The sequence below is a fragment of the Haliotis cracherodii genome, unplaced genomic scaffold (assembly GCF_022045235.1).
Source record: "Haliotis cracherodii isolate W230 unplaced genomic scaffold, xgHalCrac1.p SCAF_1, whole genome shotgun sequence".
Taxonomy (NCBI): domain Eukaryota; kingdom Metazoa; phylum Mollusca; class Gastropoda; order Lepetellida; family Haliotidae; genus Haliotis; species Haliotis cracherodii.
In genome coordinates, this window is record NW_027266264.1 from 83106783 (window position 1) to 83233688 (window position 126906).

At 39.5% G+C, this 126906-nt stretch overlaps 1 protein-coding gene across 1 annotated transcript; it reads left to right on the forward strand.

Annotated features, from left to right (window-relative positions):
- The first annotated feature begins 30829 nt into the window (after positions 1–30829).
- LOC139447933 (chitin synthase chs-2-like) lies at positions 30830–121656 on the forward strand. The gene is made up of 32 exons (XM_071229462.1): positions 30830–30873; positions 32582–32699; positions 44885–44950; positions 48051–48278; positions 49507–49621; positions 51489–51636; positions 55475–55595; positions 55958–56075; positions 59172–59243; positions 66082–66220; positions 67180–67405; positions 68149–68313; positions 68853–68995; positions 73285–73356; positions 74287–74341; positions 81190–81245; positions 82373–82522; positions 84547–84658; positions 94715–94966; positions 97343–97602; positions 102196–102243; positions 104410–104611; positions 105834–105971; positions 106622–107844; positions 108261–108506; positions 110233–110312; positions 111837–111939; positions 116271–116424; positions 116832–116996; positions 117537–117672; positions 117908–118108; positions 118494–121656. Exons 1-32 carry the CDS (start codon positions 30845–30847, stop codon positions 120533–120535), a joined length of 7383 nt encoding a protein of 2460 aa, XP_071085563.1. The 5' UTR covers positions 30830–30844; the 3' UTR covers positions 120536–121656.
- Positions 121657–126906: the final 5250 nt, after the last annotated feature.

Sequence of the window (126906 nt, forward strand, 5' to 3'; positions counted from 1 at the left end):
TTTAGACAACTTTTAGCGTTAACTTCTTGATCTGGTATGTGGAATGGTCGATGCCTGTTTGTATTTACACACAGAAATCATGGTCATTTATTGATGATGTCCACACGAGCGAGGCCAGATACACATGTCGTATGACCACTCGACTGGACAACGGTCGCGAATCAATAGGAAGAAATTCCTTCGCTAAAGCGTCACGAGGACGGAGATCCTGATGAAAGGTAAAACCTACGATCGCGGGATCTGCCTGACAAATCTGTAACGTTTACCTGTATATTTATTGTGGTGAGTGAGTGAATTGATTTTACGCCGCTTTTATCAATATTCAAGCAATATCACGGCGGGGGACACCAGAAATGGACTTCACACACTGTACCCATGTCGGGATTCGAACCCGGATCTTCGGCGTGACGTGCGAACGCTTTAACCACTAGGCTACCCTACCGCCCCATATTTATTGTGGGGAATACAGGCTGTTGTTTCACAGCAATAGTCAATTCTGGATATAGTAAACATCTGTGAAGGGTATATGTATGTGTTGGGAGCACGGGTGGCCCAGTCGTCTAAGGCGCCGCAATTCGCTGTGCAGAGTTGCGTCCCGTGGCTACGCCAGAAACCTATGATTGTGGTTCGAATCCCGGTTCGCCCCGATTTTGTTTCCAGGTTTGTCAGCACCATACCCGTGCTCGTGGGTTTCACCGAAGTGGTAAACGTCTGAGACCTGCACCACTTCGGGTTTTCCTCCCACATTAAGCTGACACGACGTGAAATAACTGGACTACTGTTAAAAGCGGCGTTAAACCCAACTCACTCACTCACTCACTCACTCACCATATCTATGTATTACAAAACACTTATGATACAAGCTGTGGGGCACAGTGGAACAGTCGGTTGTGGGTTCGAAACCCAGACTCCGTGATCCGTATTGGTGTTCTCAAATTGATGAGGTTCTCCTCCAATATTAAACAGACACCCACGCACTCTCCCACGCACTCTCCCACGCATTCACTTAACCACTCAACTACTCACTCACTCAGTTGAGGGATAGTAGATTCAAACTGGTACCATGTTTCAAAAATAAAATAATATAAGACCAACTCCATGCCTTAAATGGAGCAAAGACTTTACAGATGGTAGAAATACATTTATGTATGTTTCATATTGTTTTATATTTCACAATAATTAATATGTATTACAATTAACAAATTATATGAAAGAACTGAATCCATCCCTATGACAGTGGAAGAAAGTTTGCATGAACACTCACTCACTCACTCTATTATAGTGTATGTATATCATTATGTTAACACTACATTAATGCCTAGTGTCGACATGTCCATAACGGAGAACAGTTACATTAAGTCGACTAAATATCCACCCCTCTCTCTTGTGGTACGTAACGCGTGATTGCCTCGACTTCCGTCATATCTCGGATCCATTCGTGACCAACTCGTGTTATTCCGGGACAAGCCGAATAGCGACTCGTGCCCCTCTCATAGCCATTTTTTCGACCGGAATCCGTCTTAGCGCAATCGGGCAAATGTCAACTCTTTGCGTAATGGTTCACATATATTTCCTCATGTATTAGATATGTTTCAGATGCCATTTAAAGCACATCTGGACATGCGGAATTATACAGTATGATTGAACACATTTAACTGTGCCGTGGGTATATTTTTAGATGCAAGACATTTGTAAAATCAAAAGTTATTTCTGAGGGATTCTTTGATGAATAACTTGAAATCAAACGCGCATTCTGATTGGTTTGTCGTATTTTCGCACATAACATTCATCGATAGGGCGACGAGTCTTCTTGCAGGTTACGGAAAGGGGCGAGTGGTGACGAATGATCTCTGATCATTTTCTGACCAGTATCACCAAGTGAACTCGCGCTGTACTCTTTAACCTTAACACAATGACCACTCCAGAAGATTTGTCCACATAGCGTGCTAATTCCGCCGGACATTGACACTACTTCCTCAAATGACCGCGCAGTGCAACTCATCCACTGGTCAATCACAACTCGCACTGGTCACTCTACCCGATAGCAGTAACAACAAGCAAATGAAGGATTTACAGCTACACTGAGCATATTAACACGGTGTGATGTAGAATAGTGTACGTCGCGGAGTTAGCGTGTTGTTGAGTTAGCTCGTGAGTTGGTTAGCTTGTTAGTGAGTTAGCAGTAACCTGTGTTATAGACTTCGGTAACACATGCTGGTCACAAGAGGCGATCAAATGGATTGGGTGGTCGGGTTCGGTGACTTTGTTGATTGAGTGTTGTCGTACCGTGCTCACAATATCAATCACTTGGCTGTAAGGTTTAAAATGCATTATTTACATGCCGCCGTCGTATAAGCTGGAATATTGCAACATATATACAGCTTGATGTGGGAGAAAAGCCGGAAGTGATTCGGGCATTGGTGAAACCTACGAGCAAGGGCATGGTGTTAACAAGACAAGAAACATATTGCTCAACCACTTACTCAACCACTCACTCAACCACTCACTCAACCACTCATTCACTCAACCAATCAACCACTCGCACTAGTAGACATATATACATTTGCATGCTTTTGCCTTTTGAAACGACAGTAGCAAAAACGTGCAATTCTCAGTGACACTGTCCATCGATATTTCAAGGACACCGCCATGCTTGTACCCCCTTGCCCCACAGAGAACACTGTATAAACTAAACAAGGTTTACAACTTTTCAAATAAACGCCTCTCAATATCTAAAAACAACAAAACGGCTTCATTTTTACTTCCTGTAGATATTTAAGTCTAGCCCACACACCCCTGCCCTCCAGAATAATCCTGCTCAAACACCACACGGCTCTTACACAAGAAGTCTCAGTCAATCCTTGAAACCAGGTTTATCTACCTTTGAAAACATCGCTATTTAAAAAAATCGTTTGTTGTTGGAAACACAGTGGTATGTATAGAGAGATTTAGTCCCCATTGTTCTGGTAGTTATTCGCTGACAATAGGATATATTCCAGGTAGAACAGTCCGAATAGTAGTAAAAATATTCATAATAACATCCGTAACTTAGATTTTCCGTCAATAAATACACTGTTACTTGGTGTTACCTCCCTGACGCTCGGCATTAAGGGGCTAAAACAAGGACTGGTCGGCTCGGAGCCTGATTTGGATAATTCATGCTAAACTGCGGCATGGTAGCTCACTGGGCTAGCACTATGACATTAGTCCGGATTTGTACAAGCAGCAACACACACACACGTTCATGCACGTCACTATGTAAGTGCAATAATCTTGGACGCGACGTTTAACTCCATATCACCTCGCCTCACCTTTCAAACTGTGCACATTGTCATTGTGTACAGGTATGTTTGCATTCAGGATACCCATACACGCATGTCAAGGTCTTGTGTGTGTATATATTCGTCTCAATGTTACTACTAAACTGGATACAGACACATACGCGTCATAGAGTGATGATTAATGGATTTTAATAAGTATTAAACCTTTGACAAGAAAACATAATCTTTATATTTTTTCATATGTCTGTTCTAAATGTATAAAGTGTCTCATTTTGTATTCCATGTTTATTTACGTCATTAATTGCGACATAGTTGTGGCGTATTGACGTCATGCTATAGGGGCGGTCGGGTAGCTTAGTGGTTAAAGCGTTCGCTCGTCACGCCGAAGACCCGGGTTCGACATGAACGTAGGGATATACAACTTTAACCATTCCATCTACAAATTAACGCTGATAGATGCAGAGAAAGAAGATGTTGCGTAATTTATCGCTTTCAGTATATATGTATATAGAGTCAGACCCTTTTCGGCAGGAAGACACTATTTAACCAATAGTCAATAGAAAAAATAAACCCTCCAGGTAAATGCTTGAAAAAGAATATGGTTCAAGCTTTGGAAAGAAAATTGTCTGTCACAAAAAATACAGAGTTGCAAGATGTTGAAAAAATTTAATAAGGTTCATAGTTTTCATTTTTTTTTAAAAGTTTTTGCTGCTGAGGCTGGAGAAATATCCTGTCCTCATTATAAAACCCATCTACAATGAAGTAACGCACACAGTAACAACTGTGTTAGGTTCACCCCATCATCAGTCACAAAAAGAGCATCGTCTCAAACTACCTCGTGTCGTGCAATGCCGACTCAACTTCAGCTAAACACGGCGTTATTCAGGGCTACGTTATGGAGCTTCCGTGGGCAATTGGGCTGTGCCAGGAGGCTCATTTACACAAGTAAATCATCACTTCAATGAATAGTGAACGTAATTACAGATCTGGTGGTCCTCTGAGATTGCTGTGAGCAACAATCTTGGCAGCCGTTGACAGGAAATAGTGACGGAAGTGTGTCAAGTTCACCCATGCCGACGTTCGGAGTGGCGAGATAGCCATTTTGAACATATAATTCTGTCACAGGGGTCGAGTCATTTTAAATCAACATGTACACAAGTACAGCTTTAAAATAACTTATAAAAAAAGTTATTTGAGAAAAAAGTAAGTCCAGCGTTTTTTGTCACAATTACAATAACGCTGAAGACCCGGGTTCGACATGGGTACAATTTGTGAAGCCTATTTCTGGTGTCCCCCGCCTTGATATTGCTGGAATATTGCTAAAAGCGGCGTAAAACCAAACTCACCCACTCACTACAATCGGAAAAGGTCTCTGGTATGCTCTGCATTTACGATTTACGATCAGAAAGGGGCGGTCGGGTAGCCTAGTGGTTAAAGCGTTCGCTCGTCACGCTGAAGACCCGGGTTCGAATCCCGACATGGGTACAATTTGTGAAGCTTATTTCTGGTGTCCCCCGCCTTGATATTGCTGGAATATTGCTGGAATATTGCTAAAAAACGGCGTAAAACCAAACTCACTCACTCACTACAATCGGAAAAGGTGTCTGGTATGTTCTGCACTTACGATTTACAATCCGAAATGGTCTTTGGTATACTCTGCATTTACGACTTACACTCAGAAATGGAAATTTACATAGCTTTTCCCTGGACATGTTTGTCTCCGACACAAGGCAGCTATCTCACACAGAAACAAACGAAGGCCCATTCACTGGTTCCCAAGGTACTGAGTGTGTCGATGCTAAACTAACTCCCCATGTCTTGATTCTTGTGCAACCGTTGTGTAATCTCGTCTAAGCAGGAAGCAATCACGACTCTCCCCTCGTCATTAAAGGTGAAGGCCACAGAGCGATAACAAGTACTTAATAACATTGTCTGACTTAATGCCTGCGATGGAAAGTCAGGGGTGGATTATGGGCCAAATAGGATCTCGCATCATCTCACGAGATAAGATGAAGGGATGCTACTTGGCACTATCTTCCCCAAAGCCACTTGATGCTAATGCATCAGGCCCCGTTCCTCAAGGCGATCTCAACACTAAGACGATCGTAAGTCACATCCTTTAACATTAACTTACGACAGTCGTATCGCTATGATCGTTCAGTGGAACGGGACCCTGGATCCTATCTGCTACGAACCACCAGGGACATTCAATGGGCTCAACACTAAGGTTGTTATGCAGCATGCACTATGACCCTTTTGCAAAACTTCGTCAAGCCTGATAAACAATCTATCACGTTTTAGACCTATAACAAATAATTAAATAAAGCGACAAAACTCTTTCCATGTCCAATACAAATCTCATAAAGCATGGTCGATTGTACAATTCCGATTATATCATGATCATGTGTTTATGAATCACCGTTACATAGTGATGATACCAGGTGTTCGCGACCATGTATATTGTCAAAGATATGCAAATGTTATAACCTGCACCTACGAATATTTGTTTAAGACGATTGCAGCGTCAAGTTCAAGTGCTTTGGTTGCCCTATATAAGCATCTGTCACAGATGCCAAAGGGAAGAGTTCTTTTGCCCATAAAAACAATGACTAGCTGATCATCCGGAGTTTGTAAACCGTAGACAATGACAACAGCATAAGAAAGTAATTTACTTTGGCAGCCAGCAATACACCTTGTGTCCAGGTCCTTTGCCTGAGAGGTGATCATTACCTGGCTGGCGATAATCTACAGTAAACCAGTTAACACCTCCGCTGTTGGAACTAAGGCCTTGTTCACACTGAACACGCTGACCTTTCCGGTCAAGTGGCCAAAGTGGGTTTGGAGTGGACAATTCTTCCAACACCGGAATATATGTCGCGTAGCCGCTAAACCGCCTTTGAACATTTAAGATTATCCAAACTCTACATGACGTTCGTGATGACCTTGAAATATGAATGTAAGACCATGAACCAGACTTACTTTTGCTTCTTCGGGTCTATGATGCCTTAAAGTAATATATGGTAACATTATGTCCAGAACTTAACATGTCACCTCTAGAAGAACACTGCAATGACAAAAATAACTTTAAGACGTTTTTGTAATATTTACTTATTGCCAGAACAATTATTGGCACTGACATTGACCCGGCTGTTCATCTCAAGTCGTCAAAGACTGTAAAAACAAGGGCTGTGTGGTACCTAATATCCCTAACGAAACATTTTTCTATTTCTACGAAAATTGTTTGACCTTTACTTTCAGACTTATGAAACTGACGTTGAACTTCACGGTCAAGTTTAAACGTTGGAATGTGCACAAACATAGGAATTGAAAGGACTTACTCAGAATGCCTACAGTATTCTTGAGTTTAAATCAGGTGTGCTGGGGATCAACTCCTTGTATTGGTAGGAGTTATACAAACTGGTGAAGCCTGATTGGTTACCATATAAGGTGGCATGTTTGCATTTTCATAACAGAAAACGTTAAGAACATTTGGAGAAATCATAAATATAATAAATCTCGTTAATCAAAAAATCTGTGTTTCCGTATCATAGGGTTCCTCATTGACAGATGTCCGTACTGCAGTGATAAAAGTGAAATCGATTACATAACTTGAGGGGGGCACGGGTGGCCCAGTCGTCTAAGGCGCCGCGATTCGCTGTGCAGAGTTGCGTCCCTTGGGCACGCCAGAAATCTATGATTGTGGTTCGAATCCCGGTTCGCCACGATTATGTTTCTAGGTTTGTCAGCACCATACCCGTGCTCGTGGGTTTCACCGAAGTGGTAAACGTCGGAGACCTGCATCACTTCAGGCTTTCCTCCCACATTAATCGACACGCCGTGATATAACTGGAATACTGTTAAAAGCGGCGTTAAACCCAACTCACTCACTCACATAACTTAAATTGCATAATATGAAGGAACAGGGCTTTGCATGGTAAAAAAGATGATGTGTTTTACCGTTCACAATAATAAGTAACAACACAGATCGTTTTTTGTGGGATCGTCAGTAGCTATTACATGTTATCACACGCGTATAGGTGTGATGACAGACCTTAACGGAAGTATGTTTGCATTACCAGGGGTCGTGTCTATATTGATACTGACTTCAAAAGCCTCCGTGAATTTCATTAGGGTTTCGGGAGTATGTTTGGTTATCCGTAAAATTGCGTTTTATGAACAACTCTTGTGTTTGATGAAACACCGCTGTGTCAACCACTAGGTGGCCTGTATAAAGTGAGGGTGCCACTCTGCGAGCAAGGGTTGTGGGTCAACCTACACTCTTCTTACCCTGTGTAGATGTAACATTGAATAGCGACAGTAAAGGGCGTCATTTGTCATCTTAACGCTATTCAGTCATGCAAAGGATAAAGGTTTATAGAAACTGTCAGAACCCAAAATGAAAATCCACACAGACTTACTCTTTGGGGGCTGGGCGTATTATGGTTGAGACAGGTAAAGGGAAAAAGTGATTTCTCAACTCCAGTTATAATTACTTAATACAAAACTAATTTTCTCCCTGTTCGTTTTTGAATGTCAAGGTAGAAGACAGGTCACACATTGGGAAGATGACAGGTTATACATTAGGGAGATGAGAAGATCGTAAGAGGACTTTGCACCCAAAGAGGACTTTGCACCATAATTGGAGGGACGGATGTATAAAATATAAATCAAAAAGGAAAAATCTGCCGAAAGAAATTCCAATTGGCGCAAACGGCATAAGAGCGGTGAAAATTATACGAATGGATTACTGAAAATCAGTGATGACACTAGGTGTTCGCGAAATGATAATAAAGCGACAAAACCCTCTCCATATCCAATAGAAATATCTGCATAAAGTTGAGTCGATTGTACGATTCCGACTATATCATGAGCATGTGTTTATGAATCACTATCAAATAGTGTTGTTACCAGGTGTTGGCGAAAAGGTGTGCGTAGGCGGCATCCGTCACAAACACATGCAAAGGCAAGTCAATTGTTCACCTGAAAATAACACAGGTGATGCTACACAGTAGAGGTACTGTTGTATATAACTCATACTTCACAGTTGGAGGACGGCTATATAGAACTCATGCTTCAAATCGAAAAAAAATGCTTTGAAATTTGCAAACAAGAAAATTGATGCTTTACACTTCAGGACAAAACGTATTTTCCAAAATACAACTACAGGGTCCACGAAATGTACCACGAAATTCCTGTCTAAAAATAAATGCTTATTACAATCAAGGAAGGGCTTTCTTTTATTAATACCATATGGATTCTCAAAACTGCTTCTCACTGCAATCTCAGAACCAAGTTCAATTCTGTCGAAACATCAGATTTTTCATTTTAGTACACCACTATACCACATCAGAAACTAACGCGTTGTCCATAGATACAGTTACATATCTATCAAACTAAAAGCAAATGTCATCTAAAGTTCACTGAGAAAATAATCTGTGAAATGTTGAATTTCCTCATTGATAACATCTATGTAAAAGTTTGGGGAAGACACTTAGGCAAGCAGTAGGCATCCCTATAGGCACCAACTGTGCTCCCATTCCTGCTCCCCTGTTCCTCATGCATAGGAATCGGAATTCCTGCTGGGATTGGCAAAGTAAAAGCAAGGACCAAGACGTTCAACTTAAGCTTCAGGTACACCGATGCACTGATATCGTTCAGTTCCCTTTAACTGATTTACCCATCCGAACTAGAAATATAGGAAACAAGCGAGACAGCCTCATCTGTTCCAAATTTAGATCTGTGCATACCGATTCAGAGTGACAAAACACTCTCCAGAAGACTGTATGACAAAAGGGATGACTTCAATTTTCCAACAGTAAACGTTCCCTCTATGTCGAGCAATATTCTACCAGTTCCAGCCTCTGGTGTCTACACGTCATGGTTGTTAAGGTCCAATCCAGCATGTTATTTCTACCAAGAGTTCAAAGCGCGTCATACGACTCTTGGAACATGTCACAATAAATCAAGAAACCCACAACAAATGCTTCCACACTGCCTGATTTACCGTGTCAGGTTCCATTGAAATGTGGTGGGTTCTTATCATTACGTTGTAACCTTAATGGGGATTGTGTTTGTAGTGTGTGTGGCTATTTCTCTTTAAAGTGTGTACAAATTCCATGGATTGGGAGCCTTCTGTTGGTTCTGTCTGGAAATGCCATCACCACAGTCCACATAGACGTTATCAATGAGTAATTTAATCATTTCACATATTTAAACTTACTTTAGAGGCATGAGCTTTCATTTTTGACAAATTGTCACTAACCTTAAGAAAGTGATGTAACTATATCTTGGGTCACCACGTTTAGTATCAAATGCCCAATGGATCAAGAAATGAAGTTTGTCGTGTTGAAAACTGGTGTACAAAGTTGAAAAATAAAATGTTGTGCCAGAATGGTTTTTTTTCTGAGATTTCAAACTTTCAAGCACACCCTTTGAGGTTTTCTTTTTAATCCACATTGTATTAATTCCACTTGTCTGAAATACTTTCTGTGAATATAAAGAATGTCCTGATTGTAGTAAGGGGTATCTTTGAGACAGATATTGGTGTACATTTGCTGAACCTTGCAATGTATCCTGAACGAATATTTATGGGGCTTTGGAATCAAATACAGGTTTAAGAGTCAAGTCAAGCGTTGATAATTAAGATGCACAAATTTGGCATAGTTCTTCCTCAGTTAGCATGCTGGCCTTATACGTGGCATTATTTAATTATATGAAACCAATACTGAATAGTTGAGGGACGGTTGTATAAAACCAATATTCCACAGCTTAGAGACCCTTGTATAAATTCGACATTATTTATCTGTTTTAGCACTTACACTACGCGAGAAAATATATAAATAAAAGGATAAAGCTGTGTGTTTAAAAACTTAAAACCGCTATACCCCATAAACAGGTTTTGCCTGACGCGGTGATTTGCATGGCCATACTTATTGACATTTTCAATAAACAACTAAACACTACTTCTTGAAAGAAATGTTCTCTGAAATCTTTCCTCTGCCTAGCTACACTAGTCTGTCCGGAAGCCTAGATTCCTCCATGTTTGTATTGGCGTTATAGAAGGCAGTACGTGCGTCGTGGGCAGCTGGGAGTTGTATATGTCTGCCTGCGATACACCACTGGGTTTATCCTTGGCTGAATCTAGTAGCAGGAATTCTTTCGAGTACCGAGCGTAAGGCGAAGTGTCTTTATTGTTTGATACAATGTCAAGTTGTGTCTACTGAGGATTGTCTGCGTCTCATAGCAGTTTCATTTAAACAGCAATATGACGTGGAGACCCTTCTCGATTTCAAGAATGTAATATCAAGAAATGAAAGTTAATTCGGATAATTCCACGTCTTCAGTTCAGTTGTATGATCAAACGTTGTGTTGTATTTACACATCTTTAAATCAACAATCCTTAAGTCGATAGTGAAGACCCTTCACTGAAGACAATAAAGTTGATTTATTGTTGCAAGTTGACAGAAAACAATCGTACGTTGGAGCCAGCATACATGCAGCATATTTATCTGTGCAGGTGAAGACTATATCTATTTATCCACTATATATCTATACGACGATTTGTTTGGTATCTATCCTAAATGGGGGGGGGGGGGGGGGGGGGGGGCGCACGGATGGCCCGGTCGTCTAAGGCGCCGCAATTCGCTGTCCAGAGTTGCGTCCCTTGGGCACGCCAGAAACCTATGGTTATGGGTTCGAATCCCGGTTCGCCCCAATTGTGTTTCTAGGTTTGTCAGCACCATACCCGTGCTCGTGGGTTTCTCCGAAGTGGTAAATGTCAGAGATCTGCATCACTTGTTTAGCGGCAGCGAGAACTTAGATCTGATTTCAATGAGATTGACATTAAGCTGACACGCCGTGATATGACTGGAATATTGAAAGTGGCGTTAAACCCAACTCACTCACTCACTCTATCCTAACTGCCTATTCATCTATGTCTGGCCTGTGATAGCTCCATACATCTACTGATCTTGTTGGTTAATTAGTTAACTATCATCATTTCATCAACTAACCGCCTGACTATCCAGTTATTCATCTATCGATCCATTTAGCTAACCATGTATCTATTCATTTACAGATGCGTCTGTCTGTCAGATTATTTTTCTATCGGTTTCTATTCAGTTAATAGTCTATCTTTACATCTATATGTCACACTATCCATCTATCCATCTGTTCAGTCAACCATCTACCTATCCAACTGTAGGTGCATCTATCTGTCAGATTATCCATCTATCCACCCATCGATCAATCAGTTAACCCTCTATTTATTCGTCTACAGATGCATCTATCGGTCAGAGTATCAATCTATCGGTCTGTGTCAGTTACCCATTTATCTATTCACCTACAGATGCATCTATCTGTCAGATTATCCATCTATCCATCTACCGATCTGTGTCAGATAACCATCTATCTATTTAACGATAGGTACATCTATCTGTCAGATTATCCATCTATCGATCTCTGTCAGTTAACCATCTATCTATTCATCTACATATGCATCTATCCGTCTGACCAGACAGCTATACATCTCTCTAACAATATAACCGTCTGACTATCCAGTTACGTATCTGTGGAGCTGTCCAAACATCTTACTATCTGGTTATTCATCAATAATTCCGTCTCACGATCCGTCCACGCGTCTGACAGGAATATATTATCTCATTGTTGTTACTTTATTTGCGTGTTTCCGGTAGAAAAAAAATAAGTATACATTTTAAACTATTTCCGAACATAGAAGTTATTACGGAGACAAAACTGTAATGAAAGAATTTCCGACTCATTTATTTCTATCAGTTAACTTCTTTTTGTTTCGTGGAACGAAATATGATCGTTCTTAAAGTTGATAATATTTATGAAATATTTGAACATAGGGCCAATTTGTTCAAACGTTCGAACAATTTCGAGAAAGTCTGGACGATAAGAACATCTTATGACGGTTCTTCCTGTCCATGGGTTGTATCAGTTTCCTTGTTGCTATGACAACACCTCCTCATTGCAGCATCCCACAAGTTGCATCTCAGGGGCTGTGTGAGGAACAAGCTTCAGACACTCATGTGATTAGGACCATCACAGGGAATCCATACCTTACATCCATCAGCACAACCAAAACGCCTTTCTCTCCAGCAGAGTAATTGCAACACGGCCCTCGACTCGTGATGCCAAATATTTGACCACAAATGACCGTCAAAGAAAACGTGACGTGTCCCTCGACGAGTGTCCAAGGCTGGGATCAAGTGATGCGCGTCAATTGTCCGTGTATTTGTAGACGGTCCACCGAATACACACCGTTCGCTACTGTAGTTCGCCCAATCAATGACGGCAAATAAGGCGTCAATATAGGAGACAGTTACAGACCAGCATGTCCTCATCATTGCTTCATCTTCCTCTGTTGGCTTCACGTGGGTGGGACCCATCACTTAAACTATCTCCTTTGTTGTGAGGAGGTCAAGTTGACTAAACTGTTGTTAAAATGTTAACTACAACGTCATCCTCCTGACAGCAAAGCACGTAATAGTGTTGACAAGGAAACATATCATAACAACTGAACATTGCTTCTCTCATCTCCATTCAGTGTGTTAATAATCATGTAATAGAACATGTCAAATCATATTCAGTTAAAAAATATACATAAGAGGTAATGACCAAATCGTTGCCCAACGAATCTCGTTAAGTAAAGGGGCAAAACCCTAAAGAGGTATAATCGAGTACCAACTCGAATGTATGACATTGTAAATCACCCTATACCAATTTTCTCCTTTATGCAACACAGAAATTGCACTTTTAAAATCGTACAAGTAAGATTCTGTTAATTCTGACACAACTCCACCCACTTTTAAGCATAAAAACACCTGCAGCAAAAGCATACATTTGCGTGTTAACACCCTCGACTGATTCACTAAAATCATGTCGTAATTGCTATAACCGTCTCGTCGACCACGTATTTCATACTTGGTTCTGACGTCGCCACACGCACAGTATACACCCCGATATTGACAGTGTTACAGCTCTGTATCTGCGCTCAATGTGATCAGGAAAATGTCTTTCCCTGCCCTGGACAAATATACCAACGATATTTGAAGTAATAAATGTCCCTTTACATTAACTCACAACCATTGCCAAATTCTTAATTCGCACGGTTATACATATTATTAATCAGGTGTGAAATATGAATACAATAATTGTATCTTTTTCTCAGTATACAATGATACAAGCCTATTTCAATATTTACTCGCCACATTTACAATCGGCATACAGTGTGTATATTGTGTTTCCATGGCTACACGCCATCAAGTCATTAAACTTGATTCATCTAAGAAATGCCATCCACACGTTTAACCTCAAAGCCATAATCAAGAAGTAGACAATGGTGTTCTGACGAAAGGGAGCAGCGACTGTCCTGACTTTGAAGTTGACTAGTTTAGGGAGGGGGCCATGTTGATCGTATGCTGGTCGTCAGTTTGTTTTGCGACCCAGCCGCTCGCTGCCTTGGGACGTCTCGGCCAATTGTGAATGGTTTAACAAATCCCAGAAACTACAAGTGAGATATAGAGTGAGAGAGAAGCATTACATGACTGGTGTTTGGATGTATTGGTTACACGACATGGGAAGTACTGCTCTGGTCTGAGAGGATTATTTACTTCCACAATGACAAGGTAAGACGCTAGTTCCACTTATTACGTAAGACATGTTAAATGACACTTAGTTGTTCAAAATATTGTCAAGGGTAAAACAGTATTGCCTGTTAATGTTTTAAGTCGTTGAAATGCATTTAGAAGTGAAACACAGAAGGGAAAGAACTTATGGATGTCAACTTCTTTATTATGAGAAACAGAAGTTTCGGGGTACTCCTTCATCGGGTGAATAAATGCTATGGGGCAGAGAACATATATATTCACCTGTAAGAACAATAAAAGTAATAAGGATAACAAAGGTGGAAACTTAACAATGGGAGCCGATAGGAGTTTAGCAATTGACAAAAGGAAGCCAACTCTTAACACTGATTGGTATAGGCGATAGACAATGGGCAAACGGGAGGCCGGGCGGGGGTAATTAGCACTGATAGCTAACAGAATGAAAATGGCAACGGACAAAGTTAATGTTTTGTTTATGGTATAATAATAATGATAAAAAATATATTTAGGTAAACTGTACGTTCTTGAAGAGCTTTAAAAAAAATATTTTTTTTCCAAATCGTAGATGAAGAAAGTTTAGACCAACTTACTAAAACCATATTGCAGTTATTAGTCTCAGTGATACACTTTACAATAAGTTATCAGGATATTGCAAAAAAAAAACACGTTCCACAAGACATGTCCATTATCAAAACAAAACACTGGCATATTCTAAAGACATGATGGGGACATCCTTCCCTGCAATGTTCACTTCCTCCTCATGGTAAATGTCGTATCCCCATACAGCTGGAACCACAACGTACCGCAAAGTAAGCACCTAAACGTATTGTCGTATACTACCAGAACTACCACAGTTACACAAGAGTCAGAACAAAGTATATCTGTAGTCATCATCTGCGTGTATACAATATAGACTTGAGCTCACTGGGTTCTTACCGTCGACTCAACGCTTTCACAATAATCACGTTCAGATTTTACGGTACGGTTTTATTCTATGTGTCAAAGTATATATCCAAACAGAAAGTATTTTTTAATTTTTTTAATTTGCAGCATACATTGTTTTTCGCTATTTTCAATATTATAATGATATAAACTGCCGGGCAAAAGAAAGTATTCATTTGAAAATTGAATTTGACCCTTAAACTTCAAACCATATCACAATGTTACTAGGCGGAAGACAGTTTCCGAAACACTACAAACTTCAAGCCCAAAACACAACTTCGAGAACCGTATAAAATATACCAAAAAAATTATGTTTTGTTTTTTTAAATTTTGGACACCATCAAACATCGGTGTATACTTTCTCTTGCCCGGCAGTTTTTAACCGATTTATTTCAAAAACAGTTCAAGGAAGGATGTGAAAGTCCCCTGTCGTGAACTTCGATTTCCGGAAGAGTTGTCTCGGGGGGCAACTAAATACTACAGAGTGTTACAAAATGCTGAATACTTGCTTAAACTGTTAACTTTCTTGACTTTAATGCTCCGTCAATACGGCGTGACTAAGGGCACGTGAACTCCATGACCGCACCCCCAAACGGGAAGTTGACCATTGTGTATCCACCACAAGCATGGACGTAAATATTGTGTATTTATTTTGTTTTAAACGATTTGGTATTAGTACGTATTACTGGATCACATTTGTCAAACCTAGCAGTCTTTCCCACTGACGGTGTAATGTTATAATTTCCCCAATCATCACCTGAAACTTAAAGCTGATATTTATTCCATCAATGGGACGTATATTCAAACGGTGACATATGAAGTTAAACTGTTATAATCCGTAGCCACAGGGGCCTACAGGATGAATTAACCGTTTTTCGAGAGAAGCGGAGTGTTATTGAAAAGCCTTCTATCGTGGCCATAGAGATACATTGTGTTAAAAGATATATGGAATTTATGGAATAACAGGGTTCACGTCAATCAAAATCCATATTTGCAATGATTGACAGTGTCTTTGAAGAAAATGCATTCATCATCAATAAAGTGTGAGCTGGTATGGATTTGTCTCAGATATTTATTAGATTTTATAAGGGTAAAATAATATCATATTGTTTAAATTATGAAGTCGGTGGTTCAACGATATCAGAGTGAAGTCGCTACTTTCTTAACAATAACTGTATTGTGTTATGCATATTTGACTGCGGGTCCCATCCCTGTGTGAATTTGTTGTAATGTCATTGTGTGTGTAAGTGTGTGTACGTACGTGACCCGTGAAGTTCCAGGGTAGAATAGGTCAGGCTCGCTGACTTGGTTGATGCATATCATCATATCCAAATCGATCGATGTTCATGATGTCAATCATTGGATTGTCTGGCCCTGACTCGATTATTTACAGACTGCCGTCATATCAAGTACGTGTATGGTGTCCAGTATGTCAAGAATGCTTCTCAACATTAACTCATATAAAGATATAAACCATTCCTTTAAAAAAACAGACAGGGAATTGACACAAGCTCCTGAAACTGGAATACTAATGACACCTCTGAAAGTGATGGCACTAGGTGTTCGCGAATTCTACCCCTCCCTACGTGTTACCATCATGGAGACTGAAGACATTACTTAGCAATCAGGTTAAGTCAGTTTCCCTTATTACTATATTTCTTATATCAATACAACACCTGTACACTTTCAAAACAAATACACTATTGGGGTAGTCTACTGGTTAGAGCGTTCGGTCGTTACACCTAAATTCGGGGTTCGATTTAATTGGTTCTCTGTGATATTGCTGCACTGTTGCTGAATTCAACATAAAACCATACTCACACACTTACTCAAATCAAAATGTGAAATGTGAGTCTGTCATATGTTGTTTTGGTAAAAGCCTTGTATAAAAACATCTTGACACAATAACAAAAACAACTTAGATCGTTCTGCAATGATAACCTGATAAAGTCAATGATAAGGTCTCCCAGTGAATGAAGCACTCTGCACCCCTAGGCCCGACCTCACCCAAACCGACCTGGTTGTGTGGAGCCGCGCGAGACAGACTGCAATCCGCGCCAACTCCCGGAGCACGTAGCACACAACTTTGTTACTAAACTCGAGGAACTTTCTCTTACTTGTTTCGCACTCAGACACGTACAACAACAGCGCTAGCTCTAACCCTTTAATGACTTTGTGTTTGTAAGCACTTCGTAATTGTTCCTTCATCCACTCCTTTGAAAGTGCACACACAACAAGTCCTGCCGTTTTATTATTCTAGCTGCATTTCCGGATGGCTATGTGTGAGACTTGACTACAGTATCCAATCGTCCTCGTTTGATGTTGGCTGTAGGTAATTGGCTCCAAACCTCCTCTTTCTCATGTTCAGATCAGTAGGATTTGGACTGGAATAACCTTCTCTTGTCACGGCGTCCATGACTTCATATTAGTGGTAATTCCCCGAGAGCTCGAAAAGGTCTTGTCAGTCTTAACAGATAAAGAACTATTTGGAACAGAAAGCAAAGATCTCCAGGAACAGGATCACTGGAGTCTTGATTAAAAAGACCCGCTGTGTTGGCAATCAGTCAGGCTGTCTTTTTTACTTTTACGCCTTTAAACATTTTACCTTTCACCATCTATTCCATTATGAAAACACCTCACAGAAGATCAGTATCCCTCGTTACTCGTGCTTACCATTAGTTCCTATGTATTTTCAAGTGAACATTTGACTTGCCTTTGCTTGTGTCTTTGACGGGTACCGCGGGTTGGGCAGGATGTCTGGTATCATATAACGTGTTTTATAAACACATGCTAATGATACATTTGGAATCGTACAATGGACTCTGCTTCTAGCAGAGATTTCTTATAATTATGGAAAGGGATTTTTATATTTAGTTACAGCTTTACTTTCTACTCAAATTCACTACACTGTACACTATAATACAATCAGCATTTACCGATCTTCTTTCCACAATATCCTCTTATTTGCTATATTTTGTGTAAGACAACTTCTGATTAAGTGGACACGTCGCTATATAAGTGCAAAAATCTTGGACGCGACGTTAAACCTCATTACACCTCACCTCGCCTCTGATTAAGCGGATATGGTTTTGCACTGTTTTAGGAATATTCAGAAAGCAAGTTACAAGTACACGGCGTGGAATGTAATTACACTGTAATGCCTCACAAGTACTGGGACAATGGGAAGCATCAGATTACACTGTAATAGTTGCAATGCGCCACCTGTACTGGGACAATGGTAGAATTACATGTCACTGTTATAGTTGCACTGCACCACCAGTATTGGGACAACGGGTAGCGTTACATTATACTGTTATAGTTGCACTGCACCACCAGTATTGGGACATAGGTAGAATTACGTTACATTGTGATAGTTACAATGCACCACCAGTATTGGGACAACGGGTAGAATTACATTATACTGTAATAGTTACAATGCACCACCAGTATTGGGACAACGGGTAGCGTTACATTACACTGTAATAGTTACAATGCACCGCCAGTATTGGGACAACGGGTTGCATAACATTACACCTGAGTGTATGAAATGGTTTAACAAATACTGATCATATAATAGATGTACGTCACTTTGTAATTAATTCTATATATTATTGGGCATGTATTATATGATTAGGAAACTATTGATTCGGAAAAGACTATTCTAATAAAACACTTGATCTCAAATTTAGGGAGAGATACATTGTGAATTGCAGATGCAAATCAGAGATGGAGCGAACAGATAGCATGTCTATCTTAATATCAGTATTGACACCGGGTGTCCTATTATGATGTTCTTCTCTCTATATAGAACACGTATCATAATCACCAGGGTTTAATCAGCCAACGATAAGGTATTCCAGTGACAAATATTAATACACGTGTTTGATATTCCACGTATTTGACAATAAAGAAGAAATAAATACGAATAATTGTTTGCATTCTTACGAAGAAAACACCCGTTGAATCACCAGGAACGAAAAGCGGGTCGTGTAACGTTAATAATCCACTACAGGTTAATTGCTAGTTTTTGGTGAACCCTTTAACCTCATTGGTTTTGGTGTTGAGGAAACGTGTTGTGACAGCCCCCTTTAGGCGCTATATAGGGCTGCAGGGGCAGGGGGCACAGTCCAGACAAGGGTACAAACATCTGAAGGAGGCCGAGCATGGAAATACCTGGATACCACACAGGTGCTAAAGCAGGTTTTGTGCATGTCACAACAGGATAGAAAACAGGTGTAACTCACCACTTCCATGGCCGGGAAAGGGGAACAAATTGCGTGTTTTAACGTGTTTAAGAGTTTTCGGAAAAGTGACGAATTCCACAAACTGGTTTTCCTGAGGTCAGGCGGTGTTCTACATTTTGTAAAAATCTCAACCCACAGTTCATCAACAAAATCACATGAGAACCCACAGTCGTCCTATTTATTTCAGTGTCAAATACACCCGCTGTGCATGTCAGTGCATGTTCACATATGACACCGTCTCGCGAAAAATGAACTTCTTATATACATTGTACACTCTTGGTCATTTCTAGTAAAATAATTAGGAATTATCAGGAAATACTCAAGCCTTCCACATTCCAAAATGTATATGATTACTCTTTTGACACCCTAAATCTTTTACTGTCTTGAAATGTACTTGGTATTCCACCCTAAATCTAGAACTAGCTGGGTCATACGTATTTCACCCTAAATCTAGAACTAGCTGGATCATACGTATTTCACCCTAAATCTAGAACTAGCTGGATCATACGTATTTCACCCTAAATCTAGAACTAGCTGGATCATACGTATTTCACCCTAAATCTAGAACTAGCTGGATCATACGTATTTCACCCTAAATCTAGGACTAGCTGGATCATATGTAAGCCACCCTAAATCTAGGACCAGTTGGATCATGCGTATGCGAACCTAAATCTAGGACCAGCTGGATCATACGTATGTCACCCTAAATCTGGGACCAGCTGGATCATACGTAAGCCACCCTAAATCTAGAACTAGGTGGATCATACGTATGCCACCCTAGATCTAGAACTAGGTGGATCATACGTATGCTACCCTAAATCTAGGACCAGCTGGATCATACGTATTTCACCCTAAATCTAGGACTAGCTGGATCATACGTATTTCACCCTAAATCTAGGACCAGCTGGATCATATGTAAGCCACCCTAAATCTAGGACAAGCTGGATCATACGTAAGCCACCCTAAATCTAGGACCAGCTGGATCATACGTATTTCACCCTAAATCTAGGTCCAGCTGGATCATACGTAAGCCACCCTAAATCTAGGACAAGCTGGATCATACGTAAGCCACTCTAAATCTGGGACAAGCTGGGATCACACTTTTGACACCCTGATTCTAAGGCCAACTGGATCCTCGCCCCATTCATGATCGGGAGAACTTTCTAATCCAACTAGAAACTAATGCGTCGAAATTCACTACGCAGACTTAAGTTCCTTGATAGATGTGCCAGACATCTATCATCGTGGGTTCGAATGCTGATTCAACCTGATTATGTTGCTAACCTTACTCGTTGATTTCCCACATTACTCTCACTCACTCACTCACCCACCCACTCTCACTCACTCACTCACTCACTCACTCACTCACTGGTATGCTTCAATGCGCAGGTGGATTTATGAAAGCTTTCGTTGAAGGTTACATTCATTCGCAGTTTAATCTTTGGATAAATAACTGTTATGTCTTCTAACTGAGACATCTGTTGGTCCATTATCCAGAGCCTATAAGGAGAACCACTTTGGTTCAGGTGCGCTTCTGTTAACTAAACGAGAGATTCACAGTTCTTTTATACCTCAGTGAGAAACTCGTTTGAGATAACTGGTACCAAACATATGTGTGATATCGAATTCCAGGTCGGTGATTGGTTACTCCATGGTGATGACCTAAGGTCAGATTATGACGGACTACTTTCCCGATTATAATTCATTGATAAGTTACTCGTGCTTCAGTCGAATTCCCTTACGTCAAATAGGAACTTTATGGTTTTAGAGGTTAAGAAATGTTCATATCCAGTTTGCATAACCATGATCGCCTTGATAATCCACAGATATGGCGGACACGATTTGCGGAGGGTGACACTAGGAATGAGTAGTAAGCAGTACGCCGGGTGATGACACATATCACGGAGTTATGTATTGATGAGTCACTGAGATCATGCGAATAGACAAAATATGGATCGATTCCATACTAAAGTGATGCGATTTATGGATGCGTAAGAAACGGATAACTGCACCAGTGGCTGACATATACCATTCATCTTACTATTCGTTGTTTCAAAATGTAATTAACTCGCTTTCGCTCTTTAAATACGTTTTGAAACAACTCATTAGATAAATAGTATCAGACAGACACTCGTGTAGTAATATTTATAAGTGTGATGTACTAAATAATGAAACAACAAAAGTAAACAGCATTCACTAGTTTGTCAAATAAGCATATATCTCCGAGGTGTCATAATTTCTATCAATTTTCACAATCAATCAAAAACTGGAATGTTTCAGGAATAGCTTTTGACAATCTTCAATATAGCTTTATCCCAAAATTAAACTTTTCATGGACAGTGTGATTTTCGCACACGAACGCAGCAGTGTTTCTTGTGCGTTGTTGTAAGCCAGGGGCCACGAAGAGGAAGAGCGGATCAGTGGAGATTTCGCCTGGGTTTCGCAAATTGTGGATTATCATGCGGACGTCGACATTCGGCTCCATGCGTCCACCCCATAAGCTGGAGGTACGGGGCCGCTCACAGGGGACGCCAGCTCATACAACAGCCTCGCCTGCTGGACAAACAAATCGCAGGAAAATCCACAAGGGTAGAAAAAGTGATACTTGTTGCAAACTAGCGAAACGTACAGAAGCTCGGTCGCATTGAGTAGCGACAGGAGAGTCAGCTAGCACGATGTTGCTAGACGGGGGAATGGAGATTTACCACGTACTGGGGAAATCACTGTCACATTTGCTGTAATGAACAGGGGGTGATTTTAATCAACCAGTGTTTGATAGGATGGTCCGTCGTGTGAGACTACCGAATGCCACACACCTGAAGCTTTCCCATTCCAAGTTAAAATGTCATTATCACTATTTTGAGTCTCGTGCGATAATGATTCCGCTTGGTAAACTTTACAGAAAGATTACCGTGTATGTAATCAGTGTCAGAAAGTGTGGGCTCATCGTCGGGAGCTCAGTCTACAAGGACACACAACGTCTTGGACACACATATATGCAGGATGGTGTCTCAGTTGGGGTTAGGGTGAGGGTTAGGGTTGGGCGTGGGGGTGAGGGGGTCGTGTATATGGTGTAGATGGGATAGCAGAACAGAGCGTTTGACAGTTGTAAGGAATCATAATGCTTTTAGATGAAACACGAGAGCCTTACATACTGAGAGCTTGAATTCGAACTTACATTACGCTTATACTTCTCACTAAAATTATTCAGTTTATTGGTTATTCCGGGTTAGAATAGGTCTTCAGCAACCCATGCTTGCTGTAAAAGGCGACTATGCTTGTCGTAAAAGGCGACTAACGGGATCGGGTGGTCAGGCTCGCTGACTTGGTCATCGTATCCCAATTGCGTGGATCGATGCTCATGATGTCAATCACAGGATTGTCTGGACCAGACTCGATTATTTACAGACCGCCGTCATATAGCTGGAATATTGCCGAGTGCGGCGTTAAACTACAAACAAACAAACAAACAAATATTGATCACACAGAGCACAAAGAGTTGGGGAATGAGTCTTGTTATGTCTCTGTAAGCAATATTCCACTAACCAAACAGCGTATTTACTCATGACCCCTACGTAACAGCGCCATCACTGAAGACATACATATAGCAATATAATATATTCTGCCAAATCAAGTATGGATGATATATATAGTTAATATCCACTTATGATGTACATGATTAACTGTGATGTGATATACGCTATGTATTGTGGTGCCCTTCCAAACGAGCGTAATTATTTCTTTCCTCTTCTGGTAAACCATTGTTATTCGCTAGGGCATTCATAGTCTCGAACACTCTTCTTCCAGGTGTAACAGCCATATCACCCAGCAGCTGATTAACTATCTCGGTTCTTTCTCATCGACCTTAAAACAAATATAACAACTTGAAAAAAGATGGCATTTTGATAAGCGTGATGACCATTATCGTATAATTACGCGGAGGAAGATATTGGAGTTATACAGTCAATTTGATTTCAAAAACTTTTATGGAAGACATGTTGACGTAGACGTGTTTTTTCAGGTGAAAATTTACTTCCCTTTGCATGTGTTTGTGACGGGTGCCACCGGTGGCGCAGGGTACGCTCACCTTTAGCGAACACTTGGTGTCATCACTATTTGATACTGATACTTGAACACATGCTAATGATATAGTCGGAATTGTACAATCGACTCTGCTGTAAGCAGATATTTCTGTTGGATATGGAAAGGGTTTTGTCGCTTTATTTACATAAATACAAATGGGCATATCCACCTCTTGCGAGGAAAAATATTTTTTCTGTACATGTACTTACATGTCTTTGTGGTTCTGAAATTCAACAGCCCAAACATATAACTGATCCAACTTACACTACAAAAATATAGAACTGGTATTGTCAATGTGCATATGACACCAGGTGGTAATGGCTGGTGTGAGAGTATGTCCCGTTCTGCTGTTCACCCTGGGTTGTGTAAACGTGTCCCTTTGCAGTTGGTCTCAAAGAAATTAACACTTTCTTCATCGATATGGGGGCGGTCGGGTAGCCAAGTAGTTAAAGCGTTTGCTCGTCACGCCGAAGACCCGGTTTCGATTCCCGACATGGGTATAATGTGTGAAGCCCATTTCTTGTGTCCCCCGCCGTGATATTGCTGTAATATTGCTAAAAGCGGCGTAAAACCATACTCACTCACTCACTCATCGATACGACACTTTATAAAATCCCACCTAAATAGAGTATATAAGGTATGACCTTTATCACAGCTTTATGCAAAAAATAAATTGTCAATGCAAGAGAATTACCAACCTAGATATCCTGCCGAAACAGATTTCATCTAGTGTAAAGGACAAAATAGCTGTGGAAATTATATGAATGGACCGCTGAAAATCAGTGATGACACCAGGTGTTCGCAAAAAGGGCATGTCCTGTCCTACCGGTAGCACCCGCCATTCATACACTTTGTATAAATAAGTAACTATTTAATGACTGTCTATCGTACACTGTAACATCCGTGTTCAACTGTATAGTTCTGTACCGACGAGACATCATGACATTTTGATAGTTATAAATATCAGTTTTGCAAAGTTATTACAAATATACTTTGGAATAGGAAATCGCCGGCCTATCTCACCTGTACCCTTGCTCCAGAATCGGATCATGTGTTCCTAAAGGCTTAAAATTCCAAGCAGTGCCCAGTATAAATGTAGCAAGCACCTTGCATATAAAACCATTATAACAAATATTAATGAAGCGGCGTGGTCGTTTCTTTGCCAGTGTCAATGCTAGCCCTGCTGTGGACCTCCTGCTTGTTTTCCATCACATTTCATTAAGATTCTACAAATAAACATTGGCGCTGGGCCGAGCGAATGTATGCCGAATACATTGCCCCAAAGTTGTAAAGAATGTGGTTTATAGGAAAAGAACAATGCCGGCATTGATCGTTCAGCTCCCGGCTTTGACATAAGGAGTAGATCAACATTTCCAACGTGTACGATAGTTTGTTTTCAAGGTGTGAAGATTTGATGTTTTTTACCCTTAATTTGGGAAGTATGTGTTTTCCTCGTTGTTTATTACAAACGAGAAGAATAAGGCGGCAGAAGCATGAAAGAGCAAGTATTTTTGCATGTTATTAATTTAATCTATTTTTGTGGGTTCAGGGCGTGTAATTATATTATTATGTTTATCATAGTAAATAGTACATTGTTTTCCAAAAATTTGGACCCTCGTTCATCCGGATCATATGTTTCCTAGTTAATCATCAGAATAACAAATTTCCGAGTTATTATCGCGGAGCAATGTTCGGTGTATAAATTGTGGCCAACAAATGTCATCCGGAAAACGTTGTATCTTTACGCAAAGTGGAATCTGTTTCGGGAGAAATTCTAGGCTGGCTATTCTCTTACAGTGACAGTTTTTATTGTCTGGATTAACGGCGATCTGACTATCAGGTTCCACTTTGATACATATGATGTATAAACCCTCAATTTGTACAAACAAATTTGGAATCGGCGCGTCGATTCATCTTGGTTCAGTGGTAGTGTTTTCACATTTATTGGAAGAGAATCGCATGTATTGGTATGGAATATACCAATTATTTGTTCAAACGTTCCTTCCGACTTTGATAAAAATAATATGGTCTTAACATACTTCCCACTTGTAGCAAACAGTATTGGTGTTACGATTAACATCATGGGAATGACTGTCGTAGTTTATTCGATCTTGTGTATTTGTTCATAATGATTTAAAACATGGTATTGTCTCATAAATGTCAGGGTGAAACATCACGAAAAGTAAAAATTCGGAAATTCAATTCTGACTTGGAATACTAATAGCTGGAATACTAATATAAAATAATTAAAAGGGTGAAAATCCATTTACATGATCGTAGGAAATCTTAGCAGAGTTCATTGTACAATTCCGATCATAAGCATGTGTTTATAAATCACCATCGCATGTCCTGCACCACTGGTGGCACCCGTCATAAATACTTGCAAAGGCAAGCAATTGCTCACCAGATAAAAACACGGGAACATAAACTTTGTTTAAACAAGAAAAATGTATATCAAAACACTTGAAGGTTGGAGGGGTAACCTTGAAGTTGCATCGTTCCCCCATCCAGTCCCGGCTTGTTTCCCACGTATGTTTCAATCCCAATATTGATGACAAGCTTTCATCATCATCACTCTGAATATTTCTGTTAGGTTGACATTTTATAGTAACCTAGAATACTAGCATGTGACTATTTGTTTGATACCACAGGACGATATTATTAATATGGATACTCTTATTAGTAAGCAATACTTGGACATGTGAAAAAACGTATTTATTCCTTACAAATATATATTTCCCTCTTGAAGGTAATGGTTGCAGAAATTCTGCCGAACATGAAAGCTGTTAACTTTTCGTGCAAATGAAAATGTGCGACTTTTCGCCTGGTGTCATCACTAATTTTCAGTGATCCCTTCATACATTTTTCTCCACAATTTTGCCTTCTACACTCAATGGAATCTGTTTTAGCAGATAATCGAGACTGGTTATTCTCTAGCGTTGACGTTTATATTTACATATCTATAAACCGTCTGATAGAGTTCCTGTAAGGTTCGTGCCAGTGGGATAGCCTGATGGTTTAAACGTTGACCCTTCACTCAGAAGGCCCGGGTTCGAATCTCCACGTGTCCGACTGCATCCTGTACTCCGTTTCCATGGGCGGATCCAGCATTTTCTTTAAAAGGGAGGGGTCAAAAATAAAGGGGGGCCTACTGGACACTTTTTGCTCGCTTTTGTTCCACATCAATCATTTAATATCTGCTATGATTTGTGCAGGATTTGCCCTTCGCAAACGCTTGTTGATAAAGTTCTTTAAAGATTTGTGTTCTATCCTCAATGACCTATGATAGGCTTATCCAAGTATGCAGAAATGACTCTTCAGCTTTGAAAAGATTAATATGATTTAACGCTTTAGGAGAATCGTCTGTTGAATCAGTCATTAATATTCCCTATAGGATACACGTGTTGGTCAGCCGGCTTTCTTTGGTTCTTCGTCAATACCTGAAACCCAGTCTGCGAAAGGTTCATTTGACCTGTCCAAACGATGCCTAAATATTGACACTACTCCCGAAGACGTTTGTCAGATAGATCATTATGTTAATCACACTAAATGTTGACCTCCGGTACCGACTGACCTCAATATCAAGATTCATATTCTTCACCGACACGCACATTAACCGTCCAATTCTGTACAGCACTTAGCACAAAACGTATTTGTTCTTTCCCAGTTTCATTGTATCAATATGAGGCCAGGCGTGTGTCCTAAATGAGTGTATTGTGTTAGGTGGCCTGTGTTTATCCAAGTCACTGTCAATATGTGGTATATGTAGCTAACCTTCTGGATCATCACGAGATTAACATATATATTAATATGTCCAGTGTGGGCTGCAATTTCTATATTACCAGTGACCGCCTCCTTTGTATTGTGATAGAGCGTCCGCCCGGAGAGCGAAAGATCCGGGGTTGGATCCCAAGTCGCGTCATACCAAAAGAAGTTAACAGATGGTAACGTCTACCTTGCGCTCGGCATTAAGGGGCTAAAACAAGGACTGGTCGCCTCGGTATTCATGTTAAACTGCGGCATGGTATCTCAGTGGGCTAGCACTATAAAATCGGCATTTGCCCGGACTAATACAAGCAGCCCCCCACATACTTGCATGCAAGTCGCTATATAAGTGCAATAATCTTAGACGCGACGCTTAACCCCATTTCACCTCATCTCACCTATATTACGAAGATCCGGGGTAGAATAGGTCTTCAGCAATCCATGCTTGCTGTAAAAGGCGACTATGCTTGTCGTAAGAGGCGACTAACGTGACCGGGTGGTCAGGCTTGCTGACTTGGTTGATGCATGTCAGCGATCCCAATAGCGTGGTTCGATGCTCAGTGATATCAATCACTAGATTATCTGGTGCAGACTCGATTATTTACAGACCTCCGTCATATAGCTGGAATATTGCTGAGGGTGACGTTAAACAACAAACAAACAAACAAAATATTACAAGCAGCGTTGGAGAGGTATTCAGAAGAAGCACGTGCTTCCTGTGCACGTGAATACATAGCGAAATGGTTCCCCATGTTCACGTTAAAGCTGTTGGTGATTGGATTATAAAAGAAACGTCTACGGTATAAGTTTGGATTGAAATACAGAATACATATTTTAAACACCTTCCTTATTGCAAAGGTGACGACAGTGAAACACCATATCATAACGTATCATTTGATATATTGCCTCCGCCCGATGAATGTCGAATTCATTATAAGTGGAAGTGTGGTAGCCCAGTGATTTAAGTGTTCGCTCGTCAAGCTGAAGGCACGTGCTCGATTCCCAGATTGGTACAATATTTGAGGCATCCATTTAGTGTTCCGCGCTGTGATGTGGCAGGAATTTTGCTAAACCACTCACACCGTATATGAAGACATTCAAACCTTCTTCCCCGTTATAACGCCACCGATAAACCTGTAATGTTGAAATAGGCCAGGCAATTATGAACTTAATAATTATAACAGGATGCGCAACAGCGGAAAGTAATATGTGATGACCCATTGAGTGAGACAAGAAAACTATTCTATTGGTGAGAGAGTGAGTGAGTGAGTGAGTGAGTGAGTGAGTGATGTGGGAAATCAACGAGTAAGGTTAGAAACATAATCAGGTTGAATCAGGATTCGAACCCACGATGATAGATGTCTGGCACACATGAGGTTGTAGTGAGTGTAGTGAGTGAGGTTGTACGCCGCTTTTGAAAAATAATATTTTCACCGTCTGTGCGAAAATATACTGATGCTAAATAGATAGATGAGTATCTTAAGATAAATGTCACCGAGGAGACGCCCTGGCCATTGCCACCAACAAGAAAGAACATCCATGAACTTTGTGTGCTTGTTCGTGAGTTGTAGTCTCCACTATGAAGACAAACATATTGAGTTGTCCCCTGACATGCGTCTGCTTCTGCTGCTGCTGTAGATGATGTGTTGACGCATCTGTCATCCTGGCCATCATAACGCGGATGAAGATAGCCGCGCACGGACAACAATAGAAAACAAACCCGCAAATATGTCACTTTTTCTCATCACTGTTTACAAATATGGATATTTACACACATCACACAAACTCCAATTACGTGTCTTAAAATGCAAACATATTTTTAGTACTTTTGTTCAGGTCAAGTCGGAAGTATTCAGGTCAAGTAGGAAGTATTTAAAAGTACAATTATTGTTAACTGAACAGTGAAGTTTGTGTTAAAATGACAACCTGTATATACAGCTATGGTAGATTAAGTTTAAATCAAGGCAATATTTGTTTCAACGAATTTCTTGAACGTTCACAGCCTAAACCAGGTTTTTACAATTCGTAGTCAGTATATTCCGGACATAGATATGGGGCGGAAATAACTATGCTATTCTTACACATCAGTCAGATCACCACAGTGCAACCCCGGTAGTCTAGACACCCTGTTTTCCGGATGATTACAATTAAGATGAGTGAGTAAGTGAGTTGGGTTTAACGCCGCTTTTATCATTATTCCAGTTATATCACGGCGCGTGTCAGCTTTATATGGGAGGAAAGCCCGAAGCGTTGCAGGTCTCAAAACGTTTACCACTTCTGTGAAAGCCACGAGCACGGGTATGGTGCTGACATAACTGCATCCGGGCGGACCGGGATTCGAACTCACAATCATAGGTTTCTGGCGTGCCCAAGGGATGCAACTCTGCAACTTAGACGACTGGGCCACCCGTACCCCCGATTTCTATTAAGGAAATATTCTTGTAAACCAAGGGGGTCGGTCGGGTAGTCTAGTGGTTCGCTCGGCACGCCGAAGACCTGGGTTCGATTCCCGACATAGGTACAATGTGTGAAGCCCATTTCTGGTGTCCCCCGCCGTGATATTGCAGGAATGTTGCTAAAAGCGGCGTAAAACCATACTCACAGACTCATTGTAAACAAAGGCATCCCTTATTTATGAGGATTCAACAATCAGGAACCTCGTTAATCCACACTCCTGATAATTGGGGTTTCAGTGTACTTATACGTACGTATTTACAGATGATGACTTTAATTACAAACCGTGATGCATTCACAACGTACAGCCGAAACGTTAGACCGTCCACAAACGACATCCTGACACGATGATTCACCATACGTATATTTGGACCAATAGCGCCATAAACAGCTGACACGGGGAAAAGGTCAATAAGTGGTATAGTTCTATTGTGATGATTTCACTGATTTAAATAAGTTCTTGTTTTGATTTTTACATGCCCTGGTGTTCATATGTGAGGCCTCCAAATGTGGATTGCAGTTAACAGTCTTTTTATGAACAATTTTTTTCATTCCGTCGGCTATGATAACAAAAGTCATGAATGAATATAGCAACTTTAACCAGCTTGTCAAAGACACACTCTATGCAAAATATTTTATTTCAAATGACAAAATGTTTTTGCGTTATCTCCTTAAGGAAACACTATTGTAAATTGATGACACTTATGTTTTGACCACTGATTGTTTTATGGACATGTCTGGTAAACAACACAAATGCTATGTTCTGTTTGTACGGGTATTTTGCCTGTCGAACTCCCATTTCGCTGTATCAAATACATCCATCAGTATTCAATGTCATCTGCAAGTACACGAATCATGCATATTTCATGCACTATTTACCAATGCAATCTGTCTTGTTTTCCAAGGATGGGGTCTTACAGGTGTTATCACAAACACCCTTTATCTTCATTTCCTGGCAAGTGCATGCGTTGGTGTCACGAGAATCGTACCCGCCTGGGCGGAGCTTTTTATACATCTCTCTACACAGCTCTACATACAACCCCGTGGCCACCGATCAATGCTATTGACAACTGCTTAATGGATATGAACAAGCACGCTCAAGAGATTCATATACATACACAAAACGCTATGGATACATTCTTCCTTTCAAATATTGAGGACATATCATGAAGAGTATGTTTGAACTGTGTGCTATTAGCCATATGTAGGGCTTTATACATAAACTGCGAGGGACTCTGTTATCTTAGTCAACTCAAGGTGGGTTGGGTGCCAGACTTTCTAATAAATGCTGCACTGAAGGCTCTTTCGTCAAATATGGGTTGGGTGTTTTTAAATCAATGTTTCAGCAGGACTGTCATGAATAGGTTATCAAAAGGTGTTGGTCTCAAAAGGAGGATACTTGTATATATGTTTTCAGCGTGTAGTTCCGATTTTTTTAAGCAGGATGTTTCTAAAGTTATCGACATGGAAGAAGTAAGTTATTTCCTTTTGATAAAATATCAATTTCGGTTATTCCATTATTGCTAAAATAATGTCTCCATTTGTGTTTTTAATCGTATTTTGTGTTTTATGAATCATATTTTATATCGTGTGTATATGATTGATGGTTTAATGTCAACACATATGGATGTAAATACACAATACCAGAAATTTGTATATCCATTTTGTTGTAAGAACATTTTTCTGTGGCATTTATCGTTATTCAGTTCACCCTTCTTGCTAATAAACCCCCGACTTCCCCAATGTTATTGATCTTCGTTCGTTTTTATTTCTATGCACATTATCTAAGAAACATAGGTTCTTGTCATGATAACGATATTCACTTTCCTTTTTGAAACTTGGTGTCCATATTCTTGTCGAGGATAAAACACATGCATTTCCCTGAGAAAACACGTTATTTCACTTTCTTCTACACTTATTTGATCATATAATTTGTCTATATCACATTCAGTATACATTACGCATGATGGATGTCAACGTGAGATTTGTGACCAAAGTTTGTTTGGAGTTGTGTCCCTTTGTTGTCGGAATCCGCTTGTCGTAGGTTTGAATAAGATCCTGATTCCGGACTGGGAACTTCACTAAAGGGGTGAGCGTCTATGATCTGGTTTGGGTTCTTCTCCAACAATATGTTGCCACGCCCTCACATCAATGGCATCATAGAAATATTCAAAGCTCACTTCAATCAATAGTCTCATCTCAAAATCATTTAAAGTATTCCTGATTGGAATATGTCCTCAGGGCCTTAACTTGTCGCAAGAGCCGACTAGATATGGGGACACGTTGCGACTAGATATCCTGACACGTTGCGACTAAATTACTAACAAACTAGCCACAAGCCATTGCGTCAAACACCGATTCCTTGCTCGCTCCTTGACATACTTACTTTTCACTCAGTGTTTCGGTAGAGTCGAATATACACCAGTTTCCTGTAGGAAATTTTTATATTTACTGGCATACATTAGTCACAGCATAGTTTTATTATTATACAACTTCATTTTAACAATGGATGCGACGTTCGGTGTTGATAAAAACATCGCTATCAAGCAAGTGTTAAGGGTGTTAATAACTACATCTAAACGTCACATTCATTGTTATAAAGTGAGTGAGTGAGTATGGTTTTACACCGCTTTTAGCAATATTCCAGCAATATCACGGCGGGGGACACCAGAAATGGGCTTCAAACATTGTACCCATGTCGGGAATCGAACCCGGATCTTCGGCGTGACGAGCGAACGCTTTAACCACTAAGCTACCCGACCGCCCCTTGCTATAAAGAAGGTGAGGTGAGGTGAGGTGAAATGGGGCTGCTTGTACTAGTCCGGACTGATGCCGATTTATAGTGCTAGCTCACTGAGATACCATGCCGCAGCTTAAAATGAATACCCCACTCAGACACAGTATACTGACTCCGAGGCGACCAGTCCTTGTTTTAGCCCCTTAATGCCGAGCACCAGACAGGGTAACAACAAGTACCATATTTTAACGTCTTTTGGTATGACGCGGTCGGGTATCGAACCCTGTTATAAAGAAGGACATCCATAGAACTGTCTCCCTTGTTTATCATACTTCTAAATTCCACTTAAAGATGTTATACACCCAAGACGTTAAAGTTTCTTGCATATTATAAGGGGAACATACTTTCATTATTTAAACATGCAAATGTTGTTTTCTGCTTCAGATTTTCAGCACCAAAGGGTCGCAGTCCGTCAGGCGATGACCTGTCTGCCCTTCCATACCTTGATGAGCGAGTCATAATTGATCACCTGAAAGCAAGACATGCAAAGGGAGACTACCACGTAAGTGACTGAGGTTTAGCAAACTGAATAAGGCGTCTGTAAAATATTAAAGTCACGTCCAGAAATGCCACCACAATGACACTAGGACACGCGTCCTCCTTGCTCTCACATTGAACTTATAAAAGTCTGGAAGGTAATTTAAGGTACCGACGTTTACTACAATATTTGAAAAACTATCGGACCTACTCCAGTCAAAGTTGGTATGAGATTATTAAACAGTCATACATAAATGGATATTACATTTAAAGACAATCGGTGCATGAATAAACAAATCTGTCTATTTAGCTATCACTATATTTCATCAACAACCAGACCTGTTCGTGACGGGTGGAACGAGCATTTATTGAAACAGCCATCTGCATAATGCTACCCCTGCGTCACAGGGCCATATGACACAGTTGAACCAATCAACTCAACTCGAAAGGATGCACGGGAATCACGCACGTTGAGACGCCCAACGCTAACACCGTATTCATGCGTGCGTGATTCCCGTGAATATCACTTTACTGTCATGTATGGGTTTGTACTCTCTATATCTACGTCAGCTGTATACTGGAGGTTCATCGATCCAGAAGAAATATGATTTGAAAGGTGTCACTTCTGTCTTATCTTGGATCATTTCAGTATTGCAGGGATGACATGTAAACTTTGTGTCTGAGTCCTTTAGCCTATAGGCTTCAGTTAGGGTTTTCTCAATATATGGGGATTACGCTCTTGACAATATACTGCTTGAGCAGTCCAGTATCACCAGAAAATCTCACAATATTCCACATGTTTCTATAACGCTTGACATCCATCCATGCTATTCTGGAAGTTTACAGATAATTCGACCATATAAATATAATAACTTTCTTACTTCCTGACCACTGCTTCTATTAAAAAGTACTACATTCCTGACAACTAATCATTGTCCAAATACAATGCAATGGACTTCTACTGAATCTCAACAGAAGCAATGTAATACAGTTATGATCATTGTTTAACAATACATTACGCTGCCATAGAATAACACAGACACAGACACAAAACACACACAAACACACACACAATGTCTTGAATTAAATGTTTATGGAAATAAAACGTCATTTTTAGTCAACCATTTTGCTGAAATGGCACCGATGGATGTCACTGATGAGGTTGTCGCATGCCATTATGGAACTTCTATTTTCGATGTTTATGAATTTCTCTGATATTTAACTTTGAGGTTTAGCATCAAACAAACGTTCGGTCTGAGGCATTGTCTGTGTCACGGCGTGGATAACGACATGACATCCACCACAGCATGTCACGGTGTCATGTCTTTCTCATCTACGTTCCTGTTATTTTAAGTTCTGTCTAATACTGACAACACCAGAGGTGTGAACATATAAAGCTTGTCTCTTTATATTAACCCAATAAGCGCGGTTTAATTCTAAATCACGCGACAGCATAATAAGAGCGCTTCATTCATTTATGACCGTGCACAGCTCTACTGTAAATAGAGTTACCTCCCTTTATCCTCGGTGTGTCTCCATGATGTTTGGTAATCTGCCAATATTCGTGCCGGTTGTCAGTTTCACTGCCTTCAGTAGCAGTTCACGTGTCACTGTCTTGATCACGTGGTCCTGGGTATTTCGTTGTGTTGACGTTAATATAGTTTAATCAACACAAATATGAGAATATACTCAATTGCACAGACAATTAATTAATCACATCTTGAATTAAGCAAATATTTTAGTAATACCAACAATCCACGTGCATCTGGATGCATTAGGAAAACTAAATATATAAATTCAATGTGGTGTTCTAGTTATACATAGAATTTGTAATATTGAGATTTAGTTATTTATGGACAATGTTATGAGGTGGTGTGGTAGGTGGTGTAGTATTCATTACATTGAATGACTAGTATTCAGCTACTGATAGAACAATGCAATGTGGTGGTGTACTAGTATTCAGCTACTGATAGAACAATGCAATGTGGTGGTGTATTAGTATTCAGCTACTGATAGAACAATGTAACGTTGTGGTGAACTAGTATTCAGCTACTGATAGAACAAAGTAACGTGGTGGTGTACTAGTATTCAGCTACTGATAGAACAATGTAATTTTGTGGTGTACTAGTATTCAGCTACTGATAGAACAATGTAATTTTGTGGTGTACTAGTATTCAGCTACTGATAGAACAATGTAATGTTGTGGTGTACTAGTATTCAGCTACTAATAGAACAATGTAATGAGGTGGTGTACTAGTATTCAGCTACCAATAGAACAATGTTTGGTGGTGTACTAGTATTCAGCTACTGATAGAACAATGTAATGTTGTGGTGTACTAGTATTCAGCTACCAATAGAACAATGTAATGAGGTGGTGTACTAGTATTCAGCTACTAATAGAACAATGTAATGAGGTGGTGTACTAGTATTCAGCTACCAATAGAACAATGTTTTGTGGTGTACTAGTATTCAGCTACTGATAGAACAATGTAACGTTGTGGTGTACTAGTATTCAGCTACTGATAGAACAATGTAACGTTGTGGTGTACTAGTATTCAGCTACTGATAGAACAATGTAATGAGGTGGTGTACTAGTATTCAGCTACTGATAGAACAATGTAATGTTGTGGTGTACTTGTATTCAGCTACTGATAGAACAATGTAACGTTGTGGTGTACTAGTATTCAGCTACTGATAGAACAATGTAACGTTGTGGTGTACTAGTATTCAGCTACTGATAGAACAATGTAACGTTGTGGTGTACTAGTATTCAGCTACTGATAGAACAATGTAATGAGGTGGTGTACTAGTATTCAGCTACCAATAGAACAATGTATGGTGGTGTACTAGTATTCAGCTACTGATAGAACAATGTAATGTTGTGGTGTACTAGTATTCAGCTACTGATAGAACAATGTAATTTTGTGGTGTACTAGTATTCAGCTACTGATAGAACAATGTAATGCGGTGATGTACTAGTATTCAGCTACTGATAGAACAATGTAACGTTGTGGTGTACTAGTATTCAGCTACCAATAGAACAATGTAATGCCATGATGTACTGGTATTCAGCTACTGATAGAACAATGTAATGCCATGATGTATTAGTATTCAGCTACTGATAGAACAATGTAATGCGGTGATGTACTAGTATTCAGCTACTGATAGAACAATGTAACGCGATGATTTACTAGTATTCAGCTACTGATAGAACAATGTAATGCCATGATGTACTTGTATTCAGCTACTGATAGAACAATGTAATGCGATGATGTACTACTGATAGAACAATGTAATGTTGTGGTGTACTTGTATTCAGCTACTGATAGAACAATGTAACGTTGTGGTGTACTAGTATTCAGCTACTGATAGAACAATGTAATGTGGTGTACTAGTATTCAGCTACTGATAGAACAATGTAATGTGGTGGTGTACTAGTATTCAGCTACTGATAGAACAATGTAATGAGGTTGTGTACTAAAGTACTCATGGAAATGAGAAAAAAACTGTTTTGCTGGATTTTTCACAGTGGTCTGTTTTGTTCATATCTTTACACACTTTTACGTGTAAAATGACATAAAAACCTTTGATACGCTGTATTTGTGCCGAGGCCAAATTAGTACTTATTGAGGGATTGAATATTTATATATTTTGTAAATTTACTGCATTTATTTAAAATATGAGATCGAAAAAAAAACAGCTTTTTTTTCATTTCCGTGAGTACTTTAGTATTTAGGTACTGATAGAGCAATGTGATGTGGTGTTGTTTGGTCATTGTTAGAATGTACAGACTGAAAACAAGGAAACCAAATTTAGATACAGACAGCCTCCATTCAGCCAAAGTCAGGCTGACCTACATGAAAAGTTTGGAGTTCTTCCCACCGACTAGGCTTTAAATAACATGACCAGAATATGTCCGCATCACTTCGTTAATTGTTTGATCAAAGATCTTGGCATAAGTGACATATCAAATAGTGCCACGTATAAGACCTGTATGTTGAATTGTGGAAGAATTCTGCCAAAACCATGCATCTTTTGACTTGACTCTAAAACCTTAAGACACGTTCATTACTCTTTCGTAATGGAATCCTAAGCCCCATAAAAGTCCGTACAAGGGCAGATATATTGATGGTTTCAGCAAATGTACCACCAAATCCCTGTCTCAAAGATTAACCACAACCCTTCATGCCATCAAGGAAGGACTTTCTTTATATTCACAGAAAGTAGTTGAGACAAGTGGAATTAATGCCATGTCGATTCACAAAAAAACCCTCAAAGGATGTGCTTGATATTTTGCAATCTTAGACAAGAACCAAGTGTAATTATTTCGAAGCACTCGATTTTCAGCTCTGTATACCACTATCCCACACGACAAATAGGACAAACTTCGTTTCTTGATCAGTGGCAAAATTGTCACTAAACGTGAGAAACCATAGAGACAGTTATCTCATTCTCCACAGGTTCATGACAATTTGTCAAAAATGAAAGCAAATGTCTTCTGAAGTAAACCGAGAAAACAATATGTGAAATGCTAGAAGTTTGGGGATTGGATATTTATGCAAGATGTAGTCAGCTCCATGTGACAGACATACAGATGGGATTTATTTAAAAAGACTTGGACAATCAGCCTCTCATCTTAATACAACATATTATGATGACAGTACAACTCGAATCCGAACAAAATAATCTGATTATGGTACATTGATGGTGGAATATTAAATATATTTGGACAGATTAATTACAGTCAATGTATATATGCTTTTTACAAGTACCGTAAGTTTGTAAAACCTTGGCTTATCCAAAGTATTTACTATTGAATTTAGCTCTAAACGTTTTGTACCAAGGACGTCCAAGAAAGAAATGGTATTTGTCCTCAACATCGAAGATATTTTCGCTTTTACAATAATTACAAGATCTTAACGATCTTTTCACACTTTCATAACGACCTGTTTCAATACGTCACTTATTACTTGATCATGGGTATTTACATTCTGTCTTCATAATGCATTATGTTAAAAATAATATTCAAAAAGTGTGCTTGAGTTTTTTCATACACCCTTAATATATTAATGAATGAGACATCCCTACGCCAGTTTTGGACAAATATATATATTAAACGTTGTTTGAAAACATTACAAAATGTTTAACGTGTAAACCTACACCGAGCGGATCAATCCACACGTAGCCAAATCCTTTCTCAAATAACATTGGTTTCACATAAGCCCAGTTTTTAACACCTTTATCACAATAAAGGAGGGAGGTATCATATAAAGAATGTTAGTAAACAGCTCGATGTATTTAAAAGTTTCAACCAGTAGCGTACTACTCTGACATATCTGGAAATGAACAACGGAAATCAACCAAGTTCATCATAAACTGGAGCAGTACATGACTGTTGGTGTACATTTAGAACATATTTACAAAATTTTAAATATACAGTTTCAATTTCCTACACCTTAACAGCCAGAAAACAGCATCCACGCAGTATCGAAGTGTGATGACAGCAGGCTATGGCCTTGTTGTGATTGCATTGGTAAGGAATGCAATCATGAGCAAAAGCCGTACTGGTCCGACAAAGCCGTATTGGCCAGCTCAAATCCCGTATTGGCCCGTTCAAATCCCGTATTGGCCTGTTCAAATCCCGTATTGGCCAGTTCGAAACCCATATTGGCCAGCTCAAATCCCGTATTTGCCAGTTCGAATCTCGTATTGGCCCGTCCAAATCCCGTATTGGCCAGTTTGAATCCCGTATTTGGCCAGTTCGAATCCCGTATTTGGCAAGCTCAAATCCCGTATTGGCCAGTTCGAATCCCGTATTTGGCCAGCTCAAATCCCGTATTGGCCAGTTCGAATCCCGTATTTGGCAAGCTCAAATCCCGTATTGGCCCTTTGGTCATACGTACAGCCGATTAATAATGTTACGTTAAAGCATTTACAGATTATACTATGAAATGATTTACATATTGTACATAAACTGACGTAACTTGTATTTCTATCTATAATCAAATCCAATATCAACCATGAACTAAAATAACGTATGTAGTCATTTATCCATCTCTGTATTTTTATGTTACTGGTGCAAAACTGAGGCTTTCTCAGGTTGTCTCGTCATGTCGAGTTACTGAAACACATCATGATGTGTTAAGAGAATTACAACGTTGACGTGTCGACTGGCATAAAACGAGCTGACATTATTTACTTTTATTGTTTATTGAGGAGAAAACATAGTGGCGAGAATAAAATAACGTTTAAAACAACAGACATTTCCAAATGTATAAAGGAAATATTCGTATTGTTTCTAACAGATATTTTTCATAACGCACATATTTGTAATTCAATGTAAGGACCATGTCGACCTGGGTCACACCATCCTTCTGCCCTGACATGTATGTTCTGATGAAAATGATCTATTTTGAGACATTTTATTTCCGTTTAAGCATTTGCACGAGAAATTTGTAAATGATGATTTGCGACAGTGCAAATAACAGCCGCGACTTATATTTGCAGTGATTGTTGCAAAACCGTAAAATCGGGTCAGAAAACGAATTCCTGAGAATTACCCGGCCTTTGGATTTAGAATATTGATTTGCGTAATCTCTTTTAGCAATTGCTTGCCAAATCTGAGAAATATTTCTCGTATTACATAATAATTCACCGGCGTATTAAGCGAACGTCTGCATAACGGAGAACAGGGACTGCCGACTTCAAGAACTGCTAAATATTTGCAAATCGTAATTGTTTAAAGACACCAGACCAACATGGGGCAGGACAGAGATGTGTTCAGTAAACCATTGTTCTTTACAAATCTTGGAAATCTCTGAAATTCGTCCTCTGATTACCGAGGTGGCGTTATGTTTGAATGGACCCTCCATCAGCTTACATTTGACGTGGCGGCATCTGGGAAACATGCGCTGTTGTAAGCTTGGGGACGGGGTAAAAAAACACGCAGGCAAACACCAATGTTAGCAATCTGCATATGGATTACATGGGTACGCAGGGAAAAGTGGATTTTATTGCTGTAATCCGGTGTTAAGAAGCTTGTGTCACAGAACTGCAGAAACCCATGTAGAAAGCGTTGTCACCTCACGAACAACTAATTACAAGAGGGGAACATGGTTGCGTCTGATTGTCTGTCATTTACGTGATATATTAACAAAGAGGTTTTGTACCCGGATGCTGATAGAATAAAAGCATGTTCGAAGATTACTAAACAAGACCCATAATTTAGAAGATTAGACATATTGCCTCGAACATACCATCGTGCTTAATGTCACATTTACACTAATTTGCGTGATTAAATATTAATCTAGATGGTTTGTTCATATATATATATTGTAACCTTTTCCTTGAGCAGTTTAATCTTTACTGGATGGAAATAAATATAACATTGTTAAATAATTCCTGCATATAATGATTCTTCTATGTAATTCAGGATACGAGTTGGTGGATTAAATGTGAATTAAAGAACTATCTTGCCAGAATAGTCTTTAAATTATGAGTTGTATAACCATTTTAAACATAGGTTCAGTTCAGTCGAAACACGATTAATCATGGTCAACAAAATGTCGGTGTGGTGAGACAAGGTGATGTGATACTTCCCCTTTCTTTCGTTGCCCCAATGATGCAGATTGACGATACAATGACGAGTGCTTCCAACTAATCCGTTAGAGAAATAGGTTATAACAGTTATCAATAGAGTCATGTGTAAGGACGTTGCCTGTTGTCAATTCAAATCTAAAAAGAAACACAAAATGATTTCCTATGAAATGTTCTTTTTTTATAAAAAGGAAATAGCTGCTGTAATATATCTTCACTGAAGACAATAGTGGGCTCTTTGGTGAGAGGTAAACACGTTACGTGGTACTCCACGTGAATTATAATTTAGTTGTTAAAGTTTGAAAAATAACATAAATTCTGAACGAATTGAACGGTACTGTATATTGACATATGTGGGACACATGTTCTACCCGTCCTCCTTCGAACAGTATCGCTCTTTGTATGCAAAATCTGTCGTCAGCTCTAACAGGTTACACATCCCGGCTGCAAAGTATCGATAAAAACATATTTGAAACAAAATTCTTAAAACACCATTGTTAGAAAATCAAAAGTCAAGATCAGACAAGCGCATGTTTCGGAAATTTAAGCCAAGGAGACGACTGAATATAGGAAGAATATAAAACTTTAAAACTTCTTTAGCCAGTTCAAACGTTCCTAACACCCAGGTCGTCCAGCTGGCTCAAAATGCATCGATTAAGAGTTTAGTCAAGGTTTCGTTCGACAAAACACTGTCTATGAATGCTCTAGTGTTTTCAGTCGGGCATTTGGAAGCACTCAGCTTCATAGGTGATGCACCGGGGGTAGAGTGGGAACTAATTGTAGCGGGTACCACCATGATAGTTGTCAGGTCGCCAGACCGCACCTCCAGGCTGAGCCGTACCTGGGATTAAAATACTTTACCGCTCATCTTGGGGCACACTGACATTTTGTTTTATATTTGTTGATTTTTATCCTTGCTTCGTTTGATGATATTTATTTTAGATACCTTTTGTTCCTGGTTGGAATGTTTACACAACTGTGTAATGAAGGACAACGGTTTTATGAAGAAGTTAATGAAAACACCAATACTACAAAAGATGAATTTGGGGGAATTTCAAAACACCAATCCAATTGAAAAATGAGTGCAAAGCATTATTTGTGTGTTTGCATGTCAGTGGAATAGGAATGTTTAATCGAAAGTAGTGTAATGTTGAGTAATTATTTACGGTTACTTTGAAGATCTATTTACATTATTTTACACTCTACTACTGGGATATGAATTTTTCTTGTGTTTTGTTTTTAAAAAGACAGTGTAATACGATGTTTTACTAGTATTTGTTTGTTTATATTACAGTAGAATATAATGGTTGAAAGGTAATGGTTCAGAAGTATTACTATGTAATTACTTCTATTGAGTTGTGTGTAGAATATAACATTTTACTTTTTTGTGTGTGTCAAAGAAATGTTTAATATGAAGCTTCCTGGTACTTGTTTATTCATATGTCAGCATAGTATGGGGGTTTATTAGATTGTCTGTATTCATATATTTACAATGTGTTATGAAGGTTTAGCAGTAACTGTTTATTCATATAAATATCTAATGTTATTTACTAGTGTGGCTTATTCACACAACAGATTAATGTGAAACTTTACTCGATTTTTTTATTGAACTTACTGTTTATTATGATTGTTTACTGTTATTTATTTATTTATATAACAGGTATAGTTGATATAACAGTGTAGAGTGGTTGTTTCACAGCATTTGGGGGAGTATAGTGGTAAATGATCGCTCGCTGGTAGCTATTTCATATTTTTGGAATCATTTTATGTACTGGTTCACTGGTACATGACTGTGAATTATGTGCTATTTTGTGTTTTCTGCAGCAATGAATTGACACGTGTGGTATTGACTGCTTAATGCATCATGGCGTGCAATAGGGGACCAATTCTTTTGACTTCAGTATTTTTGCTCTTTTTTACGACGAAGGGCTTCTTACACAAAGCCTCTCTTCTAAAGAGTATAAATTCTCTATCATAGTCGTTACATTTTATATTTGCCAAGTTATTTGACTGTCTCTCCTTTAATGTCGTTTGGAAATACTTACTCAAGCAGATAAAAAATAAGCCAGAAGACGAGTTACTAAATTTTATATAAATGCCTTAGTTCAGTAATATTTACTTCAGATGTCAACGACATTTAGCATTGAACGAACAATTCTTCATTTAACAATCGTCAATCTATTCTGCTTTGGTCGATATAATGTCAAAGGCAGTTTTCTGTATTATACCATCAGCAGTGGTAAATATGTACGTGTCAAGTTTCCATTCAAATGTCCTGGGGTGTTGAAATTGTTATTTGTTTGCACCAAAGTAAGCCTTTAATGTTTAAATTCCCTACTCCTACCCTTCAACATAACGTGGTTAAATACCAGCTGCCTGAAGACACAGTGTGTGTAGGCCAAAGTAAAACACGACACAGAATGTACCCTTTGTGGACATGCGTACATATTATTTGTATTGATGGTCCGCGGATGTAAAAGAGACCTTGCTGAGAGTTGCTTCTTTTGAAGCATCTGAAAAGTGCATTGGGCTTATGTAACGAGACAAGCTTTGTCAACAGAATATGTTCACACCACTAGTGTTGTCAATATTAGACAGAACTAAAAATAACAGGAACGCAGATGAGAAACGCATGAAAGACATGACACCTTGACATGCTGTGGTGGATGTCATGTCGTTATCCACGCCGCGACATGCTGTGGTGGATGTCATGTCGTTATCCACGCCGTGACACAGACAATGCCTCTGGCTGAACACTTATCCGCCACGTTTGTTTGATGCTAAACCTCGAAGTTAAATATCAGAGAAATTCATAAAAATCGAAAATAGAAGTTCCATAATGGCGTCCGGCAACCTCATCAGGGACAACCATCTGGGCCATCAACAAACACGTAGTAGTTTTCATTAATTTGGTTAACTAAAAGTAACTTTACTTAAGAAAGAATGTAAGTCGAGCTGGTGCGTGCGTGCGTGTGTATATGTTTGGGGAGGGGTGTGTGGGGTGTGGGGTGTGATAGAGGCAAATTCCTCATAGTTTGGCGGCGAGCCGGCTTAGATAGGGGTCCAGAAAAACTAAGAAAACCGTTACCATGGAAGGGGCACGTGCATATCCCTTAACCAAAATGTCGGAAGGTGTCCAATAAAAAGCATTCTTGCCTCTCCCGTTGGTACCTTGCTGACGTATGGTATTTGCGTCTACTATCCTTACATTATCAAAACATACATGAAATCACAGTACAGTTGGTGTTTGTAACTTTTCATTACATGTGGCATCATGTGCAAAGTAAACATGTTAACAGTAGTTGAAAAACCTTACAGAAACAACTTGTACGTATCATTGTACGACTCAGTATTGTGTTATACAGAATTGAGTTTTTAAAGAAATGTGTTAATTTCGGGAGATATCGACAAGCGGGTTTGATCTGGCGAAGATGATACGGGTAGGGTAAATAGTGATATTTTTTAAAATTGAAGTTTACCAGATACGGCTTTTCAATTGGATAAGAGGTCGGTCACCTGACCGCGAAACTGACGTGAATAAGTGTATGAACGACACAATTTGACGTTCATACGTTTTTCACGAGATCGTGTTCTTGAAATGACGTAAACACTGACGGACTACTTCCACATTCCTGGGGAAAACCCTGGGAATTCCCTTGCAGGAATACGTACAGAAGCGTTCTTTCAGACCATTTAGACCCCTTAATCTTGAACTCAGCGTTTTAGTTTACATTGAGAAACGTCAGAGAGTTTGACTGCACGATCGTTAGTGATCCTAGTGAACAAAACGAAGAAATGCACATCCAAAATATGGTAGTATCAACTCGATCCGTGTCTAGGCTGGCAGTGACTATCTACAGCAATCTATGAGTTTACCTTAGAGTCTATTTGACTCATTTTTAATCACCTTTCGATGATCGAACAATTGATCAATGATGACGAAACCATGTAATCGCCATAGGTTCATTAACAGCTCCCGAAATCTCTCCAGTCACGTTTATCGTTTCGGCCATTTTGACGTCTTGTACTTTATGTAAATGTATTACGACGCGCTGTCATGGAGACTGACTTACTTAACAGACCTTTCTCATCTAATGGTGCTATTATTTAAATGCATCTGTTATAAGATGCTTCTGAAGAGTAAGTTGTGCATACATATCACCTCTTGTTTCGAGGAACTATTTTATTCCGCCATATAGCTGGTTGTTGTATGGTTTTCATTGTGAACATGAAGTGACACGTACTAAGTATAATTGTGTATAGATCATGGCCTACATCCTTTGTGATATGAAATTGTAATAAAAAAGTATAAGAATTGACCTTTACTTTGTGTGAGTTCATTGGAGTATGAACCTTCAGTTTGGCCCTCACTCTATGAGGGCAATGAACTCACACAAAGTGAAAGTCGATTCTTAATTATTCTTCATAGTGCAGTTACACAAACTCCTATGGTATTGTCACTTTGGTCTTGATTTTGAATTGCACATATTTATGAAATTATTACAACGCATCACTTCTACCCCCTCAATCAGTGCAGAATAAGCAAACACTAACCTCAAACGGTCACCCCTAATACAGTGTAGCATTAATCAGGTATTGCTATTTTATTTTCAGACGTACGTTGGTGACATCCTTGTGTTCCTCAACCCATTCAAGCCCGTTGACATCTACACACACGCGGTAGGTATTGCAGCTGGACCTGAGAAAAGAAGACTTTACCCTGAATAGGCATTATATGTATATTTCTGGTCTTTAGACCTGTAGATTTCGAAGTACTGGGATCGAAATTATTTGTATGAGACTCGGTGAGACGATTACCATAACTTCAATGACCAAATGTGAAACTATCTTATTATTATTTTGTGATAGTTTTAGTATCAGTATCAAATGAATCATAAATGCAAATAGCATTCTGAAAGACCATGTCAGTGATTGATATTTTATCTTACTGGAGTTATTAGTGCTATGATATGTCATCTACCTGGGGTGGATAAAGCTATGATATGTCTAGGTGTATATAGTGTTATGATGTGTCATCTGACTGGGTGTATATAGTGTTATGATATGTCATCTACCTGGGGTGTATATAGTGTTATGATATGTCATCTACCTGGGGTGTATATAGTGTTATGATATGTCATCTACCTGGGGTGTATGAAGCTATGATATGTCATCTACCTGGGGTGTATATAGAGCTATGATAGGTCATCTACCTGGGGTGTATGAAGCTATGATATGTCATCTACCTTGGGTGTATATAGAGCTATGATATGTCATCTACCTGGGTTGTATGAAGCTATGATTTGCCATCTACCTGGGTTGTATGAAGCTATGATATGCCATCTACCTGGGGTGTATGAAGCTATGATATACCATCTACCTGGGGTGTATATGGAGCTATGATATGTCATCTACCTTGGGTGTATATAGAGCTATTCTATGTCATCTACCTGGGGTGTATGAAGCTATGATATGCCATCTACCTGGGGTGTATATGGAGCTATGATATATCATCTACCTTTGGTGTATATAGAGCTATGATATGTCATCTACCTGGGTTGTATGAAGTTATGATATGTCATCTACCTGGGGTGTATGAAGCTATGATATGTCATCTACCTGGGGTGTATATAGTGATATGAAATGTCATCAAACTTGGGTGCATATAGTGCCATGATAAATGTTTTCAAGACAATAGTGATGTCATAACAGGTGAATCAAACATTGATAACGTACTATACGTGGTCAAAACTCTGCTCTGGTTTGTTCTGAAATGTTTGTTCTGCTAGAGAAATGTGTATGTATTGGTGCTAGTTCCTGCAAGAGAAATGTGAATGTATCGGTGCTAGTTCCTGCAAGAGAAATGTGAATGTATCGGTGCTAGTTCCTGAAGAGAAATGTGTATGTATCGGTGCTACTTCCTGCAAGAGTAATGTGTATGTATCGGTGCTACTTCCTGAAGAGAAATGTGAATGTATTGGTGCTAGTTCCTGCAAGAGTAATGTGTATGTATCGGTGCTACTTCCTGCAAGAGAAATGTGAATGTATCGGTGCTAGTTCCTACAAGAGTTATGTGAATGTATCGGTGCTAGTTCCTGCAAGAGTAATGTGTATGTATCGGTGCTACTTCCTGCAAGAGAAATGTGAATGTATCGGTGCTAGTTCCTGCAAGAGAAATGTGAATGTATCGGTGCTACTTCCTACAAGAGAAATGTGAATGCATCGGTGCTACTTCCTGCAAGAGAAATGTGAATGTATCGGTGCTACTTCCTGCAAGAGAAATGTGAATGTATCGGTGCTAGTTCCTACAAGGGAAATGTGAATGTATCGGTGCTAGTTCCTGCAAGAGAAATGTGAATGTATCGGTGCTAGTTCCTGCAAGAGAAATGTGAATGTATTGGTGCTAGTTCCTGCAAGGGAAATGTGAATGTATCGGTGCTAGTTCCTGCAAGAGAAATGTGAATGTATCGGTGCTACTTCCTGCAAGAGAAATGTGAATGTATCGGTGCTAGTTCCTGCAAGGGAAATGTGAATGTATCGGTGCTAGTTCCTGCACGAGAAATGTGAATGTATCGGTGCTAGTTCCTGCAAGAGAAATGTGAATGTATCGGTGCTAGTTCCTGCAAGAGAAATGTGAATGTATCGGTGCTACTTCCTGCAAGAGAAATGTGAATGTATCGGTGCTAGTTCCTGCAAGGGAAATGTGAATGTATCGGTGCTAGTTCCTGCAAGAGAAATGTGAATGTATCGGTGCTAGTTCCTGCAAGAGAAATGTGAATGTATCGGTGCTAGTTCCTGCAAGAGAAATGTGAATGTATTGGTGCTAGTTCCTGCAAGAGTAATGTGTATGTATCGGTGCTACTTCCTGCAAGAGAAATGTGAATGTATCGGTGCTAGTTCCTGCAAGAGAAATGTGAATGTATCGGTGCTACTTCCTACAAGAGAAATGTGAATGTATCGGTGCTACTTCCTGCAAGAGAAATGTGAATGTATCGGTGCTACTTCCTGCAAGAGAAATGTGAATGTATCGGTGCTAGTTCCTACAAGGGAAATGTGAATGTATCGGTGCTAGTTCCTGCAAGAGAAATGTGAATGTATCGGTGCTAGTTCCTGCAAGAGAAATGTGAATGTATTGGTGCTAGTTCCTGCAAGGGAAATGTGAATGTATCGGTGCTAGTTCCTGCAAGAGAAATGTGAATGTATCGGTGCTACTTCCTGCAAGAGAAATGTGAATGTATCGGTGCTAGTTCCTGCAAGAGAAATGTGAATGTATCGGTGCTACTTCCTGCAAGAGAGATGTGAATGTATCGGTGCTACTTCCTGCAAGGGAAATGTGTATGTATCGGTGCTAGTTTCTGCAAGAGAAATGTGTATGTATCGGTGCTAGTTCCTGCAAGAGAAATGCGCATATATTGGTGATAGTTTCTGCTAGAGAAATGTGAATGTATTAGTCTTAGTTTCTGCTGGAGAAATGTGAATGTATTGGTGCTAGTTCCTGCAAGGGAAATGTGTATATATTGGTGATGGTTTCTGCAAGATTAATGTGTATGTATTGGTGGTAGCTTCTGCTAGAGAAATGTGAATGTATTGGCGATAGTTTCTACAAGAGAAATGTGTTTTTATTGGTGCTAGCATCTGCAAGAGAAATGTGTATATATTGATATTAGTTTCTACTTTTAACCTACAATCATGCTATAGTTATGTTGAAGTATATTTTGTTGTGATAGTCAGCTTGTCCAGATGGTACAATGCATGTATTTACGTGACGTCTTTGTTCCAGCACCACCAGAAGTACAGCGATGTACAAGTCAGGGGGCTGCTTAAACCTCATATGTTCTGGATTGCTGATGATGCGCATAAGCGTATGCTCCGCACGCGCAGGCCGCAATGCATTGTGGTCAGCGGGGAATCCGGTTCCGGGAAGACAGAAAGCGTGAAGCACACAATCAGCCATATCACGCATAAGAGCAGCAGCATCCATCCGTCCCTGGATGTCAAGATAAATGAGGTAGATGCTGTATTTACTGGGGAGGGCACGGGTGGTCAAGTCGTCAGTCACGCCGCAATTAGGTGTGCAGAGTTACATTCCTTAGGCGTTAGAAACCTATAATCGTGGGTTCGAATCCCAGATTCGCCATAATTATGTTTCTAGGTTTGTCAGCACCATGCCTCTGCTTGTTGGTTTCATCAAAGTGGTAAACGCCCAAGACCTGCCTAACTTCAGGCTTTCTTCCCACATTAAGCAGACACACCGTGATGTAACTGAAAAACTGTCCAAAGCGGTGTTAAACCCACTCACTGGAGAGTGCAAATTAAACTATCACTATGAAAGCAAGTATCCATATTATACACAACTAGTATCGCAAGTAATGATTATAATATAATAATTAGGCTATCCCAGTGGTTAATGCGCTCGTTCGTCACACCAAATGCCCGGGTTCGATTCCCCACATGGGTACATTGTGTGAAGTCCATTTCTGAACATAACCATACACACTCACCATTAGATTGTCTTCAACCTTCATAAGTCATGTTTGAGTATATCAGGTCAATACATATCTGTATGAAATGTTCCTGTTTCTTTCGTTCAAATGCTTTTTTTGTTTTGTTTACATACAAAACTCGTGGGAAGTTCTGTAAAATTTCAGTTCCATTTGGTATAATTTCCCTCAAAATGAGGCTAATACATACTCGGCCCTGTCCGTTCTCGTTGGTGTAGAGTATTACGTTATGTCTAACATTACGAGTGTCTCCTGTATGAGCAGACATCATAGCAACTATTGGTAGAGATACAAGTATTCCGTTGTCACAATAATGACGTCTGTTTATGATCAAACAAAAGCATATTTAAGATTTGTTTATCTGTTCTTAAGATTACGAAATATCTCGGCTACAATCTGTGGAATGCAACAAACCTATTATCGTCGAGTACGGAAAGTCAAATGAGGAGTTATTTTATACTCTGATCAATAAATGACGGCCACTGAGTCTGCCGAACCACAGTAAACAAACATAAAATTATCAATCTCAGGTTTCTCACCATTCTGTCGTATCGATTTTAAATTCCTAAATCCCATCTCTATTGTTGCAATTTTTAATCTCTTCCGGTAAAGGTCACCCCATGGCTTAGTACTCAATTTGGATCCCTCACGTGCCCATGAGCGCGAGCAACATGAGATATTTTGGTATCTCTAAAAATAGTTCCCGATCTCAGCCAATCAATGTGTTTGTTGCAGGTGAACCCGTTACTGGAAGCTTTTGGAAATGCGCAGACTGCCATGAACGATAACTCTAGTCGCTTCGGCAAATATTTGGAGTTGAAATTCACGGCCGATGGCAATATGGCTGGAGGTAGGTTAATGCCGGGATGTCAGACTATTACAAGAATAAACACGGAGATTCATATCTCATAACAGTGTGTTGGTTCACGTGTGTGGTGGCCCAAGTCCCCGCGGCTACCTGGAATACCACGGGGACATGCTATTTCCGCCACAAGACAATCCTCTATCAATTCCCAACATTTAGAGGTTTTAAGAATTAAATTATCTGGATTTATTCAATGGATATCAGTTCAAGTGCGTGTGATCCAAGGCGATTGTTAGTTTAGATTTGGGTAGGAAACGTTCTGAGAAAGTATTGTGAATGGTAGTCGTTTTTCAGAAAGTATCTTGTCAAGCGGATATCTCAGGGACATTTTGAAAGTATAGTGTCCGCATCATCCCCTCTTCAGCAGCAACATCGGTAAAAATAGAACAATACATTACATTTGATGGAAACCAGTAGAAATCAATTTAAAATAGAAAAATAATTAAAGATATACGGCGTCTGAAACAAGTCAGCGATGCTAAGCTGACATGTAAACATTATAAGGATATTGTTTTTAGGAAGAGTTATAATACTTTTCAAGGTTTTATAATCAGGAAAACAACTCCCATCTTCTAAACTCCACCTTTGACATCATCAATCTGTGTGCAGCACCTTTCCTGTATGATAGGAATCACACACTCAGTAGAAATACTACTATTATTATTATTAATACTACTACTATTGCCAGTTGGACAGACCTAAAGAGATATAACAGAAAAAAGGTGTATTAAAGATATTTTATAATCATTTCACACACTTCAAATGTATCTTTTGTCCAAAATGTTAGCAAAAACTAGAACAAAACACATGAAAGAACATCTGTATGTAGTTTTATCATTTAATCTGGTAATGGGGGATGATGAAACAGATTTCATCAGAAGAAAAACACGTTTTTACCTTTGTTAAAGTTGAGAATGCCATTGCCTGACAAAGAGACCTTTACCCTCGTGTAGTTCCAGATTGTTACAATTTTATATGAGTAAGTATCAATATGTACTAACATATTACAATTTCTATTCCGAATATGTTGTATTTACTTTAATGTAAGACAGAAGTCTTATACACTCTATTTTTTTTCACCACATGGCGGAAGAATGGGAGGGGTCACAGTTTCAATCTACACTTCATAGAAAGAAATAAGATTTTTAATGAGAAACGTTGTATACACTGACTGAGACGGTGTCATGTAAGTGATGATGTCTACTGTTCTATACACTGACTGACACAGTGTTATGTAAGTGATGTCTATTGTTCTATACACTGACTGACACAGTGTTATGTAAGTGATGTCTATTGTTCTATACATTGACTGACACAGTGTTATGTAAGTGATGTCTATTGTTCTATACATTGACTGACACAGTGTTATGTAAGTGATGTCTATTGTTCTATACATTGACTGACACAGTGTTATGTAAGTGATGTATATTGTTCTATACATTGACTGACACAGTGTTATGTAAGCGATGTCTATTGTTCTATACATTGACTGACACAGTGTTATGTAAGTGATGTCTATTGTTCTATACATTGACTGACACAGTGTTATGTAAGTGATGTCTATTGTTCTGCACACTGACTGACACAGTGTTATGTAAGTGATGTCTATTGTTCTATACACTGACTGACACAGTGTTATGTAAGCGATGTCTATTGTTCTATACATTGACTGACACGGTGTTATGTAAGTGATGTCTATTGTTCTATACATTGACTGACACAGTGTTATGTAAGTGATGTCTATTGTTCTGCACACTGACTGACACAGTGTTATGTAAGTGATGTCTATTGTTCTATACACTGACTGACACGGTGTTATGTAAGTGATGTTAAGCTGTGTTTTCTGCCTCAGCTGTGCTGCTGGACTACCTGCTGGAGAAGACCCGCGTCGTGCAGCAGGGACCTGGGGAGAGGAACTTCCACATCTTCTACTATCTCTTCGCTGGCATGACCAGGGATGAACTTCGTGGATACAGTCTCTCAGCTCCGGAAGACTTCAGGTAAAACATCAGAAAAAAGCTGCTCCAAAACACTAAATATACAGTTGAAATATTCATGGAATAAATGCGAGAAATCCCTTTCCTCATTGATAAGAAATATCTCTCAAAGTCCACTGTATGATTCCGACAGTGTTATTGAATAACTATCAAATAGTGATGATACCAGGTGTTTGCGGAAAGGTGAGCGTATCAAGCACTACCGGTAACACCCGTCACAAACACATACAAAAGTAAGTCAGTCGTTACCTGGAAAAACACGGAAACATATGGTAAAAGTTAAAATAGGGAATTGCATCGTATGACGCTCTTTGAAAACTTCGTACAAAAAGCATGCGCGGTTGTACCTAAAAAGAAATGTAGAAATGGAGCTGCTGGAATATTCCTCGACATAAAGGGAAAATTGACTATTGGAAAGGTGAAGTCATCCCTCTTGTCATAGCCCTGTTAAAAAAACTTCACCACTCTGAATCCTTATGCATAGATCTAAACAACTTCCCTTTTATTGTGCTTGGTGTAGATATGATCCATAACTCTACGACAAGCAACTAATTGTATCCTTAATAATTATATTGAATGATCCGTTAATACAATGCAGAAGAGGAAGGTGTTCAGTAAGGATCTAGCTAGAAGAAGGTAGCCAACTAAGGTTTTGGTCAACAACAGAAGTCACGACAACACGTTTAATTTGTTATAAATAGAAAGAGGGAACTGTTATGCTTCATATAAAACTGTCCTTTATGAATTCTAGTCTAGTCTAGCATCACTGTACAATCATATTATACCGGCCTTTTCTATTTTTGTTCACTGTCACATGGACAGGTACTGGCCAATTGTTAAACACTAGACGGACTTTGTGCCTCTCGATGGCCGAGGTCACGAGTGCGCACGCGTGATTATGGCGGTCAGCGCCCAGTGAAGTTATATTGGACCAATCGAACAGACTGGCTTTGCAGTATTTGACTTTATCACACTAAATAAATTGGAATACTTGGTTTATAAGGAACTACCAGACGGATTCTATGTAAAGAATGGGATCAGTGAGACAAGATCAGGAAGAGGACAATCAATAACCCTACACGTTTTCGTACTTAAAGTTCAAGTAACTTACCCTATATTAAAGAAATTGCTTTCTTTGTCGATATATCCTTAGCTGTTGACTATTTCATGACTTCTGAAAGACGATGATTGGTTTTCTATTACCTCAAATGGAATTATCAACTATTTAAAACAGTGGTTCACAGCTCGTAATTTCTGTTAGGAAACCGCGAAAGTAGTATAATTAGGTTCCTTCGAAGCCAGGGGGCTTCCATGTCCAGCTTTTTCCTTTACAAGTCTCCCATAACTCTTACAAAGTGGCTCATGTATGGTACTGTTACATTCTTATGTTTTTTTACATGTATATGTGAGGTGAGACTCAAATACATTTTCTGTCTGTCCTGTTGGATAGAGGTTAACCGAGTAAAGCAGTGGTATATTCCCAGGTACATTCTGTGGTAAATCTAACACGATGAACACATGGCCTTAACTTGGATTTGTCTTTTCATGATTGATATAGTCCTTCATAGAACACATACGTGCAACACTTACAAATGAGCATACTGCTGCTGCCATAATGTAGGATGCTACTGCTGCCATAATGTAGGATGCTACTGCTGCCACAATGTAGGATGCTACAGCTGCCATAATGTAGGATGCTACAGCTGCCATTATGTAGGATGCTACTGCTGCCATAATGTAGGATGCTACTGCTGCCATAATGTAGGATGCTACTGCTGCCATAATGTAGGATGCTACTGCTGCCATAATGTAGGATGCATGGGCGTGAACACTGTTTCAATCCCTGCACAAATTGATCCCTGTTTTCCCAGGCGCATGATCCATGTTGGTTAAGAAACACCACACCTATATTTACATGTTACATAAAGGTAACCGATTTAAACTGAAACAAGACGTAATCATTTGGAATACCTGGAAGTTCATTTTGCTTACTTTCATAATATGTATTTGATATACTGGCATTTAATTCTACTCCTTATAAAACGTTTTCCAAATGTCAAATGAAAAGAAATAAACGTCCATTGATTAAAACCAGACTGCTGTTATGCTTGGATGCATACATCCATGTGTTTCAACGTATTCTACATTTAATGATATTATTGGTCTCACGTATTAATTTAACTGAAAACTTCAACGCAAGAGAATAATTGGTCTCGATTATCTGACATTCTTGAAGACATACCAATGGCAACAATTACTTTCTCTTTTAAAGGCCGTTTTTCATAATGAAATTGAATTCTTCAGTACAAATCTATTTTGAATGTCCTAAAATCACTGTAGTGTCAACATGTCCGACAGAATGTGCACTACACTTGATTCTGCTCTCATCCATATCAACAAAATAGGACTATACTCACAGTAACGGTTCTCCAGATAGGAGTAAACCATACCTCCACTTTGTCTTTCTTCATCCATGTTACCTAATTTGCAGGTGGCGCGTACATTCGGTCTGTTGTTGATATTAGCTGAACTGACTTAAACACAATCGATGTCAACCGAACTGTGGTAATTACCCCTCTCTTTAACAAGTTGGTGCGAACAAGCAGCAGCTGGTGACACAATCTTGTTTATTTTCCCGCCAACTGAGACACAGTGCTAAGATTAGGCTGTTTACATCTGGCTGTGGACCTGCTAAATCATCTTTAATTAGGCTCATTAAGTGTGTTTTTGCGCAGATGGAATGTGTCATGACTCCTCACATGCAGATACCTGTGTTTTGCTTGGTCATCAAAATAGCATTATCACCAAAAAGCATTTCCATAAATAGATATTGTTCCATCAATATTAGTAACGTAAACAAGTTAAAAGCAAAATTCGAACAATAAGAGGAAGAGCCTGGTGAGTTCTGGTACAACCGTTCGTGTCGTCGAGGTATTCACGAGTCATAAACAAATTCCACCCACTAATATACTTAAGAGTTCAGTTTATGATTGATACAAGATATCGTCATGCTTCAGTGTGCATGGTAGTATCAGCCTATTGGGTAGACCCGTGGGGATTCCAGAAAGAACACAGATCCCCAAGTAACCTCTGCTTGTTGCAAAATGGATCTGGTGACCAGACTCGGTGATTTGATTCATTTAATGTCATCGTATTCCAGTTGCTCAGATCGATGTTCATGATGCCAATCACTGGATTGTCTGGATTTTACAGACAACCGTTATAAAGTTAGATTATTGCTGAGTGCTGCGTTAAACAACTAAACACATGTTGCGGAACTGTACCTAGAACATATGGAAGAGATAAAAAGCTAATACCTCTTTTGTGAGGTATATCAGACCATATGATAGGAAGCAGAGGATACAGCATCACCAACTCCAATCTGATTAGCCTTGTAATGCCATAATCACTATGACATCCATGACCATTTGATAGCTCAATATGAAATAAAGTTCACCCACTTCTACCTATGGATGACGTGATCGTCGTATAACACATGAAGAAATTTCAAATCTTACCTGAAATCATTGAGAACACCTGGTGTTAATAATCATCACCCCAACAAAGTAGTTAAAAAGCACAAAGAAGGCTGTTGTTCTTTGTTTTTACATGCTATCTATTGTCTGGGTGCAAGACAAGTGTCAGATTACCTTTCGAACCGTCCTTCCTTATGTCCACCTCCTATCCAACATCCTTACCACAAAACATTGCCCACTCTCTTCCTATAAAAGTTAATTATAGCGTTTCAAGTATTTACTCCCCATTCAATTGCAGTAAACACGGGCAGGTTGCCCTTTTCGGTGTCTATCATACATAACAAGTAGTTCCGGTGCTGTTTCAGGATATTGAAGAACGACAACAGGAACCTGCCTGTATTCCGGAGCACACGTGACCTAGAACAGAACAGGCTCATGTTCCACAAGCAACTCAATGTCATGAGACTCGTTGGCTTCACAGAATGGGTAAACAATAAATACTGAAAAACGTTACAAACAAAATACATTTATCCTCGAATGTTTTACTTATTTTTTTAATGTTTGAAACTTACTCAGTCACTTGCGATCATATTGAATAAGAAGGAAATTTTATTTTCAGGTTTGGGGGCAAAATGTTTTTAAATAATTGGAATAAATGAATGTTTCATGCATCAATACTCATCGTTCTGGTGTAATACTGGTGTAATTAGTTTACGCAGTTGCCATGATTATTCCAACAAAAAAAACGATGAAATGAAAAGTTATTAAGATTAACCACTGACTCACTATGGTTATACAGACAAATATGTATGTCTATGTTTTAATCCTGTATTTTGGTTTCGTTTCAGGAAATCACGATGATTTTCACTCTCCTTTCCGCCATATTGCACGTGACTAACATCTCGTTCGTGCGAGATGACTGTACAGAGAAAGCGAAGTTTGCTGACAAATCCAGTTTATCCATTGGTACGACAATCGAGAACATCTTACATTGATATAATTGCCACGTATAGCTGAGATTAAATGGGTGTGAATACTTCACAAAAACCGCTCGATCCAGCTATAAATGGCGTTGGCTTTGTGAAAGCTTATCTGAATAGATTGAAACGTAGTTGAAAAGCAGTGGGAACGGCATTCATCGCTGTATGACACTGCAACACTATCGATGGGTATTTTCAGGAAGTACTTACGGAACTAAAATATATCAACACCTTTTTTCCCTTAACTCTAATTATTTTTATGATTTATTGAGTAGTTAGATACTTTGTCATCCAAAACTAGCTTCCACAGGAGATAGCGCTTGGGCGCTGTCTCTCACAATGCTTTGCATGTGACGTCATTGTTACAATGATGTCACGTTCAAATAACATCACTTAATCTCTGGCACTAAACCTGGTTGGCTGTACTTTTAACACGCTCCGCACTAGTTATTGATGATTTTGGATGATACATAGAATGTTACCCGTGTGTCTTTTGATAATAGATATGTCAACACTCTTTGTAAAAGATTAGAACTCATCTTTAACTTTTATCAACTCGTGTTGATGCATTTGACACCAGCATGAGGTTCTCTATGTTGTTATCGTGAGTACAAAAACACGGAACAAACAGCTTCAGTGACTGCGGCTTCAGAAAAGAATCGTGTAACATCAGTACGATCTTTTGTAGGAAAGAATTGTCATTCTCGTAAAATCTTATTTTCTCATCTCGTGACCTATCACAGTGGCTGCGATGCTCATGACCATATCAACTTTAACAGGTCATTCTATTATTGAAACATCTGATTTTAAAAGAACGTAAAAAAGGCTTTCTGGATATTCTGGAGGCAAGCTCATGACAGCACGTTATAACCAACATATTGTAAGCCAAATAGATGGACATAAAACGAGTGTAGCAACCATTTCCGGAAGAACATGCCAAGCTTTAAATGTCTCCAATTTTGCACTCAGTCTTCAACACAAAAAATAAGGCAAGGAAGATGGTTCTGTTTTTGTAGACGTGCAGCCAGTTGTCTCACGTTGCTGTGCCGTCTGTGCCGCGTTCCTTCTCACCACTGGCTGAAGGGAAGAGGCAAACAGTAGCAATGAGCGCAAGTCGATTTAAATGCAGAGATCAAATTTACACGTTGAGCATATCAACTGACTTCAGCAATACGAGACATGAAAAAAACCTGGAGAGCAATGCGTGTTTTGTCGAAACAGCATATTCGTGTATTGTTGATTTTGTTCAGTGCACAGTGTACTGTTGATGACTTAGCGCAGGGGTGACAAGCTTCATGGTTTCTCAACAACTGGGTTAACTGAAGCAATGCAGCTGAGATCCCTTTGGCAACCTTGTGTAAATAAGATGAAAACCAACAATCTGCGCTGCTGTCCATGTTGTCTGTGAGAGGAATGTATCATCCAGGATTCCATGTGCATATTGGATGTTCCTGTCATGATGTTATGGATGAGGCAGCTATTGCAAAGTTACTCTTTGAAACGAATTGAAACAATACGTATTAGGGATACTGAATTAGTAATGTAGAACTTTCTGAAGAGTACAGTATTAATAACACTTTTTCTTTTTGCCGAGCATTTCTGAGCAAATTAAAGCGACAGACCCCTTTCCACACATTGGGAAGATGACAGGTTACGCATTAGGGAGATGAGAAGGTCGTAAGAAGACTATCTTTGCACCCAAGGCTTTCCATACTTGGAGGGACGGATGTATAAAATATAAATCAAAAAGACACAATCTTCCGAAAGAAATTCCAATTGGCGCAAACGGCATAACAGCGGTGCAAATTATACGAATGGATTACTGAAAATCAGTGATGACACTTGGTGTTCGCGAAATGATAATAAAGCGACAAAACCCTCTCCATATCCAGTAGAAATATCTGCTAAAAGCACAGTCTATTGCACGGTGTCTATTGTACCGACTATATCATAAACATGTGTTTATGAATCACTATCAAATAGTAATGATACCAAATGTTCGCAAAAAAAACATTTCAAGTGTCACAAACGAGCTTTTATGACCTTTATAATAGAAAGAGACCAGTTTTACAAACATTAAAAATACACTTGCAAACGTGTTGATTACGTGTGCAACAGAGCCTGTTATGCCTGATATGTTATCCCTATCACCTGGAGCAAGTTTCATATCAGCCTCTCTTGCAGTCGTTATTCATAGTACTGAAGAGGTCATATCCCTTTGGTACAATAATATGACATTTTTCGCCAAGATGTTCATTTGACTTAGACATAGAAATGTAAATGAAGTTCACAATTGCATATATTTCCACAAGTTCATGGCATGAAAGATGATCCACTACCGCATGTACCCTGAATAAGGAGAAATGATCAATAACGTGGAGCAAGACAAATGGTTTTATTGTGAATTGTTTTGTCATGTCAACATTCAGTTGCAAAGAAGATATATATATATATTCGGAATTGCATGTCGAATTGCTTCAGCGACAGACTCATGTGGGCTGTATCTGAACCGAACGTGATACAGTCGAAACAATTGTAAAACTTGATGCTAAGTACTGATATTATATCTGAACATATAGAGTGAACATTCTGAAAGTATTCAGTATATAATGCCAAGTTATATATCGTGGTCCATACCTAAATAACAATGTGTCATGTGTCTGCCATGTGTCTGTCATGTGTCTGCCATGTGTCTGTCATGTGTCTGCCATGTGTCTGCCATGTGCCTGCAAAAGAACGGAATATTTAACATTAACTTCGATATGGTGTTCGAGTGAGTGAGTGAGTGAGTTTGGTTTTACGCCGCTTTTAGCAATATTCCAGCAATATCACGGCGGGGGACACCAGAAATGGGCTTCACACATTGTACCCATGTCGGGAATCGAACCCGGGTGTTCGGCGTAACGAGCGAACGCTTTAACCACTAGGCTACCCGACCGCCCCCATATGGTGTTCGAAGAGTACTATAACTGTTAGTAGCAGGGACATGTAAACCAGGTTTGTCAGGTTTACGACGTACCCGTCTCGGCTTGTCTGTGTTATGTGTTGTGTTTTGACGCGTTGTTTCACATGTGTGTTTCAGTGAGCACCTTGCTGCAAGTGAACAAGGATACTCTGTCGGAGACGCTCATCTCGTCTGTCAGCGTGGCCAGAGGTGAGAACCATCAAACATTGCAACTAAAACGCAGAATTACTAATAGCTAAAATGTACAGTACTTTCACAGAATAGCTAAAATGTACAGTACTTTCACAGAATAGCTAAAACGTACAATGCTTTCACAGAATAGCTAAAACGTACAGCATTTTCACAGAATCGCTATAACATACAGCACTTTCACTCACTATAGCCGGTATATATCTATTCACTTTCACGCAGTGAAATTGTTACATACATGACTTTGATACACATATACTTTCACTCACTATAGCTGAAACATATACTTTCACTCACTATAGCTGAAACATATACTTTTACTCACTATAGCTGAAACATATACAGTAAATTACGCTTCTAACGAACACGCTTATAACGAACTGACGGATAAAACGAAGTGGTTTTTTTTGGTCCCGTCCATTTTTGGTATATATGCTATATATATATGCTCATATATTAGGTTAAACTAAACTAAAATTAGTGGTCCCTTTGAGTTCGTTATAACCGTAGTTTACTGTTATTTCATTATCACAGCTGAAATACACATCTTTCACACACCATGGCTATAAAATGCATCACATGCGGCTAAACCATACAGTACGTATCATTTTTATTTTAAACAAATTGAAAAAAATTCGCCTTTCGTAGCCACGCTTCGTTATAGTTTCTTTTGCATGTGGATAACATATGAAAATATGATATACAGTAAACTACGTTTTTAGCGAACACGTTTATAACGAACTGACAGATATAACGAACTTATTTTTTAGTCCCGGTCATTTGCTGTATATATGCTGTATATATAACTAATAACGAACTACGGTTATAACGAACAAAAAATTGTGGTCCCTTTGAGTTCGTTATAACCGTAGTTTATTGTACAGTGAAAACTGAGCCCGTAATTCGGCAAGCCAGCTTCCCACACGATTACCATTGGGGACGTCTAAAGATGATAATATGAATAGTATCACATAAATACGGAACTACTTCTTATCCGGACAATGTATCTGGGAAGTGTACCGTTCGGAATAACGGGATGTCAATGTGTCAGCGTGAAGTGATGTCGTTGCCATATCCCCATGTTTTACTTGGGTCCATGTGCACCTTAATCGGTCAAAGGCAATATCAAAATTTCTGCATACTGACGTCAGAGTTTCACTTTCAAGTTTCTGTTTTCACCGAAATGCCTCATGGCCCAACAACGGCAAACAGATGAGGGATGGAGTATGCTGGGAGCGCGGGGGATGGCCCGGGGGTGGTCGGGGGACAGGGAACAAGGGAGTCCTCACACCTCTGTGTAAATCTGTTTACTGGACACTCTTAAGAACTAAACCACAGGCATGCTTGGTTTGGACCATACTGGCACTGGTTGCGAATAATGTGAGAGAAAAGGATTCAGAAATTGGATTTGGATTTTGGGTTTTCGAGTTTGGCATTGTGATGGTTTTGTCACAAAAAGTCGTGAAAAGTGAATAGAACTAATGTAAATAGCGCTTTCGAAAACACGAACTATGGCGTACATGTACTTAATACGGCTACATGTACCACATCGGGAAGGGATGTGTAGAGTGAGTGAGTGTTAGTTTTCATGGCAGTCTTCCAGCTGTTAGTTACTGTAGAGTAGATGATTCAGCCGGGGAATTGGGTGAGGGATGGGGAGGGATTCTGAGGGAAGTGATATCCAAATTAATATACAGCCAGGTCAAAGAAAATATACACTTGAAAATTGGATTTGACCAAAGAAGTACATACGTTACTAGGCCGAAAGCAGTCGTCGAAACACTGCCAGCTTAAGGTTCATTTCACATCTATTATACCCACATCAAATACACAACTATCGAATAATTATTGCTTGTTTGTTATACTTTTAGCCACCATCAAACATGGGTGCATACTTTCTTTCCCCCGGCAGTTTACATTCATCACACAGCAAGCAGAAATAACATTTAAGTATGCACCTCAGACTAACATACCTCATTATTTGACTAACTAGTCATGTGTTAATTGCAGACTGGTTAGAAGAAGAAATATTGTGTAAAATTCGAATCCTCTCGAACTTAAAAAACAATAATTTAGAGTTATGTCCCTTTGGAATGACGACGATGATATGATAAATATGCTGAAATAGATAAAATCACAAGGAACATTTAGTAAAAGTGTGCCATTTGTTCACCTTTGTAAATGCAAGGGCAGCGTGAACACAATAAGGTGAGGTTGCTTTTATGGGGGAATTGGCTGTAGCAGAGGCCAAACGAGCCAAAGACCTGTCAGAGAACATCACACCTTCAACACAAAATGCAAGATTGCAAAATGGAGATTAAATGGATGGTGGTGAAGTGTTACAGAAGGGCCAACAGTTATTTGGGATGAAACCACATCAAAGTTTATATGAAGACTTGGAGGGAGGGGGTATTGCTGGACAGCAATGGAGTGTGAGGGGAGATAACATGCTTCAAATGCCAGTATGGTTACATTCGGAAGCCCAGGTCAGCGGAGTTCAATTGAGGCCAGCGTGGAGGGCTGCATGGACAAACATAACATTGTGAAGGGCTTGGAAAGCCTATTACAGGCGACCTGTTAAATGTTTATCCTGGGATTTGTCTGTCACGTCTTTTCTGCAAATTGGAAGACTTGTATAGTGGGGTGTCGAGATGTGTTAGCGGAGGTGAAAGATCATGCTGTTGGCTAGCCTGTGTCTACACCGAACTCCGGGCACAGATGGCACACACATGCGTGCTGACCCTGCAACGCATAGATTAACCAGAATAATAAGAGTACATTTTGTTTCAACTGTGCCTAAAGGGGTCATTCAGATGTCATGCGAGGTTCATTTGTAGTGACTGCTAAGAACATTTCACTAAATGATACTGGTGTTGGAATCCATCAGTTAAAGGGAGGCTAGTCTCAAATTGGCAGCCCTTGCTAGTTTAAGTCCAAATCTACTTTGTCAAATTATGAATATCAGTTAACGTTTTCCCAACTACTCAGGACAATGTCACACAGGGCATCAATAACAACCTCCAGGCATGGTGCAAACACTGGAGGAGAGGTCTTCTTTAATTCACGATAAACAAGGCTAGTCTGTTTAGTTTAGGTATTGCTTTCATATTTGGATTAAGTATCAGCGTCATGAGTATATGATAGGTAGATTAGGAGTAGATGAGGAATAGATGAGTAGATGAGTAAATCAGAAGTAGATCAGGAAAAGAGGAAAAGTAGATGAGTAGATAAAAAACGAAGACCAGAGGTAGATCAGAAGATGAGAAGTAGTTGGGGAGTAGATGAGTAAATCAGAACAAGATCAGAATAGATGAGAGTAGATGAGAAGATCAGAAGTAAATGAAGACTAGATAAGAAGTAGATGAGAGTAGATGAGAAGTAGATGAGAGTAGAACAGAAGTAAATAAGAAGTAGATGAGAGTAGAACAGAATTAGATTAGAAGTAGATGAGTGTAGAACAGAAGTGGATCAGAAGTAGATGAGAGTAGAACAGATGTGGATCAGAAGTAGATGAGAGTAGATGAGAAGTAGATGAGAGTAGAACAGATGTGGATCAGAAGTAGATGAGAGTAGATGAGAAGTAGATGAGAGTAGAACAGAAGTAAATAAGAAGTAGATGAGAGTAGATCATAAGTAGATGAGAGTAGATGAGAAGTAGATGAGAGTAGAACAGAATTAGATTAGAAGTAGATGAGTGTAGAACAGAAGTAGATCATAAGTAGATGAGAGTAGATGAGAAGTAGATGAGAGTAGAACAGAATTAGATTAGAAGTAGATGAGTGTAGAACAGAAGTAGATTAGAAGTAGATGAGAGTAGATCAGACGTAGATGAGAGTAGATGAGAAGTAGATGAGAGTAGAACAGAATTAGGTTAGACGTAGATGAGTGTAGAACAGAAGTGGAATAGAAGTAGATGAGAGTAGATCAGAAGTAGATGAGAGTAGATCAGAAGTAGATGAGAGTAGATGAGAAGTAGATGAGAGTAGATCAGAAGTAGATGAGAGTAGATCAGAAGTAGATGAGAGTAGAATAGAAGTAGATTAGAAGAAGATGAAAGTAGATCATAAGTAGATGAGAGTAGATGAGAAGTAGATGAGAGTAGAACAGAATTAGATTAGAAGTAGATGAGTGTAGAACAGAAGTAGAATAGAAGTTGATGAGAGTAGATCAGAAGTAGATTAGAAGTAGATGAGAGTTGATCACAAGTATATGAGAAGTAGATGAGAGTAGAACAGAAGTGTATCAGAAGTAGATGAGAGTAGATCACAAGTAGATGAGAGTAGATCACAAGTAGATGAGAAGTAGATAAGAGTAGATCACAAGTAGATGAGAAGTAGATGTGAGTAGAACAGAAGTGTATCAGAAGTAGATGAGAGTAGATCAGAAGTAGATGAGAGTAGATCAGAAGTAGATGAGAAGTAGATGAGAGTAGATCACAAGTAGATGAGAGTAGATCACAAGTAGATGAGAGTAGAACAGAAGTGTATCAGAAGTAGATGAGAGTAGATCACAAGTAGATGAGAGTAGATCACAAGTAGATGAGAAGTAGATGAGAGTAGATCACAAGTAGATGAGAAGTAGATGAGATGTTTGTGATTTAGTCGGCATATCGAGACTAACCGCCAATACAGAAATGTTCGAGACACCGTTTCAGTTTGTATTTGTTGTCATCATTTTGAAACCCTACAGAAACTTTATAAGCTAGGAACAGCAGGCCCATTTGATTGTAACATTAATCAGCAGAATTAGTTTGCCACACGCGTAATACTTTATATAATCTTTATACTTGAATATAAACATATCACCGACCGTATCGTCCTGAATATAACACAATGGTGTCTGACCTTTCGGCTCTACCTTGTGTCTGACATCGGGTGACAGATATGTGGAAAGTCCATGAATGGATTATGACTTAGTACTAAGATAAACAGGCACAGGTGCATGCTATCCTGGCAGTATAGGACGACTCACGGCCGTGTCAAGGCAACTATCTCTGACACATCCATGCCAATGCAGCATGTTTGCAGGGGTATTGCAGGTACTGTGTTTAGGATGGTCATGTAGTGTGAACGACGTCAGAGAGATGAATCTTGGCACTACAGTCGGCGTTTAGAACCATGTCAAGCCGACTGGCTTTCCATGTTTAATTTCGTGAATGCATTTTGGCGTAAAGGAGAAACAGCAAAAAAAACCTGATTTTTCATTGAAAAAGTCACTTTGACAGTCAACTGCAAGATCGTTTGATAACTTAAAAACCTGTTTGACTTTGCACAAAAAACAGTTTGGACACTACATAAAACATCCCGATCACTGTTATAGTGTTTCATTGTGGATGAACTGCGTTAAATGGGAGGAAATTCGTTGATATTCTGTTCTCTATCACAAACACGGGGGGTATTTAAAACAATTGTTAAACATTCCTAAAAAAAAGATTTTCCCAGAAGATTTAAAAATAAAACGTCCTCCTTTTTCTCCTGAAGTTTGTGTGGTGGTGCTTGATTAGGTTCGTCTTACGCGACATGGATATAAAAAACAAAGAGAAAGGCACTAGCGTTATTGCCATAGAAGGTCATTGTGATGAGGACTGATATTAATATTGGCTGAAATAAAAACAATTTAAATTAATGTTACATTTGTCTTCATTGATAAAATTACAAACATTTGCTTGATATATGGATATTAGAAGATAACCTGCCTGAATGATTAAATTAGAATATGATATTACATAGAGGTGGTTTGGGAAAAAAACATGAACATATCTCTACGATATAAATGTGTTTCAGTTTATTTCATGTTGAAAAATGAAGTACTTTGATCAATACACAACATATTTTTTTTGGTGATTTGGGGAATCATCTGTTGGTATTGATGAACTTTTAAACAGCATTTATTGATTCATACGGGAATGTGTGAAGATATGTTGTGCCCAACGCCTTTGTGGAAAATCGACATTGCAGGGATGGCGTGTGGCCTGAACCCAAAACCTTCAGACTCGGGCTATTGGCTGCCAAATGTATATTTGTTAGAGTGTGATTCACAGGGACAGTTCGCGCTTTAACAAACTGTCTTTTTAGATATTTGTACTCTAAAACAAATACAACCACATTGTTATATATCAGTACCAAGAGATGGATAGTGGATAAGGGAATTATTTTCATATCAACTAGTCGAAAAGTTCATTTTATTGTATTTGTGAGTCATTTAAACACATGCTGACGTACATTATAAAGGGAAATAACTCCACTGACGGAAGTAAAGTTAAGATTTAATTTCTTCAAAAGACGTCCTTCATTCGTCCCAGCTGATAATAATTCCGTTTCAAATCTAACAAATCGAAATATTTAACAGTTAAATAGATCCGGATACAAATTTAGCGACCTCATATCAAATAGACACAGTTTTAAGAGTGTATGTATATTCAGCTTAAGGGAATTTGTGATAGGTTCACACCCAGGATCTGCTATCATTAGACCAACGACTCATTTCACTGCAGATATTAAGAGAACCGTACCGTTATCTATCTGATACGAGGAAGACTAGATACCCATAACTTGCATCTCAATGTTGCTCCTCAAAATTAATTGGAAAATATAATCCTCATTTTATGAGAGACTACTCGCTGCATTCGTGCAAATTTGTGTGTTGACATGCTAAGTGGGCCTCTTCAGTCCAGACCTCGTTAAACCGGACATCACTCCAATCGTTTCTGGAACGTCTCAAAAGGCAAATGGACTTTATTTCGAAGCTATGGTCCCCTATTCCGTAAATGGGTTTACCTACAAGATTAAACTGGGGCGGAACTGTCAATGGTCACTGTATAGGATGTAATTCATTTCAGGTGAGACAGTGGTCATCCCCAAGACGGCCGAACAAGCCGCTGATGGCCGCGATGCCTTGGCTAAAGCCCTCTATGCCAGACTGTTTGGCTGGCTTGTGAAACAAGTGAACTCCAGACTAAAGCCGGACAAGGCATACAGGTGCGACTTTAACTGGTAACGTATGTCGTCGTAAGTTCAACTAAGATATAACTGCGTAAGGCAGAAATACTAAGTCAGGGGAAATATTAAGACAAGGGAACTACGAAGTCAGGAACGAGGGGAATTATAATAGGTCAAGGAATAATAATAAGTCAGGGGAAATACTAAGACATGGGAACTAATACTAAGTCAGGGGGAATACCAAGATGGATATTGATTGAATTTGGTTCAAATCGGCCCATGCCACCACCGCAAATTGATGGAAACTCTTGTAATAAAGTCCTATGTAAATGGCGGGTGGGGATGGATGTGTTTATGTTTCGGAGCCTGTGTCATTGGGTTCGCACGTTCATATTATATTTCTGATCGTCTAGTGACCCCCTCCCCCCTCCCCTACTTCACACGCACACTGAAGGTTACAATTAACTTCTGAACACCCCCACTCAACACACCCCTGAACTCAACTTGAAATGTGAAATCCCCTTTAAATGCCCCTCATTCTGCCTCTGTTATGCATACATTCATTGTAAGTAAGTAGACAAACTTGCTCATTCCCTTACCAAGAGATGGCCAACACATCAAACATCCTCCTTAATTCATTACATATTCAATACCGAACCCTTCGTTTTTATTGAATACTGAATCCCTCTGACCCGTGAAGATCCGGGGTAGAATAAGTCTTTAGCAACCCATGCTTGCCGTAAAAAAGGCGACGTCGTAAGAGGCGACTAAGGGTATCGGGTGGTCAGGCTCACTAACTTGGTTGATGCATATCCCAATTGCATGGATCGATGTTCATGATGTCAATTGCTGGATTGTCTGGTCCAGACTCGATTATTTAAAGACCGTCGTAATACAGCTTGGATATTGCTGAGTGCAGCGTTAAACAAACAAACAAAAAACAAAAAACAAAATTGAACGCTTCTAGTCCCTTCCTCACTCCGATGTACGTGTTTCAGTTACACCCCCGGTCCCAGCATAGGCATTCTGGATATGCCTGGATTTGAAAACCTCAAAATTAACAGCTTTGAACAGCTCTGTATCAACGTAGCAAATGAGCAAATGCAGAGCTTCTTCAACGACCACGTGTTTGTCCTGGAAAGGCGGGAGTATGAACGTGAAGGCGTGCAATGGCGGCATATCAACTTCCGGAACAACCAGGACCTCCTAGACCTCCTCATCATGGTGGGTGTGCATGTAGATGCTGTATCAACATAGTTTACTATGGTCACGGAATCGGGATGTCCTCGTCAACCAGCGTCACGACCAGGCATAGTTGTGTGGTCGTACCAGGATATCATGTTTGTTAACAATTCGAACGTGTATCTCAACACGTGATGTCATCTGTAAACATGTTGTCTTCTACCGTAGGGACTCCGGTTAGAATAGATCTCCAGCAATGTATACTTGTAAAAGGTCATTGAATGGATCTGGTGGCTTGGTTGGTTGCGTATGGTCGTACCCCAACGGCATGGGACGTTGCTCATAATATCAATCACTGGTTTGTGATTTTTTTTTACAGGACCCCGTTACATAGCTTTGAATATTGCCAATGCGACTTTGAACAAGAAACAAACTAATTTTTACATGAATTTGTTTTATAATTTTATGAAATCCATCATTTTTATGGCAACGCAAGGAGTTTGGTTTCATCACCATTTATTTCTGAAATAATATGTCAGTGTGGGAGGAAGCCAAAAGTGACGAGGCCATGGATATGTATCATTTGGTGACCCTAGCGAGCACCCCTTAGATGCGAATACATTAGGCAATGAAGCGAGAATGACACAGAACGCCCATCCCATCGTAACACCCTGATATTATCAGTATTTATATACTGTCACTAAATAATACCATACTTAATTCTTTTATTAAATATTTTCCATCAGAGCCCAACTAATGAATAGTACTGGCTATTTTACTATCAGAAACCCCTGAGCATCTTTGCTTTGCTGGATGAGGAGTCCAAGTTCCCCCGCGCCTCCGACTCCACCCTCGTCGAGAAGATCACCGCCAACTGCCGGAACCACACACTACTCACCAAGTCCAAGGCAGGAGAACTCGCCTTCAGCATCCACCACTATGCAGGCACTGTGAGTGCTTAAACGTCTTGACAGTGTAGATATTTTACAGTTGCGTTAGTATCGTCCTTCGACGAAAACTTGTTTTCAGTTGTTTTATTTAAATCCAATGTAATTGTAAACCATAAGCCGCCATGCTATACATACACGTGTTGTTGTATTTCAAATTTATTTTAATGGAACTTGCCCACCGAGACTTGTTGCAAAATAAACACCAGTTGCTTTAATTGAAATCAAAGAAATATACGATGTCGACAAGGCGTGTAATTTATTTAAATCTCACATGTAACGTATGAATAAAATCATCTTAACTGACTAAACTGTGTGAGAGTGGGTGCGACGTGGGATGGGCGGAACTTCCCAATTATGCCCCAATTCACAATTGTGACGTCACATTGGTGTGTGTGTGGATGCGACGTCACATCGATGCCCTGGCGTTGTGTGGCGTCACATTGATGCCATGTATGTGTGACGTCATAACACAGCCCTGTATGGTTGTGACGTCAGACTGGTGCCCTGGTGTGACGTAAAATTGGTGTTCTTTGTTGCAGGTGGAGTATCAGGCTGCTGGGTTCCTAGAGAAGAACAGGGACAATCTGTCCGCCTGTCTGGCCGATTGCATGAAGTGCAGCAAGAACACTCTCATCAGTGACCTCTTCAAGGCCAAACTCTCCAGAACTGGCACCATTTCCAGGTACAAACACATGTACACTCACCAACATCCCTTCCCCTGTATAACCACTGATTTAGTTTTCGTACATATAATGTATTTTGTGATTAAATATTACATTTATCAAATATTGATCCAATATTTCAATCGTGTGAAGAACACTACATTCCGGAACTACACTCAAATTACCTCAGTGACACTGATGCTTTCAGAGTTAGATCGTGGAAATCAGCCAGGGAAATACGTTATAAAACATTTGTCTTTTCTTGTCAAATAACCAAAGTTGACATTTTCACTCATGGCTGCTCTATTCATGAAAATATCAATTTTGTAGGTCATTTGATGAGATATACATCTTATGTGACAAGTAAAACAAATATTTTGTATGTATAATATCTCTGGAATAATTCAGGCCGCATCTGCTTACCAGTTTCATCTTTATATAAATCTTTATAATAGTTATAATACAACTGAAGTAAGGTAAAAAAAAACACGTCTTTTTATTAAGCTCTGTGACATAGGTTTTAGTGTAAACACGCATATGCGTTCGTGAACAATTATCACGTTCTCCATAACCAGAAACATGGCCACCAGTCATTATCTACAAGTTGAAGAATACGCCAGCTTTATGAATGAGGTAGAATGTCCGTCACCTGACGGGGAAACGTCATGGCTAACTATCGAGGGCACGTGTCTACTTTATCGTCTACATGTTGAAAACAAAGCTGGCGATGTAACGTCACCTTTTCTTGTCCCCAACAGAAGAAACACGTATCACGGTGTACTGTAACGGAAGGTCTAACCCGAGGTCACGGTGACTTCTGACTGTACGTGCTCAAATATGTACGCCCATTTAGACCTACTACAATCAGGTGACAGACAGGGATCCCACAGGGCTGATGCTATTTGCGGGAACTCTTTATTTGGACAGTCGAGAAGCAATTTGATCCAAAGCGGAACACCAGAGTATTTTTATCATGTAGGCCGATGTGAAAGATCTTATCCCAGAGAATTTAATTAAATCGACGGAGATAAAAACACAACACAAACTACAGCATAAAAGAACAGCATTCAGAGATGTTTTATTGTCATCCACTAAATATTGCAGCGGGATATATATTTTCTAAATACTTCATACGAACAAATACTTACTTATTTAGGCAATTTGTGTGAGTGGCTGGTGCTACCTGTAGGCTAAGGCATGCTTACCCTTTTCGCGAAAACCTGACTGTTACGCCAAGTGAAATTTGTTTCGGCGGATTATCGGAATTGGTTATTCTCTGGCATTGACGTTTGATATATTTTCAGAAAACAGAAGTCTTCCCATTTACACAGAATCTCCATCAAAATATCTCCTTATTTAAAAAATTATACAACCAGAAAAGAATGACGCAATACAACCTCCGCATGACCCACGATCCACACTCAAAGTAGATTTTCTGTGAAAAACACCGTACCGGATGTCAAATTCGCTGGGCGTTAATTTCGTCTGTAAGCAGAACTCCAATCTAATTTGTAATGTTTGCGACTACGTAACGTTGTAAATACTGTGTCAGTCGGGGTGTTCATGACCAAGTCAAACTAGAATCCGTGTTGCCATTTACCCCGGCAGTTACAGGCAACATTTGTGAGATTCCCCACCGCACTGTCCCCGGGCTTGGAATACTGCCTTGCCACCCAGAAGCAGAGGAGTCAACTATGCTTGTCTATTTGGACGACCCCTGCGATCTTTGCGGGTTCCACGTTCATGTGGTATTTCTCTCAGTTTCCGTATGTGGTTCAACTGTGGTACGCTGGCGCTAGAAGTTGGGTAACCCTGCATTCGCAATCCTCCACAAAATCGTAAAACGGCGAGAAAAAGGTTCCAACGACAGGGTACCGTTACATAGACGTCTTTGGGCATTTACTTAACGTTTGATTGAAAGATTTATCACTTATATGTCTTTTGGGATAAAACCGATGTATTCGTTTTTTGAATTCGTGTTTAGCAGCCCCTTGTGATATCCGCTGTCTGCTGAAATATATCGCAGACGGGCATAGATTGTTTTTTAAAAGAATTGGAACATACAAACTATTTCAGTATTAGTTAATTTTAGTTTATTTTTTTCGTTTAAACACACTGACTTGACGAAGCAGTTCTGTCATTTTGATAGTTGTTATTGCAAGATTATCGCCCAGAAAATGTTTCAACAAGACATGAATGTTCCATGTTGAATATGATGCACCATTCTGGAGGCTTCAACAATAGAGTTGTGCCCTGTGACAGATGTGTAGCGTTGACTAAGCAGCCATATTGAACATAACACGGCAACGCCTCAGAAAGACCAAGGCCTCGTTCCACAAGGCGATTGTAGCGCTATGACGATCGTAAGGCCCATACGACTCTCGTAGCGCCACGATCGGTTTGTTGAACTGGGCCCAGTATCGATTATCCACCGAAACTGACTCCATTGGGCGTACAAGGTTAAAAGGTGATGAAAATAATATAAATCGATCAACGAAAAACAGTGATGGTACCAGGTGTCAGAGTAACCTTAGCGATTAGATAAGGGACCGGAGTACACGGTCGATCTCAGTCGTCTATGGCGCAGGCAAACCAGAAACCCATTTTTGTGGGTTCGAATCCCATGTCAGCTTAAGTTTGTAGTGTATTAGCACATACCCGTGTTCTTGGGTTTCACCAAATGTTAATGTCTGAGCCATGCATCACATTTCCTCTCTCATGAAGCTGACACGCCGTGATATAGCTAGTTAATACTGTTCAAAGCGATATAAAACAAACTCACTCACTCACTCATATGCTTAAAGAACCAACCTGTTAACTTTTTATGAGAGTGAGTGAGCGAGTATGGTTTTACGCCGCTTTCAGCAATGTTCTAGCAATATCACGCCGGGAACACCAGAAATGGGGCTCGACCATTGTACCCATGTCGGGAATCGAACCAGGGTCTTCGGCGTGACAAGCGAACGCTTTAACCACTAGGCTACCCGACCGCCCTTCTACAAGAGACAGCGATGACTGAATGTGTATAGAGTTTCAAAGTTAATCTTTGTACTACCCAAACTGATTTAACAGAATGGTCACAATACCCCAATTTCACAGATATGCGTAAATATGACACCGCTGATTTTTAATGATTCATTCATGTAACTTTCACATTTTACGCCCATTTAGAATATTTCGGCAGTTAATGGACGCTGATATTTTATATTTACTTGTACCCATGACGTAGCATCAGCAACAACATAGGTGGTGAATGGGGTGCGTTATCAGAGTAAATGTAGGACGGGTGAATATTGAAAGGATTAGGATTTCTATAGGGTGTATACAAATATAGCCAGATGACACCAACTAGATACAGCCTATTCACAGCTTGAAGATAAAGACGTGACCACATACTCCTTCTGTATTGTAAAGACGGCATTATGAGTGTTTTTTGGAGGAGAGTACACGAGGTGTATCTTCTCATAACCTTGCCTCAGTGACTAACGGCTTTATGTAACTGTTTATCAATAAATATAAGGATTGGGTATATCCATGTTGTAAAGAAGGTCCCAGTTTCTTTCGGTGGTGTAAGCGAGGGGCAAGCATTCGTTTCACTGACAATCCGGATGTTTCTGTTCGCTCGAGTGAATCTTTCTAAAGTGTTTCGATTGTGTATTGTGAGTGGTATACATTAAGAGCATAAAAAGTAAGTAGATATTGACTAAATGATTTATTTTATAACTAAAGTATACATGCTAATTCATAGAGGTTGTTTTCACTGATGTTCATCGTTTCAATGCAACAAAATTGTATGCTGGAAGTTAGATCAGAATTAGTTATCCATAACTTTTAGCTTTCAATCTGACATTTTCATTACATAGTTAATTTTATATGTTTCATGTTTGCTTCTAGAAAAAAATGGCTTCCGAATGGAAACAGGAAAGCAGTTGGTGTTATACAATTGTTGTTAACGTGATCTGTTTACGTTTAATAAAATCCATGTTAATGACAGTACAATGACACTTTTTTATATTTATTGTTTTACAGACTAAGTTTAAAGTCCATTACCTCTTAAATACCAACACCGTCCTCCGTAAATATCCAACCATCGCCAGTGTCCTTCTTATGTAAGTTACGTAGTCTAACGTCACTTTCTGAATTCCAAAGTGACGTCACTTGGTCGCCATAGCTTCCCGAAGGCAGGGTACTGTCGTCCTCAACATCTAACAGGCTTTAAACACGAGCCATCAACCCATGAATTAGAATGAAGGTATTTCAACATTGTACGAAACAGGTGTGTTTCATGACGTCACACCCTCTGTTTCAGCTCATTCGCTACCAGGCCGAGGACAAAACACCAACGTGCAAACAACAGTAATGATGTTTTTCCGGATGATAGGTAAGAGGGGCCAGATGGGTGCTCCCAATTCAAACAAGAATTCCGTCAATATTTTCAGAATCAGAATTAACAATTAACACAAGGTAAATCATGCATGAATTATATATAATCAGATATTTCACTTTAGATGTTTTTATTATTATATAATATATAACTATTTGTATGAACGACATGTTTTTGGTTGTTAAATACTAAAAACAAATTTGTGACTTGACCCCGGTTTGGAGTCTCAGTTTGTGGAAATAAATGAACTGACTGGGTCACTGATGCCACATCAAACACAAGGTATGAATTCCACGGTCAGGAGCTGCTGACTGATATCTATTCTCTACCTACATGTAAAGTCAGACAGAAAGGACTACCCATCCCACCCAATAAGCAAGCTCTGCATACATTTTGATGTTTAATGCAGCTCATGGCTTCAATTGTTGTGGAGACTTAATTAGACAAGCGCCGTTACCGGATTGAACCTACCAGAACCCGAAACATTCAAATGGCGATCTTTGCAAACAACTCCTGTTCTTTGAAGGCTCCAGATCACTTTCTTGAAGATGTACTCTCCGTTTTTTAAGGACATGTTGTGTGTTTGATTCTGTCGGATCGTGACTTGCGATTATATTCCGTGTTTGTTTTTTCGACGAATTCAAACACGTTTTTTGTTGCGGTAGATGCCAGTGCAAGCTCTTGACCATTAGACTTTAGATTTTCATTGGCCATTTGAGAAGAGACAACACTGGATGTGAAGTATTATCCTTGTGAGAACACACGGCCATCTTACAGTATAATAAACCGAGAATTAATCAGAGAAGGCAGAACTGACAGCGGGGAACAGTGTCCATTGCTATACTTATCAAACATTGGTGACATTTTCACTGTGTCAGTGACAGAGGATATACCATTGATACTAGATGTCTTTTTTCTTTGTCACAGATATGACCGTTCACTGAAAGACAAACATTCTACAACTGTGTCACAGTATTTCAAGGTAGGTGAACCTTTTTTTATATTTACTCACTGGCGTTGACCTATGTCCACCCTAGACGTAAATTAGCATGTGTTAATAGTACACAACCTGCCATTCGTACCCTGAAGTACAAACTCCGACGTTACTTAACTTCATAAACGTCTGATGCCCTGGCTAGTGGAGGGAAGTGGGGTTTTGGTAGAGTTTAAGTCAACTAGAAAAGAAATGTTAAGTCCGATACATTAAAACTGCGCCCAACTGTGTTGCAAAACAAATAATTTTCTTAACGTTTGTTTCATTTATAAGCAGCAATATCTCCCGCATTTGTACTTAATTCAAGCTAACCGTACCGTTTTTATTAGTTTCTTGTTCAACAATCACTTGATTGTCTGGTTTGTTTACAGGCTGACGTCGCATGGCAGGAGTACTGCTGTGCTGCGTCAGGCAATAAATACTTACTTTTTATGCAAATTGTATGAAAGGCGGGTTCTACCGTTAGGGCAGGACATGCCTACCCTTTTCGCGAACACCTGGTGTCATCACTGATTTTCAGTGGTCCATTCATATAATTTCCACAGCTATTTGCCCTTTACGCCTTTGTTTCGGCAGATCTAGGCTAGTTATTCTCAAAATGGACAAGCGAGACGCATTAAGATCAGGTAGAAATAAACTGTCTCTCAATTTCTCAAACTTCAAAATTCGCCGTCATTTGAGGAACGAATAATGTGTGTCGTAATTATAGTGATTGACGTCATAATAGAACTGAATCTTGCAAAGCTCGCTTTCTTTAGGGGATTCTGTTTACTGTTTGCCATGCCTCTCGTGTATGCGAGTAAAGTGTATAATGTAAACATATTGTGTCAATATATACAGCGACATTTGTGACCCACCAGGAGAAAGGTGACGTTATGGGTGCTTGGATACAATTGTGTTGTGACGTCATAAAGAAAGACTAATGACGTCAACTGTACAAACATATCCTATTTCTCTCTCGTTAGTTCGTAATGTAATAAAACCATTATAAAACATTTCAGCTTCCACGTCTACTTTCAATTAAGTATATATTATATTTACAAACTGCAACCATTACATAAAGAGTTATAAGTCTGAAAATGGGACTTTGCAGAAAATGAGTCCAAATGTTTAAGCCATGTATCCCAGGAATAAGTATGAATTAAAGCTTATGAATTGTATTTTATGGCTCAAAGACACCGTAGTTATAAAATATATAAAGAAGTCAAAATGTTAATTGTTAGCCATGAGGTCCCTTATCTCATGGTTGGTCATGTATTTCGTTTGTACTCTGTCATCGGTATTTCTATAATTCCATGGACTAACAACCCTACAGGAAACTCTACCATTACCTTCTCTAACAGTAATGAGTTCGGGCTTACTTTTGGCATGGTAGAGTCTTCAGTGTCGAGCTGGACACGTGAACATCCGGGTTAGAATAGGTCTTCAGCAACCCATGCTTGCTGTAAAAGGCGACTATGCTTGTCGTAAGAGGCGACTAACGGGATCGGGTGGTCAGTCTCGCTTGCTTGGTTGATGCATGTTATTGTATCCAAATTGCAAGGATCGATACTCATGATGTCAATCACTGGATTTTTTTGTCCGGATTCGATTATTTACAGACCGCCGTCATATAGCTGGAACATTGCTGAGTGCGGCGTTAAACAATAAACAAATAAATGCAATTTAACAATTGAAACCTCTCGCTGAACGTTTGCTTCCAAATTCAACGCCGTCAAATCTACAGTTGGCGTAGCTCTAAATTGAAAACTCATTATGTTTATCTCCTAATTATTAATAATGAATCAACGGTTTCATATAGTCATGTATATCTCTGTCTTCAGAGACTAACACCTCACTAACAAAATCAATATTTGGAATATATGCTACTCAAGTTTTGATAGGGATATTGAAATATGAATCCTTTAAGTTAAGTGTTATCAATTTGTAATCAAACAAGAAATCAGTCTCTCAACAAATCTTAAATTGTCAAATATGGCGCATGATGTTTAGAACCTGCCTCTGACACCAACGGCAGCGTTAGATTGTCTAATTCACAGTATCTCTTGAAAACTGACATCATACAAATAAGCGTATACGCCTATATTTTTTAGTCAATAGATCCATTTTCTAGGAAAACAGTTCTACGTGATTAGGCCTATCCGTCCAATTAAGTCATGTGACATGCATGATGGAATGCAGGCAAATATTTGTGCCTGAGAGATCGTCTCCTAATTAGTATGCTGAGCTGGGTATAAAAACTCTCTGTCTGGCTGCCCATTGATGTGCTTTAATTACCATCACAACTTGTCCTTTGCGAACGAAATTGCACACATATATCATTGGCAAAAAGTATATATCAAGCGTAATTTGACATTTCTACCAGGGGCAAAGAAACTTTGAGTTTTTAATTCTGTAGAAGTTCCTGCATGTGGGAAAGCGATTTATTTATTTCTTCATCCAGACGTGCAGCCTCACCCCACTCCCCCATCACATCAGAATCACTGCTGTTTATCTGCCTCGCCTACAGTATTGAGCAAACTGACACACCTGTATGTTACCTACCTCAAGTGTTGCAACATCACAGTCCATGCACATTGCAGCAATCAAGAAGTGAATCAACTTTAAAAAGTATTTCGTATTGTAATAGCTCGATGTGTGCGTAAATAAGCGTTAAGTTAACATTGTAGACCGGGGATGGTTATACAAATTAAATGGCTTCAGACACAACCAAATTCAAACAATATTTATTAAAAGATATACTTTAAACTAAAAGATTGCATCATTGTGAAACGTTCCACGTGTATCCCTATTAATATACATAATACAGTAAACTACGGTTATAACGAACTCAATCTTAGTTCGTCATATCTGTAGTTTGTTATAAGCATGTATACAACATATAAACAGCAAATGTCGGGACAAAAAAATAAGTTCGATATATCCGTCAGTTCGTTATAAGCGTGTTCGTTATAAACGTAGTTTACTGTATTATGTAGCTTAATAGTATATGGTTTGAAAATAGGTACAGTATGTGTACAAGGCACGCTGGGAGATGGGAGTCGTGACGACATGGCTTCAGCACACACCCTTGCAGAACACAGGTGTTAGCTGTCATCACCTGGCTACGAACTGCGTGGTAGCCTCTGGTACTCGCTCGCGTACACGCTACATGGGGGAGGGAGGGGATTCTTGCAACCACTTGAATTAAATCTCAACACGATTTGGTTGTTGTAGGTCCAGCCCATGGGGTCACAGAGTACACCCTTCTAGGAAAATATAACCTTCAGGAAAGAGGATAACTGATTCGTCATTGTTTTTAAGGGACTGTCAACATTTTGGGGGAAAGGATACAACGAAAAGTGTTGTTTTCCTGTTCTGTAATTATTCAAGGCAGAAATGGAAATAACCGGTTAGGTCATAGCTGCGTCAATTTAACCGATTTAAATGATGTAATTGCATTTCATAGTCCGTGAGTTAATGCTGTACGTCACATCGGCAATATTTCAACCATATCGTCATTTCACAGATGGAACATACACGATTATGCCTGATTATTCCAACACGAAAACAGTGAAATCCAGAAATCCTTCATATTTGCACACATCATCGAATGCACATCTATTTTCTTTTTCTTTGTACTTTTCTTTTACGAAATAAATGCTATAATGCAGAATATGTAGGTTGATAATTGAAAATATATACATAGATTGGTTTTACATAAGCATGTGACGGCATCTTGCTTGGTGTTTTGTCTATTGTGTACATGTGGATATCAAGAGACGCTAGGCCTGGGATCATGAAATATGTACTGTATTTCCATTCACGAATATTATTTACATGTCAAAATATTCCACCCTAAATAATATTTCAAGTAGAGCTAGGAATGTCTTTCCATCCCACAACTTGGAGTATATGAGTCAATATATCGCCGATGGGATATGCTAAACAGGATATTCCTATCTGATACACTGTGTCTAAAAGCATTGATAGTGATGAAAGCTTCACGTGATTTGGTTACCTCCCTTGACAAACATTGGCGGCCATCATTTTCAAACTGTTAGTTGCCATGCAGTTGCGTCAATATTTAACTACTTGGCGATCTCATTCGTAATTATGAAAAAGCGAAATCCCTTTATAACGGAGACATTCTTAGTAAAGAAAGTATCTGTGGGTTGTAGACCGGTTTTCCAAAGACGAATATTTCTTAAGTGGGTGAAGTCTTTAATTGTCCTCTTTGCGAATAGATCAATGTTAAACAAAACTACAAAATACTCTTTAGGAAACAAGTTTCATTGGATTGATGGGAAGAATGGGAACGAACTATAACACGTAACAGGGATGGTCGAAAGGCGTTAAAGGCATATGCTAATCGTCGACATGTATCTTGTGGAGGGACTTTAAAGAATTCCTATCGTTATTGTCGAAGCCGCGGTGTAAGGAATTTGTCATGGCACAAGAGTACCGTAAAAAGCGATACAAAATCTATAAAATCGACGAAGAGGTTTGTTATTTTATTCTTAACTAGCTGCATTTCTTATCAAGTAAACTAATATTAATAACGTATGTTCGACTAAGATTCGGATATTCAATCTATCTTTGTGTGATTTCATGTCTGGACAACAGCGATGCTATTATTAAATAGTGTATGGTATTGAGTTTACGTCTAATGATCATGACGTCATTAAGGCAACTTTGTCACGCGGTATAAATGACCAACAAGAAGGTGATTTCGCAATCTTTATCCTCAGAAATCAAAATGTAGGTTCCGCTGTCATACAACATGTTATATAGTATATCATGTAGAATGTTATATAATGAGGTATTTGTAAAACTTTTTTTCTTTCACCTGGACACATTTTGTTTTACAAACAGTTTGTGTCACCGTGAAATATCATGATCGCTTTTCTCCTTAAGTACAGAGGTAAGTTTCGCATGTTTGGTCAAATATGCCTTGGCGACGTTTCCATAGTGATCAGCAAATTTACCCTCCGGTAATGATTTACTGAGATTAAATCTACTCGACCCGCGTTCATCTGACCTTTTCCAGATGTACAGCTAAGTTTAATGTCACTGTTTGGAGTGTAATAGAACTTAACGTGTACGCCTGTGCAAACTTGCATATCCTTTATATTCCACCTGTGTTATTAATTAGAAGGTGTCTGGAATGTATTGACGGAGACGTTTCCAACCCTTCAAGCCAAAGTGTTACCCTGTGTATAATTATCTAACGGTAAATGAAGTAGATGGTTAGGAAGAGAGCTGTCACTATGTACATGTCATGTTTGTAAACTTGTTAGAGAGGATGATATCATTTTGACTTAATCTGTTACTATAATGGTGAATTATAGAAAATGCATGGTCAATATTCAACTTTTAAAAAGTTTCAGATGATATCATTTGGAAATTTCTGATAAAAGACGATGTTTTATAATCCATATTTCCATGTAAATACCATAAGACCAGTGAAGATTCGGGTTAAATTAGGTTTTCAGCAACCCATGTTGATCGGGTGGTCAGGCATGCTGACTTGGGTGATACGTCATCGTTTCCCAATGGCGTAGTTCGATGCCCATGATGTCAATCACTGGATTGTCTGGTCCAGACTCGATTATTTTCAGACTGCCGCCATATAGCTGAAATATTGCGGAGTGCGGCAATTTAAATGCAAAGGCTGTGTTGTATCATCTATACTTACACACGATAGACTGGTGCCATATTACAGGGTATGAAAACATAATGAATATCATGCGGTAGATAAAAAACGGGTTTCATTTTGAAAACACACGTAAAATAAATATTAAAATAAACTTACTCCACTTTGGATGAAGCTTTAAATTCCCCCGCAATCTGCATAGATATTAAGTAAATTGTTACTTCAAAATAGATGCAGAAGGTGGGCGGAGTTGTGGGTGGGCAATGTTATGATGACATGAAGGGTGCAGTTAGCAGTAATTGCAGGTAGGATACTTGTAAGTCAACACTTGGGTAGAAACGAACTTCTCTAAGATGTTTCGTAAGGACCAGGGTACGTTAACAGATCCTTCAGAATCTTGCAGTTGTTCTTGAAGTTTGTTTTATAAGGGAGTGCTTCTTTTCAAGACTACCCTACTGAATGATCGTGCTGGAACTAGTTTAATTACCCGTTGTCAATGGTTCACCTCTGAAGTCGCGCCAGGGGCTAGGTGCTTGGTTTGTGACGTCATGGTGTAAAGTCTGTGTAAACCGACACACGTGCAGTCTAGCCGAGTCGTGTTCCTCGTGTGGGTGAAGTAAACCTACACGGTCTGCCTACATGTTGAGGCAAGTAGTCCCGCACCACCTCCTCACACACACGGGGATTACTGAGCGGGGTGGACGATATATCTCTCTGACCACCATGGGTACGTTGTATGCAAAATGAAACCTAGAGTTCGCATATATCATCAATAACCTAAGAAATTCAAAATATTTTTTTCAGAATTAATTGTTATTGTTTAATATGAATTTGAAATCAATAGATCAAATACATTTATTCATTCCGTTCAGTATGTCTTTGTACAAAATAAATTAAGTAAACAAAAACACAAGTAAACACTGACTTAAGATGTAGGAGTGTTTTTCATTGTGTTTAGACATACTTAAATAGATTTGATGTGATTTATTTTTCAGGGCTATATATAACTAATTCTTCTTATACTGTTACAAGGCATTGTTTATTAGCTTCCTCCATAAAGAAAAGTCTTATGTTGTGTTGTCGTTGTTGTGGTAATGACGTGGCCACCGACAACGCTGTCGAGCTACCGTGGTCATGATGCCCCATGCTGTTACTGCCTGAACAGTATTCACCAGGATTTATTTGTTTGTTTGTTTCTCAGAACTCGCTGGTGGATCTAATGACGCGGATGAACTCAACCCAGCCCCATTTTGTAAGGTGCGTGTCTTCGTTTAAACATAACGTCCTGATTTCGTGTGATTCATTCACACTTTGCCGTCTCATAGGACTAACAATATCGATGACGTCACAGTGAGACTGACGTAGGTGTAAACACGTTTGAGAAGTCGTTATATTCATCCGCTTGCCCCAGTGCCAGCGATGGCGCAAACTATCTCTTAAGGTAACGAGGAACATGCATTTGCTTATATTACCTTTAAGCTCATTACATATTCAGGTATTTCAGTCTTCTCTTACAATTGTACTTTGTTTAGTCTGTGTTAAATTAAATTAAATTTTAATTAATTATATGAATTGGAAATATGTTGGATTTTAAAACTAATTATGTCGCTTTTATTTTACGTGGTTTCTTTTTATGGAAATGGCTTGTTGAAATCTTAACCATTATTACAGAGTGACAAGGGTGTACGTTTGTTTAACTACGTTTAACAACTTGTCACGTTAATTTTGTTCAATTATATTGTTATTTATTTGATAAGTTGATATTATCCTTTATATCATCGATAAATTAGATGAGAAAATAATATATACGTTTTATTACAGTTACCCATATCCTCACTCGAGACATTTAAATGTTTATATTTAACAATTCGATTAAAGCATGCCGACTCGTATTTGTTTAAATTGATTTCTTCATTTTAGCACTTCCAGATTTCTAAAGCGTCTGGAGGTCATTGAGTGCATTCTTTAAACTTGATTTTCAATTGCGGAATTTATCTAAATACTCGAAATAGGACGTCACTGGTGAGAATCATCTTCCTTGACCTGCACCAATACTTTTTATAACAGTCATTTGTGTTATATTTCATTCCATCAGGGCAAGTTCAAACGTTATGTTACCTCTTAACATGTTTCGCATTGAAGTTACGTGTACTATTGTCCCGGAGATGCTAGTGTGAGAGCCGGCCTACTAGGACAGCGTATACTGTTTACACTCAATGTTGTCTCTTAACCAAGGCTATCAGTTACGAGTTCACTGTTCAGATCCTTAAGACCATTGCCCAAGTTCACACACTTTGGTATGTACCAACGTATACTTCACATGGGCTCCACATACATTGGTAGAGAATATAGAGATAGATTATATGTAATCCTCTGTTTTTCAGATGTATTAAACCCAACGATCAGAAATCCCCGGACAAGTTTCAAGTCGAGCAAGTATTCAACCAACTTCGTTCAAACGGCGTTTTCGAGATATCACGTGTTCGACAAATGGGATATCCCCTCAGATTTGAATTCGACGAATTCATTGACAAGTAAGTATTTCAAAGATTCCCGTATACGTGTCTTCTATGAACTCTTAATCCATGAGTGGACGCTATACACAGGTTATATACACAGACACAGGGTATATACACCGGGTATATACTCGACTGTATTGTCATCCCTGGACTGTTTTAGGAACCCAGTCTTTGAGAGATAAAAATATTTGTTATTCGGGAAAGGGTTTTGACGAAAACAAATCAAACGAAGCTAACTACGCCATTAAGATCAAGGAAATTAGTAAGTTTACTTTAGAATTGGCTTTCACTTTGTGTGAGTTCATTGAAGTATGAACCTTCATAGAGTTAGGGCCAAACTGTATGAACTTCGGAGCTTGCTACTTGTTTACATAGATTTATTGAAGTAAATTGTGTTGATGTACGAATCAGTTGTGGGTCGGTATTAATATTGATATACACTTTGAAGTCAGAGAAGACGTTAATCAAATGATTTTTTTTGTTTTCTCTCTCCAGTGATGTATTATCTGCTTGTGTCATAAAATGTCTTCAGGAAGTTACCTGACATCGGGAATCTTCTGTAAACAACTAATAATATTTCCAGGCTTCCATTTAGTGTAAACACAGATCTTAATCATGATCTGTGTTAAGAAAGGCAAACAATTTCATCACACCGTATTGTGCTGCATTTAGAATTACTGTTACAATGCATCCACGTAAGGAAGTTATATAAATCCCTCAAAACACAGAAAATTAATCCCAAATGCCGAAATTAAAATTCTATTTGACAAAATCAAACAGCCATTTGATAACAGACAAACGCAAGCCGCGATAACCCCATGCAGAGTTCGAATCTCGCTTGTCTCTATAATGCTGCCATTGTCCGAAGCTAAGTGCTGGCGCTGCTGCCAAACTGGAGGGAGGTGTGAGATATGTCCTGGAGAATGTAGCACAGGTGGCTCGTACGGGTTTCCGTACTTCGACAGGACAACTGCGTCTTTGATTGCCTGTCTTTACCCATACCTTCATTCAGGATAACTTGAATGTCCTTGCAAGCTTGACAAAGAGTTATAAGTCATAAAGACATGTGTGACATATCTGACCGGAGTGCAGCAAGGGTCGCGACTTCTAGCAGGCTTGTTGTTTTTGGGGCACAGATATAATCCCTCGACACTCCAGCCATGCATTTTGACCATGTGTGCGGACATAAGTAGAATAGGAAGCGCCCTCCCTCTGTTTAAGTTAGGACATCTTAAATTCACAGAAGGATAGGTAAATGCACACTGCGGAATGACCGCATATCCCCTTCATGTTGAGTCCTGATTTAGCACAGGAAAAGCGGGATAGGAATTGCAAAGAAGCATCGTTGTTTGAGTTGTAATGTATTGGCGTATGTTCTCATAACCTCCCCCACCACGATGTTGAAGTGCTATGTGACCCTGTGACGTCACCTCAAGTTCTGGGCGTCACAGGAAGTCAGCTTATAGAAACTACCTTTATATAGGTGCATCACTTGCTGTTAAAATCTTCATCTTGATTACTTCATGCAGGCTGTGACATAAGTCAGTCTCCCTTTCTACAGTTTTCTTATAATGTAATGAGAAACTGGCGTGTGCCTTATTCTCTAAGTGTTCAGTATATTTAGATATATGGTTTTAAAGCGATTTGTGGATTGTAGGACATTTTAGTTCAAGCGTTACAGGTAAAGATTTACTCTTCTATATACACTGTGGATGAACATAACTTACCTGCTTCCAAGTGTTGAAATGCATAATGTTTACTTCTTTGGTTGAATTGTGTTTCTACTTGAATGGGTCATTCAAATTTTAATTTTAAAATCTTTATCTTTCTGTACTTTTATTAATGTGATTTAACATAGTGACCTTTGACATATTGGCACTCAACACGTCTATGGTTTCTATGTTATATGTATTTTTATCGTCACGTATTATATATTTATTTACGTTTTTATACATGAATCTAGGTTACTGGAGACATTTCTACGCAAGGTATATGAGTTGTGTGATGTCAGTATTGATGTGCTTGCTATTGCGTTTAAGGTACAAGTTCCTTGCATTCACTCCGTCGGACAATGTTGAAGCGACGAGGGAGAATTGCGGGCTCATAGCCAAAGTCTCTGGGTTAGAAGACTATCAGCTTGGTGATACGAAGGTAGGTGTCTTGCTCTTCTTGCCAATGTCCAGCTTATATTCCGACTAACGGATTGCTCAGGAATGTGTAACTATAGAAATAGCCGCAATTATGTTAATTACCCATTGTGCTTGTTGAGTGAATACATATCTAGTGTACACGTGATTCGTATTACCAGTTACCTGAGAACTGTTTCTATATATATACAGTATTTAGCTCGCTTTGTCGTTTTGTTTTTAATAATTCTAATTCATTTTATGTGTGTGGCTATTATCATATCTCTTGATACACTTCTCACAACTGAGAATATACAGTCCCATGATTTCCCGATTGTTTGATTGTATTGGAATTATGAAGGGGGAAATACCTCGGACACTTTGGCAAGTTTCCATCCAGGATGCTTTCCCTATGATGCCTCATTTAGCTGTGAAAACTTTGCTTTACTTGCCGCGACTATTACAACCAACACCCCAGTATATGACCTGCTATTACATGATTTTACAATCAATACCCCAGTATATCACCTGCTATTACATGATTGTACAACCAATACCCAAGTATATCACCTGCTATTACATGATTGTACAGCCAATACCCCAGTATATCACCTGCTATTACATGATTATACAGCCAATACCCCAGTATATCACCTGCTATTACATGATTGTACAGCCAATACCCCAGTATATCACCTGCTATTACATGATTGTACAACCAATACCCCAGTATATCACCTGCTATTACATGATTATACAGCCAATACCCCAGTATATCACCTGCTATTACTTGATTGTACAACCAATACCCCAGTATATCACCTGCTATTACATGATTTTAGAACCAATACCCCAGTATATCACCTGCTATTACATGATTATACAGCCAATACCCCAGTATATCACCTGCTATTACATGATTGTACAGCCAATACCCCAGTATATCACCTGCTATTACATGATTATACAGCCAATACCCCAGTATATCACCTGCTATTACTTGATTGTACAGCCAATACCCCAGTATATCACCTGCTATTACATGATTTTAGAACCAATACCCCAGTATATCACCTGCTATTACATGATTATACAGCCAATACCCCAGTATATCACCTGCTATTACATGATTGTACAGCCAATACCCCAGTATATCACCTGCTATTACATGATTATACAGCCAATACCCCAGTATATCACCTGCTATTACATGATTGTACAACCAATACCCCAGTATATCACCTGCTATTACATGATTATACAGCCAATACCCCAGTATATCACCTGCTATTACATGATTATACAGCCAATACCCCAGTATATCACCTGCTATTACATGATTATACAACCAATACCCCAGTATATCACCTGCTATTACATGATTATACAGCCAATACCCCAGTATATCACCTGCTATTACATGATTATACAGCCAATACCCCAGTATATCACCTGCTATTACATGATTGTACAACCAATACCCCAGTATATCACCTGCTATTACATGATTATACAGCCAATACCCATGTATATCACCTGCTATTACATGATTATACAACCAATACCCTAGTATATCACCTGCTATTACATGACTTTACAACCAATACCCCAGTATATCACCTGCTATTACATGGTTATACAACCAATACCCCAGTTTATGACCTGCTATTACATGATTGTACAACCAATACCCCAAATATATCACCTGCTATTACATGATTATACAACCAATACCCAAGTATATCACCTGCTATTACATGATTTTAGAACCAATACCCCAGTATATCACCTGCTATTACATGATTATACAGCCAATACCCCAGTATATCACCTGCTATTACATGACTTTACAACCAATACCCCAGTATATCACCTGCTATTACATGGTTATACAACCAATACCCCAGTTTATGACCTGCTATTACATGATTGTACAACCAATACCCCAAATATATCACCTGCTATTACATGATTATACAACCAATACCCAAGTATATCACCTGCTATTACATGATTTTAGAACCAATACCCCAGTATATCACCTGCTATTACATGATTATACAGCCAATACCCATGTATATCACCTGCTATTACATGATTTTAGAACCAATACCCCAGTATATCACCTGCTATTACAGAACCAATACCCCAGTATATCACCTGCTATTACATGATTATACAGCCAATACCCCAGTATATCACCTGCTATTACATGATTTGAGAACCAATACCCCAGTATATCACCTGCTATTACATGATTATATAGCCAATACCCCAGTATATCACCTGCTATTACATGATTTTAGAACCAATACCCCAGTATATCACCTGCTATTACAGAACCAATACCCCAGTATATCACCTGCTATTACATGATTATACAGCCAATACCCAAATATATCACCTGCTATTACATGATTATACAGCCAATACCCCAGTATATCACCTGCTATTACATGATTATACAGCCAATACCCCAGTATATCACCTGCTATTACATGATTGTACAACCAATACCCCAGTATATCACCATCTATTACATGATTATACAGCCAATACCCCAGTATATCACCTGCTATTACATGATTTTAGAACCAATACCCCAGTATATCACCTGCTATTACATGATTATACAGCCAATACCCCAGTATATCACCTGCTATTACATGATTTTAGAACCAATACCCCAGTATATCACCTGCTATTACATGATTATACAGCCAATACCCATGTATATCACCTGCTATTACATGATTATACAGCCAATACCCCAGTATATCACCTGCTATTACATGATTATACAGCCAATACCCCAGTATATCACCTGCTATTACATGATTATACAGCCAATACCCCAGTATATCACCTGCTATTACATGATTATACAGCCAATACCCCAGTATATCACCTGCTATTACATGATTATACAGCCAATACCCCAGTATATCGCCTGCTATTACATGATTATACAGCCAATACCCCAGTATATCACCTGCTATTACATGATTATACAGCCAATACCCCAGTATATCACCTGCTATTACATGATTATACAGCCAATACCCCAGTATATCACCTGCTATTACATGATTATACAGCCAATACCCCAGTATATCACCTGCTATTACATGATTATACAGCCAATACCCCAGTATATCGCCTGCTATTACATGATTATACAGCCAATACCCATGTATATCACCTGCTATTACATGATTATACAGCCAATACCCCAGTATATCACCTGCTATTACATGATTATACAGCCAATACCCCAGTATATCACCTGCTATTACATGATTATACAGCCAATACCCCAGTATATCACCTGCTATTACATGATTATACAGCCAATACCCCAGTATATCGCCTGCTATTACATGATTATACAGCCAATACCCCAGTATATCACCTGCTATTACATGATTATACAGCCAATACCCCAGTATATCACCTGCTATTTATGATTTTACAACCAATACCTCACAACTACATGTACAAACCAATACCTCACTATACCACCTGCCAGTACATGTACAAACCAATACCTCACTATACCACCAGCCAGTACATGTACAAACCAATACCTCACTACACCACCTGCACGTACATGTACAAACCAATACCTCACTATACCACCAGCCAGTACATGTACAAACCAATACCTCACTATACCACCTGCACGTACATGTACAAACCAATACCTCACTATACCACCAGCCAGTACATGTACAAACCAATACCTCACTATACCACCTGCAAGTACATGTACAAACCAATACCTCACTATACCACCTGCAAGTACATGTACAAACCAATACCTCACTATACCACCAGCCAGTACATGTACAACCAATACCTCACAAAACCACACAACACTACATGTAGAAACCAATACCTCACTATACCACCTGCCAGTACACGTACAGCCAATACCTCACTATACCACCTGCTAGTATATGTACAACAAATACCTCACTATACCACCAGCCAGTACATGTACAACCAATACCTCACAAAACCACACAACACTACATGTAGAAACCAATACCTCACTATACCACCTGCCAGTACACGTACAGCCAATACCTCACTATACCACCTGTTAGTACATGTACAACCAATACCTCACTATACCACCTGCCAGTACACGTACAACCAATACCTCACTATACCACCTGCTACTAAATGTACAACAAATACCCCTACAACCTGATACTGCAACTACGACAACAACCAAAACCGTTTCTCCTGCATTGTGCGTTATGTTCCGTAGAATGGATGAGTATATATTTAACGACAAATCAGACGTTTTGTTTACCAAAAAGTGATTATAACCCACGAACTGTCTCTCTCCAATGATATTTTTGGGATTGCACTTTCCTAGTAAAGTACAGATTCTAGTACTTTTGGGGGGGTTGAGTTCTGTCCGGGATTCTAACGCAAACCGCCAGAGTGAGGTTCCTAATTGCCAGCACACTAAGTCAGCGATCTAACCGACTCAGCCACCGAGGCTGCCACATGACGATGATGATGATGATGATGGTGTTGTTGCTTCTCTAGAATTCTTGACTGTGAGAAGACTGTGAACTAAACGTTACTTGCTGGCTAAAATGACGTAATTCCGTGTTCCCATGGTGCTGTGAATCGTGTGTCGGAAGTGGGGGGTGAGAGGTGTGTTTTGCGGGGGGAGGGGGGTGTGTGGTGTGGGGGATGACACGAATCGCGGGATACTTCAAACACGCATCGCCTTGTTCCAATCCTATCCCACAGGTAATTGTTCAGCTTTTTGCTTTCTTTAAAGGTTAATGTGTCACCGGGTATGCATGAATCCCAATTTCTTATACTTTATAATGTAATTTGTTTCGGCTCTTTGAAACTTGTAACACGACACAGAAATGACACACATGTACTCTTACATTTCGTTTCAAATTGATTTTTAAGATTTTCACCTATTCGTCCCTAATCCAACACACTATAAACACGTATAATGTGTTGGATTGTCACATCGATGTGCTATTGATTGATGTGATGGTACATATTAGTCTAGAAGGGTACGGATAAGCTGTTTGTTTGACACATTCCCGAATCGTCTACCCAATCACCACGAACTCTACCGCCACTGTGGTCTAGATACATGTCAGACAATCTTCTCATAGTTCCCACGTGTTTGAAGGTATGTCCTTGAAGACAACTGTACATTTCTCCCGGGAAGGTATTCCCGATACCAGACGAAACAATTAACAATAAATAATCAGCTCTGCTTCAGTGACATACTATGGATTCTGTAGACGTTTCTGTGGCATTTCTCGTTACGTGTGCGAGTAGGTAGGTTTCCGTCACCTTGAGAAGTTAAAACAAATCGCAGGACATAAATTGAATGTCCCCCTTCTTTACATACCCCCTGGTCAGAGTTTGGGGCCTTGGGACGGTGGCCAAAGACAGACTTAACACCTCGGTCAGTGTAATCAACAAGTGTGGGGAACGACAGATATTTCCTGGGTTTTGTCTATAAAGTTTAAGTCTCTAAACAAATCGATTCCATTTGATTTGGCACATTCTTTAGCTTATTTCACACCTTTGGGATGAAGGTTCTGCTTCGTCTGGAACGAAGAGCAAAGCTTTTTTGTGTTCCACTTCTTTTATGTAAAGTCAAAAAGGGAACTAAAAAATGTCCGAATTAGCATCCTAAGAACAAGGGTATTTTTTTCATTTTAGACCTTGGTACCTTTGTAAAGGTTGACTTTCGGGTTTCATTATGACATACAACACAAAATGTTATTGTGTTGCTAAACATTTCTGATCCCATCGGCAGTGCTTGTTATTTTTCGTATTTGCACACAAATTGGTTAACAGGGTATCCAATGTGTACATTGTATGCCAATGCACGTTGTACAAGATTGAAATACCTACCTTTTTAACTTTCAGCTGACTTCGTACAGTGTCAATCCCACGTTTATTTCAAATTTGAAGCTTTTAAAATAGTTTAAGAGCTTGGGACATTTCTAGTATTAGCAGTAGACTGTGGAATGCAGGTAATCAATTCCATGCCAGTGTTTTAATGATTGTCAGGGTGAGTGGGTTCATCTTGTCTCCGGACACTTCCACTCCGAGTAAATTCGCAATAAGCAAGGCTAAACGAGGACCTGTTTTATGAAGTTGATATTATAAACCTTAACCTTTCTTTAATGTTTATTCATCAAATCTTTAATAACGTTTTTAATACCTAAAACATTAATTCCGATTATCATGTTCAATATAGTAAAGTTTGTTTATAACTAGAACTGTTAACTCGTTACTACGTAAAGACGATGCAACTTAATAATCTAGACAGCCTCTTCAATACTACGGCTTCAATACTACTCCATTGTCTCGAACTACTGATAGCTCGATATATAGATGGACCACGGGATGTTGACATGACAGAACCTGTATCGACTCCAGTATGGGTCTAATGCTCCTTTTCGTTCTTTCAGTGTTTTACTGCAGATGTTTTAATGGGTTTGTTCGTTCAGTTACGAATATCATTGCTTGCCTGGATATCACACATGTCGGTTACACGTTTAGACTATGAATATTCATTTGGCATTGTAGCAAATATTTCTCCTGTCACTTGGTTTGATTTTTGACTGCGATACTTTCCGGCCAATGACCATAATTAAATTAAATTATGATTGTAATGATTTCATAAAGTCTTATTTTCAAGTGTATACCTTCTTTGCCCAGCAGTTTATATTGTATATATTCACACAAATAGTCAAGAAATAACGATCTAACATATACCATCTAGATGCATATAGAATAGAATGATTATTTACACGTTTAAATATTATAAATTGACATCTGTAAAAATGACAGATCCCATTTTCTTAATAACCTGCTTAACATCATTATCGACTTTACTTGTTTTTCTAATAATAATTTAAAGTATTCATTTCAGGAGTCACGTGATAAATCCCGTCATTATTTATCCAGATGCCTCCTGAAAGGATCACAATCTCCGAATAGTTAACAAGATATTCTTGTCTCCAAAAAGTCACATGTTAATTCAGCTAGAAATTATGCTCATATTTGAGACCGCTCTACAAACAGGCGTCCTACAAGGAGATAGTTTAGCGGCGTTTCTGAACTTGACTTTGTCTCGTGAAAATCGATGAAAACCTGATATCATTTAATGAATGCGGATAAATAGAAAGTGTGCTTCTCTTGCAATATTTATTGGTAAAATATATCTTCAAAGAGGACTGATCATGATTACAATTAGTTTAATCCCCAATTTCGGGAGGTAACCTATCTTCTTTTAAATTTAATACCATGTTTGAATTCCTTAGGAACACTTATTTTGAGTCACACAATAAACAGAAACGATCCCTCAATGTTACTTCATTCTGAGCGCCTCGTCTAAAAAAATCTATACTTCTTTTTCTGGTGTAACATGCCTGAAGAAGCACTTACATTTACCCTGTTGTCACTGGTGTAACCGCTAAATCCTCTTCAAATACACTCTGAAATAAAAGTCGACATGACAAGAACACAATGTTCTTTCTATTCCCTCTTTTGTCAATATAGACATGCCTCTGTTTTCCCTATATAGTATCTCATGGTTCTACAAATAATGGTTTACATACAGTCAACATGTATGCCCTATGTTGCAAAAAAGTGACAATGCTTCCCATGCATTGATCAACAATTCATGCAATACCTACACCCTGACACGGCCTGAACGACAGCATCGGATACATAACCATATTTATTTTTTAAAGCAAAAAATCGAAACGTGTCTTAAGAAAACTGACATAAAAACTTTGAAAGTCAATGAAAGACAGACTGTCAGATATGCAACAGTGAGTCCTTTGGTAAATAACATCTTAATCAGTAGACTTTTAAAAAAAGGCTAATTGAGATTTTAACAATGGAAACCGCGCTAAGTGCAAAAAGGACCATTGATCGACGCACGTATAGACAGTTCTCTAATTGGCTTAGGGATATTCACTTCTCTGCAGCTAATCTACAAGAAGGATCACGTGCCGCCATGGCTACGCCATTGATGCTTTGAAGTCAAGGTCAATTAAAAAAATCGTTAACTCAAAAGTAAACATGTCTTTCAGAACACATTTCATATCTTAATGTTCAGAACATTTTAGAACTTAATATGAGTAAAACATTTTGAAATCGTTTGTCACTTTAATACTTTCTGTCTTTTGAGATGGGTTGGATTATGAAAGTACATGGTGTGTTGTTAGACTGACGGGCTTATTGCGGGTCAAGGTTACTGACTGCACATGTGGTGCACTTGTCAACACGTTTGTTGCACCTTGGATCGAATCCATTAGTTTTAGCATAAGACTAATTAGCATAGTTTGACAGTGGCCATGAGTCACGTGACTCTAGCTAACATGCTCATCCATAGGATTAAAGAACATGTATGCACTCAGATTACCCAAAGAAAAACTATCTCCCCCATAAAATACAAGCTTGATCAAACGTATTTTAAGGTGTCAGTTATGCAGTCAATCATTGTTATGGCGTAAGCGTTATGAAGTTTGTTATGTGTTTGGACGAGGAGCGATAATACATGCCACACGACTTGTCAGGATACGTTGTGGATTATAGAAGACGCGTCTTCTTGCTATCTACGTTGAAATAACCAATCAGAATCACTTGGACAGGAGACAAGTCATTACTCATTTCATCTCCGATAAATCAAGGCCACCAATGTCTCCTTTCTTGGAGTTGTAGATGACGTTTTCCAGACATCATAAAAAGTCTTTGTTAATTACAAAGAGTGATCGCTTTCAAGGTCACAGTTGTCGGTAATTACAAAGATTGCCTTGAAGGTCTGTGGAATGGGGTTCAGTTGGCCTTTAAATAAAGACAAGCTCCTTTCCTCCTGCCAGAATTCTGGAAATATCAGAGATACCTGTCCCCTCCCTATGGGCCTCCGCAAGTGTACGTTACATTCATTAATGGAGATGCAGTCCCTTACTGGCCGATAGCTCATCTACAACCTTGATGATATTTTCTGGCAGGTTCTGTGGTACAAGACTTAACCTTCAACTTTTGGACTTTGCTAATTGATACTGCTATCAAAGATATAAGCAACTCTCTTTGTATAAACAGAACCATCCCTATGACCTGCCATCATTATAAACAGGGATCGAGGTGTTCCTGCGCATATGGATTGTAATTCGAGGCAACATCTATTGATCAAGATTCTCTGTAAAAATGGGAGGACAACATGTTTGCTTGTTGGAAATATGGCATTGAATTGGTGAAAAACTGACATCTGCAACAGAGAGCCAAGGTTTAAATTGTAAAAAGTGGTGTGTATATACGTGGATACATTGCAGGCAGGATCATTACAATATAGTCCTTCCTTTACCAGGTGGATGGATTTACCACTTGGCTAGCATAACTCGTGTTGTAAGTAATTGAGGGGCTATTTCAATAGTTTGTTACCTTAGTGGACTGTCACACGGTGTGTTGTTCAATAATTGTAAAAAACAACAATGGACACCGAATGTCTTTGAATTGGACAGATAAAGAATGGAAAGAATTTGTTTAGTATTCTTTTTGCAAAGATTTAACTCCTTTTATAATTGCTGCAAATGTATCTGGTGCCAACGTGATTGTCACTTTTTAGGTAGCCCATTGTCCATCTGGATCAAATGTTTGGAGATACGACGTGGTACGGTATTTGATTATGTGATTAATATAAATTAGAGGAAACTGGTGCATATTTCACTCACTGTTGTAAGACAGCAAGGGGCAACGATGGAAGTCCTGCGATAACCATGTGTTTGTGTGGCAAGCCTTGCGTTCATTTTATTAGCATAGTACCTAACTGCAAATTGTTTTAATTATGACACTTTTTTGTTTGTAAGTTTATTTGTAAATTGCAAAAGTGGTGGATACCGAAAGGACACCAACACACATATCACTCTCCCTCTGAGCATCGTATTCTTTTATCAGTTGAACCACCCCACCCAGACTTCTTGGCAGATGCAGCACCAAATCTGCCCCTCCCTCTGCACTCTAGATAATCCACCCCCATCAGCTGCACAGTGCTGTCTCGTTACAGATCTTCCTCAAGCACGGCGACGAGGATCTCCTGAACACTCTTCTGCAGGAACTAGAGAGCAAGGTCGTGCTCATCCAGACCCAAGTCAGAGGATTCCTGGCAAGAAAATTCCATAAGACATTGTTGGCTCTCAGGAAAGAGAGGGCAATCATGGACGACTTCAACTTCGAGTCCACTCAGTTCAAACACAGGGACAATAACAACGAAAACCTCAAGCATAAAATCCACAATATCAACGATGATGATATTGATGTAAGTTACTTTCTTGTGTATTATTTTTCTTTTTTCTGCTCGTCTGTTTGATTATGGCTATGAATATGTTCTTTGTAGGTGATAATATTTAAGTTAGGTACAGTATATAAAATACAGCTTTTAAGCAATTTGAAGTATTCATCTGTGGGACAAGTCTGCATATGTTTATTAATATGCGTGTATATGTCTAGGTATATGTTACTATAGATATTTCTGTTTATATTGCCATTATTATCACAAGTATTTGACGGATATTCATATAATAACGTACGTCTTATAACGTACGTCTTATTTGTGTTATTTTCGATATCAGATCGCAATCATTTATGACAACATATACTCAGTATACTGGTATTGATAGTATATCAATTAACTATAAAAGCATAGTAATCTGTCATGGTGAATTCAGAACAAACCCGTGCTAAAATATTGTCCTGAAAACAATATGGTTGCATGAAATCTGGTTTTACAAATGTTTGGAGTAATAATTCAAGAAACGTTTCAACACCGCCATACTGCTAAGTCTCTTGTCATGTTATCCTCATTTCAAGTTCGCAGTATGATCATAAGTTCAAATACCCGGTCCATGCAAGCACGACGCATCAGTATATTCCCTGATCCCATAATCTAATAAAACAAGCCAATATGTATTGATGCATCTGACTCTGCATCAGATGTCTATTTGTTTTATGTCTCTCGCTTTATATGTTGTTGATAAAGATATGACGAGGCATGCAGGTGTTGACAAAACGCAGTGATTCACGCTGTCATGAAATTTAGCACATCTCTGCCTCCGTCTCTGACTTCTGCCGACTATGCACATACATGCATTGGACGTTAGTCCCATATATGTCACACAGCACCGGACATGCGCGGAATGTCGAGAGTAGGAATGCTGCGTGATCAAACTGCGAATGGCGACATTAAGACCTACCCTAACGGTTTTACTGCCAGAATGTCACCACTGTCTCATCGCGGCCATCATGACAATTCTGTTCTTAATGTTTGCAATATCACTTTACTTGTGAGTAACATGAACAGCGAATATGCCTTTCTGTGGGAGGCTTGGTGGTTTTGGCTCATGCTCTGAGGGTGTGGAGTTGTCGAAGCAACCTTGGCAATCTCTGAAGGATATAGTTGAAAAACGTGTTGTATTGGAGGCCACAGGATACATAATCAATAGATATGTGAAACAAAGATTAAAGAGTCCGATCTTCATCGCTCCAAAAAATATTTTCTTTCGGGTTTTCCGCGAAAGTACAGCTCAAAATAGGCAGTCGCCGTTACGTTTTGCTTAGTTAATCCAGAAAAAAAGCATTTTTTTTTAAACTAAAGAAAAAGACAAGGACGTTTCAGTTTTTAGGTCGAAGATTCATGCAATGGTAATATTTGTTAAGGCTTGACCATGCCTATTTGAGACTCTTTGAGACACAATCTTTCGTATAATTTTCACAGGACAAGAATCGTCATCAATTTAAATAAATATCGGTTAAAGTAAGATAATAAAGGAGGCAGCAGTGCCCCTTGTCCCATTCCTAAGAAATTAAGACTTAGATAAAGTGCCTTTTGGCTTTTGGGATTAGGTATCGATGTAACCCAACGAATACAGAGAGGAGTGATTAAGAGCGAATTTCCAGGCATTTGGGGCTGTTTTTTTCGTGAGAATGTGGTAACTATACTCAGTCTCGGGTTACAAAGACTGGCAACGACATTGTCTGCGCAGCTGCCTACATTGGGCACGTCGTCAGCTGAACAGGGTTGTCTATCAGCGATCGACGGCTAGCTATTTGCAAGTGTTTCTATCTTCCGCTGTCGGCCCAGAACTTGGATTATCTCTCTCACAAAAAGCTCTCTCTCCCGGGACCAATATTTGTTGACAAACAACAAAATCACTAAACAACATTTGCATCGCGCAGCCATTGGTCGTGGCTACCTTCATGCTAGACACTCACTGGGGCTCAAACACTAGGAAAAATGTTCCAGTGCTTAGAACATTCCTTGCGCATGCGCAAGACTGTGTGAGACAAAGAAGGCCCCAGTGTCCTTAGCAAGCGGATTATTGTATTTTTCTGATTTGGGCTTACGTAATATTTACTCGGATGTGCAACACTTTTCGTTGTTCAGTGGTGATGATGCGACGCGGCCATCGGGCAGTGAGATAGGAATACACCCAGTCTATTGAATTACATCGGAACAGGCCTTAACCTTACGATGTACATCTCTGGAACTCTGGTCCCTCTCCTACCATAGCAGTTCTCGCAGCCACTTCTGCCACTCCCGTGACACTTCTCAGAGGATTTTACCACACTGGGTGGGATTATTTCGTAGCAGGAACTAAAGTGGTGGAACTAAAGCAACGTATTCCATTTTCTACAGATTATAAAGAACCTCAATCAGCCTTTATCACCCATCACCAGTAAAGATAGCGAGAAGCATGGTGATCGCATCCCAGTGATGAGTTCCCCAGACAAGTTCGGCCCTTCGGACGTTGGGATCCTTTCCCAGGGCACCGATGATGACACGAGAAGGAGGAGACGGAGGAGAAAGAGGAATAATTCACAAAAGTCTTCAACAACAACATCTGAAAGTACGGCGACAACTAATCTCTCTAGTCAGCCGATTGTGGATGACTGCAAGTAAGTACTTGTTCAAAATATTATCCAAAGGCTATCGGTAATATGGAGGATCATGAAGTTCCCGTCAGCCGAAAACTGAAACATTTGATAAAAGTTAAACTATCTTCAGTTTGAACTCTATAAAATCGGAATCTCGTCACTGATGCATTCTTCCTTTAAAATTGAATGATGTAAATTAAGTTTTACATAAGGGAAGGTAATAATTCAGGGTTTTTCGAAAACAGCTCTTGTTCTTTTCTTTGAAATAATTTTGTTCTGCCCGCAGTTATTTTTCACTGATTGATTTTGGGATACAGTTTCAAATCAATGAGTTTTTCCTAATAAATTGAATTTTAACTTTGTGTATGGTTAATGTGAGATACTACTTCTTCCTTCAAGAACGTTTTTAGAGGTTTATTCGAGAAGGCTTTTTTCATTCTAAAATTCCAGTGTATCCGACATTTTGATTGTCGCCATTGCGGCTTGTATGGTTGACGTCATTTGTGTATTCATGACATCACTGAGCAAAGGATCATGGGGAATATGACATGTTTGCAAACTGTTAGATCATCACTGAACGATCATAAATATTTAATCCAAATATGTGCCATACATGTTGTACGAAACACATTATATATTTGTCATACATGTTGTACATTACACATGATATATGGGAATTTTATGAAAAGACATCAAAAAATGTTTTGTATCATTAGTACAAATAGCCAGTTGCTCTTTCTAATTAAATCCTGAAATAGAGTTTCATCAGAAGAAATGTACGTTGATTGAAGGCCATGGAGATGTTAATGACGCATCATCCGATTCAACCAGGTGTGGGGGATGGGGTAGTTTGCAATTGTAGGAACCCCTTCTTGTGCTTGTTTGGACAGGGATTTTCCTTAACGAGATAAACCCTTGGCTTTTGGTTACTTCAACTCCGTTTCTTGTCGCCTACATGACAGATCGGCCACCAACAGGCGTTTTGTAATTAACTCAATGGGCGGGCGATAGATGCTGAAAGAGCGCGCAATTTTTCAACTGTTCATGAAGTACACCTTTGTAGGTAAAGCTCGTGACAACTGCCAAATTCCACATCAGTTATCGATTTATAGCATCATGACTACTAGTCATGGCGCGTAGAACCAGAGGGGGAGGCAAAGGATGTAGAACCGGATTGCAGGGAAACAACCTGACTGTCCCCATCTTGTGTTGGTTCAATTGATTACTCAGTGACCTTAAACATACTGCCAACCCCCATTTCATTCCTAGCTTCAAACAATTGAAAGTCTTACCTTATGATAAAAAAAGTTTTAAAATTTCTTTCCTTTTTTACATATAAAACGTGAGAAAAGTTTTGTTCTGATCTTGATGGTATTGTATGTTGGCGAGTATGGGATTTCGCCTATAAGGGCAAACATCTTGGTGTTTGGAAATACGCAAATCCCCGAGTACCAACAGGAAGGAATCGATCGAGACATTACACACTAGAGAGGCATCCCGCTGCCCCCTCCCCCTTAACGCTTCCCCCCTACACCATTCCCAGAAGCCTTTGCGATATCCATTACAAAATGGAGGATGTCAACTAGAACGTACTGTTTCATGGATTTATGGAAATACTTACATCTTCTATTGGATTATGAATGTTATTTGAAATGATGATACCATGGCGTCTGACAGGTTAGTGAAATGTTATATCTTGTTTTATCAATTTAAATTTTGCGCGGAGATAACTTTTGCGATTCTTCATATCCCGTGTCACGTCTGTACATGGCGTCCATTTTGAAAAATCTTTTACTGCCGACATTGATGGTGGGAGTCAGGACCTAGTGTTTCGAAGACTACTCAAGTTTAATGAAGTGTCACACTTACATTAGCAGTACCATCCTTTACAATGTGTATTGAACTTGTAAATATAAATTTGCAAACTTTGCCTTAACTAAAGGTAACCTATTAATCAATATTTCAGTCCGCCATTTTGTACCAATAACGATTCTGAACTTCAGTGAAGAAACAGATATTTCTCAGGATAACTATTTCTTAACAATTTCATGTGTCTACCGTCAAAGATGTTACCATTGTCAGATATGTCGGACGCTGTAGCTTTTTTTTCTATTTCACACATAATTACATATGTAATATGTATATTTGTCTCGTTAACTTAGACCAAACTGATACCAAAATCGCTTTCTTCCAACGTCCGCCTGATTTTGTAGTTAAAACTATCTGGGATTTGAGCAAGTTCAATAATGAACCCAAAGTATTAAGACGTCAAAAGTTTCCTGCGTGAACAAGTTCATTATTTGGTAACATCTAATTTATTTAGATTATGTATGTACTTGCAAACTACGAATACATATTGCAATAATGACACCAAACGTGGATTAACTGGGTGTTTTGGGTCTTAATAGCTGTAAGAAACGAAGAATGTCTGAGAAATCGATACCTCTTAAAACCGAAAGTAGCCTTCAAAAGACAACTTCTAACATTTTACTCCAATTTTAGGAAAGTTTTTTTCTTTTAAAGATATGCGCTTTAAGATGTGCGAATTGTACAATAGGCCCCAAACACCGAGACTTGAGTGTGGGAAAGCAAACAGCAGTGCAAGTGATGATTTGAAAGAATGCCTGTGGTAGCAATGGCGGACTGTCCTAGCTCGCTACAGATTAGCTCCTTTGCACAATAGATACACTGGTAAACACACAGATTAAAACCCGCCAGCGTAGTGGCTGCTACATTACACGTGTGGGCATCACACGCCTGGAGAGGAATAATGAAGACAGTCTCTCAGTAGACACTTTTTGTATTTCAAGAACTTTACTGTCTGAACGTATTCTTAGGTAAACACATGACACAGCACAGTCTTAAGACTCTTCTCTTTAGTTAAATGCGTAGGCCTGACCACGCCCATTTCTAATTTCCCCAGTCAGGCATCCAACTGTGCCTTATAACATTTTATTTTTAAAACAGTTGCTTCAATGCTGAAAATATTTGCATCAGATATTCTAAAGTATCTCTCAAGTCATTTACTATATGCTAGATTTGATTTCATCTATTGAACACTACATCCACCAGGACATTGACCTGATAGTCCTTAGTGAGTACACTGTAATCTGGAGATACGTGCCTTATCCACTGTGATGGAGAATATAGCTATTGTCATATAGTGGTTGAAAAATGTAAATATATGATGTTACTCTAAAGACAGTCATCGATGAATGTTTGTATCTTCGCTGAAATCCTGCTCAATATATAAATTGAGTTAGAGCAATTTTATTCTTAATCTGCAATGGACCGAAATGGTTTCTTTAATTCCATCTGTTGTTCACATTCTGTGTTCTTCTGTTTGAACTGAAAGTACGTTTTGAGGTTACGGTGAAAACTTTTTTCATTTCCTAAGATGGCCGTCCGATTTGTATCTGATGGTGGCTATTTGCTGTGTCCAAGCTATAAGATGCTGTGGCCAGTACTGTGTTTAACCCCACCAGCCCTTGTTGACTCGTCGGCTACCGCAACACCGCGATTAGTTATCGTGATAATAGTTTGAAATTTGCACCTCTTCTGTGGTATTTATTTTAGCGGAACATGCAGTGTTATTTTCCGTGCAAAGTTCAGAGAACAATTTGTGAAGCCTGACTCAATGTGAATTGCCATGCAAGGGAGGAATGCGAATACTGTAACTGTCTATAAAGAGAAGAGCGGCTAAACTGTTCCAAGTTGCTCATACTTGTAAGAAAAGGTTCATTTCAGAATCAGACTTTACCCCCTCGCGATTAGATGTGTGTAATGTTTACTTTTACCTTCCCTTCCGTTGTACTCCGTCTGCATCAAAACGTGAGAGCAGTGGGGGCCTAGTGGTTAAAGTGTTCCCTCGTGACACTGAAGACCTGGGTTCGATTCCTAACGGGGGTGAAATACGAGAAGCCCATTGTTGGTGTCTCCTGCTGTGATATTACTGGAAGAGAGCTAAAAGTAGAATAGTGAGTGAGTGAGTATGGTTTAACGCCGCTTTTAGGAATATTCCAGCAATATCAGGGAGGGGGACACCAGAAATGGGCTTCACACATTTTACCCTTGTCGGGATTCGAACCCGGGTCTTCAGAGCTGCATTGAATCAACATCACTGATTTGCTTGTTTGTTTGTTTGTTTGTTTTGTCTGTTTGTTTGTTTGTTGTTTAACGCCGCACTCAGCAATATTCAAGCTATATGCCGGCGATCTGTAAGTAATCGAGTCTGGACCAGACAATCAAGTCATAAACACTAAGAGCATCGCCATTGGGATCGATGACATGCATCAACCAAGTCAGCGAGCCTGACCACCCGATCCCGTTAGTCACCTTTTACGACAAGCAAAGTGGCCTTTTACGGCAAGCATGGGTAGTTGAAGACCTATTCTACCCCGGATCTTCACGGACAAGAGAGCTTTAGACGGGTCAATCACAACCTCTTTGAGCCATTTTGACGCCCCAGAACACGATGCGTCAAGTAATGAAACGAAACATTTTAAACATTATTTAGTTTGATCGGTGCATTTTATATCTGTTTGCTCAATATACTGATGTTATATGTGTTTATCTGTTTTTGTTTACTCAGTTGTTTGTGTTGTTTGTGCACAGATCCCATCACTTGCCTTTCACGATCAAAGCCTCCTTAAGACAAGAGAGGTATAAGTCAGCACGTGTAGAACCATAGTCTCACCCTAGTAGCAATAACATATATTCGTAGTATATCATATCAGATATATATCTTACCATTCTGTCGCCTTTATATATCTTCTTCTGAGTTTATATCTACAGCTTTCAATATATTCTGCTCATACATACACTTCGACGTATACCGCATCGGGCGATTGAGTAGCCATGTGGTTCAAGCATTCGCTCATCATGCCGAAAACCCGGGTTCGATTCCCCACATAGGCACAATGTGTGAATCCATTTCTGTCCAACATCGTTAGTATTGTCGGAATAATGCTAAAAGCGACGTATAACTATATTCACTCACTCACTGACATCATGTCATTAATTTTTTGTCATCAGTGGACACTTTTTTTAAATTGACCTTTTAAGTTATCTAACCTGAAGTAAAAGCTGATTCTTAGTCCCAGCACTACATACGAATATTGATTGGAAGTCAGACTGTAAATCAACTTGTAAACGTCCTTCCTCAGTACTTGTCATCTTAGTAGAAGTATCAGCTCAAGTCAGTAGCAAGGCGATGCGTTTTCTTAAATTCAAAACGGCAGAGAATACTATCTCAGTCACTAGTGAGTGAGTGAGTTGGGTTTTAAAGCCGCTTTTAACATTATTCCAGTTATATCACGGCGTGTCAGCTTAATGTGGGAGGAAAGCCCTAAGTTATGCAGGTCTTAGACGTTTACCACTTCGGTGAAACCCACGAGCACGAATCTCAGTCACTGCGTCAGTCGTCTCGTATATGGAATATATTGAAGTCCGTTCAAAATGATACGTAATACCGTATTCTTCTAAGTAAATGGATCGTTGTGTATATTCGGTGTCCACTGAGTGTTACACCGTCTTTAAAGTGACACTCCTGTTTCTCAAATACCCCCACCACACTTCCACCACACCAAACCTTCTTGCGTCCCTAGGCAGCTTGGGTTGTATACTTCCCAGGAAGTTGAGAATGATAACCGAAATGCAAACGGATCCACTGATCGGGAAACAAATATAACCGCATTTGAGTAGACACCTGGATACCTGCGGTGTATACATTTATATACGAATAAGTATAAGAATAATGATAAGAATAAGAATAAGAATTCTTTGATGGGTGTCAGCACACGCCTCCGTTGCACCATTAGAACTCTCACGTCGCCAATTTTCCCACACACTTCTTTACTTTTTGTTCCGTACTGCGGAGAAACGGTGATGTAATTAGCTAAGAATGTCTTCTTAATTCCATGCCTAACAATGTCCTACACGCCCTACCCTTGTTGTTATGGCAACTGAGTTCTGTCTCCACCGCCTCCCTGTTTGTTTGGCCCGCTCCTGATCTTAAGGCTTCAATCATTAAATCTTTTAATCCCCTGTTGAGAAATAAGACAGAGGCCAAGTTAGCTTAGGACTTGTGTTGTCTTTAAATACTTCTAAATGAGCCCATTCACCTATCTATGCCAAAGAGAAACTGCATCCCTTACGATAGGGACGCGATATGAAGGCCCCAAGAGCGAGTATTATAAGGTAACGGAGCATTCTTTACTCTAGTCTATCATCATAAGTGTCATCTTAAGGAACTAATAACCATCAAAACACACAAAACGTCTATTATTTCATACATGTTTTTAAGGTGTGGAGACACAACGCCCGTTCATTAAGACACAAACTTAGCCACCCATCTCTATTTCCTTCCTACTATCATATTATGCTATGCCTTTTCTCTGTATAGGAATACATATATTCTCCGGCGCTAACTTTCTCTGCTTGACACCTTTTCTCTCTCTTAGCTCTACTAGTCTGACACTTCCATAGTGTGTATGTCTTCACCACATACAATACCTTATAGTTTCATGTGTGTTTATGTTGATTAACCTTCCTGTTATGTTGAAGAACATCGAAAAATAATGTACTCACACGTTACTCAACATTAATTCCCAGTGCCCTAACATGTTGTTTCCAATATTACCTTAAAATAAAATACTAAATATGTCAATACTATACATACATTAAAAATAATTTGTTACTTTAATTAATTATTGTTTCAAATGGAATTATTTTTACAAGTTAATTCTAGTTGTCTGATATTGTATTGTATTGTTTACGTACAATTTGATGATATTTCAAAGATGTAACAATTTTTGTTTGTGTTTTCAGTTTTCAACCGTGGGATGTCTTTAAGACAGTATCTAGGCGCAGCGAGACAATATATGAAACCACAACAAATTGGTTTGAAGTCGCTGCCAAAACTCTCAAAGTATTTGCGTACCTGTTCATATTCCTGTGTGTCCTGTCCAGTGCTCTGGCCAGCAAGGGTAGTCTACTGTTGATGACCCATGCTATAGGCAACACTAGCAAGGTAGGTGCAACCGGAAACCTAGGTTAGCCCTAAAGTCATCACATCTTGACTTATATCCATTGTATTACATTATGCGCGATACTTCATGTCACGATTGTGAGTGGCGATATAACAATGGTATATCATGTAAGTGACTATGTTAACGATATGAATTGTATTTTATGTCAAGTATATGCGACAATATATTAATATTACGTTATGTAACTGTGTTAACTATATGATACTACTTTCGTATGTAACTATAAATCAAAACTACATCCCGTATGTAACTATGTATCTATATTACATTATGTAAGTGGCTACATATCAATGTTATATCATCAAGTGGCTCTCTATCAATGTTACATTATGTAAGTGACTATATATCAATGTTACATTATGTCAGTGACTATATATCAATGTAACATTAAATAAATATGTTAACTATATATCAATGTCACATTATGTAAGTGACTACATATCAACGTTACATTATGTAAGTGACTACATATCAACGTTACATTATGTAAGTGACTACATACCAATGTTACATTATGTAAGTGACTATATATCAATGTTACATTATGTAAGTGACTATATATCAATGTCATTTTATGTAAGTGACTACATATCAATGTTACGTTATGTAAGAGACAATATATCAATGTAAGTGACTACATATCAATGTTACATTATGTAAGAGACAATATATCAATGTTACATTATGTAAGTGACTATATATCAATGTCATTTTATGTAAGTGACTACATATCAATGTTACATTATGTAAGTGACTATATATCAATGTAACATTAAATAAATATGTTAACTATATATCAATGTCACATTATGCAAGTGACTACATATCAATGTTACATTATGTAAGAGACTATATATCAATGTAAGAGACTATATATCAATGTTACATCATGTAAGAGACTATATATCAATGTAAGTGACTACATATCAATGTTACATCATGTAAGAGACTATATATCAATGTAAGTGACTACATATCAATGTTACATCATGTAAGAGACTATATATCAATGTAAGAGACTATATATCAATGTTACATCATGTAAGAGACTATATATCAATGTAAGTGACTACATATCAATGTTACATCATGTAAGAGACTATATATCAATGTAAGAGACTACATATCAATGTTACATCATGTAAGTGACTATATATCATACTTCATGAATTCTCTATGCCTATGCCTATGTGTATGTTCCAGGGCTGGGAGAACCGCGACCGATGGGTCTACACGGTGATAGCAGTAGTCAGTGTACCCTACCTAGTAACCTTCTTCGAATGTCTCTTCAAGTCTATGTTCGGCAATCTTCCCAGACCGTCCATCGGAAATATAGCATGGGTGAGTTTATCCGGGTTGCCTCGTATGAAACATAAAGAAGACAAGATAGATCGCTCTGATTCTTTCACAATTATCTGCACGGAGAAAGGTTTTAGTCAGCGTGTATAATCACGCAACACTCAGAGCTAATCCGCAATGGTTTGATTAAACACGGTTAAAGCGATATATGACACCAGAATCTACGCTGTGCAGGAAGAGCACAAATATAATGATATTATATATATTGTTCTTTAACATTATGAATGCATCTCTTCTTTATGATTTCATAATTCTTGTAAAGGTTAACATGTTCTGTAATTCGTAAAGCTTAAATTTAAAAGAATTGATCAAAAATTATTCTAAATGAGAAAAATTATCAACGTCCCCTCCCAAAACTTAACGAGGTTAAAATAACAGTGGTGATAAATACAAATTCCTTATTGGTTTCACAACTGTATTTAGTATTATACGAATGGACTGATTTTATACTATGCCTGATCATATATCCGGTAATACATTGATATTTTTCCTTTAGAAATGACAGTATTTTAGAATTTCCAAACAAGAACACATGTCATGTTTGATACATGAGTCAATCTCTACTATACTTTCTCGGAAGCTGACAATCGCAAACAATGTTCCGCTTTTTACATTTGTTTCCACATCTTCAGATCTTGTTCATGGAATCCCTCCACTCCTTTGGGCTGAGCCTGCTGCTGTTCCGAGTGTTGCCTTGTCTGGACACAGTCCGATGTCTCCTTCTGATGAACGCCCTCTGCACAATGCCCGCCATCCTCAGACTGTTCGCGACCAAGCGTTCCGAGGACAACCGCCGGAAGGTAACCACCATCATCCTGGACTTCTTGGCCGTGCTCATGCAGCTGTCAGCCTTCGTCATAGTTCTCGCCTCAATGAAGTCTGAATGTGTGAAGGAAACAGAAGTGGAAGATGACGCCCTGGAGCTGAATACACCGACCACCAAATATGAAGCACCAAAAAGTCTGCCCCAGACTGGTGATTCGCCCTGGTCCTCGACCTACGCTCTGTCCGACATGTCCTGGGAGATCCCTCTGGCTCTTCTGCTCCTCTCTACCAACTGGTGGGAGAACTTCGTGGACAAGGACGTCCGGCTTGGATGTCTAGAGATCCCGGTCAAAGACTACAAAGATGCACTCCATCGTGTCCGGGTCAAGTCCTACCTGGTGGCAAGTCTCTGGAAAGTTGGTCTCACCTTTGGTTTCGCCTTCCTCCTCATCCCCAATCTCAGTATGGTCCATATCGCCTTTGGCTCTCTGTTTGAAACGAACGGCGAGGTCATTAAGTCCAACGGCAGCACCGTCACTACCACCATGATGCCGATACAGGCTACAACAGAGCCACCTTTTTCTAATTCTCTAACCGACCAACCAGGTGGACTCTCCAAGGGTGGAAATGAACAAGAACACTTCATGTTACTGGAACACTCCAACTGCTCTTTCCAAAACAAATCCATGGGTTCTCTCAACGAAACCGTCTGCGATAACATATACGTTGACCCTTGGAGTCAATGGTGGACATACATGCCTCTTCTCTTACAAATCGTCTCAACGGGCCTGTGCTACTACTTTGCTCGACTGGCGTGTAAGCTATGCATGCAGAGGTTCTCGTTCGCTATACCACTGAGTCTTGCCACCCCGGTATCCGTAGCTACAATCATTACTGTGTGTTACCTAAAACCCGAGAAGACGGAACTGATCAAAGGCTTCTTGACTTTCGCCTGTACAGGGCATGGTCCGGAGAGAAAATGGTTGATATGGCACCTTGGATTAGGTTTTGGTCTTTGGTGGGCCTCGCAGCTGTGGATCACAAGATATATCTGGACTCCCAAAGCCCCGAGACTGGCATTTACGGAAAGGTAATCAGTCATAATCACATATACATAATAGCAAAACGTGAAATGTTATTCAAACGATTAAAAATTCATCTATTTCTTTACCTGCATGTATTTGTGTGGATATACAATAATGGTAACACTGGGCAATGGTAATAATGGTAACACATGGTAGCAAGTGACTTTGTTCGAAATGTGCCTCTGTTCACCCAGCAGTGAATGGGTACCCGGTAGGATGAGATGGCAATATGGATGTTAACCTTCTAGCGCCTAATAGGCAGCTGAGAATGATCTTGAGTGCACACTGATCTAGTGACCTAGGTTATATTATATAATATTATATTATAACACTCACAAATATGTTTGATTTTTAATCAGGTAATGATATTAAAGATATAAACAAAAGATTCGCTGCTCTAACCCCACATGGTTTTCTGCAGATTGTTCATCCTGCCTATGTACTGTGGCGCCCTCATTGAGCAGTCGCTGCTGCTGAACCGGCGCCGGAACGACAAGGAACGTATCCTGAAGGAGATGGCGTTCAACGACGACGCCTCCATGGACAGCAACTCAACTGACGCCATGCGGAAACAACGTGAACAGATCGTTCCCAAGATCTACGTGTGCGCTACAATGTGGCACGAAACTGAGAACGAAATGACACAGCTCCTCAAATCTTTATTCAGGTAGACATTGCGATCCCAATTACAAGTATAAGAATGTTGCGCATGTTGATTTAATACATAAAACGTCAACGCCAAACAATAACCAGTCTCGATGATCCCATGAAAAAAATCCATTGCGCGCAAAAGGCAAAATAGCCGTGAAAATCATATAAATGGATCACTGACAATCAGTGATGACGCCAGGTGTTCGCCAAACAAGTAAGCATGTCCTCTACCCTACCCAAGATGTACTGGACCTTCTCAGCTTCAGCTTCAGCTTCAATGACCATAAAGGTCAATCAGTTTATTGAAACACAAAAATACCCGTTGGCATGATATTCGCTAAACGGCCAGTATTTGAATTTAACTTGAATCATGGGGATTCGATCAGATTTTGTCATCTCCTTGTTGAATTTGTCATTCTTGTTTCCACTAATCCCAAAGTGGATGTCAACCCGATTTAAAACTTATAAACTTTGGCACACATCAAACCATCACGGTTATGTTATTTCTAGTGTTGGTTTGACATTATCAATGCCAATAATGGCAGATTATCTGCCGCTTTCAGAATCATCCCCTAGCTGCATCAGTAGTGATGAGGTTGTAAGATGTGACGCTGTGTAGGAGATACCGTTATTTATCCCTGACTTACCTGAGACACGTGAGGTGGATCACACGAGTCTCCGCTTTGTATTTCCAAGAATTCCCTTTAACACTTCAGATTATGATGACAGTGTCAGAACGCTGTGTCCCCTTTACAAATAAACTTATTACTCTTGGTGCCAACACAAACATAACATTGCCCCTTGCACTGAAACCCAGAGTTTTGTGTAGACTTCCACAAGCTGGAGACTTCTAAAAAGGTACCCTGACTCCAATCCGTTTGCAAAGGTCATAATTCCAGAGTGAACTAGTCATTTATCTTGATGCTTCATTGGCATTTTGCAGCTACTCAAAGCAGCAGCATTCCTGGTATCAAATCAAACATTTCCCACAGAAACCAATCTGAACAAGAGTGCCAGGTTCAAATTTTGGAGCCAATAACTATACCACTCAAAATACGTTAAGGAACACTGGATTCCTTCGTATTACAAAACTGAAACTGTCGTTAGATGACAAGATAATTATTGTAATAAGAAATAATCGAGTTGTCCTTAACTTCTTTTTGAGTAGTTTAAGTGTTGAATATATTTGTATGTATATAGATAATATATTATACAAATCTGTATTTTATACACTGCCAGATACATCTCTCCTCCGACATCAGTACGCAAATACTTAACAAGAACACAATGGAGGCACATCAATTGTTTATTCTCGCGCTCCTGTTTAATGTTTTTTACACTCTCCGTTTAATACGAGTTCTGTGTGCTGCCTTATTTGTTTCTGTTTCTGAATATGAAATGTTTCCAAAGGACACTTGGGCCACAATAAAATACAGGCGACAAAAACTTTAACTTTAATCATAAAACTCTGCTTCAAAGTCCTTTGTACTATTTTGACTATAACATAAGCCTTTGTTCATGAACCACTATCATGATCAAAATCATGAATTCATACAGTTGTTAATGTAATGTCGCCCCCTGTGTTCTCGTAAATAATAACTTGCTGATTTATGTTTTGTAAACAGCAACTAAGTAGACCACAGTTTTCACTTTGGATTGCATAAGACTTTACATCAGACGTAACTTTGTGTTAATGAGTTTTTCAATGGTCATCATTACCGTGTATGTTGGTCGTGTTTCAGACTTGATATCGACCAGAGTGCTCGCCGTAATGCTCAGGACTACTTCAACGTTCAAGATCCGGATTATTATGAATTTGAAGGTTTGTACAATTCACAAACCCAGTTCGTGTTTCACTGGTATACTTTCTTATGCGTGAATGAGGGCAAGTAATGTTACGCAATAACGATCAATATTCAAACTATTTAACAGTGACTCTTTTAAACTGAGTCTGGGTCATGCCACCGAGTGGGTGATGGCATGAACAGCATTCATGCCGTCAGGGCACGATGACACACAACCTGCCAGGTAACCACGTTTCCTACATTTGGATCTGCTCTAGCAATGGGAATCGGGTCATGGTTACCTATTCTGCTCTGGGGATCCCAGATGTTACTTTGGTATTACCCAGTTGTTGATTAACAGCTAGATTATGTAGATGTTCCTTAATATCAACCTAGAGTAACGTTTCAGTAAACGACACTTAAACTGCAGAGAAAACGAAAGTAGACACCCATGCTTAATAGCAGTTAAACAATGAAACAAACAAGAAAAGGGTTATTTTTATTTGATACGGTATCACAGTTGTGGTTTGGATGTTTAAGTTTGCAGTATTTCGGCGACTGTTTTCATCCTTGTAACGTTATGATAAAGTTTCTCAAATAATTTGTCAATGCCAATTTTTATGTGTGTACTTTCGTATTCCCGGCAGTTATTTGTAGTTTACTGAAACGTTAATTCTTCTTTTTCTATCTTCACAATAGCTAGAATATGAAATTTCAATTTGACATTCCATATTTCTTATGTCGTGTTCGTGGATGTTGCATATCCATACATCATAAATTTCGAAGCGGATACCATTACGCCATGTTATTTCACAATATAAAAACATATTTTTAAATTTGCTTTGTAAGTTGTGCTAATTTTCGAATCGAATCAGTCTATTTCGAGCTGTTGAATTACACCCATGGAGTATGGCTGTGGCAATATTTGGCATTGCCTAATTCTGTGAGGTAACTGACATACTCCCAGACTCTGTAGCATAGATCTCCGCATCCATAGCCTCACATGCCCCGACTTGCTCAGTCAATATGAGTCTAATTGATCACGCACAGTAAGGCATTAACACAACAAGCAAGGATAAAGTAAGATTGTTTTAAAGGGGGATGTATTCTTGAGGCATATATAACCTTAATTATGAACTTTGAAGAATAAAGCAAATATATGATTTCCCACACCGACCTGTTATCATCACAATTTATTGGAAAGATGGTAAAATACTTTTGCTTGTTTGGTAAATATAAAATCCAATGCCAGAGAATAACCAGTCTCGATTATCCACCGAAAGAGATTCCATTGCGTAAAATGCAGAATAACGGTGAAAATTATATGAATGAATCGTGTAAATCAGTGATAACACCTGGTGTCCTGGTTGTGGCCTGATGATGCCTACCAAGATTGGGTTAATATAATGACATGATGACAGTGTCTCCGTATGTCACGGAGTTAATGACAGTGCCCAATATCACAGGGATTGAAAAACAATATTGCAATATGACAAAGAAATAACGACAATTCCTCAGTTTCAAACATGATTATTGACAATATGTCATCATTGATATTTCAGCGCATATCTTTGTTGATGACGCCATGGATTACAACGACAACGATGAGTGGATGCCAAACATGTTCGCCAGACAACTCGTCGACTCCATTGATTGGGCAGCAAGGTAGGTCACGTGGTAGAGTAGCATCAGTAATACATAGAAATAACACGTAACGTATTACATTATATTAGGTTTCACCTACTGGCAGTGAAACCTCGCTAAACCGGATGTCAGTTGTCCGTATTACTAAGGGGCAGTGATTAAGTATCTCCCTATAGCAAAAACTTACATTACTTTTACTTCCGATTTATTATATTACATGTTAACAGAGAGACAATGTTTCTAAACTTTTATTACATTCCGCTATGTTTGGTTATGTAAACGCAATTTTGACCATTGCGGATATGTAATTTATACGCTGAATTAAAGGACAATATATTTAATAGACCAAACCAGTTTTGTTATCAAATAGATTTTACACGCGTATGTACCATCAACTCTGCCATGATCAAAGAAGAACTTTAAAAGTTGTTGAATAAATTTCCTAGGCAGGGGAAATAATACTTTCACTCACAAATACCTAACACATCACTACATTTGTCGATGTAGCCGGGAAGACGGTAGCAAAGTTTATCATGGTCATTTTAGAAACTTTCAAACCCTTTAAAGCAAAATGAAATCATTTCTGTCCTGATTTACGGTAAGTTCAACTTAAGCCCTCAAGGCGATCGAGAATCCCAGATTTCATGACACTAAGAGATCACAGAAAAATGTGTTTTTCACAGCAAAGCACATCTGTGCCATCTAGGTGTAGCGATACAGCCTGCGTGTAGATAGTTAAGTCTTGACACACAAGCTAGGATCCCAGTAACCTAGAGACAAGGGGAGCATCAGACTCCGAGCTTCAGTCGACGGCGCATCCATCGTCCTGCCTTCATCGCTCTGTTTACGAACTAGGCGGACCGGTGTATAACGCTACAAAGAGAATGATGTGTAATGTAAATAAATCCCGGGCAAACAAAACTGTAGGCTATTTGTTCGGCAGGCTGCGAGTAACTGATGGCTTTGTCAGTTTCGTTTATTTTAGGGGCAGATGAGTGCTAGCACTAGGGTCTTTGATTGCCGTTATGTCTTGCAAGCAGCTAGTACGCCCTTGAACGCGTTATAAAGCATTGGAAGCCTCAACCTGCCAAGGCAAAATTCTTTTGATACTGAAATTTCTATATTTTCCGAATATCTTTGATAGTCAGAACACCAATTCAATATTTAGAAACGAGATACTAGATTTGAAGAGTTTACATTAATTTGAAAGTGTACATTTAAGTCACGATTTGTTAACTGTCAAATTTCTTCATTTTTCCAACTTGAAACCAGTGTAGGTGTTTTGTATAGAAACTAACTCAAGCTCAGTATTACGTTTGTTTAGTTTAAAGTAGATAACTGTAAACTGTTCTTGAGAGCGATATGCCAACATCATCTGCGTTCGACATTGTAGACGTGTTCATGTAACGTCAGCAGAGGATATAATGAGAGGAGAAATTGAAATAAAATAATCTCAGATATCTAAAGCTGTTTAATCGACTTATATAAATGATGACATTTACGTCACAGGGTCACTTTGACATTGATACTAGACACACTGAAATTCACCCACCTTCAACATGACTAGAAGTTTTGTTTAGCGAAAATGGGACTGATATTTGTTAATTAAATCTCACATATAATATCTAAGTTGAATTTATTAAAATAATTAATTATAGTGGACGTGTTCACACTTTACTGAAAATTATAGTCTGATAAAAGTTGGATCAATACACTTTTTCCGGAGAGTCGTCGTCAGATTTATAGCCAAGGTGACTAATATGACAATGACGAGTTTTATGTTGTGTGAGAAGTGTATACCAATGTAAGTAGTCAGCCTCTAGTCAATAGAGCATCTCTTTTTTGTGTTTTTCCTCGACAAATATTTGGCAATGACCATGTGGCAGTCTGAAAAGGATTTATCAAAGCAAACAAACTCAACCCTGGTGATGGGACAAGGGTTTTATCTTGAACATTTTGACTTCAATGCTTCACACGACCTTTCGTACTTCGGATTCTAGGCCATTGTGGGCCGGCCTCTGGATTTGTTAGAATAAATAGGATGGTAATACTTTTCTGCTTTAAGGCAATTGAAACATTCAAAGAGAGACAAACTATGAATAAGACATCCATATTTAGCTTGTTAACGGTAAAAAGCAACAAAGACAATGTGTTATAGCTTTGAAATAATAATAATAATAATAATAATAATAATAATAACGCCTGACTATGATCTTTGCTGCATATTTTATTTGATCTGCACTAACTACTACTACTGCTACTACTATTACTACTACTACTACTACTACTAATGATAATAATAATAACAATAACAATAATAATAATAATAAAAATAATTTATTGTTAATAAAACAGGACTTAACCTGCAGCCGCTAGGACGATCTGATCAAATAATGCCCTACTATAATATCATGCAATCACAATTCTGCAAGATGTTTCCGGTAAACACGTTGAACTAATTAAACTTTATTTTAGTTCACATAAAGCACTGAAATGCTCTCGACATGGAATGCCAATGACTTGTGGGTGACGCCCTCGTGTTTGGTGATGTAGAATAGGATAAAGATAAAATTAATTCAGCACCGATGTCGGCTCGGTCAGATGTACAGTTATGTGATGCGCACTAGGTAGAGTAACCCGTGTTTGTACAGGAGAAATCTGTCGATGTTTCAACTATCTTAACCGTTCTTTTGACCCCTGATCGTTTCGCTGCCATTTTTTGCAAGTGGACATTTTAACCCCAGTTTTGTGTGAGACGAGTAAACACGCTTCAACAGTAGCCAGGGACAAGAATGTCCCCGATCGAACATGGAGGCAAGGACCGCCATCTGGTTTGTTATGACTAAATATTTGATAGGGAAAGAAAACATTTGATTGCAAATTTTCACGCCTTGGATCGAAAGATTTTTTTCAAAATACCTCTTGGCCGAGCCAGGTGCTGGAGAATTCTTTCATGTGACGTCACACTCCTGTGCTTCGCGACGGGCAATTGTTTGAGGTTAGAGTGAAACCTCTGATCATATTTGTCGTCTTGTGAATCATTCGGGATGAATCTTAGTCCGATGGTTAATTGTCCTGGAAGAATGTTATAGACGGCTAGGAATGAGGTTTTTAACCCCCCGACCTTTGTATGAAAGGAGTTTGATTTTTGAAGTATTCAATTAGTGTGTTGTCAAAGTCGGTATTACGTTATGCCAATACTGACAGACACGTTTAGCATAATGCAAACATGCTGACACCGAGAGTGATTGCTACGTCGCGTTCAGTAGCTATTTTAAGACAAACAGATATTGGGTCATGTAATATGGCAGTGATGTGACGCAAGACATGACCACACGAATAGGCCCAGCATAAACATCGTAGGAGACATAGATAGGGATAAATAAACACATAAACACAAATAAACAGAAACATAGAAAAACTTGTGATGCCCAATCCTCTGAATCGAATAAAATATGGGAACAGCTATATTGTGTCAAAAGTTAAATCGGAGAGGTCAAAAGGTTTTTTTACCCCCTGAGCAGTATTTACAGTAACAGAAATAGGTAATAGGGCCTATTACCCCCTGAGCAGTATTTACGGTAATAGAAATAGGTAATAGGGCCTATTACCCCCTGAGCAGTATTTACGGCAATAGAAATAGGTAATAGGGCCTGTTACCCCTTGAACAGTATTTACGGTAATAGAAATAGGTTATAGGACCTATTACCCCCTGAGCAGTATTTACGGTAATAGAAATAGGTAATAGGACCTATTACCCTTTGAGCAGTATTTACGGTAATAGAAATAGGTTATAGGACCTATTACCCCCTGAGCAGTATTTACGGTAATAGAAATAGGTAATAGGACCTATTACCCTTTGAGCAGTATTTACGGTAATAGAAATAGGTTATAGGACCTATTACCCCCTGAGCAGTATTTACGGTAATAGAAATAGGTAATAGGACCTATTACCCTTTGAGCAGTATTTACGGTAATAGAAATAGGTTATAGGACCTATTACCCCCTGAGCAGTATTTACGGTAATAGAAATAGGTTATAGGACCTATTACCCCCTAAACAGTATTTACGGTAATAGAAATAGGTAATAGGACCTATTACCCCCTGAGCAGTATTTACGGTAATAGAAATAGGTAATAGGACCTTTATGTGCTTTTATCGTACGTAAGAAACTACTGCTATACGCAGAGTCGATTGAAAAGAATTCCCACAGACTAAAGCAAAGACGGTGTACCACCGAGCCTCACAGCATGAAAGTGGTGCTTATTCCGTTAAATGTATATATTCGATTTTCAATACATGAAGATTATTAAATTAGATATTATACTAAACATACCTATGCTTGGTTTCAGTCAAATTCACGAATCTGAGATCAAGTTGATGCCCCCTGTGAAGATCCCCACCCCCTACGGCGGCCGTCTCGTGTGGACCCTCCCAGGAGGGAACCTGTTGATTGCCCACTTCAAGGACCGGCTGAAGATCAGACACAAGAAGAGATGGTCACAGGTGCGTGGCAAATAACACTGAACGGCGAGACTATTTAGTCTGAAATGAACAGTTACTTATTAGTATACAGGCACCAATAACACGATTGTAACGAAGTGAGGATAAGAAACTTGCACGATAACGGTGTCAGAGCCAACACCGAAACGTCGCTCCTAACTGCAATAAAGAAGTTGTTCAACCATATATCTTATCTTACGTAGTACTCCAACTTCTAAATGTCTCTCAAGAAACAAATGTATCCAACCAAAACACATATAAAAATTGTCAATTGTCTTAAATTCAAAGAACATTTACTTGTATAAAAAACGGTCACTTTAAACTTTATATGTTTTAATAACACTTTGCTTCCGACAAGTTGTGAAACCTACCTGTATGTCTTGTCCTAATGTATGTGTCCATCCTTGCAGGTCATGTACATGTACTATCTCCTTGGTTACCGTCTCCTGGGACAACAAGACGACCTCCACGGAAGCAGCTCAACTCTGGAACGGGAAGAGAAATGGAGAAACTCGGCCAGCCATTTTGTCAAAGGAAACCTGTTCAAGTACATCCCCGAGAAAGTCCTAGTACAGGTAAGAGGGCGTGGTCACATTCGGGCACTATCAATGATTACATGACACATGACAAAAACTATAACCCCGTTATTACGGATTCTGTTAAATCGGTGGTCCCTTCTAGCAAGGTCTACATACATTGAAAAGAATCACTAATTAAAATTATTGAACATTATACGATTTCAACAGGATGTCACTGCATGACAAATTGATATATTGTATATTCCAAAAACATGTTCAAATTCTTACAAATTATTACAAAACGTCCTAAAATGAAATGAGACCCGTGAAACCCATGCTTGTCTGAAGAAGCGACTAACTGGATCGAAGTGGTCAGGCTCGCTGATTTGGTTGATGCATTTCATCGCATTCCAATTGCGGGGATCGATGCTCATGATATCAATCACTGGATTGTCTGGTCCAGCCTCGATTATTTACGGATCGCCGTCGTATAGCTGGAAAATTGCTGAGTGCGGCGGTAAACAACAAACAAACAAACAAACTTAAAATGGATGAGGATGACCATTCTAAGCTAACACGTTGTTTTTCTGATGGCAGGCTGAGAATACATTTATACTGGCCCTTGACGGAGATGTGGACTTCAAACCCGGTGCTGTACAGCTGCTTGTGGACAGGATGAGGAAGAGCAAGAAAGTTGGAGCTGCTTGCGGACGAATCCACCCCATCGGATCAGGTATGTGCCTGGGGTACTGCTACCCACCCTATTATCACTCATCCCTTAACTGTGAAGCTCGAAACAAGCTCAACCTTTCTCTAAAACTTACACGAAACGTTTGGATTACACAGACATTTGAAGTTCTTCCTTGAAGGATTTAATAAAGTAGCTCTTCCTTGAAGGATTTAATAAAGTATACAGATGCTGTTATTTTCTTGTGGCAGTGTGAATAACATGATATGTTTCTTCGCAGGCCCTATGGTTTGGTACCAGATTTTCGAGTACGCTGTTGGTCATTGGCTTCAAAAGGCTGCTGAGCATATGTTGGGGTGCGTTCTGTGTTCACCTGGGTGCTTCAGTTTGTTCCGTGGATCTGCTCTGATGGACGACAACGTAATGAGGACCTATGCTACCCGCTCCAGTGAGGCCAGACACTACCTGCAGTACGATCAGGGTATGTACATATGTCACACGTACACCTCGAAATTATCTCAGTGAACTCTTTTGTGTAAAAGTATAGTAATCATTGACCACATGATCTGTGTAGAAACACCTCTGGGCCATCCATCTTTAGAGCATCAATTCGCAAGTTTGGTCCTTACTGTGCCAGAATCCTTTTCTAGTCGGTTCGAATCCCAGATTGGCCTTGATTATTACCCTTGGTTTGTCATGGATTTCACCAAAGTGTTAAACGTCAAAGACCTTTTGACTTTGTGATATAACTTAAAATACTCTTCATACTCGACCTAACTCACTCACTGACTCTAGAAATGCCATTCCATCAATGTTTCCGCCACATAAACTTATGTTCTAATTTACTCATGTCCTCCTATGTGCAGGTGAGGACCGATGGCTGTGTACACTGATGCTTCAACAAGGATACAGAGTGGAATACTGTGCCGCCTCGGACGCCATGACACACGCTCCGGAACGATTCAAGGAGTTCTTCAACCAGCGCCGTCGATGGATTCCTTCCACTCTCGCCAACATCATGGACCTGCTACAGAGTTACCGAACAACCATCAACATCAACGACAACATCTCCTACCTCTACATGGGATACCAAGGTCTACTGATGCTCTCCACCATCCTGGGACCTGCAACTGTATTGCTTATGATGGCTGGTGCCTTCAACGCCGTCATGCGGACCAGTCTCTGGCAGTCGTACATCCTGGCCGTGGCTCCCTCTGTGCTGTATCTCATCATCTGCTTCATAGCTAAAGGCAGTATGCAGCTGAACATAGCTGCCATCATGAGTGCAGTGTACTCCTTGCTCATGATGGCTGTGGTGGTCGGAACACTGGTTCAGGTTGCAGAAGATACCATCATCAGTCCCAACGCCGTCTTTTTGCTGATGCTGCTGGCCATCTTCATCATATCGGCGTGCTTCCATCCGCAGGAGTTTATTTGTCTAATACCAGGGGCTCTGTACTTCCTGTGCATCCCCTCCGGCTACGTTTTGCTGATGATCTACGCCATGTGCAACCTTCACATCGTTTCTTGGGGAACAAGAGAAGTGGCAACTCGAGTACCGGGGCCCAAACCGGCGGAGATAGCGAACGCCAAAAACAATCAAGCCAGTTGGATGTCCTTTTTTACCAGACATGAAGACGATAATTCGTGCTGCAGTGGTTTCGTTCGATTCTTTAGGCGGGTGTGTGGCGGCAGACACCAGGACCTGAACACTGAAATTTTGAGGCAAGTGATTGAAAAACTGGATAAGGTCGAAGCAGGTATGCGTAATGTCGGAACAGGGTTCCAGCATCAACGGCGGCGCTCGTCATCACGATCAAGAAGATCAAAGAGATCGAACAACATCAACGACATTGAAGAAGAAGCCGAACACGGTGACGCCTCTGCTACCACGACGTCTTCATCAGACGAAGAACAATACTTCGAAGAGGAAAGGGACGAATTAATCAACCCAAGATGGTTGGAAGATATGGGTTTGAGAAACGGGGAGGTTCAGTACCTTCCAATGAGAGAGATTGAGTTCTGGCAGAGATGTATTGCCAAGTACCTTCACCCGATACAAACGGATCGTGCACATGAGGTAAAGGTTAGCCAAGACCTCAAGTCCATGAGAAACAATGTCGCCTTTGCCTTCTTCATGATGAACGCTTTCTGGATGATCATCATCTTCATGTTGCAAAGTGTCAAGGACAAAGTTAGTATCCCCATCCCTCGACCTGGCACCACGCCCCTCCCTATCGAACCTCTCGGTCTTGTGTTCCTCATCGTCTTCGCTTTCATCCTACTTCTGCAGTTCGCTGCTATGTTGCGACATCGTTACGGAACGCTTCTCCACATCCTGGCCTCTACAGATCTCCGTTGCTGCAGAAAGCGCTACGATCCCAAGAAGCATATCCGGGAAGCCGTAGAGTACGCTCGCATGCTGCAGAGGCTGCGCGGTATTGATGAAGATCTAACCGACCAAGACTACGACTACAACAACCTCTACTCGAGCAGTGGAGAATTCGGACCAACATCAGCTCCTCCAAGGCCATTTGAGGACAGCGACGTCCCCAACGCTTCCGCCCCGGAGAATCCTTTCCCGGGGATGTTCGACAACCCCGCGTTCCAGCAGGAATCAACCCCTAATATTGAGGAGGGCGTACCTGGCGAGACCACCACGGAGAAGAGAAGGAACCGCGCCAGAAGAAGCAGATCCACAATGGTAGATAAGAACAATACCCTGAGACGGGCGTTCGTGAGGCGGTACACCAAACTCCTTCGTCAGCACTCCGCAGATGTTAACACTGATTCCAACATGATGAACGGGGCTGGGGGCTCACTACGAGTCACATCCACAAGCAACGCCAGTCCTAAGAGAGAGACCGCTGAGGATCTGGTAGCCAGATTCAACAAGCTAAACAGGTGATAACCCCTAACTGTGCTAATCTCCAAGGTGATTACTGCGACAAACAAATGCATCATAAACCACGAACTGGGTAAAAATATAACAATGTTCTCAAAAAAGTGAAATGGACGCCAAATGGTGAATCAAATGTGTTTAAGTCGTGGTTGTCATGGTGACACGAGATGATGAAGAGTCTCAGACAACAGTCAGGACTGATAACTCTAGAGATACTGTGCTCAATGTTGTCAAGTGCGTGGAAACAAGGTGATAAGTCTTCCAAGTATATATATATATGTATATGATGACCTGCGTGGCGCTCTCAGACCCATGCTTGTATATGAGTCCACATTTGATGTGGAACTGACCACGGGTCTTCCGAGCCGAAGACGATAATCGGACCGCGTGCAAAATATATCGGACAATTGATATTGCACGCGGAACGTGGTACATCTGATGAGTGGCTATATGACTATTCAAGTCTTTCACAAACGGAGACGATTATTTATTGTAAAATATATTAAATCCATTTCCTCTGCGTATCTTATAATAACTATGCCTATACAACTATTGTTCTTCCATTTGTCCATTGTTGATTATTATTAATGGTTAAATAGGTTATGTATAAGATACTAATGTGTACATTTTCCTGCTGTCCACGATGCCTTGCATTAACCATGACTTTGTTGTCTCCATGTGGCCCCGTACTATGCATATATTATGATATTACCTTTCTTGGGTTGTAAATGATGTTAGCGTACATGACTATTACGACGCGAGTAGAACCTTTTATAACTTGTAAATTCTAGTCTGTTTTCAAGCTTTTATACAAAAGTGCTTTTGTAAAGCGAATGGCTGATGTGAATTTATGACCCCCGCAACCTACCCCCGGGATCCAGCCCTACTGGGGCCCGGGGGAGGGGACGGAAGGGTCTGGATCGATGTTATGATGTAGCCTTACTTGCCATTCGCATTCTTTTTTCACGTAATGTTTTTAATTTTTTGTAAATTATGATCAAATTCGCTTTTGTGACTTTGTTTGTTTGAGTCGCTGTACTAAATGTTAGCGTGTGAAACTGCTACGATGGAAATGTTATACGGTGATCTGCTCGAATTGTTTGAAATAAAATGTTATATTTATGCACTGAATTATGTTTCTTGTTTACTATCACGAGTCGCATATCGCGATTGGTATCGTGATTGGTTGTCGTGAGTGAGTGAGTGAGTAGGGATTAACTCCGTATCGAAACAACTTCAGTTATATCAAAGTATGTCAGCTTAATACGGGAGTAAAAGCGCTGAAAGGTTCTGTCGGAAATAGAAATACATTCTGATTGCTGAAAGAAACACCATGATGAGTAGCATACAGCTTTTTTACTTTTTGGCCGGTGGCCCTAGCCATACAATGATATATGAAAAAAACATTTACATGTAAATAGTAATAAATTTTTATTACTGAAAGAATCACCATGATTAGTAGTATACAGCTTTTTTGCTGAGGCCACCGGTCAAATAAGTATCTAAAAAACGTTTACACGTAAAACCCCAAATACAACCAAACACATCATAATTTGTTGTAAGGGTGATTGTGTAACCACCCTATTGCATAACTACCTACACGTGTGAACACACACAAGGCGACAAGATAGCCTCAACATACGTTGAACCGTAAAAACAACACATCATTTGTTCGTTTTTACAAAACATAACATTTGCGTTTGGATTACTCTCTCGTTTATTAAATAATATTTCAAATAAATGTCAAAGACCGGTCTGGTTTCTCTCATCTTACATATTCTTATAGCTTGTTTCAGTGTTGTTCCTTTGGAGTTGAACTATATTTCAGACACTAAATATGATAAACAGGTAGGAATAACTTTGTTAATTAGTAAATTTCCATGGTTGGAAAACAAAATCATTTCATGCTCAGAATATGATTAATTTATTTCTCGTTCCCACAGAACTTTATTTCTGTGACTATGACCAGTTATATGTTACGGACAAAGTATAGTCAGGACGATTGGGATTTGTATCAATGACCGTCGGATCATGGTCGATACGCACCTGTACATAGCCTCCACCGTTATTATGCTGCCACGCCCCATGGAATCTGTTTGGGCGGATAAGAGAGACTGGTTATTCTCTGGTGTTGACATGAAAAATAACACAGACCCGTGAAGCCGCCTTTTCTATTTCATATTTAGATCTATGCATAAAGATTCAGAGTGACAAAATCTGCCCACAAGACATAATGACAAAAAGGATGACTTTAACTTTCCAATAGTTAACTTCCCAATAGTCAGCTGTATGTCGAGGAATATTCTACATTTTACGACCTTTGAGGTATATGATCTCTCTACTGGTGGGCCAGGATACGTTCATCTTTTCGAGAACACCTGGTATCATCACTATTTGATTGTGATTCATAAACACATGCTCATGATATAGTCGGAATCGTACCATGGATTCAGCTTTTAGCAGAAATTTCGTGTGATTATGGAAAGGGTGTTGTCGCTTTTATGTGATGGTTTGGCCTATTCTTGTTTGTTTTGTTTGTTTGCTGCTTAACGCCGCACTCAGCAATATTCAAGCTATATGACGGCGGCCTGTAAATAATCGGGTCTGGACCAGACAATTCAATGATTAACATCATGAACATCGATCCACGCAATTGGAATACGATGACATGCATCAGCTTAGACAGCGAGCCTGACCACCTGATCCCGTTAGTCGCCTCTTACGACAAGCATAGTCAAGCATGGGTTGCTGAAGACCTAATCTACCCCGGATCTTCACGGGTCGTTTGGCCTATTGATACATTGCTGGAAGAAACGGTGACTAATTCTAACCATTCCGAGTATTAATCACGTAACATTAGCTATTACGCAAGCTTCGTTTCTTCTGCCGAGAGAGCAGGAAGTGCAGTGTTGTCATATTTAGTACACAGTGATATTTATAGAATGATATTTGTATCAGCAGTCGAGGAAACGACAACTAAGTTACCTAATTCTGCTGATTCTACCTTTTAAGATGGACACTCGACCGCCTCCGTGGTCTAGGGGTAGAGCGTCCGCCCGACGAGCGGAAGGTCCGGGGTTCGATCCCAGGCTGCGTCATATCAAAAGACGTTAAAAGATGGTACTTGTTGTTACCCTGTCTGGGGCTCGGCATTAGGGGACTAAAACAAGGACTAGTCAGCTCGGAGTCAGTATACTGTGTCTTAGTTGGGTATTCATGTTAAACTGCGGCATGGTATCTCAGTGGGGTAGCACTATAAATCGGCATCAGTCCGGACTAATACAAGCAGCCACAAACACACACGTGCATGCACGTCGCTATATAAGAGCAATAATCTTGGACGCGACGTTAAACCCCATTTCACCTCACCGCACCTTGGTGGACATTCAGAGGAAGTTACTTAATGTGACACGTTGCTTGTCAAAATGATGCGCGACGCATGACAGGAAGCTTACTCACTAGCACTTACTTTCAGGGTTCGGGTTGGATTGGCATGGCGTTGTTCCACAACTACGTTGATCATTGCTCATGATACTGATCACTGGATTGTCTGGTCAAGACTCGCTTGTGTACATGCCGACGTAATATGGCTTGAGTAATGCTTGATGCAGGACACGCTCTTTTAGTGAACACATGGCGGTATCACTGACTTTGCAGTAGTCTATTCAGATAATTACCATCTCTTCTGTGCCTTTTTCGAACAACGGAATCACGTTTCGGCAGATAGTCAAGACCTATTATTCTCTGACGCTGACGTTTTAAATTTAATAACATAATTTGGGGAATACACAGGTAATTTTAATAGCTACTGCATACCCATCTTAACTCCTGAAGATGCTTGGGTGGATGAGTATGGTTTTACGCCGCTTTTAGCAATATTCCAGCAATATCACGGCGGGGGACACCAGAAATGGGCTTCACACATTGTACCCCATGTCGGGAATCGAACCCGGGTCTTCGGCGTGACGAGCGAACGCTTAAACCAGGATCACCCAAACCCTCTTTGCTGCATTTTATATTTTAATCTGTAAATAATAATCAAAATCATATGAAATCAGTACTGTACCATTCCGACTATGCTATAAGTATTTTTTATGAATCATTTTCAAATAGTGATGACACCAAGTGGAAGAGGGGGACCATATATGTTTCCCCGCCGATGCATATGGCCACCATTATATATATATGGAAAGGAAAGTCGATTATTTCCTCCATAAAAGACGGGAACATGTACAAGTCACAATAGGGAATTGCATTGGATTTTATTTTTCACACGATAGCATCAACATTGGAAATGTCCTCCTCATTTCAATCTTCCCAGAGGATCTGTTAACTGGTCCTTGTTATAAGGACGTCATAGTCGTGCTCTAATTTTACGGTCCAGGTGATCCCACAAATGTTCTATAAGGGATTGTGCTGGCCAAGGCAAGATGTTGTATAGGGCTTTGTCCAGGATCCAGGGATTCTGCAATAATGGTTCAACAACAGGGTACTGAGATTGGTCAACGTAACGCTGTCCGTGGATGTTTCCTTGGAAATTCATAAGGTCTGTCTTGACAGGGCTACAGATGCCGCGATGACAGGGCTACAGATGCTGCATTGACAGGGTAAATGATGCCGCGATGACGTGGCTACAGATACTGCAATGAGAGATGCTGCCACCTCCAAGTGGATCGTTTTCTTGAACACAACAACGTGACGTTCGATCTCCTCGTCGGCGGTGGACACACATCCAGTTTGTGTTCTACCAGCGTTGCAGTGTTCGAGCCGATCGGTCGGTGTTCCGGTGTCAGCGTAATGGTTTGTGAAATATAGACACCAAAGATTGGAGCAGTTGGAATACTGCTCGACGTACAGGGGAAGTTGACAATTGGAAAGGTGAAGTCATCCCTCTTGTCCTACAGTCTTGTGAATACTTTCTTGTCACTCTGAATCGTAATTCACAAATCTGAATATGAAACAGATGAGGCACTTGTATTTCTAGTCCCAGTGGGTAATAAAGTGGAAGGTAATTTGCTATTATACCATGATTGAACGTTATCGGATCATCGATGAACCGGATGCTTGAGCTAAACGTCTTGGTCAAATGTCCTTGTTGTTTTTTTTCCAAGCAGAAATTCTTATTTATATGCAGAAAGAACTGATCTGCAAGGAGGGGGGCGCAAGTGGTGCCCACGGAGATGCCCACTTCTTGCCCAAATGCCCCATTTCAATAAGTGTGCTAGACCCATCAATATAGTTTTCTTTGTACGGAATTTTGTGAAGCTCTGGAATTCAGTACGAAAGAGGGGAGGAAGGGACTTGTCATCAGTCCCGCCTTTATCAAGAACAAAGCCAACATAGATGTCACCTTTTCTAGCTGCAAGTCCATCAAGACCCATCTACAAGCCAATGGCAGAGGCACAAGCAGCGCAGGTCCCCTTGGAGAAACCCTCAGACGCCTCAACACCAGACTCGATTGGTTGGTTGATTTGTTGTTTTACTCCGCAATCAGCAATATTTCAGCTATATGACGGCGATCTGTAAATAATCGAGTTTGGACCAGACAGTTCAGTGTTTGATATCATGAACATCGATCCACTCAATTGGGATCGATGACTCCCATCAACCAAGTCAGCGAGCCTGACCACCCGATCCCGTTAGTCGCCTCTTGCAACAAGCATAGTCGCTTTTTAGGGCAAGCATGGGTTGCTGAAGACCTATTCTACCCCAGACCTTCAAGGGTCACGTTGTGTGTTCGTGAATACTTCATACAAATGAAAGCCTTAGATCTCAACATTCATGTTAATGCAGGTGCCTGATCATGTTGTTAGGACAGCTACTACTTTCTTCACAAATGAGTGAATTGGGATTTATGCTGTTTGAAAGTATTTTAGAAATATCACCCATGGGCATGGGATTCAAACCCAGGACTGGGGTTCCCTGCAACTATGGGGCCTAACTCTCAGGACGTCAGACCACATGTAAAAATATACCCCTCCTATAAATTGGTCTGATGGATAATAACCAACCAAGTCAGCGAGCCTGACCACCTGATCCCATCAGTCGCTTCTTACAATAAGCATAGTCGCCTTTTACGGCAAGCATGGGTTGTTGAAGATCTATTCTATCCTGGATCTTCACGGGTCCACCACACTCGAAGAACATCAGGCCTCTGTCAACAAATTAGATCTGAAATCCGCTATTTCCGAACACATCCTCAAGAACCAAGACCATAACATAATGTGGGAAGTCACCAAAGTCATGTCTACGACCACCAACAACAACTGGCGACAAAGAAAACTACAAGAAGCCATTGACATCAGAAGCCATGAACCGTGTCCAATGAACCTATCTGCCCTGTGCTTGGGATAGCTGGCTTCCATTATCTAGCTGGC

Coding starts and splice junctions, on each gene's coding strand:
- LOC139447933 (XM_071229462.1), top strand. CDS start 30,845: ATGTTTCTAAAGTTATCGACATGGAAGAA. Junction 94,967..97,342: donor TCAACGATGATGATATTGAT/GTAAGTTACTTT, acceptor CATTTTCTACAG/ATTATAAAGAACCTCAATCA. Junction 102,244..104,409: donor GCCTCCTTAAGACAAGAGAG/GTATAAGTCAGC, acceptor TTGTGTTTTCAG/TTTTCAACCGTGGGATGTCT.